The sequence below is a fragment of the Micromys minutus genome (genome assembly GCF_963924665.1).
Source record: "Micromys minutus genome assembly, chromosome: 21".
NCBI lineage: Eukaryota > Metazoa > Chordata > Mammalia > Rodentia > Muridae > Micromys > Micromys minutus.
This window is the reverse complement of record NC_137956.1, coordinates 9705089-9849267: the sequence shown is the minus strand read 5'-3', so window position 1 is coordinate 9849267 and position 144179 is coordinate 9705089. Positions and strand designations below refer to the sequence as shown.

At 37.3% G+C, this 144179-nt stretch overlaps 1 protein-coding gene across 1 annotated transcript; it reads left to right on the top strand.

Moving 5' to 3' along the window:
* Positions 1-36719: 36719 nt before the first annotated feature.
* Positions 36720-138625, top strand: HCRTR2 (hypocretin receptor 2; the record flags this gene model as incomplete). The annotated part of the gene is made up of 8 exons (XM_080934429.1): positions 36720-36942; positions 106074-106252; positions 110884-111127; positions 119386-119501; positions 130513-130733; positions 134174-134295; positions 136038-136260; positions 138571-138625. The coding sequence occupies 8 exons, from the start codon at positions 36720-36722 to the stop codon at positions 138623-138625; spliced, it is 1383 nt and encodes a 460-aa protein (XP_080790555.1).
* Positions 138626-144179: the final 5554 nt, after the last annotated feature.

The following is a 144179-nucleotide window of genomic DNA, read 5'->3' as shown; positions in this document are numbered from 1 at the left end:
TTAGTCTCAGCAAAGCCAAGGGCTTAATCCTTAGTACACATAAGCAAGGGACATTAAAACTAAGAGATTAAAACCTTCTTAGAGAGAATGAGTAAAGGAAGGGACAATATAAAGAAGGTGAAGAAACATAAAGACACTCTGGGCCTCTTCCCTCAGCTTACCCTTGATTATTTCTTCATCTCTCTTCCTGGAAGCTGCTGAAATGTTGCTTAAGTTTTATTATGCTTTTTAAAAATTGTTATTATTATTATCTAATAAAATTATCCTTGAGAAAAAGGATGTAGATAGAAAAGGAAAGGGAAGAAATAAGAAAGAACAGAAAACAATCACAGCTACCCAATTACAATACAAAATACGTCTCCCTGAGTAACGGGAATATAATCAGTTTTAAAGAAACTCTAATAAAGCATTTGGTTAGTCCTGGACATGTGCTTCTAAATGATTATATAAAACTGTTAATTGTTATTAATAGAATTGTAAGGAGTGAAAAAAATCAAACTCTCATTCTAGTGGCTGGTGCTTATTTAGAAGCTGCCACTTCATGGCATCATATGAGAGGGTCTAAGAGTCTCGGTAATATGAGTTCCAAGTGCTCAAGTTGTTTCACAAACTACTCAGAACTATAATTACAAAAATGGAGAGAGTGTGAGGTTGTAGGCCACAGAGAGCAGATTTCCCATCAGAGCTAAATGGTTTCCTTTCTCATCAGATATTAGGCTTTAAATAAAGCATCACACAGAAAGACTAAAACATCTGTCTACAGTTAAATCTAAATAATAGAACTGAACAGAATACATTTACAGTATGGGGTCAGCTCATCAAATAATGTCATTAAATGTATAAAGAATAGCTGCTCGTGATTATTTTCTGAGCTTGAGCATTGTTCAGACACGTTTACAATTCAACTCTAAGTAGTAAAGATTTCAAACATAATAAACTAGCAGAAATGTTTAATATATACCAATTTATGCTCTAATAGAGCACCATTGAGTCTATTTGGCTGTGTTTGATACATATTTTTCTACTCAGTGACTAATGTGCTGGAACAGTATCATGACTGTCAATCAAAATCTTCCCCACAAGACATGTTCAAGGAGTCTATTTTGCAGAATCTGTAATTTTGAGCAAGGAATTAGTATCAGGGCCCATGACCCCCACTCAGATAAGCCATGATTACTCTGTGCACTCTCTTTTTCACATGGATTATTTGTTGTCTCCTATGTACAGAAATGGGGCTCTGGAGAACCTTAACCCTTCTGCCAGGCTTGCTGGGTGCTGCTGAAAAAAGGGTACAATTACCAAAAGGAGCTTCAGAAAATCCTACAAAACAATAGAGATAGATTCAAGTGTCAAACAATCTATGAATAAAAACCACTCACCTCTTCTCTGAACTTGATGCTACATATGCCATTCCTATAAATAAATAAATAAATAAATAAATAAATAAATAAATAAATAAATAAATAAATAAATAAAATGAAACGTATTTTCATAATTTTCTTCAATGACACTGGTCTTTGTTTATGTTTTGACATGGCCATTTGTTTCTCAGCCTCAACCTAGGAAATCCATGCTTTTTAGTAAACTATTGGCCATTGCTTTATTTCGAATACTCATGCAATTTTACCAATTACCTATTTTTGACCATTGATATTCCATTCTAATCAAATCATCTCCCCAGTCCAAAAATAGCCTCCAATCATCTCAGTCATACCACAAAATCTAGCTGATCATATACCCTTACAACAATAATCTCAAAATTATCATGCTCAAGATTAAAAGTTCTCAACAAATATTCCATTATCTATAAAATTACCACCAATGTGTAAGAAAACTCTAAAGCCTTGATTATTCAACTATTTTTAATAAGACTTTGAAACATCAAAAACAATTAATTAATGCAGATGTATTAGTTGCTTATTGTTAAAAAACTCTGATAGAAGCAACTTAATGTGGGAAGGGATGACTTTGACTCAAGGTGGTCTAGGGTGCAGTTCATTATGGCAGGAAAGTCATGCAGCTGGAGGCAGCTGGCCACTCCACAATGGCAGTTGGGATGCTGGGAGAGGTAAGCATGGCTCTTCAGTTTTCCTTCCCTCTCATTCACGATCAGACTCTAAAGTATGAAAATGCACAGACTATACTGGGAAAGAACCTTGCCACCTCAATTGACCTAATCTAGAAAACCTGATAACCAGGACCAGAAGTCGGTAAGAGCTGAAATGACTTTTACAAAATCTGTATGGCTGGGACAATGACAGATCCTTCCCAAGCTCCTTGAGCCAATATGGGTAGCCTATCTCTAGAACCCATCTTTTTGGAAGAAATGATATAAACTTTTTAAAGTATCTATGTTTCAGCTCTTCATATAAATATAATACTTAGGATGTGTATTGCTAGGTCATAGGTAGTTTTGGTGTTTCTGAAAAATGTACATATTGACTGTGCTGTTTTCTTGTTTTTATTTTCCTTTGTATATTATAGATGCTAAACTTTTCTGCCAAATACAATGCCAGTCTCACTATTTAGGATGATTCTTTATTCATTAACTCTTTTCTTCTTGAGTAGAAGCTTTTAATTTCATAGCCCCATCTAAGAGAAATAGTTTTTATTAGGGCCTTAAAGCCACCCTTATTTTAAAAGACCCAATGTTTTCTCACAACCCACAGCCTTCCCATATGCTATGACTTTCTTTCTGTTTTGTCATTTCCAAACCTCAATACAGAAATACACAGAAATGGCTTATAAGCAAGATTTAACTCCAACAATTTTCTCAGACAGCCCTTCTGACTTAAAAACATATTCGTATAAAAGAATGAATGCCTTTGATGTTTTTGTATCATAATCCCCAAGAATCATCAATAGATTACCTGAGAGCAAAGCTGGGAAGAATAGGAGCTACATAAATATTGTGATACCAAATAAGATTCTAAATGGTGAGTATACACTGATTAATTAGTGAAAGTGAGTTGGGCATGAAGTAAACCAGCACCACACTTAAGAATAGCTTCAAGTGTATCTGATAACATGACATTTTCAACAACTTTTCAGAGTATTTGCCATTTAAAAGTTGGAAGAGTAACTTTACATTTATTATCGTGTTTTTATTAGTCATAAATACACAGTAATCTTTTTTTCATATGGATTCTGAAGAGCGCTGTGAAAGTAATTAATCTCTGAAAAAAAAATGTATGGGTGTGGTGATGCCTGGCATGTGTCCCCCACTCTAGAGGCAGAGGCAGACAGATCTCTATGAATTTGTGGCCAGCCTGGTATACAAGTGAGTTCCTGAATTCCTAGAGAAGAAATCACGGTCTCCTTTAATGATGACAGCCATCAACAATCTTGTGTATCAAAATTTATAATTCGGAAAATCCATATAATTGCCTATATTATTATAAAGGTTAGTTCCAATGAAATTAGTTATATAATTTAAATTATAGAAAGATCTTCCATTTATTCCTTAAAATATAAACCAAGGTTATTTAATTTCATACTTCAACAGGGAAAAAAAAGCCACATTGTTAGGGAAAATATAAATTTGAAAAAAGTCCTTATACAAAATTTCATTGAGACAAAAAGATTGAAATGCTTTGACAGCCCTATGACTAGAGTTAATTCCATAGGAGCACGGTAATATACATGCTTATTAGAAGATAAAACAGTTAGTTACTTACATGGTCTGCTAACACTGGTCATGGCTGTTCTGTATGAATCTCTATGCAGGGCACTAAGGGTGAAAATGGAAAAAAAAAGTCTTCCAAGTCTTTGCTGTGACAGGCACGCAAACTCCAATATTTGAAAATAATATTAGTATCATGGAAATCATCTTTGTTTCTAATTCTTTTTAATTTTTAAAATTTTTAAAAATTACTTTTATTTTCATTCCAGTCATTCCCCTACTCCTGTCCCCTCTCCCACAGTTCCTCATCCCATCCCTCTTCCCCCTTGCCTCCTAGAGGGTGTTCTCCCCACAGCCTCCCCTTTCGCTGGGTCCTCAAGTCTCTGAAGGATTAGGCTCATCTTTTCTCATCTTGCTAGACCAAGCAGTCCTCTGCTATATATGTGCTGGGGGGCTCAGACCAACTACTGTATTCTGCCTTGTTAGTGGCTCAATTTCTGGGAGCTCTTAGTAGTACAAATTAGTTGAGACTGATGTTCTTCCTTTGGGGTAGCCCTTCCCTTCACCGTTAATCCTTCCCCTAAATCAACCATAGGGGTCCCTGACTTCAGTCTAATGGTTGGCTATAAGTATCTGCATCTGTCTCAGTTAGCTGTTTGTAGGGCCTCTCAGAGGACAGCCATGCTAGGCTCCAGTCTGTAAGCACACCATAGCATCAGTAATACTGTAAGGTCTTAGTGATCACCCCCCATACACCCAGTGAGATAGATCCCAAGGTTGGGTCAGTCATTGGACTACCCTTCCTTCAGTCTCTTCTCCATATTTTGCCCTGCAGTTCTTTCATACAGGAACAATTCTGAGTCTGAATTTTTGACTGTAGGTTGGTAACCTAGTCCCTCTACTTGAGGCCCTAGAGGTGGATTCTTCAAGTTTGCTCTCCTCATTTTGGAATATTTTGGCTAAGATCATCCCCAATGAGTCCTGAGTATCTCTTAGCTCCCGGGTTTCTGGTACTTTCTAGAAAATCTTCCTTCCTCCCACCCCCAGAGGCTGCTCATTTTCATCCATTCTCTTGGCCCTCTGGGTTCCTCCCCAATACTGGATCCTGTTCCCCCCTTTTTTCCTCCCCCTCTCCTTTTTCACTTAGGTCCCTCCCTCCCTCTGCCTCCCTCCAGTGATTTTTTTTCCCTTCTAAGTGGGATTGAAGGATCATCACTTTGGCCTTTCTGCATGTTAAACTTCTTATGGTTTGTGGGTTGTATCCTGGGTATTCTGTAGTTTTTGGCTAACCAACGTAATTAAGTACTATAATATAACTCTGAACATACGCAACAGAAGAAAAGATAGTGTCTTAAGTTCATACTTTGAGGACATTTTCTTTAGACTAAATAAATAACATGATTCTCACTTAGTTGTAGGCAGCTTAACTGTCTTCAACAAAATTTTGATAAATAAAATCTTTATCATGTCTTGCTAAAGATGTACAAGAGTAAATATTGATATCTTTAATATAATTATTGTTACAGTAAACAATCATAACAAAATTAAAGTTGCGGTCAGTTTTACCTAGTGAACACTTGAGTTAAAATAAAAATATTTTTTTAAAACAATAGAAAAACTGGGGAGAGCAAGAAGATGTCTATGCCCCTGAATGACTATTAAGGGATATCTGAAGTAATGATGCAAAACCCAAAAATGCCCTAAGTACGAAATGATGTAGTTATTGATCATTTGTGTAGCCTACTATAGAGGAGACTATTTATTACCCAGTGTGCCATCCTTGGAGTAGTTTAACAGTACAGGTAACACAAGATTGGTCCCAAGAGCAGGGAAACAGATGTGAATGTTTCTATAAAATTAAATGTGTAAGCAATCATTCAATGAGCAAGTTTAGGATTACCCCTATGCTATTAGAGTTAGCGCTTGTGCCAAAATTGAGGAAGGATGCTGAAGTACAGAGGAAAATCACAGAACATCTCTGAAACAGAACAATATACAATTACTGTTAAATTCATTAGGCAAATGATAAAACAAACAAAAGAATTGTGAAAGTGGAATTGCTTTATATGTAACTAGGAGTGATTTTTATGAATCATGCTTCAGGGAGAAAATAAATCAAAACAATAACATTTTTACTTATATATGTATATACATGATAGAGTTTTTATGTTATATGAAACTTCTGAATTACAATAGGAAGGATTAAAAATCTGTTCTGCATTCTGACAATCCTTCCAAAGGTAGCATAGACAATAATCATGGATCAATGTCTCAAGTTCTGAGTCCCACAAAGCTATAGTCCTCTTAGCTAGATAAAATGACAATCCATGGCTAGTTTCCAATTGCTGAAACACATTTATGTTGAATATAAATTTAAATTCACTCCAGCATATGTCATAATCGAGCTTATTTTAAGGTGAATATTTTTCCCTTGGTGGAACACATGAACCTGCTATTTTCTGTCTTCTTGTCCCTGTTTTCATTCTCTTTGCTCATGTAATTTTATGCATTCAAAATTGAAGTTGACAGGCATATTCTTACCACTTACTTGCTTTCTGTGTTTGCATACATTTATGTTTGTCGGGGAGAGATCATAGTCACACACACACACACACACACACACACACACACACACACATACACACACACACTCACAAATAGTATTGTTTATAACATAAAGAAAGTATGCAGATTAAATCAGAAATAACACATGATCAAGTTAAAAAATCTCATGTCCCTTGCAGAGCATTCATCAACTGGTGCATGGACATCTGCAATTCAGGAATAAATTACTGGATCTGAACCCAAGGTTAACATCTATTTTCAATCTAGCATCTGCTGGTAATGACCAATCGCTGTAGCCCTAAGAACAATAGAAACAATATTATACATTTTATGCCTGTCCTGTTATTTTTAAAATTCAAACATAATTTACAATTAATGAATAAAATTACTCCTTAGAGACTTAAAGTGTTTTGTTTTCAAATGATCCAGTAATTTATATGAGAAGAAAGTAGATTCAAAGAACAGTATTCTTTAAAAATGTTATCTTATTTTATTGCTTCAAACATCACAGAAGTTAGGCATTGAAAATAATTTTCTTATTCAGAAAAATTTGCTATTTACTTAGTCTAAAGTTATTAAGTAAATTTAATTTTCTTCAGGAAAATGCAGAACTCATAAGAATTCAAAATATTCTTATTTTTATTTTCATATATATTTATATACATATATATGCATATACATACATACATATATATATATATATATATATATAAAGAGAGAGAGAGAGAGAGAGAGAGAGAATGCTTTTTTTTTAATTTCAAGGGGTTTCATAAGTGAAATTTTGAATAGTTTTGAATGAGAGAATAGATTATTCCCTTTTTGTTATCACATATTCATGTGGTCTCTTCCATGTTTTTAATTCATTTCTATATAACAATGCTTACTAAATTCTGTAACAGGGAATATGTGGTTTCTATATATAGAAGGGATGTTTCTGTCAGTATATACATCTTGTTTTGCTTAAACAGAATCAGAAACTATAAAAGTAAACACATCAAAGTTTTATTAAGTGGAAATGCTTATCTTGTGATCTTTTAATTCAGAAACTCTATTTTTTTTTTTTCAAATTTCAGTAAGCCAACGTGAACCAATTTTTACATGGGTTTTGATAAAAGTAAAGACACTGTGTTGTCCTTGAAAATGCATTGGTGATTTGTTGAGAAAATTTGTTTTGAATTCTTTTTAAATTTTATGCTTTTCCATGGTATAATTAAGAAATTAAAATCAGCATATTTGAGGGCAACCGGTGTGATGATTAGATGCATACACCTATCTGAAAGGACTACCACAATTAAGTTAATTAACACACGGATTATCTCACAATCACTATTTCAGACTGTAGTGGGGGAAAATGCAGATTTAGTTTCTTGCAAATCTCAATAATTTATGCTGAAAGAGCTTCCTTCTCCCTCACTGCAGGATGGTCCGCATTTGTTGGCATATGCCCTATTGTTCATGAGGACCCTTGCTGGCTGGTTGATCTTCTCCATCTGGAAGCTGAGGCCTCTTCAGCTGCTGAGGCAACAGAAGTGCTCTGAAAGGACTGGTAGCAGTAAGAAAATTCCTCCTCCTGTCTCATCGCAACCTATTATCCTGAAATGGTCACATGAGCCAGAGGAGCAGAAATCAGATGTGGTTGAGCGCTAGAGGAAGTCTGTCAGCATGACCTTGGATCATAAACCAAGCCGTAGAAGAACATGATGCAATAATTCCCCATAGTTAGAGTTCCTGAAATTAATTTCTATCTTTTGACAGAAATGACAGGATCGAGGAATAGAAACCCTTTAGAGTATGCTAGCAATATTTAATGGGCTGACAGTCTGCGTGGCAGCCAGCAGAAACCTTCCTTACACCATTAAAATTTAGATGCGTTAAAAAAAAGAGGTATTAGCCTTCATGTCAAAATAGAAAGAAAGAATCCACAGCGCACACTTGTTTATTAATTGTTTTCTCTAGTAGGAACATTTTAAAGATCCAGTTGGCACTTCAGACATGCAGAGCCATATTTTATTCTCCTCTTATTCATGATCTTAAAAGTAGGGCAAGGAAAAGTTCATCATCACTCTGAACTTTGGAAGGTTGTGGGAGTGGCTACATAATTATTCGAATAGTTTCACACCTTAGAATTGAAAATGACAGTGGAGTTTTGTGGGAAGAGGGCTAGTTCCAGAGTCCAATGTCCTTCATCTGGTTCTCGAAGAAACCAACTGTAATAACAATGAAAAATTAATATCTGCCTGCAATCATGAAGAACCTATAGTCTTAGTTTTATGGGAGTCTTCTTTGAGTTACAAAATATTGAAATTAAATAAATAAGTAAGAATGGTAGCCACTATCACAAATGTTTTGGGTGGCTTTTATATGGACTTGACATGGAAGATTTGAGAAGAGGAACCTCAACTGAGAAATTGCCCCCACCAAATTGACCTATGAGCAAACCTGTAGGGCATTTTCTATTGTTTGGTGATTAGTGAAGAAGGACTCATCTCACTGTGGGAGGTGCTGCCCAGGGCAGGTGGTTCTGGGCTCTATAAGAAATCAAGCTGGGCAAAATACAGAGAGCAAGCCAGTAAGCAGCATTCATCCACGGTCCCTGTGTCAAGTTCCTGTCTCCAGATTCCTTCTTGTGTTCCTGCCCTGTGTTCATTCCCCGGTTTCCTTCAATGATGGACAGCAAAGTCTAAGATGAAATAAACCTTTAGTGTTTTTTTTTTTCTTCTCCGTAATACAATAGTAATAGAAGCCTAGAACAGCAGTATAAAGAGAATGTAAAGCCAAATCAAATTCTGTGCACAGTGATGTTTGGTACCGCGGCATGGATGGAAGGCACTACCTTAGGTAAACGTATATAATCTACAGTCCTTCTCCAGGAGCTAGCTTGTTTCCTTATCCTGGGACAGTCTCATGGGACACTGCACCATCCAGCTCCAGAGGGATTGATAGCGCTGGCTTAAGCTGCTTGGCCTGACACAGAAGTTAGGGAGAGCAAGACATTGCTTCCCTTCGCCACTAGAATTGGTTTCTTGGATCTGACAGCCTCTGACTGCAGCTACTGTCACTGGTTGTCCCTCGGTTGCACCTCCCTGTTGTGAGGGGTCCTGGTCTGGAAGGTTCTGGGATAGACACTGCAACTGTAGCTACCCCGACTATCTTTCCTTCCCTCTCCTTGCTTCCGGGGAAGCTCCAGGTTAGTGTAACAGTGTCCATCTTCAGCATCCTTTCTTGTTAAGAAAATACTTAAGTTTGCTCTGGGAAAATGACTACTGATCCCAGGACAAGCTCGGTCTTTTTATTTGCGCGCTGTTTCGCCATTGATGCCTTCTGAGAACTGTTGCTAGGAGTTCCGTGCCTTTTGAAAGTTCACTAGCCCTGCACTTGGCTCTTTATCATTTTATTCCTTCGAAAGTCCAGTAGGACGAGGGTCTTTCCATATTTGGATTCAGGTGACACAAACAGAGTCATCTTTCTCTTTTATCCTTTTTTAAAAAAAAAATATCCTTAAGACAATTCTGTATTTAAATGCTGGGCTAGATCCTTCAGCTTTGGCAATGCCTGCTCTACCTTGTGAAGAACAGGTCCCACATAGGGCTCAACCAAACCACCAAAGGCCCATAAAAGTCTCAAAGTTCCTGATGAATCCACTTAAAAATAAAAATAAAAACAAACAAAGACCTCTCCTGTAAGCATCGTTCTTTTTAGCCCAGCGAACCATAAATCAAGCACAGCTTTTCCTATTACCAGTAATGCCCGGCTTTCCTTTACGGCTCTTTAAGGGGACCTCGGAGGAAGAGATCCACATATTTCTAGTGACTCTGAAAAGCCAGACTGTTAGGGGTGACTACTGTATTGTTATACAACCTTTATTTTAAAGAGGGATGGGCAGTTATATTGCTCAACTTTTCTACCCCCAGAGCAGATGCCAAGATTTATTTAAGTCCTAAAAGATTTTCACGGAAAGATGCCCTGAATGATTGACAAGATAAGAAACTACATCCAAATGGATGTAGCTCACATATTTGCCTCCAGCATCTAGCATGAGGTTTTGTTGTTTTTAAAGGGTTTGCTGTGTTTAAGAGACTCTGGTGGTTTTCCCTCCAGAGCTAAACTTGAGCAAATAAGGGCAAAGTTTGATGAAATAAAAGAAACTATTAATTTTTTAGTTGAAAATGGAGTTTTTCATACACTGTATTTTGAGTAGTTTTCCTTCCTCCAGTTTCTTCCAGATTCTCCTCAGCATCCCACACACCCAGATCTTCACCCTTTCTTTCTCTTTCTCATTAAAATACAAACAGGAATCTAAAAAAAAATAGTAAAATAATATAAAATAAAGTATGATAAAATAAAAGTAAATCAGAATAAGACTAGGCAACCAAACTACCAGGAGAAAAATAGCCAAAGAAAAAGCACAAGAAACAGGGGTAAATGCATGACATACACATTTGAACACTCAAAAATGCCATAGAAATGATACACTGAAATTCACAGCATGTATACAAAGGCCTGTAAGGAAAAGGAGGAACAGAAAAAAAATATCATACTCAAAGAACTGTGAGACCAGGACCTCCAAAAGTGTCATTGAGTTCACTTTGTGTTATCTATCTACTGCTGGGCGTGGAGTCTGTCCTTAGGGGTCGTTTGGATAGATAGTGAGATGCCACTGAAGGATGTGAATATTTTTTTTATGAGCACTTATGTGGAGATGGTTTCTGCGTTAGAAATGAGGTCTGATGTCCATATCTCCTCATTGCTGTGACCCCTTCTCACTTAGACCTGTGTAAGAACTGGAAGGCTTCACAGCATCTGTGAGGTCAAAAGAAACTATTAATTTATTCAGTTTATATTTGCAATGCACAAATATCTGGTCAATAATATAAAGCAATATATCCATGCCTCCTGAGAGTAAGCTGTTGTCCCAATTCAAGCTCATTAGCTGAGAAACAGGTGTTTAATATAGTTTATTGGGTAATAGTAATTTTTACCCAAACTAACTACTTCTGGAATATAAGTCACATATTTGCATCTAAGTTTTAGTCAAAAGTTACATGGTCCATGTTAATCTCCTGACCAGCCAGTGAGTGGAATATATCTTGAAAGAATTATTGTTTCACAATAATTTCTCAAAAAAAATTAGCCCAGTGATAAATAGCTCCACGTAACAGCCTAATATGGGCAAAAGTCAGTTTGGCTCTGTATCTTTCCTCTCAACTGGATTTATCCACTTGTTTTCTCATGTTTTATTCAAGGTGTTTTGTTAAAATGTATGTTTGCAAGATATGCTCCTAGGAGCTAGAAAGAAAGAAGAGGGGGAGTCAGGGAGTGGGTGTGAATTTGAGAAATTCTGCAAAGGGCAAGTCCCTGAGACAGGATGATTGTCATGGGTCCCAAACTGCTCTACACAATGGAAGTGTGTGTTCACAAGCAGATGCCTTCTGTGTTGAGTAGATTTCGATAAACTAGCGTCACCCCACCTACATTTTAAAGTCCTTATCTATCCCCACTGGGAAGGGTACTACTCCCCCCTCCTCAAGGAGATTCCTCTTTGCAGAAAAGCCAAACCAATTAAAGTGAAGAGCCATGGAACCCATCCCAATATGTATAAAAGAACTTCTCTACCTAAGGCTCAGAGAACAGTGTGGCCAAGGGAGCAGAAAGGCGGTAAGAGCCAGAGGATCAAGGAGTTTTCTGTGAAACTATGTCTCCTAATAATGTCAAAAGCTATAGCCATATCTCTCACCAATATAGCTGACAATGCACAAGCTGAATATGCTCAATGACATGTCCAGCTGGTTGGGGAAAAGACCATGAGGCCTCCCCCACATAAAAATGCAACAGGCAACTAAGGAATGCTAGGAAGAAGAGAAACCATCTTCTCTGGGAAAGAGCATACTAGTTAGTTATTCAACAGTCAGTCCTGAAAATGTACATATATGTAAAATTATACAGATTAGACAGGTTATATGTAGGACTATAAATCTTCACACATTTATGCATATAATAACATTAAAAGAGGCTATAGGTTTGAAACAGAGCAAGGCAGTATGTGGCAGAGTTTGTAGGTAGAACAGGGAAGGGGGGAAAGTGTAATTATAATCTCAACGACAATGATGATGGTGGTGTGGATGATGATGATGATGATGATGATGATGATGATGATGATAAGGCCAGGTAAAAGAAAGAAGTAGATACAGTCCTGTGGAATGGGATGAAGATCAGATTCTGCTTAGCTCTGGTTAGAGCAGGTTAGATCTGGTTAGATCTTGAAATGAAGCAAGTGCCTGAAGGCTATATTCTGAAGGGCCTCATAGGTCAGAATGACAACTATGGATCCCCTTTCTGTTGAACTCGTTGGCCATAGGATGTTTGGAAGTAAGAGAAAGTGAAATATATAGATGTGTTTGGAGAATCACACTGTCTTCAATCTGAAGAACAGACTAGGGCACCTCTGTATACAAGCAGAGCCAGTAGATTCAGCCGTTGCTAGCCAGAGGCCTGTCTTCTACCAAAGTCACCCAATGTCTGTTACTTGCATGGTAGACTGCCATTGTAAAATAATTTGGTATGATTAAATTTGTGTCTGTTTGATTACTTGTTTACTGCTCCCTAAAGAAGTTTACAGATTCGCAAACCTTCAACGTCTTGGTTCTACTTTTCAGTAAAGCACAATAGTGCACAACTTCCCCACAGATGATCTTGCAGGATCAAAGGAAGTGATGTGAAATAAAAGCATGAGGTGGACCAGAGATTTCAAAGCTCTGTGTTGTAAGGTGCCAGGCATTATTATTTGTAATTATTGGACCTGATTTCATTCCCAGCTCAATCTTCTGATTTTCTCTGTATTGGTCAAAAAAAAACAAGCAACAAGCTGAACCACAGGAAATTATATTACTTAGTCCACCAACTAAAGCAGGTAGAATTGAATGACCATTTCATTTTTTTTTCCGTTAGAAAACAGTTTTTCTTTGAAACTCAGAAGGCACAAAATTGACCGATTTGAAATACAAACAGCTGTCGTGATAATGTTTAAAAATATTTTCTGTAAAATGTCAACCATTATTTTGAAAACTAGGGTGGTTAATTTGACCATATGGAACATTACAGCGGTGTCTCAGAAATTTGACATTCCTGTGTATATCTAGGTCCCTTGACCTCCGATTAGAACAATCCCCAAAGCAAAAAGAAAATGTACTCTGATTGGTCGAAGTTAATCCAGCAATTTTACAATGAAATAAATATGAAGAAGGCATCTCCATGTGTTCTGTAGAGTGAAATTTATAGAGGAGTAGGTACAAGTCTCTCTATTTTACTGTCTTCTTGCCAAATCTCTTTGTTCTCAGTGTATTGTAAATGCTAAGGCTTACAACTGAAACAAGTTGTTGGGAGGGTTCAGCACTTAGAGAGATCTAGTCCACTAGGGATAGTGTCCTTCGCCCCATTGTTTAATTGATTCCTTGGTTTTACTCCAATCACAACACTTAGAGTTTGTGAAGGTCTCTTGAGAAGTTAATTCACAGGAAAAAAAAAATCTTTCTTTTCAAGAGCAGACATAGGTGAAGAGAGGAAAAAGCCAGTTTAAAGAACTTTACCCTTATCTAGGAAGAGCAATGAGATATTCAGGAAGATGAAGTACTTAGGTTGTTTGATACCTGAGCTCCAGAAAACTATGCCGAAAGATTAAACAAAAGAAAGATAAAAAAAATGAAACACATGTAGGCTTGCCCTTCACTGTCATCAAGATATACTTAGGGCAGCAATAAAACATATCATTTAGAACTATAAGTAGCATTTACAGACATTTAGGTTTTGTAAATGTTTTGAATATTATGTTCTGAAAATATGGTTGAGGGTTAATATTTGCTGAGCAAGCATTAGGATCAGAGATTAATCCCCAGAACCTAGTAAAAACTAAACACAGAGTGCTCTTGTAATCTCAGGGCTAGGGGCAGAGGTAGGGAGAACCTTGGAGCTTACTGGCCAGCCTAGCAGAATCAATCAGCTCCAGGTCCCAGTGACAGACACTCATCACATCTCAAAGAATAAAATGGACAGTGCCTGGGGAGCTATACTGAGGCTGACCTCCAGCCTCCATATACAAGGGCACACAAATACACAGAAAGCACACACACACACACACACACACACACCACATTCTATGAAAATCTTAACATCAGTTTGGCGCAGAGACCAGGTTATATACATATACTGTGGAGCCCACACAATAACCTCCAGCTTTTAACTTTCACTTCAAACTTCTTTCATTGGCTCATACTTTTCTAGAGAGGCAATAGAGCCTCGTAAATGTTGTTTATTTCCTTGGCTATAGATCTGTGTGGTCAGCATTTTATAGCTTCAATATATGAGTTCGCATAAATAGTTGACAGAAAAAGTATTTTTTCCTAGTTTTTGCTGCACAGTACTTTAAGACTTTAATTTAGCATCTTAGGAAATTTTCTTGAGATTCACTTAATGTATGTGTATGACTGTTTTGCCTGCTTGTGTATGCTTAGTGCCTACAGAGGCCATAATAAGGTATTAGATCCCGTGGAACTGGAATCACATGTAGATGCTAGAAACAGAACCCCAGTCCTTTACAAGAGCAAAAGCTCATAACTGCTGAGCCCTGAACTTGTCATTTTTTTTAAACTAAAGAAATTGTATTGGTTCTGATACATACACAAGCATGGAATAATGATATATTCTTTCTGCTGGTGTGTTACTATATCCATAACTGAAAGGCGTCCATATTATTCTTTTTCAAAGAAACTCCTGCTATCCAAGCTTATGAAACATGGTCAGCCTGAAGAAATACATGTGTTAGGGTGAACAATGATAATTTGAACAATGTAACAATGAGATATATATGTTCTATTCCTATGACGTGTTAGAACCAAGACACGATATGCAAACAAACAAGTGGATAAAAGTAGATTATAATTGAGAGGCGAGGAGGTCATTGAGGATGATTGGTAAGCACACAAAGCAAAGACATAACAGATAAATAGATAAAGTCCTTAAAACAAATTACATATACAGAATTATATACAAAATTACTATATCTATATTTCCCCAAAACTTTACAACTATTGAACTAGATAAAATAATCTTATTTTGTTCTAGGCTAATGAAATAGCAGTTTCTATCGTTTATCAACCATTCTTAAGTAATATGACAAATAACTTGGGAGATCAGTTTCCACACTTTTTTTATTATGAATTGCAATGGTAATTTTAATATGAATACATGCAGTCAATGAATGCATTGGCTGTACTTCTTTATCCCAATAATGACACAAAAAGACAAGATTTATTTAATCAAGCTTCACCACAAAATGCCTTGACAGTCACTGATCTATTTACCCCTCTAATCTAATCAGGCTACCTACCTAGACAAAATCCCAGACACGGTTGTATTTTTGTATTGGCCTTGTCCTCGGAGCTTTAGGTGTGTCTCTATCAGGTGTGTGTCCCTGATGTCTCTCTAGACACCTTTGTTACGGTGACTCCTCTCGCTCTCTCTGTCCCTCCTTCCTTGGCTGATAGAAGTCCCCACCCTATTCTCTCTGTTGCTTAGTTGCTGGCTTTCCCAGTTTTGATTGACATTTTAGAGAATAAATGATGCACTTTGCTTATACAAACTTGAGACAGGTGGTTCTTGACATAAGCAATCCAATGCCATGACCACATTGAAACTAGGTATGAGGGCAGAGAAATCAGCATTTGAACAACACAGGGATAATCTTTACACAGTGTACAAAAACATTATGCCTATTATGAATAAATTTTAAGCTGACATTTTCTAGATTGAGAACAACATAAATAATACTATTTTTATCATACTTTATGCTTGGGGAACTTTTATTAAGAGCTTTTTTATGATATGTTATAGCTATCTGCCTTTCTTATTTAGAAGCTGTCCTCTTATTTAAATGCCTTTTATGTTTTCCCTGAAATCAGAATAAGATGCTTCTCTCCAGGTTCTTTAATTATATCAACACAATAGATCCCATAGACCCATTATTTGGATCTCACATGACACCTTTACTCCATAGTTCTTGCCTCCACCCTCCCCACCTCATCCCTAGGGTTGGGCTTCCATTGCTGGGCTTGGGGCTTTGAGTGAGCAAGGAAAGCAGTTCATGCCCAGCCTACGGACCTCGCTCTCCTTCTGTCCTTCTGTCAAATGCTTCATGAGAATGTGGGATTTACACAACAGGAAGGAACCAGCTTGTTTACAAATGTTCTTTAGGTTTGTCTTATTTGGAATTTTGAGTGTGGCTAATAGAACCCTGCGGGATTCTAGTCAATCTGAAAAAAAAATTGAAATAACTACCATTCATTTTGAGTTGTATGCTCTGCCATTTATTTTCAAATATTTGGCCCTTTGTATATCATTTAATTTATGAAATAATGCCACAGGCAGGTAATAGTGATCTCCATTTAATACATGAGAAGGAGAAGGGTTACAGTAAGAATTATTTACCATATATAGAAAACTATATATAAAAACTAATATCTGAATCCAAGAAGCTTGACACCAATGACTTGTTGCCCAGCAGCTAATCACACATCTGTTAGTGATAATGATAAAAATCCAAGTTCAAGGTCCGGTGTTGTCTACCTTTAATGGCAGCAGCCTGGGGCAGACGCAGGCAGGTATCTCCTAATTCCAGACAAACCTGGTCTCCCAGGTAGATAACAAGTTCCAGGTTAGGCAATGCTACCCAGTGAGATCCTGTCTCAAACCAAACCAAACCAAACCAAACCAAACCAAACCAAACCAAACCAAACCAAAAACAGACAAACAAGCAAAGACCCATATTCAATTGGCACGGAGTTAGTCACTGTGGGGTTTGTTCTCATACCATTTAGTTTTACGTTGGTTTTTCTGCTATTATTTGCCTCCCAACAAAAGAACTAAACTCACGTGTTAGCTAAGTATGACATTTGGAAAGACAGAACTACAAGAGGTGTCTACTGGCACATAGCTCACCTTAATAGTCCTGTAAACCTGCTCTGTGATGCACGTTTTGTGACACTATGCCTGGAGACAGTTGACTAAACCAAGAGGGATTCTGTGGGAAACCTAAGCAAGGGTGCTCCCTGTCCTGTTTTGTTCGCTATGTAATAAACAGCTGTGGTAAAACACCGTGACTAAAAGCAATGTGGGGCAGCAAGGGTTTATCTGAACTAGACATATCACAAGCCATCACTGAAAGAAGTCAGAGTAGGAACTCCAGCCAGGAGCCTGGGGAAAGGAACGGAAGCATTGACCATGGAGGTTTGATGCTCATTGGATACTCGCCATGACGTGTTTCTTTCACAACCCAGCACCACCTCCCAAGACGTGGCACGATCTACTGTGAGCTGGGTCCTATCAAATTAAACATTACTCAAGAAGATGCCCCGACAGACTTCCCATAGTCCAATCCGATGGAGACACACCCCCCACCACCACCCATTGGCGTTTCCTCTTCACAGGAGATTCTAGCTGTGTCAGATTGACAAAAGTCAGCGCATCACCAAAGTCCAACTTGGTGAGCCAATGTATTTTAACTGAGTTATTTACAGAAATGTGGGTGAGGGGTTATTTGACAGAAGCAAGAAACAATCCAAAGACATCACCACCAAAGCCTGGTTTGAGCATAGGTGACATTTCCTGAAAGGTGGAAACCTGCAGAGTCCTGAGCACCCTGCAGGCATTGGGGCAAGTTGGATGGTGTCCGTGGCAGGTAGCTCATTTGCTTTGAGCCTGTTCCTGGACATCTCTCCTTAGACTCTGCTTCTCCAGATAATTCAGCTTGTCTGAGGTTGTCTCTCAGCAGTCCTTACAACGCACATAAACTTGGGGAGGGAGGAGTCTAATGTATCTGGTCAATCTCAGGGAATTCCTGAAGAAAATGAGTTCTTTATTTCCCGAATTTCCTCTACAGGGTAAATGATTTACGTTTTAGAGCATCCTGTTGTTTTTATCTCCAGTCTGACAGGCTGTGTCTTACAGAGCTTCCCCCTTAGAACAGCCTGTTGTTTTTTATCTTCCTTTAAGAAAAGCTGGTGTGTTAGACGAAAGGTTATAGTGTCCTAGGGAACTGTTACTAAACGTGCTACTCAATCCTGTCCTGCCTCATCTCTACTGCGGCACTTTCTCAATGTCCTTTGCAAACTCATTTTCTCCTCTGTGCTCTGTAAATGTTTATAGCCCACAAGTTTCTAGGCTCAGGATGACTCTCCATCAATTTCCCAATGATAGCTGCTCAGCATCTGTGTACATCAGTGGTGTTGAGCGTTTTGTCCAGACAAACTCTGGATTGGCATGTATCACTGTCTTCTTGAGCCATGAGGGAAACGTGAAAGAATTAAACTCATCAAATTTTCTCCCTCTCTGAATTATAATTTTTCATTTATTTTAGCCTTATACCTCATCATATCACACCAAAGAAGAGTCTCCAGAATACACTTGACCTCTTTATGTTCTTTAAACTATTTAGCCTGTACACCTGACTTGATTTTATTGCTAATATACTTTATGTCTTCATTTTTACACTGCTAGGCTGACCCAAGTCTCTCGCCAAGAGGGAACCAGCCCTGGAGGGTAGAAAGCCTGCATCTTCTGAATATCTCAAGAATCTGGCCCAAGAACATTGTACCCTGTTATCTTAACCCCAAAGCATTTCATTATGTTAAAAAGCAGTGGTCCCCTCTTAAAATTTTCTGTTTATTAAAGTTCCTATGCAATAGGTCCATTTTCCCTTAGTGCACTATGCCATTCTCCCACCCCGCTTAAACCATTCTATGAAAAATCAAATGCCCCTTTGGTGCTGCTACACCCCCTCTGTCCAAGAGTTGGGTAGTCCTTACCTCCACAAAGCTTCCTGCTTTGACTGCAGTGCAGCTCAGGTGGTCTCGTTATCCCAAAACCTTACACATATATACACTATCGAGATAAACACCTAACTGGTACTCTGATCGTTTTTCCGGACCTGATCCATATTTCACTTTGAAGCTATCTCTTTCTGAACAAGTTCAGTGTTACACAGTTTTCAGGAATAAACATCTGCATATGGGAGAGAAGCCTTTATTATCTACGTATTTCATACATGAATACAATGTATTTGCTCATATTTACCCCTCCTTTTGCCCTCCACCTTCCCCCAGGAACACCCATCACATCTCCGAGCCACTCATCTTTACCTTTTATCTGTTTGATTGTTTTTATCCACTCAATCCAGTAGGTGTTTCCCTGATAGCCACTGTCATGGGATCATCTGCTGGGACATAAAGACTTATCAGTGCCCACGTTGTTAAAGAAAAGTGACTTCCTCGTCCCCGATAATTCTTCTGTTAGGACTGGAACTTTGGGAGCTCCTTTCTACTACATTCTGGAAGTTTTAGCTTGCTAAATTTGTGAAGATATAATGAAGTAGACCATAGATACTGTGTGATTGCATATGTGTATGTATGTATGTATGTATGTATGTATGTATGTATGTGTATGTATGTGTATGTATGTATGTATGAATATAGTTCATTTATGTAAAAGCCATGCCATGCTGAGGTCACCACTTGACCACACCCCTCCTGGTATTCTGTCTCTTACATTCTTACGTCCATCTTCCTGATGTTCCCTAAGTTCTGTGGAAGGAGGTTTACACGGGCATCCCAATGTGGTTGAGCTCACAGACACATTTTTTTTCTCAACACTTGAACAGCGCTATGTCTCTGCATTAGCCACCACCCACTATGATAAGAAGCTTTGCTGACCAAAGTTAGAAACAGCACGAATCTAGGGACCAAACATAGGTATTTAGAAAGTAGTCTGGTGACCTGGTCATTCACAAAAACGTTGTCAATGAGTTCCTCAGAAGGTCTTTGGCTTAAATTTCCACTTGAGTGATAGATGGCATTAGAAATGAGCCTTTGTAAAAATTTCAGTAAAAGATTTGGTGCATTATAGATATCTGACAAATATTATAGGCTAATCACTGTTCAAAGGCAGAGGCTAGTGACAAGATTTGCATGGTATTTTCATATTTTAATATTTATCTCCAAAAAGACAATTTCAACTGTGATATCTTTTTTGAATACAAAAGAACTTGAAAACAGCACACAGGCATTAGTGTAAAGGTAATAATTTATTAATTTGATGGCATAAATGCCATTTTGCAATAAAATTTATATTACTATAAAGAAAACACTTTGCAGACACTAATTCTCAATACATGGACCTCTTTTTAAAAAGTCAAACAATTCAAGGTCAAAAATATTAAATGGATTTGGAAATTTGGAAAAATGGAAGACACTTTTTTGAAAAGAGGACTGGACAATTAACAATGCAGGCAAAGTAACTGGTATTTAAAATAAGGAAACCAGAATATAAGTTTTGAGCAAAGGGTGATGAGAAACCTCCAGTGCTTTCTTTTCTCCCTTAAGTAGCAGGGCATCCATGTTTGATGCCAACATGTTGGCCAGAATTAGTTTCTGTATGTTATTCTGCTTAGAGACTTCACTTATCTCTCAGATGTCAGACAACATGATTCAAGCTTCAACATGAGTAGGAATTACCCAGGGATCTCACTGATAATGTAGACTCAGATTTGCTAGTTTAGAGTGGGGCGCATTTTTCTGCATTGCAGGTAAGCTCCTCTGTGGCTCCAGTGCTTTGGGGTGAGTACCACATCTGAGATAAGGAGGGTTTAAAGCAGAGGCTCAAATTCTGCTGTGATCTGGAATAACCAGGGGATCTTCATAAACTACTGGTGCTTTCTCAAAGTTAATTGGGTTGGGATTTTTCTTTGATTTGGGATTTAAAAATTGCCCAGATTTTTCAGATGCATAAAACCTCGAGGAACAGTAACTTAGAGAATATTTAAAATGATGACATAGATTTTTTCCATGAAAACTGTTAAGTACTTGTTTTGTTATTTTTACTATACATATATGATTAAAGTGATAGTGTTGTTATGGCGTTATCAGATTTATAGTTGATCTGTATATTAATGTTTTGGTAAAAGAATAAGGTATAAGTTTTTTTATGCCTTTTGACCAAGAAATGCATATAGTTGGTAAAAATAAACATGCCATTGCTCCTTTTCCATCTACTGTGCAGTGGGACTCTAGATCTCCAGCATTTAGCAAAAACTATCATAAATTACACATGCACATACACATGTATAGACACTAACTGACATATTTATTATTATAGGCAAAATGGCCTTCAGTGCTTTACGTGTATTTCACACCAACTTTATAAACTAGGTATTGTTGTTCTGAAAGTATCACACTAATATTTGCTAGCAAGAGGCCAAACTGAGACAAATGTAGGAATGGATCAGTTAGTCTGCCTTTGCAGTGGTTCACTTCCTCCAGATAGAACATCTCTTCAAATTCGGTACTTGAAAGTAGAAACATAGAGTTACATGCAGTAGTTATATGCGGGAAGAAAAGACTTGCTTTGCATCTGCTCTGAAGTAAGTAGATCCTCTGGTGAGGTTGTTTTCCTGACATCATCATAGAAAGTTCAGTGGATAATTGGGACTGGTAAGAATATTTTTGGAGATCATTCTTTATTTAACACAAATAAGAATATTTTTTTGTTTCTAATAGTGAAGATAAACCAAGCATTGCAATATTTGCATTTAAAACAGCAAAATCCTCCAACATTACAGAAATGATTTCAGAGGTACATTAGTCTTGGGCTTCATCAGGGAATTTTCCCTATATAATCAGTGATGGTTAACACAGATTTTCAGAATTGGTCAAAGTACAAAGAGACTACGTAACTGTGGAGAGCTCAGTACAGGTGGGACATTTATATCACCTCTCCCCAGGGCTCAGGCACCACTGCAGAAGGAGAAAAAATTATAAGAACCAAAGGTTGGAGAGACTAGAGCCAAACTCTGTCTTCAGAACAAGTCAGTGCCACTGCCCTCTTGCATCCAGAGCACCTGTGGTAACCTGCATAAACCCTGAATAAGATTACAGGAACCAGCAGTCTAGCATGGAGTGAGAAGGGGGCTGATGGGCACCCTATCTGAGGAGCTGTGGACAGTCCATACCATCTGGAGAAGGCAGAGTCCATTTTCTCTAGAGGGTTGGCTCTTTATGGGTAGACCACACTCTGGTGAATGGCTCTACATGCAGAATATATTGACAGAAAACAATGGGTTTGATGGATTATTAAATTAAAAGAAAAAATAAGCAAATTGAGAAGGTTAAGGGGATGAAGAATGGATCTTGGAAGATTTAAGGGGAGGATTTATGATGCGTATGATCAAAATATGTTGTATAAAATTCTCAAATAATTAATAAAATATTCATTAAAATAGTACACAATGGGCAGAATATGCAGTTCAGTGGTAAAGTACTGGCCTATCGTGAGTCATCTGGGTTCAGTTTCCAGCAACACAGTGACAGCATACAAAAATTAATTTACAGTATAAAATATTCAAGAAGTATCCTGCTTATTGTTCAGTTTTCTGCTCTATCTCTATATATGTGTATATGTGCATGCATGTGTATATTGTATTGTGTGTGTGTGATTGTACATGTATGTGTATGTATACTCACACATACTTTTACAGAAGTATATATTTATATAGAAGAATTATATATCTAAATAAGAGTACATATTCATGTGAGGGGGGATTATGACAGTATTCTTAAAGTAAATACTGACTGCAAAAGCCATGCATTCTGGTTAACTGGAAGAAAGCTCAGTGTTCAAACAATGAAATGTAAGGTGCCACCGAGGATGGCGAAGAGCATAATTTTACCCATTATCTCTGCAGGATCTCCCTTCAGAAGCACTCACCTGGACTCCAGAATATCAGCTGCTGCTTGGAAATCACAGGATAGGCCCTCTTTGCCCTTAAATCCACTGGCTGTCAGCTACAAATCTCTCTTCTCCTCTTGTACACAGGTACACACTACAAACTTGCTTATAACAATATCGTGTAGCTCCTGATAGCTAGGAGAGCCCCTGTGATAGATGATAGGAAAGCCCGCCTCTGGGGAGGAATGAAGGACCAATCTTCTGCTACACTGAAATTTGTAGTCTTCCCCCACTGCCTTTTTTCTGAATTCTTTTTACAGGAAAATTGTGTCCTTCTAACATGCTTCATATCCTGTATCTGACTAGGTTGAGAGTATGAACTTGAAAGTGTATGGATAAGTATCATAGAATGTGACATGTATTCATATGAAGATTTTAATGGGGTGTAGACTTGATTGTGTGTTATTAAATGCTTACACACATGTGAGACCTACCAGACTTTAACAATCATGACTGTGAAAAGCTAATTTCATTTATGTTCAATGTTACAGAGAATTTAAATGATCAGAAAGCAAAATGGTTATTTTGAGTAGATAAATGTAGCTATATTTTTTTCTCTTTTTTTATTCATTAGCTATTAATCTAAATCTTATCATGAAGTAAAGAAAGTTAGCATTTTTGGTTCAAAGCACTGACAATAATATTAAAGACCATGGAGCAAGTTTATTTCTTGGTTGATTTTTCAAGTGTAATTATTGCCAGAGAACCTCAAAGAGGAAAAGTACCGTGTCACAGGGGCCAGTTTAGTTGATTTAATTGATTATTTCTCATCATTATGTCTGTAATTTCTTCAAATTCTGTTCTTTGCTACCTCAACATTTTTATTCCTGAGGAAAAACATGGCAATTGAAGGAGTGATCATAATCATCCTTGAGCCACAAAAGGCCTCACTGAATGTTTAGACCAGTATGGACACTCAGTAGGCTTTAACAATGCACAGCAGGAATTTGCTCTGAGATCGGTTAGCTGTGGCCATGCAATTTCAACAACTTACTAACAACTACAGTTGCTCAGAACTGTAGGTAAGAAAGGATCTAGACAAATTGCCATTTCAATTAATATCAGCTGTACTTTCTGTTTCCTTCTTTTGATATACCAAGGAAAAACAGCTGAGGATGAAACACTATCTCAACAAAGTCAGACAGATTCTCTGAAGATGACCAATCAGTTAAATTTTAAGGGTGAACCTTTTAATGTTGGCATTTTGAATTAAGTATGTCAAGCAGCATTTATATTATTTGTGGATATTCTGATACAACACCAATTATATTAGAAGTTTACAATAAATTGAAATGTCCTCTTTAAATGGGTTTCCTATTCTCCTTTCTTATCTCTCTAGTCATATTTTTGCCAAATTTAGAGTAGTAGTTTCAAAAATGTTGTATAGCACCTTAATAAATGAATCAGGCTTTGGGGACTTATAGTTGAAAATTGTTGAGATGATTTAGTAAGTTTGCATTATTTCCCTGTTGTTCTTCACTAATATTTAGATTTATTAATCTGAGGACATTTTATCAAAGATTGAAGTTGTCAACATTTTATCAGAGACTGACCATTAACGGGGGAAATCAAATGTTTCTGGTTGGAACTGAGTCTGCATCACAGGAGGGATTGAGCATGTGGCATGTAAACTTGATGCTCTGCTCATAGGCATGGAGGGTATAGGCCCTAGAAGGGAACTTTCTTTTGTTAAGTCAACATAATATCAATCTGCCTTCTAATTGTTTATGATTACAACTATAAACTAGTATTCTTCTTGGACTTGTCAGAGAAGCTTTGGTTGGAAGTGTGTAATGAATTTGGTTAAGTCATTGTTTCTGGTGGCTGAGTAGTATTCCATTGTGTGAATGTACCACAATTTTTGTATCCATTCATCTACTGAAGGACATCTGGGTTCTTTCCAGCTTCTGGCTATTATAAATAGAGCCGCTATGAACATTGTGGTGCATGTCTCTTTGTTGTGTATTAAAGTGTCTCTGGGGTATATGCCCAGAAGTGGAATAGCTGGGTCTTCAGGTAGTACTATGTCCAATATTTTGAGGTATCCCCAGACTGATTTCCAGAGTGGTGTATCAGTTTACAACCCCACCAACAGTGGAGAAGTGTTCCTCTTTCCCTGAAACCTCGCCAGCAACTGCTGTCATCTGAGTTTTGGATCTTGGCCAATCTGACTGGTGTGAGGTGGAACCAAATTCTTAAGAAAATGGCTGCATCTAGAGAATATCATCCTGAGTGAGATAACCCAGTCACAAAAGAACAGACATAATATGCAGTCACCGATAGTGGGATGCTAACCCCAGAGGCTCGGACTGCCCCAGAAACAACTCACAGACTGTGTGAAGTTCAAGAAAAAAACAAAACAAAACAAAACAAAAAAAAAGTCATGCTCAATCCTTACACACCAAGAACACATTGACGAATTCCGGGTTACACCCTGTATTACATGTGCCTTTTGCTCATTGTGAATAAAAAAGAAAAAAAAAAAAAAAAGCCAAGAACTGACACAGTTGTATTTGTATACATTTATGCAAAAATGTTTAATATTTTTTATCTTTGTTTTTTAAAATAAAGTCTAAAAAAAAACAAAAAACAAAAAAAGTATTCATACACTTTTATGCAAAAATGCTTAAAATCTGTACATTTATCTTTGTTTTCAAAATAAACTTGTTCAATTAAAAAAAGGAAGTGTATAATGAATAATGCAGAGACAAATCCCAGTACCTTTTCATGATTAAGCAAAATAAAAAATAATTTTAATCAAGTAGCATATTCATTAAAGTTGCAGCATGCAAAAGTCAATGTACAAGAATCTGTTACCTTTCCGTGTGAATATTAAAAAAAAAAACTATTAGAGATTGAAATTAGGAAAGTTCCATTTGTAATGATATGAAATTAAAAAAAATTACTTCAGGAGAGTGACATTTTACACAGAGAAACCTGGAAAATACCAATGACAGTAATCAAAGGCACACATGAAGAAATTAATACTGTTAGCATGTTCATAGTCCTTTACATAGTTAGAAAACCTGACAGGATTTACATATAGTTATTTTCTCTCAAAATATTAATGGCTTTTAAAAACAAAAATGGAAACAATAATCATCACAATATGTTCAAACCATAAAAGTAAATCCATGGCTTGTTTGCCGATAGGAATGAGTTTCTTTTCACTTTATCTTTCTGAAGTATGTTTATCAACTTTCAAGACATATTCTTTGTTTTTTTTTTATTCAGTTACAAATAGCTGCATTTTGTGTGTTTCTAAGAGTTGGACTTGTATTTAAATAATATTCTGGGTTAGCCCAGAAAATAGTCAAGGATGTTTAAATTTATCTCAATTCACAGCCTTACTAATAAAACTTCAGGTAATGGTTTTGGTTTTGTCTTTCAGGAAAATGTTCAGCATTAATGTTAAATGTTTTATGTCAGTAAGTGGTGTTTTATTTCAGACAGTTCTTGTCTGACTTGCCAAGGCCTAAGAGCTATTCACTGGTTCACTGCTGTGTTGTGCGGGGGTGGTGGTTAGGTACTTTCAACAAGCACCATGCTATTCATTTAAGCAGTAAATAAAAACCTCTTAAGGAAGTTATTTTTTTAATAACAGAAATGTTAATTTGTGGTGTTAGAAGAAGATAGGTGTATTTATTCCTATTCTTATTTTACTTTAACTAAGAGTGTATTTGGGAAACGCTTATCATTTTTGAATAGTCTGTAAACATATTATAGGAGTGAAAATGATTCATTTCTGTTATTTACTACTGTGTCATAGGCCAAACTGTTACTTGTAACCTTTTAGCCTCCCATCACTTATAAAATTTCAGTTACTATATTGTCATGAAAACTATCAAAATAAACTGCTTTGATTATAGTGTTGTAAAGATAAAATAAGCTAATACATACCAAGAGCTTTGGCCTTATTTTGTGTCCCTCTTTTGTATATATTCTTGAAATATAAGTTTTTGTCATATTCATTATCACTAAAAATAGATTCTTGTAGCATAACTGGGAAGATGGTGACTGATTTCAAAGAGACTGTGATGTTGAATAAAACCAATTAATTATAATAATCCTAGTTAATGTACAGCTCTTTCCCAAACTACTGTTTGTTATTCATTTTATGCTAATAGTCTTCACAACATGACATAATTACTGTGATTCAAAGAATGGAGTGGTTAACCCAAAAATGAACAATCAAAATTTTAAATTTATCAATTTATGTTCAAACACCCAGTGAAATTTCAACCCTGATTTCAAACAATTGACCATTTGTTTATCTCAGGAGTTAAAATACTCAGGAATGCAAAAACTCTCAATAAGAAATAAGAACCATTCTCTAAGGCCAGTTATCTGCTGTTATCAAAGCCAGTTGAACACATGAGAAGAAAGTGACCAAGTAGAATCTCTCATGAATGAGACCAGAAGGATATCAGAAGGGGTCTATGCCACGAAGCACTGGGATTCATCCGAGGCAGGCAAGATTACTTAAACACAGAAATGAATTCAAGTAAGGTGACTTAGTTTTTAAAAAGCAAAGAATATACGATCTTCCCAATAGACATAAAACAGTCTGACAAAACCAAATATGCTTTCATGATTTAACAACAGCAGCAACAAAAACAATTCAGCAAAACATCATGTGAAGAAACCACATTATGACAAAGAACAGACACAAAACTACCCTAGCAAATACCATTTGTGCAGTGAATGTTGGAAAATAGCACTCAGTAAGATCAAGACTAGAAAGGGAGGCTCACAACTAATTAGCAATATTTCACAGGGAGTTATAGCTCTTATGTTTTAGAAAGGAAGAAATAAAATTATCTTTCAGAGCTGCACTAACCTCCCCCTTCTCAGACACACACACACACTCATAACACACACAGAGATATACACACATACAGTCACACATACAGGTATTGTAGTTAGTGAGTTTGTTAACACTGTAGTAATAAAAGCAATATAAGAACATGTTTATATTCCTGTACATTAGAAATAAAAAATAGGAAAATAAAAATAAGAAAATTACAATAGCATCTGAAAGAGTGAGAGTTATAGAATTAAATTCTCGTGAAAATGTATTTCAATGTAAATGATATGAACTATTATAGAAGTGAATTTTAAAAGTCCTAAATGACTTGAAATACATCTCATGTGCATAGATAAGAAGAATTAAAATGGCCATATGCTGTAAAATAGTCTCTAAAAATCCTTCCAAAGCTCCATGTACTTTTTTTAAAACATAGACTGGAGGAGTCTAAATTTCATATAAAACTTTAAAGAATCATTGAAAGACAGAACAATGTTAGAGTGACATCGGAACTTGCAGACTGACACTTAACTAATCACAGAAACATGTGACAAAGATATGCTATGTGAACAACTACTGGCATGACGTGGTCATGGGCGAACAGAGATGGCAGAAGTAGCCCACATGTCTCTGACTGCCTTTTAGCAGGGTTACCCACACCATTCAGCGAGAGATGCAAAGTCTTTTTGATAAAATGGTATTGGAATAACTTGAAACCTAAACAAGTGAGTTTTGATCCATCCCCACACCATATTAAAAAATGGATCCATAAGAGATCAAATACCTAAAAAGGCTATACAACTTTTAGAATGAAAGATGTGTAATGATTTATGACCATATAGTAGGCAACGATGTGTAAAATTATGAGATGAAAAGCAAACACGCCCTTTTAAAAAGTAAATTAATTATACATCAGGTGATATTATAAAGAGCTCAGAGAAATGACTATACAGAGGGAAAATATTTGAAAATTATGTATTTGATCGGGAGAGTAATTAATGGGTCTTTTCTATATGCCTAGTACCCATGGAGCCCAGATCTGATCCTCCTTAATTTGAGTTTCAAATGGTTATGAGCCACAATGTAGATCCTAGGAATCAAACTCGGGTACCCTGGAAATGCATCCAATGATCCTGACAGATGAGCCATCTCTTCAAACACTTAGAATTACAGCATAAAATAGAAGTTGTATCATTATCAGGCTGGGGATATAATACCATGAGCTAAGTACTTGCTATGAAAGCCTATCGACATGAGTTTGGATCTCCAGCACCAACTGAAAAAGCCAGGTAGAGTGACACATGTCTGTAATTCTAGTACTCTGGGACTGAGATGGGTAATCCTGGGGACTTCCTGGAAAGCCAGGACAGTCAAAATTATCGTTCTGTGTGTGGTGAAAAGGACAGGAGAAGTGGCCCTGCAAAAAGAAAATGAATTCATAGAAAGGCAAATCAAACAGAAAGATTCACAACTCTATAAACAGAAGCACACATTAACAGCTGCACATTCAGGAATTTCAATCACGTTCACATGAACCAATGTGATATGTATAGATATTCATATTTTGAAAAATAAATTTCTATCTTCATTAAAACTAACACCTGATCAACAACTAACGACTGGAAAAGAAACTACCTGGAAAGCAAAAAAAAAAAAAAAAAAAAAAAAAAAGAATTAGACAACATCCTTGATTATACACACAGTGTTATGAAAACTAAACATTTTGTCCCAGAGATTCCAGGTTGGACTGGAGGGAGAGATATCATCTTGCAGAATGAAACCATTTCTCCACATTTCTGCAGTTCAAGTTGTATTAAAATATAAAAACAGGCTAGAAAAAGGGCTTAGTGACTAATAGTACTTGCTGCTCTTGGAGAGGACTTGAGTTTGGTTCACAGGAACCATACGGAAACTCATAACCGCCTGCAACTGCAGTCCCAAGGGACCCAAGTGTATTTCATGCATTTGGTGTACAGACTTACTTGTAGGTGAAACACCCATGTACATAAATAAATTAATATTCAAAAATAATATGAAGTTTAAGGCTATTAAAACATACAAAATTAAATGTTTTTATAATTGTATTTGGTAAAAATAAGAATTTAAATTTTTATTATAAAAATAAGTACTTGTGCAGTAATATTTCCTTTCTATAATATGGAATGAGAACTTGTTTCTTTTTTGTGTATTATGTAAAATGTTAAATTTATTATATATAATTTATTACAACTCTTACTATTATATAGAACAAGTTTCAAGTGTGTTTATACATCTTTGCTTGTTTTTTCTCATTTTAATTAGCTACTTTGTAATTACATTTGAGATGTTATCCTTTTTCCCCAGCCCTGCTCCCATCCTCACTCCCCCTAAATTTGCCTTCACAAAGGTGCACTTCCTCCTAATCACCCTCTTCACCCCATTGCCTTAGCATTCCCCTACATTGGGAAAACATGCCCTCCCTGGAAGGAAAGTCTCTTCTCACATTGATGCCAGACACTATTATCTTCAGCAACGTATACAACTGGATCAATAGGTCTCTCAATGTGTGCACAAAGGTCAGTATTTTAGTCCATGGGAGCTTTTTGGGTGGTTGGTTGATAATACTGTTCTTCCCATGAGGTTGAAAACCCTTTCAGCTCCTTAGGTCCTTTCTTTAGCAACCTCATTGGGATCCCTGAGTTCAGACCAATTGTTAGCTGCAAGCAAGCTCAGCTGTATCTATATGACTCTAACATAGTCTCTGAGGAGGCGTCTCTATCTGGTTCCTGCCAATAAGTACTTCTTAGGATCAGCTATAGTAGTACTTGGATTTGGTGGCTGCATTTGTGGTGGAACCCAGTTGAGGCGGCTTCTGAGTGATCTTTTCTTCCATCCCTGTTACTCTATTTGACCTTGCAATTCCTACCTTCTTTTGTTCTCCCTTCTAAGAAGGACTGAGACATTGCCATGTTGGACTTCCTATGGAATGAGAACTTGTAAAGATGGGATGTGGAGCGGAGTTGGTCTTTACAAATCTGGTCAGAGACTCTAAAACATTTTGGCATCCTAGCCTTAAGCAAATTACTCAAACTTTCTGTATCTCGGTTTCTGTGTAAATTTGAATAATTCATAAGCTTTTCCTTATTACTTTCTTCTCCTTTTGCTGTGATAAGATGCCATGAATGAGCAGGAAACTCACAGAAGAGATTATCGGGGGAATCAATGGCCATTATTTCGGGGAGCATAGCAGGCAGGCATGATACTGGAATGGTAGCCGTGAGCTGACATCCTGATCCGCAAGGATGAGATAGAGAAAGCTAACCTGAATTGCATGGGCTTTCGAAACCTTGAAGCCTGTCCCATTGTCACACCTTCTCCAAAACAGGTTATATCTCCTAATCCTTCCCCATCTCACCAACTCAGTACTACTAACTGTGTGTTCGAATTTACTCTGTAGATAGCACCACACACCTCTCAATCTGAGTCATGAAGGTCGGTTTTGTGGATATACATAAAGTTTTTGGCACAGCTTTGGCCTATGCAATCATGGATCTCCATCTGGTACCAGCTGCCTCACACATATTCAGAAGCAGAATATGGCACACACGCCTCCTCCAGATGGTCTTCTTGGCATCATTTTGGAGGACTCGATGTCTCTTCTACTTATGAATTCAAACCTTCTTAGGTATATCTATACCTCAATGTCTTTACTCTACTGAATCCAATTTCTCCTCTGTCTATGCTTTTTTCTTCAACAAAGCTTGATGAGACAGACAAATGTCCACATCAGCTCAACACAGGTTAGAGCTGTAGTAAAAGATTTATGTCAAAATATTCTACAATGCAGAATAAAAGGCAAAGGGAACACAGAGCCTTCTTAGAGATAAGACAGTATAAAAGGGGTTAGAAAAACTTGGTTGCAAAATTCCAAAAGATTATCTTGGAAATGACATGGGAGCGTTCTTCAAGCTGTGTAGCCTTTGTAATGCCTAAAGTTGCTATGCAAGCCTCTGTGAGGAAGAAAAAAAAAACAGTCAGATGTCTTTTCCAGTTTTGAAAACAAGTTTGTCAGACAAACTGCTTACTGATGTATTAGTGGCAAGAATGTTGAGGAAATAACCAACTGATTCTGTGTTACACAGAGGCCCATTCTGCAAAATGAGTTAGTCTAATGCTGTAGACCTGGTCAAAGGCCCATAACCATAGACCTTTACCAAAGAAGCTCCTACTTACAGTTACCTGTAATTAATGTAGAAACTCATAGTCAAAATGCTGAGGACAATGTGCTCAGCAATACTTGGGACACCCAATATTACCCCCTACAATACTAAGTGAATGTACTAGAAGGGTGTGGAAAAAAGATAAAAAATAAAAATACAAAAGATAGGGAGGAAAACTATAAGATGCCATCTTTTGAACAAGACATGGCCATGGCACTTATGAACTCATGACAGATTTTATAGGATTTGCACAAGACTGATGTCATAAAAACAGCGAGTCAAAGGTAGAAGAGAAGTATATGTGATCCCACTGGCCCCAGTGGAGCTAATGTGAATTGAGTTCTGCGAGGAGAAAAGGCATAGTTTTCTGTGAAGGTGAGTGGTTTGTGCTTCAGTGGATAGCTACCAGTTTTTACTCATATCAATACCCCTAGTTAAAACCAAAATGCAAAGGCAAAAATAAAGCAGAAAGACGTGGAATTTGAATAGGAACTTGATGGGATGTGTATATGTGTGGCAGTGTAGATACGAATGTATATATTAAAGCTCTGCCATTGGAAAGAGATTATGGCTACGGCTGTGGAGACGAACTGGAGTTGGGTAATACTCAAAAGTCTAAGAGTTTGAATAGATGAATATATTTAAATATATATGACTATATAGTAGTCAAAAGATTAATTTTTAAAAGGCAATAGTGGAGAATGGAACGATAGAGGTAGAGAAGGCATGTGTCACCATAAATTGTGGTAAGTAGCCTTCACTACGCATGGCTGAGTGTTCTCTGGTCTGAAATTAGTCTTTGGCAGTAGGTTTCCAATGTAACAGATAATCAAGAGGATTCATTTCCTCTTTCATAGACTTCTAGAACCTAATAATGCTGAACTTTTCAGAAGGATTTAGCTCATGGGTGTGTTGTAAGAAAATGTGTGCTTGAGAGCTAGAGGTATCAGCACTCAGTGTACACAAGCTTTCAGTGATGTCAAGCATGCTGCCATTATTATTGAGAGTGTCCAACCTCATTCCAACAGAGAAGAGAGGCCTACAACTTCAAGTAGCAAGGAGGCAAACATGGTTATATCTTGGCTGTTGTCCCCAAAACTTCATTTTATAGAAACAGAAAACACAACAATGGTTTCTAAGACTGGAAAGGGCAGAAGTAGGGAAGAGTTTCTGGAGAGTAGTCAGCATACACAGTCACAGCTATGTTTATTTCATTGTATCTAAAAGAACTTGTTTCAAATATACTTACCACCAAGAAGTGATAGGTTTTAGGCAATGAACATGCTAATTATCCAAATCTGATCATTAATCCTTGGTATACATTTTCTGAAATATTATTCTGTACTGTATGAATATGGTGTTTCTAGGTGTCTTAAAAACAGTCTTAATAAAACAGTACAGTTAAACTCAAAACTAAACTTCACTCATCTTATTATCTTGCAGTAGAATTCTGTCTTCAAACTCATACTTCACCCAACTGTAGTCAGATCTCACAGCCACAGCCTCTCCTACAGCAGAGCTTTGCCCGCCCCTCCCATTTCCAAGGCAATCTCTACACTCTTCCTAGTGAAGATTTCAGAGTACATTTTGCTTCCTTTAACCTTTTTGCTTCTGGTTTTCCAGTTTTCTCTGTTTGAACGCCTCCCCCATTAGTGACTAGTGACCTCCTCTTTGTCCTTACAGCGTCATCTGGTGGGATGCTCTAGTAGCAATGCAACCCACCTTGGGTTTCTGTGGCTGACAAATATATTTTTCAAGACCCCATGGTATTGTGTGCCTTTTCCCTCTCACAATAATGCAGGGATTTGAAAATCTAGACATTGTTCATTCAGCAGAAGATAGATTGGTTATTGAGGGTAACCTTACATTTATTGGTAGCCTTAATTTCTAGGTTAAACTACTGAAAGGAGGGTAAACACTCAGAATCATTTATTGAAAAGAACAATAAAATGATTTCATGCTAAAAATAAGAAAATAGCAAGTGTCACAGAAAATATTATCTGGTGTCATTTAAAAAGCTTCATCAACCACTGGAAAATAATAAAGGTGGTTCTGTGACTTATTTTACTCTCTGTCACTAACTTTTAATATATTTAAGTTGCTAGGAGGTTAAAAATTGTCTAATAAAAATTATTCAGAATATTAAAAGATACATTTTACTTTTGTGAAGAGTATTAATGCAAAATTTTATATGTATAGCAACTAATACTTGTGCTGGGAAATCATATAATTTACACAGTTTTAGGCCTAGAGCAATACAATAATACATTTGAAACTTTTATTTCACAAATAGATTACTTTCAAAGACAAGACCTTGCTTTAAAAATATTAACTAATTTAGAGGACTTAATGTAGCAACTTTAAGATCAGAAATAATATTGTGTCCTGATACTGTGTTGACACCTTTCCTTATATGCTGCAGAAAGATTTCAAAGTGAATATTTGCCTGAGAAGATCATAACAGATGTTAGCAGGTATAAAACAATGGGGCCCAGTCAGTAAAAAAGACTGGTATATTCACCATCTTTCCTGTGCTTACAGAAATAGAAAACGTATCATAAATAGGATGTTTCAGTGGGATTTTTTTTCAGTTTTAGAGTACCACAGACTTTAAGGAAAGTATCTGATACAGCACAGGGAAGAGGAAATAGGATGTTCGTAGGCTGAAGATAAATCTAGGCTTGTTACAACCAAAGGCAGACTTTGAAGTGATGTGGTAAAGATATTCTCCTTTCTCCCCACTGGCAACTGTAACACACGGGCATGATTAATCACAGTAGAAGACTGGAAAAATGGAAGACAAAGTATAGACAGGTTAAATGCCGCACAATGACAGGTAATGACAGTGACTCAGAAATAGCAGATGGAGCCCATGTTTACAGATCACCAATAGCAAGGAATCTCCAGACACTAACAAGTATAAATCTAATCAAAGGTGCAACAAGCCTTCACAGTAGAAAGGAATAGTGTAGGGGAAAAAAGATCAAATATTTATAAGTCACAGGAAGACACTAGCTCTCAACAGGTACCAGGTTTTTATCAGTGGATTTGAATGAAGTCCATAAAATGCCTGCCCCCACTTTCACGGGAGACAACAGTTCTGGAGGAATGAATAAATTTTAATGATATTATTAGCATTTAAATAATCTTAAGACACCAACATTAAATCTATACAGGAACACGTAATCGTTCTATTAGTTCTTTGAGAATTTTATACTTATTTTGATCCATCCACTCCTTTTTCCAACTTTTCTAAGATTAACCTTGCCTTTTCTACCTGCTCAGCTTCGTGTTCTTGTTTAATCAGTTTTTTGTTGTTGTTTTTGTATTTTTTGTTGTTGTTGTTTTTGTTTTTTCCCATCAAGGCTAATTTGAGCTCACTTATTGTTGGACACCGGGGCCTTCATAGGAGGGTGGGAGACTTAACAAAGGATATACTCTTAGAAAAAAAAAACCCTTGACTCTCCCTGGAGCTAACAATTGCCAGTAGAGCATCCAGTAGGATGGATACTTTGTATCCAGCTTCTCTCTGCCTGTCACAACCACTGTGAGTTCATCTGTGCAGCTTCCCTACTGTGTCCAGAAGACACTGGTTCCTAGCAGTCATCTATGGCCCCAGTCTCTAAGGCTCTTCAGGCACCTCTTCCCAAAATGATCTCTGAGCTGTGGGAGGAGGGCATGTTATAGTGTGTTCCTTTTAGCGCAGACATGATGCAACCTCACGTTCTCTGCACCTTGGCTAGTTCTGGGTCTTCCCGCTGACCATCATCTACTGCAATCAGAAACCCTCTGATGTGGATTTAGAGACGCATTAGTTAATCTATTACTTTAACAAGTCATTAGGAGTCAGTTTAATACTATATCCACTTAGCAGACTAGTAGGTTCTGCTGAGATTTGTTACATTTGCCCTTGAAAATGCAAATCCTTATCAAATACAGCCTTCAATTAAAAATGATCCTCTCATTTTTGAAAAGGAGCGGCAGGCCATGCCTTAACAATTCAGCCATTGCCAACTTAGCACATGATAAATCCTGCGATGCTATATTAAATATTAAAATATTTGGATGAGATGACTTTTGCAGGAGGCTAGAGTGGTTTATGATTACTTTTACATTTGCATTACAAAGCAAGTGAAGAAAGGGATCTTCTGTCAACCATGGGTTGACCTTCCTTCCACATCCACTGGCTAATGGATGGCAGGATAGTATAGAAATTGCATGCAAAACAGAAGGCAAGTGATCGAAAAAGGAGACGTGATCCCCACAGAAACAGGTTAAAGTGATTGTCTTTACTCCCCCGCTTTCCTGCCCCCCTTTTACTTTTCTGCTTCATCTCTCTGTCCCTCAGCCCTGGGGAAGGCTGTGGGCTGCAAGGTAAGTGATGGAATGAGGAGTGATTGAGCTGGAGCCGAGGTCAAGGAGGAGCTCTGCCCCAGAATCGTTGCTGCAGCCTCCCCTGCCATTTCCCCAGCTCTTCAGCAGCTTCTCCTGGTGCAAATCCCCTGCAAAGACGCTGAAGCGGCAGCCCGAAGTTGCCGGGCGCTGGGCTCTGGAGGCATTGGCTCAGGAACTTTTCACGTCATTCCCGGCTCCAGAGCCCCTAGTCGCGGCGGCGCGCAGCCTTTCCCACCGCGGATCCCCGGTGCTCATGGGGCAGGCGGAGACAAGCTTGCAGCACTGAGCCGAACCGGACCAGTCCGTGATGTCCAGCACCAAACTGGAGGATTCCCTCCCTCGTCGCAACTGGTCATCTGCTTCGGAGGTGAATGAAACTCAAGAGCCGTTTTTAAACCCCACGGACTATGACGACGAGGAATTCCTGCGGTACCTGTGGAGGGAATACCTACACCCGAAAGAATATGAGTGGGTCCTGATCGCAGGGTATATCATCGTGTTTGTTGTGGCTCTCGTTGGGAACGTCCTGGGTGAGTCTGGTCGCGGGGCAGCCCTCCAGAAGGGTTGTCACCTCCCCTCTGCCCGGGCTGCAAAGCTGGGAGACCCCTCCCTTCTCTTGGGGTGCAAACAAAGAGGTCGCTGCTCTTTGGGTGAGGTTTCTAATGATTTTTTTTTTTTTTTTAAGTTTTCTGATTTTACAAACTAGGAGGAATCTGTAGAATGAGGATTCTGTTTGTCTGCAGACAAACCTGTTTCTGTTTGCGAACCTAGAATACAAGCGCAAGGAGGGGGGACAAGGACCTCCAGGTGGATTTGCTGAGTGTAGGGGAATCTGTAAAGCTTTTGTGCAGGCTGGGTGGGTTTACTGGGGAGGGCTTGCACCCGCAGAAACTGGTGAAGTCATAAGGCCTTCTGAGCTTGGTGGCATGTCCTTTAGCAAGGAGGCTTAGGCTCCGGTCAAGAAGTGGTAATGAAGGCGCAGAGTAAAGGCAGAGGCAGAGGCAGTGAGGAGCGCGCTCAATCGCAAAAGCAGAATTAAACAGAAGCGGTTCCTGGAGCAGCAGGAGGAAGGAGGAGCATCCTTAAAAAGTACCCTGGAGCTCTCTCTCACCACCCATTCATGCATTCATGCATGCATTCATTCATTCATCCATCAACCAATGCCCACCTCCCCACACGAATGTTTGTTACCAGTTTCAGAAGATCTTTGTACCAACCGATTCTTTTTTCCTGACAACGAGATTAAGCTTAATATCGGAGTCGGCTTGAGTCTGTGAGAACACGGGTTCTCATGATCCCTCATTACCGTTCTCCCCACCACAATGTCTGAGGGACCAAGTGAGGGGTAAGGAAACTATGAGGACAGAGGTGATGGATTCATTAGGACTGGCCAGGGAATCGCTTTCAAGACAAGGAGCTTCCCCGGAGAGCTCCGACTTAGACTTAAATTGTGAATGGAAGGAGCAGGTACCTTGATGAATGGAGAGCAGGAGGCGTTTCCAATGCAGAGGGCAGTGTGGAGGAAGTCTGTTGGAAACGACAGGAGGAGGCAGGCAGCTTAGACACATTGCTGTCTCCCTAATAAAAAGGGGGAGAGGTGAGTGAAAGGAAATCGGCTGGGGAGCTGGGAAGTAAAAAAATCAAAGACTAGAAGTGTAATGAAGGACAGTAAGGAATTCACCAGGCTATCTGTTAATCACGACCTGGCTTTTACCTTCTCTTCCTACTCACAGTGTAGGTAAGCTGACAGTTTCTGACCAAGAGGGACTCATTACGGAGACTATTAGTCATGAGACTAGAAACCTCTGAGGACTTCAACTTGCCCTTTTGTTATTTTAGGATATTTTACTTTTTTAATTTTTTTTTTAAGATTAAAAATGAAGACAATCAGGATACACTGAGAGTGAATGGAAATGATTCAGCCTCTAGAAGTCTGTTGATGGTTTATCTTCTGGTTTCCACCTTGCTGTCTACAGAGTCACAGGCGATGCGCAGAGCACTTAGCCCAGACAGCAGCACAATCTGCACGTGGCACATACTTACTGCTAAGTGAGTGGTAGAAATTGAACATGCACTGAGTATTTACTTTTGCAAGACCACTTGACATACGCTCTCTTGCTTAAATCTTAATAAACTACACTGAAAGAAAAAAAAAAAGCAGCACTTAGTAGGGGACATGATTCCAATTCAGCCTAATTTTCTTTTTCTGACCTCAGATCCAGAATGCTCAAGTGTAACTCTAGAGCTAGAGAGCTGGAACACAATGGGGTCTCTGTTCTGGGTTATGTGCAAAAGCTTTTTTTGCACCTCTGAATCTATGTTCACTTCCAGCAAAGTACCAGTATAATTCTATTAACCCAAAACAACAACAACAACAACAATCCAACTGTCCAGGAAGAGCTATAATTGCTTTTAAATTCAAGAAAAGTATTTTGTTGTTGTTTGGTTGGTTGTTTTTGTTGTTGTTGTTGTTGTTGTTTGTTTTTTTTTTTTTTTTTTTTTTTAAGAAATAGTTACAAACCTTCACCATTTCCTCCCCAGTTTTATTTCAGGCTTAATCTTTGCGAGAAATCTGTTCTTCGAAGATTACCTCGTTCAGACATATATATTTGCTGGTTGGGGGAAGAGAAACATCACTGAGACTACTTCATAGTGTCAGCGAAGACAGCAGTGTCTGCAGCTTCAAGTCTTGAAACACTTCCATGCAGCTTTAAAGAAAGATTTAGCCAAGGGGCTCTACCATGTAGACACTGACAGCTATTCCCCCAGGGAGTGAATTACATCTGGATAACACTGAAATCTCCTCTAGGGGAACTGAAGCTCCCACACTACTGACATATTTCCTGAAAGTTGGAGTGGTTTGGGTTTGACATTTAAACACATGAGTACTACCATGATCACAGCCTTCTGGGTCTCTGATGTCACTTTCAAGTCTAAAAAAAATGGATGGGAACAAGAATTACCTTTATGTTTCATGGTACAGATAGCTCTACTTAGGGTAGCAGGAGAAGTGTCATTACTTGTGAGGCATAAACAAAGGGATAGCGCTCATGTGAAGGAAGCATGGCACAGTAGAGGCAGTGGGAGTAATTACTGACCCTCGGGCCCATACAACATGTACACTGACTACTTGGAAAGTATCAACAATGTTGAGCTTACAAATGTAATGCCATTAGCTAGAAGTTCACTCTCTGACAATGTTCTTGTACAAGATGATAATACCAGAGTACAGTCTAAGCAGGAAAGCAAAGTCTAGATCACTGAGCGGCTCCTTTCTCGTCCTGACAATCTTTCACCCACATTATGTCCCCACTTCATTACAAGGATGCTCCTTGCAGAGATAGAAAGCAGTTTCCTGGAAACAAATGGCAAAGTCATTCACAAAAAGGTACAATTACTGTAAATGGGAGTTAATGGGTGTTTGTGTTCCAGCAGCAAGTCATATGCATATCTAGTTATGGAGCTTTAAGTCCTAGGAAGCAGTAGGTGGTAAGGTTCTATATCATATAACCAAGCCCACTCATCTACATATTTAACTGATATGTTTTGAGCCACAGTACAGCTATAAAATTGATGGGAATAAGAAAAAGAAAGTCTTCAGAACACTAAAATAAACAAACTAGATGTAATCTTTACCCATTATTCCTAGAGAAAAAAAACTGAACAGGGAGATGTTTCTATTCATTCAAATACTAAATCCCCAGGAAAATGTCCAGTTCTCTGCCACATTTATCCCATACTGAATGATATTGTTTCACTTGGGGAAACTTCAAATCTCCCTATCATTGCCCCACTGTGGAAAGAGCAAAGCATTCCAGCAATGACCATCCACCTAGAAATGCTTCTTGCCTTTGTGTGTCCACTATCCATGTCTGAACTCTCCAAGTCTACCTATTCTAATGATAGACTGAAGCCGATACTAGTTGCCTTATTAAACTCATATCACAAATAATATATATATATATATATATATATATATATATATATATATATATATATATATGTTTTCTCTCAATAAAAGGAAGAACATAAAAACAGGTCTTTTTAAAAATAGTAAACAATAATTAGTGCTAATTTTTGTTCCTTTACTTTCACTGCTGAGGTTTGTCACCATCTTCTGCTGCCATTTCCCATCTTGATCTATGTGGTTCTTTCGGACCTCTGTTCTCATTCCTCAGCAGAGGGTTTTCCCAAAACAAACCAGTAAAACAGAGTTGGCTTTATTACTCTCCTTTTCCCCGTCAGACTCATCTACCCATCTTCTTGGTATTGTCTGCTTAACATTGCATTGCTGTTTCTCCATGAAAGTTCTTCCTAATTATTCAATTACATTTCCATCCTCACATATTATACTCATTGTAGTATACACTGTTTGTTTGACTGCTTGCTTGTTGATTTCAGTTGCTGTAAGTCATTTAGTCTAAATAATATTTTATAATATGTTGATTCAATAAAGTTATGCTACGCTGGCACATAAGGGTTTAATCAGTAAAAGTTAAGGCAAATTCTATTTATGAGTTGGTAGACATATTTGTAATGTAGTTGTTTTCTACATAATTTTATATCCCAAAGTTACAACTCTATACCCATTCTCTGCTGCTGTTAGGTTGATACAATGTGATGTTATTAAACAAAGCCCAGTCATTATGAGCATGCTTGTCACATATGTTGGTTAAGAAATCACAATACCTTTTCCCAAGCTTAATCTTGTCCTACCGTATAAATTTTAGGGTATGCATATCAACTTACCTGAAAATCAAAAGTAGCAAGACAAAGTGTATGATGCTCAATCTAAAAATCAAACACAACATTCCAGTTTTCGGGTTCCTTCCCAGATTTTTGTGGGAAATAATAGCTAATACATTTGAGGAATTCTCATCATCTGGTATTTTAGTGATGCTTAAAACTCTCCCATGCTAACACTCAGATCCACGGAGGTCTCACCAGGCTCTTAACATTTACAGCCATCACTGCTTATGCAGTTCTCTGGGGGAAAGAAACCTACAGTTGCTGGTTGCTTGTTTCTGCATTCTGGAGCTCCCTCTCAGCTACAGGTACTATCTTTCATAAGTAATGACTTATTAGGATTGACCAGTCAGTAACATGTGACACATATGATCGATGTGTTTATCCCCCATTCCTTTTTTTTCCACACTAAAGAAAGATGAAGACCATTTATTGAATACTATAAGCCAAGGCCCATTAGCTAGTTTCTACTAACATGTAGTCAAATTATAATACAAAAATTAATAAATGTTTGGCAAATGAGAAAAAATGGAGTTTTAACCAGTCGGAAAGTTTAGTAACACAGATAGTGCAGGACTGAGTCTCACATGTGGATTTGTCAAAGCCAGTGATCCATGTCCTAGTACTTTGTACATCCTCTTTGTCATGCAAGCTTGACAGGAGAAGTGCAGGTGAAGGGAGGGGACGAGCACTGCTCCAGTGCCCTCTAGACAGTAGCACTGTCCCGGCATGTTGTCACAGTTGCTCTGATAGACTACACTTCTTCAGCTCTGAGAATGAGCTCATTTGATAAGCCAATCAAGGTCAGAGTAGGGTTACATTAAGAGAGAAAGTTTCAAGGTAAAATAGGTACTGCCAAAAATGCTTTTGCCTGTTCTAGGGAGCTGACTCACTGGGAAAAATGTTAGATAATTTTGGCTAGGGATTTTTTTATGTTATTGAAAGTATTATTGCTAGACATAACGTAAGAACAGAAACCACTTAAAACCTGATGTAATCTGGAGACCCTTGTCCTTTCTCTCATTTTCAAACACATTGATACATTTAAAATGTTAGCATTTTGTTAAACCGATTTTAGTTATTAATTTGATTATGTAGATTTGATAGTTTAACTTGCATTAAATTCCTCATCATTAGACCCTCATAAACTAGCTCCTCAGATTAAGTGTCTGTTTTGTTCCTTTATTCTCATTTATTTATCACTGTCATTGAGTCTTTGCTAAGAAACTTTCTTTCAATAGTCAATACCCAGAAATCAAGTTTAATATTTATAAAGCACTTGTTTTTCTGGAAATCCTGCTATACCTTTGTCTTCATTACTTATCGGAACACCTTTCTGAGGTAGGTCATATTTAATTTAAGATTCAAGATCTTGTAAGGCAATATGGAAGAAAAGCATGGTACATAGAAATATCCTGTAGGTGGTTTTTCAGAATGAGAACAACTATCCACTTCCTGTCAATCCATAGGGCCAGATCAGAAGCACAGTGACCTTTTCCCAGTCCTCTGCTAAAGCATCATTAATACCTGAATTTGTCAGTATACTGGGAAAACATTCACATTCAATCAAACTCAAAAACTTGCGAAAATAAGATGATTTCCACATCTTGCTTTGAAGAAAGAAATAACTATAAGATCTTGAAAAATACCAAAGTCTTTCTAGCCATCAATTGTTTCTGGAGATAGATAACAAGATTTTTTGTCTTAGTTGTTTTCCTATTGCTATGAGAAAATACTGTGACCAAGGCAACTTACAGAAGAAACAGTTCATCTGGCACTTACAGCTTCAGATGGTGAGTCTATGACCACAACCAGGGGACAGACAGGCAGGCATGGTACTGGAACAGTAGCTCAGATCTTATTTCTGATCCACAAGGCAGAGATTGGGAGGATTAACAGGAAATATTAGTTCTGAGCTAAAGACACCTCAAACTTAACCCCAAGTAATATATCTCCTCCTAATTCTTCCTAAGTTCCACTATGGAACATGAAGCACTCAAATTATCAGCCTATGGAGGCTGTCTTAGGGTTCCCATTTCTGTGAGCAGACACCATGACCAAGACAACTCTTATAAGGACAATATTTAATTGGGGTTGGCTCACAGGTTCAGTTCATTATACAAGATGGAAGCATAAAAGTATCCAGGCAGGCATGCTGCAGGAGTCCTATGTCTCCTGATGAGAGTTCTACATCTTCATCTGAAGGCTGCTAAGACAAGACTCAATTCCAGGTAGCTCGGATGAGAGTTGTAAAACCCAAGCCACAATGGGACACCTACTCCAACAAGTCCACATCAACTATAACAAGGACACACCTTCAAATAATGCCACTTCTGGGCTAGGCATACTCAAACCACCACATTCAACTATCTCCTTGGCCCCCATAGGTTTGTTCAAACATACGAGTCTACGGAGCCATGCCTAAACATAGCATAATGCACAATACAACTAGTCTAACTTCAAAAGTCTTCATAGTCTATAGCAGTCTCAACAATGTTAAAAGCTCAAAGTTCAAGGTCTCTTTTGATTTATCCAATCACTTAACTGTAATCACCAAAACTAGAGAGAAAACCATCTTGGCAAACTCCAAACTCTATACTTCCATGATGTCCAGTCTTATGCTCTCCAGCTCCTTTTCTATCATTGTTGACTGCAATAAACCCCTTTCTCCTGGGCTGGTTCCACTCCCTGTTAGCAACTTTCCTGAGAAGGTATTCCATGGTTGTGGCACCTTTAACAGCATGGAGCCTACAAGGCAACTTCGGTGTCACAGAAGCTTCTTGTTCCAATGTCTGGGATCCACACATGATCTAAGATCCTCCAAAGGACTTGTGTCACTTTTCCAGCTCTGCCCTCTGTAACACTCTAAGCTCTGGTTGACTCCATTCCATTGCTGCTGCTGTTCTTGGTGATCATCCCATGGTACCAGCTTCTCCAATACACTGGGGTCTTCTGCTGTAACTAGGCTTCACCACTATTCTCTCCTAGGTTCTCTTCATGGTGCCAAGCCTCAGCTTCTTTGTATGACCCCTTCATACCATCAAAACCAGTACCACCTGGATTATTCTTACACATTATTAATTCCAGCTGTGGGACAAGGAACAACCTTGGCTATCTCTGGAACACAGGCTTCTTTGTGTTCTCAAAAACCACTTCCCAGATTTTATCTCAGTGATGCTGGTCTCATCTTAATCCCTGCTATTTTCTTTGCTCCAGCTAACCAGCTGCAATTGTTGAAGTGGTCCCTTCTATTCTTGACCCTAAAGCCAGAGCCACTTGATTTATACTGCTAAAATCTGCTGTTAACTGGAGCTGGAACATGGTCCCCTTGCTTCTGTTTTCCAACTGCCATACTTCCTAAATTGGCTGTCCTGGAACTTGCTCTAAAGATTGACCTTGAACTGCATGCATGCTCTGTCTCCTGGGATTTAAGGTGTGCACCACAACACCTCTATTAAGCTTTTGTTCGCTTAGAACTTGCTCTGTCCCAGGCTAGCCTTGAACTCTAAAACCGGCTTGGCTTTGACTCCTGAATTAAAGGTGTATGCTACCATGCCTGAACCTAAATTTAGCTGAATGGTATCTTTCTAGAAGGTCACCACTCCCTTAATTCAATTTAATATCCTTGAATACATGATTCAGCTCCATTTCGTTTCTTGGTGCCCTTGCCTGCTCTAAACATATGTTTTATAGTTTTCCTTCCTGAGCTTGCTACCCTTGTATAAAATGCTCTTCATGAGACTTAACCGGAAAACAAAGTCTCTGCTGAGCTTTTTGGAGACTTCTTCAGTCAATGTAGTTCATATAAATCTCTTTATCTTAGAAGCACTGTTCATCAAAATATCACAATAAAAGTCTCTTGGCCACATATCAAAATTCTTCTCGTGTGAAACCTCTAGAGACAGGCTTCCGAAGTTCAAATCACTCTCAACACCAATGTCTTCAATATTCTTAGTAGGATGGCCCATTAAGCCTTATTTAAAGCATTCCAGTGCTTTCCAAATCCAAAGTTCCCAAATCCACATTCTTCCAAACAAAAGCCTGGTCAGGCCTATCACAGCAATACCTCAGTACCTGGTACCAACATCTGTCTTAGTTAGGATCCCCATTACAATGAACAAACACCATGACCAAGGCAACTCTTATAAAAACAAAATTTAATTGGGGCTGGCTCACATTCAGTGCATTTTATCACCAATGTGAGAGCATGGCTGTATCCAGGTAGGCAAGGTGTATGAGTTCTACATCTCCTGCTGAGGGTTCTACATCTTCATCTGAAGGCTGCTAAGACTCACTTCCAAGTAGCTAGGATGAGCGTTTTAAAGCCCCAGGCCACAGTGGTACATCTACTCCATCAAGGCCACACCTTCAAACAATGCCACTCCCTGGGCAAGGGATACTCAAACCACCAAAAAGGCTATTCTTGCTGAAACCACTAATGTAGTGTTTGATCTGAATATCAGACTGTTCATGTCTTGTCTCCTCAACATTCACATCATCTTTAATTTTGTCTGGATGACACCAGCAAACAGAAGTTGTGAGAGTATGCCAAATCCTTAATTATATTTCTAAATGATTAGAAACTTTAGCTAGAAAGCATATTTTCGTTCTTGCATGCATAGTTTTTTCCTCTGAGGCAAGCCTGCTCAGGGCATATCTAAAATCCTTCCACACTCCAGAGAGAAAAATGAAGACTGTTAAGAACTTCATGTGTGAATTTGATAGCAAGATCCATTGTTCCTGAGAGGGGTTGTTTGAGAGGCTGTGACACCTCTCCTGACTCAGCTTGATTGACAGTGACAGACTCAGAAACAGAGTTGTCCACTTAAGTTTCATATCAATAACTGATCTTCTGAAATTCAGAATTTTGGTTATCTTAGGCCATTAGGTTTCCAGGCAAGTTGATGTGCATATCCTAAAGTAACCATGATAGGATAAGAGTGAACTAGAAATTAAAAAAAAAAAAAAAAAAAAAAAAAAAACAGATTCTTCAACCAAAATAGGATGTGACAAAATGACAAACATACTCAAAATTATCAGGCCTCAACTAACAGCATTATATTTTATCAATATAGTTGCAAAGGAGGCTGGGAGATGTGCATCTCTCTCACACAAAAGGTATGATACAAAGTGGTATTTTAATTTGCATAAAGTAAGAATAAGGGAAATGAGAGGAATTCAGTTCCCAGCAGCATATCACTAAGATAAGCTGATCTACAGATATATAGTTTTATATTGCTAACAATAGAGTTAGATGGAAATGTTGAGAGGTTTTCTGCTGGTCACTGTACTGAGTCTGAGAGGACAAAGAAGAAATGAGAAGAGCATGCTTCCCAGAAGAGATAGGCATAAAACTGTCTCACTATAATGTGGCAAGAGCTAGTGTGGAAAAGTACACATAGAGTAATAGAAACTTGTGAGAAGACTGTAAGCTCCTTTGTATGATTAGGTAGTGTCTTAGTCAGTGTTTTCTTACTGTGAAAAGATCCCTTTCCGATGGCAACTCTTATTAAGGAAAGCATTTGATTAGGAATAGTTTACGACTCAGGGAGGCTGAGTCTATTATTATTGTGTCTGGAACAGGGAGGCAGGCAGACTGACAAAGTGCTGGAGAAAGAGTTAAAAGTTCTACATCTGGATTGGCAGGCAGCAGAAGAAAGACTATTGCATGCTAGCCAGGCTTGAGCTTTTAAGACCTCAAAGCCTACCCCCTAATGACAGACCTCCTCCAACAAAATCAAACCTCTGAGTCTTGCAGCTCCCTATAGGCCTGTGGGGCCATTTTATTCAAAGAGCCACAGATATAGACAGAAGAAGAAGATTCCTAACCTAGGCAGTATTAATGAGTGAATTTGTTCCCTGGGCAACAAATATTGGGTAAAGATATTCTTTTTTACTTTTTTGAACAACTTTATTTTAAAAAAAGATAAAAGAACAAATTTTAAGCATTTTTGAATAAAAGTATATGAATGCATTTTTGTCAGTGCTTGCTTTTTTTTTTCTTCAAAAGTTTGATAGAGTATATTAAGGTCTTACTAGTTGTAATGAGCAAAAAGTGCATGTAAAACAGGATGTAACCTGGAATTAGTCAAATTTTTCTTGGTGTGTAAGGATTAAGCATAATGGTTTTTTTCTTTTTCTTCAACTTCAAGAAGTCTGTGATATGTTTCTGAGGTGTTCAGAGCTTTCTGAAGTTAGTATCCAATTATCAGTGACTGCATATTATGTCTGTACCTTTGTGACGGGGTTATCTCACTCAATGATATTCTCTAGATTCATCCATTTTCTTAGGAATTTCATAAAGTCATTGTTTCTGATAGCTGAGTAGTACTCCATTGTGTAAATGTACCACAGTTTTTTTATCCATTCATCTACTGAAGGACATCTGAGTTCTTTCCAGCTTTCAGCTATTATAAACAGAGCTGCTATGAACATTGTGGTGCATGAGTCTTTGTTGTATATTGGAGTGTCTCTAGGGTACATGCCCAGAAGTGGAATAGCTGGATCTTCAGGTAGTACTATGTCCAATTTTCTGAGGAATCACCAGACCGATTTCCAGAGTGGTTGTATCAGTTTACAACCTCACCAGCAGTAGAGGAGTGTTCCTCTTTCTCCACAACCTCACCAGCATCTGCTGGCATCTGAGTTTTGGATCTTGGCCAATCTGATTGGTGTAAGGTGGAATCTCAGGGTTGTTTTGATTTGCATTTCCCTGATGGCTAAGGATGTCGAACACTTCCGTAGATGCTTCTCAGCCATTCAATATTCCTCAATTGAGAACATTTTGTTTAACTCTGTACCCCATTTTTAATAGGGTTGTTTGATTCTCTGGTGTCTAGCTTTTTGAGATCTTTGTATACCTTGGATATTAGCCCTCTATCTGATGTTGGGTTGGTAAAGATCTATTCCCACTCTATTGGCTGCCATTTTGTTTTCTCAACAGTGTCCTTAGCCTTACAGAAACTTTGCAATCTCATTGAGTCCCATTTGTCAATCTTTGACCTTAGAGAATGATTCATTGGTGTTTTGTTCAAGAAATTTTCTCCTGTGCCTATGTATTCTAAAATTTTTTGTACTTTCTCATCTAATAGTTTCAGTGTACCTGGTTTAATATGGAGATCTTTGATCCACTTATACTTGAGCTTTGTACAAGGAGATTTAAAAAAAGGGTCTATTTTCATTCTTCTGCATGCTGAGTGCCAGTTGGACCAACACCATTTGTTGAATAGGCTGTCATTTTTCCCATTGAATGTTTACAGCTCCTTTGTCAAAAATCAGGTGATCATATATGTGAGGGCTCATTTCTGGATCTTCTATTCTATTCCATTGATACACATGCCTATTTCTGTACCAGTACCATGTAGTTTCTAGCACAATTGCCTTGTAATATAGCTTGAGGTCAGGGATGGTGATTCTGCCAGTTGTTTTCTTATTGTTGGGGGTGGATTTCACTATTCTAGGTCTTTTGTTATTCCAGATGAAATTGCACATTGCTCTTTCCAACTCAATGAAGAATTGGGTTGGAATTTTGATGGGGATTGCATTGAATCTGTAGATTGCTTTTGGTAAGATGGCCATTTTTAAAATGTTGATCCTTCTAATCCATGAGCATGGGAGATCTTTCCATTTTCTGAGATCTTTCTCAATTTCCTTTTGTAGAGGTTTGAAGTTCTTGTCAAACAGGTCCTTCACTAGCTTAGTTAGAGTCACACCATGGTATTTCATAGTTTTTGTGACTATTGTGAAGGGTATCTTTCCCCTAATTTGTTTCTCCACCTGTTTGTCCTTTGAATATAGGAAGGATACTGATTTTTTTGAGTTAATTTTATATCTAGCCACTTTGCTGAACTTGTTTATCAGCTGTAGGAGTTCACTGGTGGAATTTGTGGGGTGCTTAAGTACACTATCATGTCATCTGCAAATAGTGATGTTTTTACTTCTTCCTTACCAATTTGTATCCCATTGACTTCCTTTTGCTGTCTAATTTCTCCAGCCAGGACTTCCAGTACTATGTTGAATAGGTAGGAGGAAAGTGGGCAGCCTTGTCTAGTCCCTGATTTTAGTGGGATTGCTTCAAGTTTCCCACCTTTAAGTTTGATGTTGGCTGTTGGTTTGCTGTATATTGCTTTTATTATGTTTAGGTATGGGCCTTGGATTTCTGTTCTTTCCAAGACTTTTAACATGAAGGGGTGTTGAATTTTGTCAAATGCTTTCTCAGCATCTAGTGAGATGACCATGTGATTTTGTTCTTTGAGTTTGTTTATATGGTGGATTACATTGATGGATTTCCTTATATTAAACCATCCCTGCATCCCAGGGATGAAGCCTACTTGAGCATGGTGAATAATCATTTTGATGTGTTCTTGGATTCTGTTTGTAAGGATTTTGTTGAGTATTTTTTTCATCAATGTTTATAAGTGAGATTAGTCTGAAGTTCTCCTTCCTAGTAGGGTCTTTGTGTGGTTTATGAACGAAGGTTATTGTAGCCTCAAAAAATGAGTTAGGTAGTATTCCATCTGATTCTATCTTTTGGAATAGTTTGGAGAGTATTGTTATTATGTCATCGATAAATTTCTGAAAAAATTCTGCACTGAGCCCATCTGGATCTGTGCTTTTTTGTTTTTCTTGTTTTTTTTTTTTTTTTTTTTTTTAAGTTGGGAGGCTTTTGATGATTGCTTCTATTTCTTTAGGTGTTATGGGATTATTTAAACGGTTTACATGGTCCTGGTTTAACTTTAGTATCTTGTATCTGTCTAGGAATTCATCCATTTCCTCCAGAATTTCCAGCTTTGTTGAGTATTGGCTTTTGTAGAAGGATCTGATGATTTCTTGAATTTCCTCAGTTTCAGTCGTTATTTCTCCACTTTCCTTTCTGATTTTGTTAATTTGTATACTCTCTCTTTTCCCTCTAGTTAGTCTGGCTAAGGGTTTATCAATCTTGTTAATTTTCTCAAAGAATCAGCTCTTGGTTTTGATGATTCTTTGGATGGTTCTTTTTGTTTCTATTTGGTCTATTTCTGCCCTAAGTTTGATTATTTCTTGCCGTCTACTCCTCTTGGGTATATCTGCTTCCAATTGTTCTAGAGCTTTCAATTGTGCTGTCAGGTTGCTAGTGTATGCTCTCTCCAGTTCCTTTTGGAAGCTCTCAGAGCTATGAGTTTTCCTCTCAGTATTGCTTTCATTGCATCCCATAGGTTTGGGTATGTCGTATTTTCATTTTCATTGAATTCTAGAAAATTCTTAATTTCTTTCTTTACTTCTTCTTTAACCCTGCTATCCTTTAATAGAGCATTGTTTAGTTTTCATGTGTACATGAGCTTTTTGTTGTCTTTGTTGTTATTAAAGACCAGCCTTAGACCATAATGGTCTTTGAGGATGCATGGGAGTATTTCAATCTTCTTATATCGATTGAGGCTCATTCTGTGTCCAATTATGTGGTCAATTTTCGAGAAGATGCTGTGCGGTGCTGAGAAGAAGGTGTAATCTTTTGTTTTAGGATGATATTTTCTGTAGACACCTATTAATTCCAGTTGGTTCATAGTCTCTGCTAGTTTTAGTGTCCTTGTTCAGCTTCTGTTTCCATGATCTGTCCATTTGTGAGAGTGGGGTATTAAAGTTTCCCACTATTATTGTGTGGGGTGAAATGTACTTTTTGAGCTTTTGTAGGGTTTCTTTTATGAATATGGGTGCCTTTGTATTTGGAGCATCTATGTTAAGGATTGAGAGTTCCTCTAGACAGATTTCCCCTATAATGAGTAAAAAGTGTACTTCCTTATCTTTTTTTGATAGCTTTTGGTTGGAAATTTACTTTATTCCATATTAGAATAGCCACTCCAGCTTGCTTCTTGGGTTCGTTTGCTTGGAAGTTTTTTTTTCCCAACCTTTTACTCTGAGATAGTGTCTGTCTTTGTCTCTGAGATGAGTTTCCTATATGCAGCAAAATGCTGGGTTTTGTTTATGTATCCAGCATGATAGCTTATATCTTTTTATTGGGGAGTTGAGCCCATTTATGTTAATAGATATCAAGTATAGTGGTTTCTGTTTCTGGCTATTATTGCTTTTGTAGTTTGAATTGAGCCTGTGTCTCTTTCTCCTTTTGGTTTTCTTGCTTAGGAGTTTTTCTTGTTTTTACTAGGATGTAATTTCCCTCATTGTATTGGGTTTTCCACCTATAATTCGTTGTAGTACTGGGTTTGTGGTCAAATATTGTGTAAATTTAGTTTTGTCTTGGAATATCTTCGTCTCTCCATCTATGGTGATTGAGAGTTTTGCTGGGTATAGCAGCTTCGGCTGGCACTTGTGCTCTGTTAGTGTCTGCATGATGTCTGTCCAGGCTCTTCTAGCTTTCATAGTCTCTGTTGAGAAATCTGGTGTGATTCTGATTGGTCTGCCTTTATATGTTACCTGACCTTTTTTTCTTACTGCGTTTAGTATTCTTTCTTTGCTTTGGGCACTTGGTGTTTTGACTATTATGTGTCAGGAGGAATTTCTTTTCTGGTCCAACCTATTTGGAGTTCTGTAGGCTTCTTTTATGCTCGTAGTCATCTCATTCTTAAGGGTAGAAAAGTTTTCTGCTACAATTTTGTTGAAGATATTTACTGTGCCTCTTAGTTGATATTCTTCTCCATCTTCTATTCCTATTATCTTTAGGTTTGGTCTTATTGTGTCCTGGATCTCCTGCACATTTTGGGTTAGGAGCTCTTTGGTTTTTGCATCCTCTCTGACTGTTTTGTTTATGTTTTCAATGTTGTCTTCGGACCCCGCGATTCTCTCTTCCATCTCTTGTAGTTTCTTGGAAATGCTTGTATCTGTGACTCCTGATTTCTTTATTTGGATTTCTACTTCTAGGGTTTTCTCTTTTAGTGTTTTCTTTATTGTGTCCATTTCTGTTTTAAATTCCTTCTTCCATTCCTTCATCTCTTTGGTTCTTTTTTCTTCTAGTTCTTTTATTTCTTTGAGTGTTTTTCTTGTTTCTTCTTTAAAAGCTTCTAATTGTTTATGCTTTTCCTCCCGTTCTTGTTTAAAGATCTCTATCATCATCTTGAGGTAGGATTTTGTGTCTGAATCTTCTTTTTCTGGAGTGTTTGGCATTCTGCTGTTTTCTGTGATGGGAGAGCTGGGTTCTAGTGTTGCCACGTTGTCTTGGTTTCCCTGGAGTACATTCTTTTGCTTTCCTTCTGCCATCTTGTTGTCAGTGATTGTTTCTTGCCTTTCCCTTGTACCTGTTCTGTGTCCCTGCATCTCCACTGTTCCTGGTGGCGGATGGTCAAGCCCTGTTCTGCATCCAGAAGCCACAGGCTGGGAACAGAGGGCCCAATGCTGGGTTCCTGGTCCTTGGATCAGGAAGGACAAGGGCACGCTTTCTGTGAGCACTTGGCAGAGATCTCTCTGTCCCCTGGCTAGTCGGAGCCCCTTCTCACCAGGCCTTTATCTCTGAGTCTCCACTAGTCCTTGGGTAAGAATATTCTGACCAGAGAAAACAGCATGTATAAAACCAAAGGGACATGAGCAATGTTACCAACTGGCATTTTTCAAGTAACCAGCTATAAGGAAAGACTAGAGTTAAGTCTGGGTTATAAAGAGGCTTTGACTAAGAACAGACCGTGCATCATGCCTAAGGTCCAGGAGTTTTAATGAATGTTTCTCCATAGGTTGGCAATGCTATTTACTTTAAAATTTTTGAAAGTAAGAGTAGCTTTAAAACTTTTAATTTTCTTGGCTCATAATAAAAATACAGCAATGAAAGATCCAGAAATGGTTAATATTGGCATATCCCAGGCAGGCTCCGTTGGTAGAGGAAGTGGTACCAAGCCTCATGACATGGCAGGAAAGAACTGACTCCCACAAACTGTCTCTTAATCTCAATGAGCACATGGGGGCCAGTTCACAACCACACACAACAAAGATACACAATGACCACAATATTGTTATACAATTGTAATAGCCTTCTCCAAATTGTCAGTGTCTTGAGTTTCCCAAACTCAAGAGGATATTTTTAATTAGTAGCAGTATTAATAAACTAGCCTTTAGGAAAGTAGAAACTCAGAACTTGATACCACACACTTGAGTCATGGAACATGCAGAAATCAAGCTGGTCCTGACCTAGAGAGTCATCCTTTCTGGATAGCTTTCATAGTGATGGCAGGTGTAAGTCATGCTTTTGAAGGATATAAATAGTCGTATCCAGCTGAGTGTTCTGGCTATAAAGTCCCTAGATAATGAGCTATTGGCAATAATAAATATAGAAAAAGAGTGCGGTGATTTTCTTTAAAAGTATAGGACCGGGAAAGTTGACCACATTTCAACACTTGGTCTTACACACAACATATAATTAGCAGCGCTAATTGAACCTCATGGATTTATTTTGTAAAATCATCTGAAGACCCACAGTTGAGCTGTGATAGAATTGGCAGTAGATCTTGTTGGATTTGGAGGAGAGAAACGAATATGTTAAAAAATAGCATATGAAATTCTCAAATAGTTAAAAACATGTGCACTAACAGAAATGATAAATGCATGGAGAAATACATTGTATTTATTTATTTACTTATTTACATATGTCTGTCTGTCTGTCTTTTTTGGTACTAGGACTGAACTTGGATCCCCATCTATGATCGAGTATAAACTGTAGAAGGCTTTTCAGCCCTACTTTGTTCGGTTTATTTAAGGACACATACATCTCAAAAGAATTATGTTATAATCACTAAAGCAATAATTGAGTGGTATCACTTAAGACATCTCTTCCCAGGAGTGCAAATCCCTTAGCATCACTCAAAGACTCATACCAGGAAACCATTTTCCTCCTCTAGAAAACTTTGAGCTGCAATAGTTAAGTTTATTTTTTCAAGAAAAGTACACCGAGATCTTACTAGATAACATCCTATATTTCTGCAATATCTGTGGCTACGTAATGTACAAAACCTTCACCTCAACTCTCTTTGTTTCAAAACAATCCCTAGTCGCCTTTATGAATCCACAGGCACACTTGAGTTTTATGTTCTAACTGTAGGATGAGAGATGATCCCAAATGTCACCATGACTCTAAAGTTCTGTTAGGCAAGCACATCTTTACCTGAACACAAGGTGTCTCAAGCATGCCAACAGAGGCTCAACTTTGGAAACCTTCCATAATGTACAAGTAAATCATACTAACTGAACGTTTTGCTGTGTAAAAGAAAAATTTTTAAAAAATAGGAAGGGAGGGAGGGAGGAAGAAAGGGAAACTGGAGAAGTGAATCAGTCACAAAGTACAAAATAATCCAATAAATAAAAAAGAAAAGAAAGAGAAGGGAAAAATATCTCACGTCTAGTGACGTATAAGATCAAATGTTGCTAATCACTAGAAGGCTCCAAAAAAGTAATTTAATAGAGAATAAGAGAAACAAAAATAGCTCACTCACTGTCTATTTTATTTTCAGAAATTTTAATTTAAAAAAATTAAATACAAGGTACAGTTTTGTGTAGCATGAGGTGCTGATTCTCTAATCAGTTCTGAGAAAGAAGGATTTTGGGCCAGGCTTTGGCATGAGAAGGAGGACACAATAGTCATGAAAGGTCTTAGGGCAACCTGAACCTGGGGCCTCGCCACCCGAGGATGGCTGATATAGGTTAGCTGATAAGTTTGGGGCTAGAGATTTCTGTGCCCAGCAATTGTGCCATCTGGCCAGTTTTAAAATAATAAAGCTGTCTAGTGTTTTTCTTCCACGGAGCTTAAGCAGACGGGGCTGCTAGTGGCAGCTTGGCAGAACTAGCCTAGCCAGAGAGGAGCCAGTGGAGTGCAGACAGTAGTTCCTGGCTTAGCTCCCAGATTTTCTTGTTTGGGGGTTGGAGCAAAGGAACCAGCAGGAGAGGGCAGAACATGGGCAGCAGCACCAGGTAAAGGGGTACTGTGCTTTTTAAAAATTACATGCAACAGTATTGTCCTAAGAAGGGGAATGTCACTACATCTAACAGATATCAGTTAAGCAAAGCAAACTTGTCAACAATGTTCACTGTCAGCAGTCAGTGAACTAGAGTACAATTTAAAGAATTCACTCTTGGGAGCCATTAGATTGCCTTAACTATATAGTTCCTCAACAAAGTATCTGTAATAATCCAACTTAATCAGTCCTTGAGTAACAAGGACAGACTCTCCTTCCGTAAGTGGCAAGATTCAGCATAGAGAACTGCTGCTGTATTAGTTTTCTGGATAGCTTCTCATTCCTAAACAGTGACTAAGATCTTCATTCTATTGCCCATATCTATTCTTGGTATGCATATGTTAGTCTACACAAGTTGAAAGTGTCTGTGGACTTTATGGAACACACAAACTGTTATGTGCATTTTCTTGTTGTATTAACTTAAGGGGTTTTGAATTCCACCATCACCATGGGCTTGGTGATCTGTGAGTACCTGATCACGGGTGCTAGAGGAAGAGAGGAGGCAAAGACACAAGATAAGAAGATAAATAAGGCAGAGATGCTATTTTCCCTCTGGGTAAAAGTACTTCTTACTATAAGTGTCATCAGCAACAAAGGAACTCTCTAAGGATTGTGGGTGTCAAGTTATAAGAGATATCTTTATCATCCAAGTGGAAACAAAATAGCAAAGCTTTATATAATCAGTCCTGTGTGGAAGGGAGAATCAAACAGAAAAAAAAAATCACAATGCCTTACAGCAACATGGTAATTTTCTAGGATTATTTAATTTGGAGCTATTTCCTTTCCTTATTTCATTCAACAAATATTTATTAAACACCCACAACATGCAATCTCTTTTATTTCATTCTGTAGAGGAAATGGAGAAACTAATGAGATGTGACCCTTACTTACAAGAAATTTCTAATTGTATGTTTGAGTCTATGTTGTAAATGATAGACTACGGTGTGGTAGTAATTGGAGAGGGAAATGTAAAGTCAGAGGGAACAGCGAATCTGACTTGGGGTCAGATCCTTCCCTAAAAAGGAAATGTGTAATGTTCCATTTGTTGACATGTGAGTATAATTTGGAAACATTCTGAGAGTACAAAACATTCCAGCAAAGCTAGCAGAGTAGTAAGTGGAAATAAATTGAAAACACATAATAATTGTACCTAAATCTTGCCAAAAGGTGAAGTAGAAATACAAACAAAGCCTTTAATTGAATGTGCTTCTTTTTTTACTGATTTTATTGGATATATTTTATTTACGTTTCAAATGGTATCCCCTTTGCCACATTCCCCTCCACATCCCTTATCCCATACACTCTCCTTCTCCTTTATGAGGGTATTCACCCACCCACCCAACCCCTCCTGCCTCCCCACCCTGACATTTCCCAAACTAGGGCATCGAGCCTGAGCAGGACCAAGCTTCTTCTCCCATTGATGCCCAACAAGGCCATCCTCTGCTACATGTGCAGCTGGAGCCATGGGTCTGTCCATGTGTACTCTTTGGATAGTGGTTTAGTACCTGGGAGCTCTGGTTGGTTGGTGTTGTTGTTCTTATGGGGTTTCAAACTCCTTTAGCCCCTTCAATTCTTTCTTTTTAACTTCTCCATTAAGGATCCTGTTTTCAGTTTTATGGTTGGCTGTGAGCATCTGCCTCTGTGTTTATTATGTTCTAGCAGAGCCTCTCAGGAGACAGCTATATCAGGCTCCTGTCAAGAGTATTGTTTGAGTTTAGTGGCTGTATATGGGCTGGATCTCTGGGTGGGGCAGTCTCTGGATGGCCCTTTCTTCAGTCTCTGCTACAACTTTGTCTCCATATTTCCTCCTGAGAATATTTTTGTTCCCCCTTCTAGAAAGGACTGAAGCATCCACACTTTGGTCTTCCTTATTCTTGAGCTTCATATGGTCTGTAAATTGTATCTTGGGTATTCCAAGCTTTTGGACTAATATCCACCTTTCAGTAAGTGCATACCATGGGTGGTTTTTTGTGACTGGGTTACCTCACTCAGGATGGTAGTTTGTAGTTCCATCCATTTTTCTAAGAATTTTATGAACTTGTTGTTTTTAATACCTGAGTAGTACTCCCTTGTATAAATGTACCACATTTTCTGTATTCATTCCTCTGTTGAAGGACATCTGGGTTCTTTTCAGCTTCTGAATATTATAAATAAGGCTGCTATGAACATGGTGGAGCATGTGTCCTTGTTGTATGTTAGAGCATATTTTGGATATATGCCCAGGAGATAAAATTAGCATAATACTTGTTTTAATTCTTTGAATTTCTTTCCTTGTTAATTTGTAGGTCCTTATTTTCTATTTTTTTCTGTAGCATTGGGTAATGGTAGAGAAAGAATTAAACCACCCTTTTAATATCAGATAAAATCGACTTCAAACCAAACCTAATCAGAAGAAATAGAGAAGGACACTACATACTCATCAAAGAAAAAAACCAACCAACAGGATATTGCAACTTTAAACATTCTGTCAACTGGTTTTTAACTGACTTTGTAGTTGCATGTGAGAGTTGAGAAGGAAGATCAATTTGGAGCAGGGTAAGAATAAAGATGTGAGAGACCAGAAACTGACCAGCCTGCTCCAGATTCTGCAGGACAATGATTATTAGGGTAAAGTTTATGCAGCAAATGAATAGGAATATAAAGAAAAAAATACATAAGATACTATAGAGCTGGAAGTTGGCAACTCATCAGACATGAAAAATACAAGGGTAAAAAAAAAATGCACTTACAGTAAATATACCATTTTAGCCAAAGAAAGTATGTTGCTGTCTTTGCCTTTTCATTAATGTAGGCAGAAAATTTGCAAAGAAAGTAAGGTATGGTAGGTAGAAGGAGGAAGAGGAGAAGGAGGAGGAAAGATGAAGGAGGAGGGGGAAAGAAGAAGGAACTCGGCAACAAGGGCTGAAGATGCCATTGCTACAGGAAAGCCAGCATCGGGTCACCCATCTTTAAATGAGTCTCACATCTCACCTGCCACACACAGTACATTTGTACTCTATTTTCTTTCATTGTGGTTGTATAAAATATGTATTTTATTCCATTTGTATATATTTTCATTCTTATATAAGCTGAATTGTAAAAAAATATAAAGTAAATATGTTAAATTGCTTTTAATATTATTTTTAATTAGCATACAAAGGTAAAAAATTTTCATGATATTTCTTGCTTGTTTTTTTTTCTCATTTTTTATTAGATACTCTCTGTATTTACATTTGAAATGTTATCCCCTTCTCCCACCCTGCTCCCATCCTCCTCCCTCTCCACTTGTCTTCAGGAAGATGCACTCACTTCTAATCACCCTCTCCACCCCATTGCCTTGGCATTCCCAAAATTGGAAAAACGTGCCCTCCCTGGACCAAAGCTTCTTTTCACATCGATGGCAGACACTACTATCTTCAGCTCCATATGCAACTGGAGCCATAGGTCTCTCAATGTGTGCTCAATGGTTGGTGTTTTAACCCATGGGAATTTTGGAGGGTTTGGTTGGTTGATGATGTTGTTTTTCCAATGAGGTTGCAACCCCTTCTAGCTCCTTCAGTCTTTTCTTTAGCACCTCATTGGGGTCCCTGTCTGGGGTCTGATGTTTAGCTGCAAACATGCTCAGCTGTATCTGTGTGACTCTGTTAGATCCCCTGAGGAGGCATCTCTGTCTGGTTCCTGACAGTAGGTACTTCTGGGCATCAGCAATAGTGCTTGGGTTTGGTGGCAACATATGGGGTGGATCCCCAGGTGAGGCAGCCTCTGTATGATCTTTACTTCAATCCCTGCTCCTCTATTTGTTCCTGTATTTCCTTCTGTTCTCCCTTCTAAGAAGAACTGAGGTATTCTCAATTTGACCTTCCTTCTTTTTGAGCTTCATAAGGTTTATGAATTTTTTCTTGGGTATTCAGAGCTTTATGGGACCAGTATCTGCTTATCAGTGAGTGAATATCATGTGTGTTCTATTGTGATTGAGCTACCTCACTCTGGATGGTAGTTTCTAGTTCCATCTATTTGCCTAGGAATTTAATGAAGTCATTGTTTCTAATAGCTGAGTAGTATTCCATTGTGTAAATGCACCACATATTCTGTATCCATTCCTCTGCTGAAGGACATCTGGGTTCTTTCCAGCTTCTGGCTATTATAAATAAGTCTTCTATGAACATAGTGGAGCTTGTGTCCTTGTTATATGTTGGAGCATTTTTGGAGTGTATGCCCAGGAGTGGAATAGCTGGGTCTTCAGGTAGGACTATGTCCAATTTTCTGAGGAACTGCCAAACTGATTTTCAGAGTGGTTGTACCAGCTTACAACCCCACCAACAGTGGAGGAGTGTTCCTCTTTCTCTACATCCTCCCCACAATCAGCTGTCATCTGAGTTTTTGATCTTAGCCATTCTGACTGATGTGAGGTAGAATCTAAGGGTTGTTTTGATTTGCATTTTCCTGATGACTAGGGATGTTGAGCATTTCTTTAGATGCTTCTTGGACAATTAGTATTCCTCAGTTGAGAATTCTTTGTTTAGCTCTTTCCTTGTTTTTTTTTTAATAATGCATACTTATTGACAATTTCATGCATGCATGCATTCTGATTACATGTACAACCTATATTCTCATTTCCTATCATACTCTTTATCTCCTCCTTCCTACAAGTCCACTTCCTTCTTCCATGTCACTTTGGTTTGGTTTTGTGACACAGGTGAATTAAGGCTGTCATGTGTGTATGTGCGCGGACCTATCATCCATTGTAGCATGGTCTCACTAATAACCATATCACTGAAGACATTGATACTCCTCCCAGTGTCCAACAAGGATCAATAGTTCTCCAAGGAGGGTATGGTCCCATGATCCTTTTCACTAAGACTGAATATTGAGAGGCCTGGTACAGAGAACCACAGCTGCTGTGAGTTAATAATTGTAGCATCTGCCAAACCAGGAAGACAGTGCTTCACACCCTTTCTTCCCATCATCTGCTTCATATATGCTCTCTATTCCCTCGCCTGTAATGTTTCTTGATCCCTGAAAGAGAGATATTGGTGTCCCATTTAGAGATGAACACTCAGCAGTGATTTATTCTCAGCTCACTGAGCAGCCAAGAGTCTTTTTATTTGCATACGTTGTTGCAAAAAAGATTTTCTCTGATCAAGGCTGAGAATAACACTTACCTAAGGGTGTAAATATAAACATTTAGAAGGCAGTGTGACACATGCCCATTTTACAATGTAACAGTAGTAAGTGATCCCCAGTGTCTACAACCTCCCCAGTCATGAATATTTGAATTTCCAGTAGGAGGCATGAATTCTCTCTGAAGGAACAGGTCTCAGATTGAAGCAGGGAATGGATGGTTAATCCCATCGTTGTACCAATGAGTACAACTTGCCCGGTAGGTCCAATCTGTAACACTCTAGATTTACTGATTCACCCTGGTTGCCCTATAACAACCCCAGCAGTACAAGAATCAGCGAGGAGATACGAAGCTTCTAATTCACTTCCAGCTAGAGTTCCCTATCGCTTGCAACAGAGGTTTGTGATCTCTTCAACAGAAGAATCTTGTCATCTAGTTTGGGTGAACAACCAAGACAATGGCAGTACTCTTTGTTGTGTGGATTACAAGGGCCTACCTGACCGCCAACTCAGAGGCATCTCATCCTGGCACTGGGCTTTTCATCTGATCACCTATGGCTTCAAAAATTGGCATTATCCACCGGTGCAGGATACCTACATTTATGTTTTAAGTTATTTCTAACTAACTTAAAGACAAGTTTTCTTTATAACTGTTTCTTTCATCTTTAGGTCTTGGTTATGTTTCTCACTCATCCCTTCCTTTCTTCTATACCATGATCCTTTCTCCTTTGGCTCCATCACCTCCAGTAGCATCCCCCAAGTCGATATTCATTTTAAATGTGTTCTACTATGTTCCAGCCCATTCTCCTCTACATCCCTTCTCTCCTCCATTTTCTGTCAGCGCCTACCCCTATGTAATTTTATCCCCAGTATTTCAACATTTCATTTCACATGTGTTCTGTTACCATTCCCGACTCCATACTTCACATGCCACCCCTTATATGCCTGCGATGGTTAGTGGTAATTGTCCCTCAACACCTGGAAGTCACACCTATGAGGAGTTTTCTAGATGAAGATAAGTTTCTGAGAAGGTCCTGAGTGGTTATATTAATCCTCCAGTTATGTGAGAAGATATAGATTGTGGGAAGGACCATTTCCTGGGGGTGGGGGGGATCCTAGACTGCATACATGGAGACTGCATACTTGGAGAAGGCAAGCTGAGCACATGCATAATAATAATACATGCGTGCATTAATTCAGTTTGCTCTGCTCCTGATGTGAATGAAATGTCACCAGCTTCCCCAAGTTTCTGTTGCTTGATTCCCTGGTCTTGATGAACTTTAACCTGGAACTGAGATCCAAGTTATCTTTTCTCTCCTGTGCTGCTTCTAGCAGGGTATTTCCATAGCAACAGGAAAAGAAACCAAGAAGAGTTTTTGTTTGTTTGTTGTTTGTTGTTTTTTTCTGAGTTCCTGACCTATAACAACACTCACTCCCGCACGTACATTTAGTATGCTTTCCTTCTATTCACCTTTGCCAAATTTTTGTTCTTAGAAGGATGAATAAAACTCTATCATGTTTGCAGAACACATTTTCATTTTTCTTTCTTCTACCGATTGCAGTGTCTTGCTATTATAAATAGAGAACAATAAAAACACACGAGTGTCAGCATCTCTGACACAATATAGGATCCACTGAGTGTATAGTGGGGAGTGGCATAACTGGGTTGAGTTCATCGTTTGAGAAATGTAACCACTTATTCTTATGGTGGCTACATCGGTTTACACTCTCGTTAGCAATAAATAAAGGTCCCTCTTTCTCCACATTCTCCACAAGCTTGTTTTCTTGGTGATAGAAATTTTGACTGGGGTGAGATAGGACTCTAAAAGTTGTTATAATTTGCATTTTTTCGTGGCTAAGGAAGTTGAATGTAGTAGATGTAGTCTTTTAGGTATATGCCATAGAATGTCATGCCTGTGTCCTTGGTAGATCAATTTTCAGCTTACTGAGGAACCTTTACATTAATTTTCTGTGTGGCTGTACCAGCTTAAACTCTAAGTAGCAATGAATATGTATTCCCCTTCCTCACCAGCATAAAATGCCTTCATGTTTTACTTATCTTAGTCATCTGACCAGGGTAAGGCAAAATCACAACATAGTTTTAACTTATAGTTCCATGATGGTTAAGGATGTTGGATACTTATAAGTGTTTCCCAACTGTTTGTGCTTCATTCCTTAAGAGCTCTATTTATTTCCATTTTTATTTGTTTGTTCATTTGTTTGTTTTTTAACTCAGGGTTACTCTATTTAGCCTTGGCTGTTCTCAAACTCACTATGCATATCAAGTTTCTTCTTGATTCCACAGAGATCTGTCTGTTTCTGCCTTTCAAGTGCTGGAATTAAGGTGTGCACCACCACAGCTTAGCTTCCAGAGCCTATTTTTAATTAGGTACAATGTTAAGATTTTTGAGTCCTTTATATTCTAGATTCTAACTGTGTGTCAGAGGTATAGCTGGTAAAGGTTTTCCCCCAATGTGTTGGCTGCCACACTGTTTCAGTGACATAGTCCTCTGTTGCATGGAGGCTTTTTAGCTTCATAGGGTTGTGCATATTAATTATTGGTCTTAATGCCTAAACATTCAGGGACGTGTCCAGAAAGTCTGTTTCTAGTGCCAATAAGTCCAAGTTCTATCCCACTACTTTCTCTTCTATCAGATTTAGAGATTCTGGTCTTGTGTTGATGTCCTTGACCCATTTAGAATTGTGTTTTGTTCAGGGTGATAAATATGGTTGTGTGTTCAATCTTCTACATGTAGCCATGCAGTTTTGACCAGGACTATTTGTTGAAGATGTTAGTGTTTCTCCAGTGTGCTCTTCTGTTCTCTTGGTTTCCTTTACAAAAGTTAGGTGTTCGTAAGTGTATGAACTTATGTCTGGGACTTTATTTCTACTCCACTAATCAATGTGCCTGTTTTATAAAATTACAATGTTTTTTTTTTTAATTGCTATAACTCTGTAGCATAATTTGGAATATGAGACGGGGATGCTCCCAGTAGTTCTTTTATTATTTAATGTTATTTCATCTGTCTTGTAGTGTGTGTCTGTGTGTATGTGTGTGTGTGTGTGTGTGTGTGTATGTGTGTGTGCATGCATTTCCATATAATATGTAAAAGTATTTTTTTCAATTTCTATGAAGAACTGTGTTGAGATTTTTATCAGTAGTGAACTGACTATAAAAATTGTTTTTGGTAAGATAGTTATTTCACCATTCTAATCCTACCAATTTATGAACATGGGCAGTCTTTCTATCTTTTCATGTCCTGTTTGATTTATTTCTTCACATGTATTAAGGTTTTTATTATACAATTCTTTCTCTTGCTCGACTAGAGTTATGACAAACTATTTTTGAGACAGCTCTGAAAACATGTTGCTCCCCTGATTTCTTTCCTGGTAAGTTGGTCATCTGTATAAAGGAAGGCTACTTACCGTTGTGTAGCTGGCGTGGAGATGCTGAGAATCTCTCCACTTCAGACTCTGAATGGCTCCAGACATTCAGCCCAGAGGCAGTTGCTCTAAGCAGGAAGCTTCCTCTCAGTGCAGTCTGTTGTACTTTTCCTAGGGTTTTGGTCTCTTTCTTGATTGGGCAATGGCAGTGTTTAGGCATTTGTTTTGTTCTGTTCAATCTCAGACCTCGTGAGTACTGTCCTGGTGTCTTTTCCTTATGTTGCTGTGCACTTTGTTCCTCTCCTGGCATGCTCACTGGATTCTACCTTTGATTGGCTTTTAGCATGCAAAGGCTTTCTCCTTGGCTTACGCTCACCAGCACACCAAGTTCTTCACCACAATTACTTTACAGAACCTAACTCAGCCCTTGCTGCTTGGCGTGGCCAGGTTACAAGCTTGTTTCATTATGGAGACATTTCTACCTAGTCTCCTTTCTGCTTTCTGTAATCTATTCTTTTATTGCTTACTTGGTGGCTTTCAATCTTGACTCCATCCAAACTCTCTCTGTACAGATGCTGCTTTTAAACAGCATCTTCTCCTCCTTTTATACTTACTTAAGACTTGAAAAGAAACATCTTGAACCATGTACTTGTGAAAACAGCCAGGGAACCAAAGCAAAATGCACATCAGAAATCTCATTTCAAGGCCCATGTTTGAACTCTTAAATCAGAATTCCAAAGCTATAGAGACTTTGGAATTTTGTTTAGGATCTTACTTAGTACAAGCAGAATGGAAACTGTTGCCATAAAAATTAGTAAAGATGTCGTAATGATAAAAATAAAAAGTGGTAACCTTTTATCCCATGCTAGTGCCGGTATCTGTAGGGCCACAGGGCACTGTGGGACATCTTTATCTTACCGGTTCCACGCCACCTCTACTCACAGACCCCAGCTTCCTTTGTCCCTGTTGCAGTCCCCTTCACCCGCCCTGGCTGCATCTGTCCTGAGTGGTCCACAATAGCCCCAGCATATTGTTTTTCACTCACTTTCCCTTGGTGTGTTGTTGCCAAGTCTTGTGCACACACATCCCAACTCTGTGGCAGGCTTTGTAGAGGCCACCACTACACCCTCTTTGAACTCAATTAAGTCACCACATCAAAGAACGCACCAAAATACTCTGATACAATCGGTATAATATAATTTGTCCACCTAGATAAGTGAAATGATCCCATACAATTTCATCCCTTATAAAGTATTCATAACAACTTTATCCATGTAGAGATGTGCTGAAAGAAACATCCACATCTGCTTCCATGTTACCTCCTCTTGAATCTCCCGCTTTCTCCTCCTCCTTTCTCCTTCCTAGACTTTCCCACCTACCTTTTCTTCTCATCCAACTATAGGCTTGACCCGCCATGTTGTATAATGACATCATCCTACAAGATGTAACCCCAAGTGTTAAATGGTAGCTGCTAGAAAGAAAAAAATAGTTGATTGTACCAGTAGTTACTTAGGGAAGAAATAAGACATATTTTGAATTGAAATTAGACTAGAAAAAAATGTTAACAGAAGGAACAATAGGAAAAGATAGAAAAAATTGAAAAAGTTAAAAGTATCAGAACTCTAAAACTTTTCTGTGTATTAATTTTGAAGTAATATTCTGATATCATAACTAAGGTATAGTTACAACCGTGGACTTTAACACACTCTATTATGTAACAGACAATCAGCATATGTTTCATTATACAACATTACACCAGAAAAAGAGATGTTTGAAGTCTGAGATAGTGAGTACATTTCATTGCAAAGTAGTATTAGCCTTACAAGATCTGTTTCTACATTTTCTAAATAAGTTGGCTCTGCAAAATTAAAATGCATACATTTCATTTTACTGTGTCCTTTGAACCATTAACAAAACCCACACACACATATTGCTCTTGCAAAAAAAAATGTAGTTAACCAGTTATGTCATCGAAAGAACTGAAGTGGTGACATGCAAATGAAAGGGGTGTCACCACCTAAGGATTATGAAAGCCACACTCTGAGTCCTTCTTAGTAGCTCTGGTTTATCATGTCGTGAATTGAAGGAGTTGTTTGTAACATATTAGAATTATAAGAAATTTGGAAAACATTGAAAATTTTCAACAATAGTTTAAGATGTGAAAACACTAAAAGAATAACACAAGATAAGAAGTCTAAAAAATGTCTAAGGATATGTCCATACCAAAATTATAGAAATGCAGTTTATACCCAAAATACTTAATCTTTTATGTGTTATAAAGGAAAGATGAGATCCTGGAAATCTCCATCTAATCCACTGTAGATAAATAATTGGCTTTATTTTTCTACAGATGTTTTTGAATTTGCTAATATTATTCCTCCAAAATATACAAAATATAGAGTAAGATTTATAAGCCTAGAAATATTCATGTATAATTAAGTTAGAAAAATACTTTGTTAATAAATAAAATAAATTTATTTAGATTGTAACATATTTAATATTTCCATATATTGCATATATGTCATTATGTGTACATTACACACATCTGAATATATATATATATATATATAGCTTTCTGTTTCTCATATACTTAAAAATATGTAATTAATAGTAAGTATTTTTAAATAACATGTTTTACAAAGTACTAAAGTTTGAAGTTTCCATTTTACTTCCACAAAAATGATTTTAAGCATTTATTAGGTTTTCCTATAAAAGTTGTTACTTTCAATACAAATTTATGCCCCTTAGATAACAATTTGCTTCTTTGTGCTTAGTTTTTGTATTGATAACTATTTCCTGATAAAACATTTTAAATGTCTTTATTGCTAATATAACTGGCTTCCTTTTCTGTAGGCAATCTGTAAATGTCATAAATTCATTCATAGTTCCAAATACAGTACAAGTGCTAAACGTGAGTTGTACTTTAAATGGCTGTTTTCCTCATCAGTATGATAATTAAAATTGCAACTCTAATAATGAGTACTAGGAAAGATGACCTGTGTTCAAGTTTGAGAACTGGAGAAAATCGATAGAAGCTTTTGGATAACAAAAGCAACGTCACTGATTTCCTTAGGAAACTTGTGAAAATCATTTTATTAATAAAGGGTGTTTCATCTCACAGCTTGCATCCTGTTGTTTTGCTGAGCTCTAACTTCTGTGGTATGCCTCTGTTGAGTGCATACAAAGTAAATCCCAATAGTGTTAAAAATATTCATTCATCCTTCATGAAACTACTATGGAGAGAGTCTATAGTTTAGAGTTTTCTTGACAAGAAAAGCATTAGCTCTCACAAATATATCTTCATTGACCTTGAGAAGTCAGATACATCATGAGGAGGCCAGAAATTAAATAATTACAGTAAAACACAGCAGATGTCTAATCTTAGACAGAGAACTTAGACATCTTGAGTATATATTTCCACCCCTGTGCATGTACACACACACACACACACACACACACACACACACCACTGAGGAATTCATTCAATGGATAAAAATAAAATATTAATGCCAGAGACTGGACATCAAGGAAGTAATGACAGTTGAGGTGAGAAAAAACTCAAAAGTGGCTACAGGAGGTTGGACACAAGAAAAATGTCACTACCTGGAATTCCTCAGATAATACAAATAACAAAGAAAGTTCTTTTCTCCTTCTCCTTCCAAGCATCAAATGTCTGTTCAACATTCATAAGCACCGTTTACCTGTTTGTTCACCTTATAATGCACGCGACAGTGCTTTCATCTTAGAATGCACTAGAAATATAGCTTGGTTACAAGTTTATTTTTTAAGATATCACACAAGTGGCAATAGTTCAAGCTCCTCTAGTATGGCAGTTTCTGGGGAGACAAGAACAACCTCCACTCACCCCAGATGGAAATTATCAGGATGAAGTCAGAACATCACCATAAAGGAACTGGTGAGCCCATGAGTTTCACTGGGCTTTGTTACAGGAATGCTGAAGAAGGGATACTTTCAGGGGCAGACATAACTAAAATTCTGCTGAATTACCAACAGACCATCCCCCCATAGGTAGCTGCTGTGAAAACTGGAAACCTGGAGCACAGGGCATGCATGACCTGTAGGCAGCTAAATATATCTCTGGAAAGGAAAGCTGGCTGAGACTCTTCCAGAAAGCTCAATAGGTGACTGCTCTTTTGGGCTGCTTTGGTTAATCTGTTTCTGACTGGTAGCCTGGTTAATCTGAGAACTTCTCTCAACAGTTCTAAGAGCTTGTGTATGCTTGTGGATAAAGAGACTTAACGTATCTTGTCTGCTTCAGGGACTTCCTGGAACCTTTGATGTGTTTACTTCCTGAGCTTAATGGGCTCCCTTCCAGATTGGCATGTTTCACCTCCCTAAGGATCACCCTTCTGTTTTGCCTCCTTTCTAAAATGCTGTGTGGTAACAAGCATCCATCAGCTATGAGATGAGAGGGTTTAATCTAGGATGAATCTCAACACAATGGTTGCTAAGTAACCATTGGCTTTAAAAGATGATGTCATTTCACACTAGATATAGTAAAAGAATTAGAGTTTGCTTACATATGCATTCTCATACTATGATCGACTGTGAAATAATAACAAGAAATCTTGCTTATTTTCATAAAGTTTGAAAACAATTCAACGTACAATTGAAATGGGTAATCTATGCCTCCATTTTCAAATTTGAAATAAATTAATTTGATCTGCAGCATGACCAGCACAGCCATGGGCATCACTGGGACCTGGAAAGGAGGGTATGGCTAGACAGAGATGCAAGATTTTGTGTTCACTGCAAGATTGAGGGCTTTTTCTTTTTCCCACTTCCGTTGACATACTATTTATCTAGCTACTAGAGATATCACTGCAAGCAGAGCTTAAGCAAGCAGTTTCTTTGCCTACCTTATCTGAGTTCTTCCTTCTGTACTTCCCTATTCCTGTGACCTTTTTTTTCCTTTAAAGACAGTCCACCTGGGCCTTATCTCATGCCTACAGTTTTCTAACATCATGGGACTACATCTGCAGTCAGGGTTTGAGCTTTAGAAAGGAACTGTGGTCACCTATGATTATTCCACTTGGAGATAATTGTTAGTTAATAATGGTGTTACATGTATATACATTTACATTTGCATATACATATACATCACATACACATATACATCCACATACACACATATATATATGCACTGAGATCTCATAAAAATAACCTAAGGATATTGACTTCTAAGTGGCAGACAAATAACTATGACATACCACATACTACTCACAAATGCTGAGTAGAAGAGGAATTTTCCATCAATGTAGAACAGAATAGGATGGTGAGAGGTTTTGCCACGCTGCAGAATGAAAAGAAACTAAACATAATATATTGTGTGCATCTAAAATTCCCCACTCATTACTTATTGGCAGATGTTGGAAATTGATATGAGGACACCGTGAACTATGATCACCACAGAGAGGACCCATGAGAACAATTCACAGCAGTGCGGGGCAAAGCTCAAATGGATGAATTCAATGATCTAGTCAGACTGAGGCTTTTCTGCCTTTTCTGTTATATGAGCCTTATTTAGTCTATACTCATTAGGTTTGGATGAATATACATCAAAATAATAAGTTAAATTGGAGAAACCTATGCACCAGATTGGCAAGAACAAAGACAGAAAGAGAAAGTGGGGGAGGGGTAAAGGGACAAAGAAGGAGGGCAGCTAAGAAGGTAGCTAATTTCTCCCTAATAATTTGCACTCCTGAAAGATGTCATTGACGCTGTCCTATGTATGTGATGTGTTTGCTGGAACCGTGGCTTTTCCAGCCTCCACTTAATGAATGAAGGAGAATATTGTCTGCAGCCTACATAGTCCTTAACAACGCTACAGCACTAACACTAAACCCAATCCCACCTATGGTCCATAATGTTCACAGATAGTGGGCCTTGAACCTTGGCCCTTTCCAGATGTCCTTCAGTAGGTGAATGGATACAAAAATTGTGGTACATTTACACAATGGAGTACTACTCAGTTATCAGAAACAATGACTTTATGAAATTCCTAAGAAAATGGATGCATCTAGAGAATATTATCCTGAGTGAGGTAACCCAGTCACAAAAGAACAGACATAATATGCAGTCACTGACAATTGGATACTAACCCCAGAAAGCTCTGAACACCCCCAGAAACAGCTCACAGGCTATATGAAGCTCAAGAAAAACAAAGGTCAAAAAATGAAAGCCTCAGTCCTTCTTAGGAAAAAAATAAATGTATAGCACCCTCTCAGAGTGTGGTACACCTGGACCTCAAATAATTAATTATCCAAGAGCTAAGATAATTGCCTTGTGGTAATTTTTGGTATTCACAGATCATTATGCTTAATCTATACTCACCAAGAAAATTGTTTCCATGTTATGTTCTGTCCTACATGTACTTTATGCTTATGGTAACTAGTGAGATTTCAATGCATGCTATCAAACCGCTAAAGGAATTAAGTACTGACAAAATTATTCACATGAAGTTATGTCAAAATGCCTTTAAAAATCTGTATATGTATACCTCTTTTTTAAAAAATAAAGTTGTAAAAAAAAAAAAAAAAAAAAAAAAAAAAAAAAAAACTTGGCCCTTCACCTAATGTTAAGCATACAACATTAATTTAATTTCCACCTTCCTCCAATTTGTCTTTAAATGGAACAGTCTAATTTTTAAAACTAAGTCTAGAATTAACCACAATGTGTCATGTAGTTAATTGGGAGATGAGCTGGGTACTGAGGCATTGCCCTTTAATCCCAGCACTCAGAAGGTAGAGGCAAATGGGTCTCTGTGAGTTTGAGGTCATTCTGATCTATGTATTGAGTTCCAGGCCACCCAACACTACATAGTGAAACCCTTCCTTAAATAAATAAATAATTGAATAAATGAATAATGCATGCATACACACACACACATACATATTTAAAGGTGAATCTACCTTTTTTCTTTTAAAAGGTGGAGAATACTAAACTCCTGTCTATAAAATGAACCATAGAGAGAATGCTTTGAGGAATACAAGGCATGCCTTGTCTCAGGCAATGCAAATGCTTACTAGAAAACAATTCCTACATTGTTTTTATTATAATAGCATTTATTTCAATCTACAAAATTGTTTCCTATCCTTTCCTAGTTCATCAACTTTTTACAAGTCAGCATTGAGAAAATAAATACAAGTGTAATTATGCATTTAGAACTTAATAGTGTTTAATGTTCCAGTTCAAAATATACTTTTAATTAAAACAGAATTATATCACTTTCCCTCTTCCCTTTCTTTGTCCCACCTCCAACGAGTACCATCCCTCCAATGCTTCCCATAATTCCCACCCTCAAAACAATACCCCTGTTTTTATTATTGCTTTTATACACATATACATATAGGCATATCCACAAAAGAGGCAAACTCTCCCTCTCTTGGTAGTTATAATTGCCTACGTATGTTTAAGAGTGGGACCCAGTGACATATTTCCCCTTCTACTTCCACACATGTATAGAGATTGAAATCATTCTAATCTTCCTGATAAAATCATTTCATTTTTTATTTCTTTTCCTATTGGATATTTTATGTATTTACATTTCAAATATTATCCCCTTTCCCAGTTTCCACTCTGGAACGTCCCCAACCTAATTCCCCTCCCCCTGCTTCTATGAGGGTCCGCCCCATCCCACCCTCCCACACCCACCTCACTGCCCTGGCATTCCTCTAATACTGGGGTATTGAGCCTTCACAGGAACAAGGGCCTCTTTTCCCACTGATGCCAGACAACGCCATCCTCTGCTACATATGTGTCTGGAGCTACAGATCTCTCCATGTTGCTCTAGGAGAGACAATTTCATAGAAGATTCCCTGACATTCTGAGTCTTAGAAATCTTTTTGGCCCCTCCTTTCCTGCCATGTTCCTTGAGACATAGATGCAAGTATTGTGATGTAGGTGTATCCACTGTGGCTAGTCTTTGTCACTACACACCAATCTTTTCATTGTAATTGTATTTTTCTGTCTATGCTGTAAAGCACCATATATGCTGTAACGAGAAACGTCATTAATGAGGGATCATGGCTACACTTCTCTGTGAGTATAAAAGTAAATTCAGGAAGGAGTAAGGAACTGTGTGGATCTAACCTCGGGAAACCGGATATGTTCCTAGTACCTGGCATGGTACCACCTCCTGATGGGTGGGTCTCAAGTCTATGTAGCAATCTACAATCTAATTATTATAAATGTAAGGATATTATGCCATGGTGGTCAGAGGCGTTGCATCTTGCTAAGGCTGTTAGCTGCCTCTCTGGGCTGTCTGCTCAGAATTTTCTGGTACTACAGTAAGTAGACAGCAGGAAGGAGAGATTCAGGTTACTTATAACTCATATGTTTATGTTTTTTACGTTTGCTCCAATATAATAAAATCTATTTTACTTTGAGAAAATTGAACTGATTTGAGGATAATTTCAAGATGAAAGGAAAAGACCTTCACTGTAATTGGGAATTTGAAAAAGATACCCAGATATTACATTGAAATTCTAGGGTTTTGCCTGTTTGAGTGAATGAAATGAAAAATTCATAAGGGAGGATTTAATGAGTCAGTGAAAAATCTAAATCCATCAGACTGTGATTCACTGCACACTACCAACTGCTTAGTACTTGGATGAATACATTAAAGAGCTGTGTGTCCTGAGTCCTGAATGAGGAGAGACACGGGACTGAAGCCTGGGCTTTGTTACCAGACTGTTCTAGCCAGTGCTGCGCTGTGCCCAAGGGAGCCTTGCAACCTACTGGACGTGTCCACCGCATTGCGACAATCACGAGGTACATGGTATGACCCACAGAACATTTTCTTTGACATCTATTGTTCTTTTAATATATACTTTCTCATTTTTGTCTAGATATTTTATCGTGCCTATTTTATGTTATTTTTTTTAAAATATACCAGTTGGTAATTTGAAAGCCATCATTGAAAATCGATTTCTATTAATCTTTGTCTTTAATTTACACGTCAATTACTGTGTAAAACTGCCACTGGTCTTTCTTCTTCAAACCTTATAGCATTATATGATTCCTAATATTTCATTAAGTTTTCTCGTTCCTACTATTAAAATTTAAATCCATAATTTTCATGTTACTGCCATCCATAAAATATTTAGTGTAATTTTGCCTTCATATCTAGAGTTACAGTGTCAATGCATTGTATATAACATTATAAATAGTTTCTACACATATTTTAATATGCAAGTCATTATTCCATTATTGAATTGTGTTTGGTACTCCACTGAAGTGTATCCAATTTGTTTTCCACTGTCATTCTCGGTTTTGATATGTGCATTGATTTTGTGTTGCAAAGTTCCCTTATTCTATCAGAGAATGCAATTCATAACCAAGTTAGCTTAAGATTGATTGAATGTTAAGATTCCTTATTCATAAAGATGTTAGATTTTATTCTGTTTGTGTTTGCCCAGAAGTGTTTTCATTTTAGTGCTATAGAGAAATGATGAACCTGGTGCCCTTGCTCATTAAAAGTAACCGCATTTCCTCAATTTCCTGTAATCATTCTCATCTCAGATTTCATGAATCTACTTTATTTGATATAGGTACTATATGTTAAAATGGGTATTTTAATTGTTTGGCTGGTTCTAAAATTTTTTCCATGGTACACATTTTATTTTTTAGACAAGATCTTAACTATGTAGGCCTGGTTTTGCCTGGAACTTGCTACCTAGATGAAGCTGGCTTCAAAGTCATAGATATCTATCTGCCTCTGCCTCCTGAGGACAGGAGTTAAAGTCATGTGTCAGTATGCCCAGCCTTAAACTTTATCTCTGTCTGGCTTGTTTATTACTGTCTTTTGAAGAGTTACCTCTTATTGTATTATTTCAGAATTCACATTTCTTTATAATTTGGAGCCTAGATCCTATCATCCTCATTCACGTGTGGTTTAAGTCCCTTCAATCCTTATGTCTTACTTAGAGTTTCTATAGCCAATAGAAACAAACTAACAAAACAAAGACAAAAATACTATGACTAAAAGTGACCTGAAAAGAAGGGGTTTATTTCGGTTTGCAACCCTCAGGTCACCCTCATCGTGGAGGAAAGTCAAGTGGGAACCTCGAAGTGAGAGGTCAAGGAGAAATGCTGCTTACTGACTTGTTCCTTGTGGCTTTCTTAGGCTGCTTTGTTATAGCATCTAGGCCCACCTGTTCAGGGGTGAAGCTGTCTACAGTGATCAGGGCCCACCCACATCGATCATTAGTCAAGAAACTGCATTACAGACTTGCCAAGAGGCAAATTTTCTGGAATCATTTTCTCAAATTGAGAATTCATCTCCCAAAATGACTCTAATTTATGTCAAGTTGACATAAAATTAACTCATACTATGCATTTCACAATTTTATTTTTCATTGTACCTGCTGTGCTGTGACCATATCTTAGATTGGTTCTGGATTCTTCATCTTCTGGAGTAGGTCCCATAATTATTCGCTCTTTTAGAAACTTTAGCAAAATGTTTCCCAATATTTCTATCTGTTTCAAAGAATATTTCTAAATATGTTTCAGCTTTACTCTCCCACCTAATTCATTGTTACTTTGCTACTGAATCTCTGTTCTCTCATTTGTTTTTAACTAGATCGATACCTAGCCCGAGCATTTGACTATGTTAAGTCCCAGTGGAGTGTTGCACCACTTAAGTGCTGGGAGCCTTTCTCTTCAGATTCAATTCAGAATAACATGATTTATTAATGCAGGATGTTCTAAACTATGAATTCATAAGACAAGTATTCTAAAATAGTGTTTAAGTAATTTTTCTGTGAACTGTATGGTTTGCCAATTTTATTCAATTTAAAAATATTAAATGGTATGAAGACGAAGATATTGGATGATGTATAGATTGTGAAAATAAAGCAGGGAGAGATAGAGAGAGATAATAGATAGATAGACAGACAGACAGACAGACAGATTGATAGATAGAATGTCAGAATGCTTTCAAAGGTACTGGTACCACCAAAATGATTATCTTAAATAAGCAAAGCAAAGTTCTGGTTTGAAACAATCCAACTAACGTGTGTATTAGACACCCAAGTGAAAATGCCAATCAGCACTGCAAAGCATAAAATTCAGGTTGAATATTTCATTTGGAAAATATCAGGATGCGATTCATATCTAAAGTGACAAATGGATGAGACTATCACAAATGTGAATCTAGGTAAATAAAAAAAAGAAAATCCAAATACCAAAATACAAATGTTGGGAAATAGTAACACCTCAGATGAAATTGAGCAAGCATCACTGTCAAGAAAAAAAAAAAATCTAAGCAAGTCAATTGGCTAAAATATTTCCAGGAGAGAAAAAAAATATTACTAAATTTTTAATGAAATGAAGAATGCAGTTTTAGCACCTACTATGATATTGTGGAACCCATGAACTCATCAACTACTTTAAGAAAAGTGTTTTTTCATGAAATTATGTGTGCCATTTGGTTTTATGTCAACTTAACACAAGCTAGAGCCATTTGGAAGAGAAAAACTCAGTTGAAAAATGTTCCCACAAGATTAGTTGGCAAGCCTGTAGTGTATTGTATGTCACACATAATGTGGGAGTTTCCCCTCATTGTGAATGGTGGCACCCCTGGGAGTGTGGTTCTGGTTTATAAGAAAGCAGGCTGAGCAATCTCTGAAAAGATAGTCAGGAAGCTTCAATCCCCCATGGCCTTTGTTTTAGTTCCTACCTCCAGATTCCTATCCCATTTGAAGCCACATGTTCTGAGAAGTGTTTCCTCAGCATCAGCAAACAGACACTGTGAACCAGTGAGGCCAACGCCGTGCCTTGTTCTGGTAGCCGAACAAGCTCCTACGTAAGAGTTTCTCAGGAGTTCCTAGATTCGTGGGTATGGAAAGGTCATGGAAAGCAGCTGAGGCTTTGCACCAGGAGAGACCATAAAACAGGATTGAGGAATATGCACCCTCGTTTGAAATAGTAGCCCCAGGATTGAAGGGGTAATAGAGAGAAGATTGGCACAATGGCACAGGATCACTCACAGAAGAGAGCCCAGAGCAGGCAAAGTTGAAGCCCAGTTTCAGCAAGTACCTCGGCACTTTGGAGATGCTAGTACGATGGGATGATCATTAAGGACAGCAGCAGATGAAGAGTGAGAACAACCCAAGCCTATTAGTCAAGGTGCTTGTGCTGCTAGACACAGAACTGGAGAAATGAAGCTTGTTCCATTTAAAATACAGATTATAAGTCATTGAGTTCCAGACGTCACACACCTGACTGTTGAGTACTCCTCAGCTTTTATTTACTTTGAATATTCCCTACTTTTTCTATGTCTGAGTAAGAAAGTTCTAAATTTATTTTTCATTTAAAAGAGCCCATACTAGACAGATTTTTGGAGACTTTAAAGTACTGGTGGGTCTTAGGACTATTGGATTTGGGGTGTTTTAAGAGGCTAGATGTTTAAAGCACTTGCCTGTCCTTGTAGATCATGAGACTTTTAAAGATTGGAATGTTTTCCATGAGAGGCTGTGGAGGACTGACTTAGAATGGCAGGGTTCACAACAGATGGACCATGCTGGCTAGTTTTATGTCAATATAGCTCATTCTAGAGTCATCTTGGAAGAGGGAATCAATTGAGAAATGCTCCTCCAGAGAGGCTCTGACATGGCCTGAGAAATACAGTCAGATGCTCTCAGCCAACCATTGGACTGAGTATGGGGACCCCAGTGGACCAGTTAGAGAAAGGACTGAAGGGGCTAAAAGGTTTGCAACCCCACCAGAAGAACAACAACCAGACCCCCAAGAGCTCCCAGAGACTAAACTACCTATAAAGAATACACATGGAAGGCAGCCACATATGTAGCAGAAGACTGCTTTATCAAGCATCAATGAGAGCAGAGGTTCTTGGCCCTGTGGAGGCTCAATACCCCAGTGTAGGGGAATGCCAGGGCAGGGAGATGAGAAGGAATGGGTGGATGGGGCAACACTCTCATAGAGGCTGGGGAGGGAGGATGGGATAGGAAGATTCCAGAGAGGAAACCCCGGAAAGGGGATAACATTTGAAATGTAAATAAACAAAATAACAAGGTGCTGGTCCAACTGGCACTCAGCATGCAAAAGAATGAAAATAGACCCTTTCTTATCTCCTTGTACAAAGCTCAAGTGTAAGTGGATCAAAGATCTCCACATTAAACCAGATACACTGAAACTATTGATGAGAAAGTAGGGAAAACCTTAGAACACAGAGGCACAGGAGAAAATTTCCTGAACAAAACACCAATGGCTCAAGCTCTAAGGTCAAAGATTAACAAATGGGACTTAATGAGATTGCAAAGTTTCTGTAAGGCTAAGGACATCTTCAAGAAAACAAAATGACAACCAACAGAATGGGAAAAGATCTTTACCAACACCACATCAGATAGAGGCCTAATATCCAAGGTGTACAAGGAACTCAAAAAGCTAGACACCAGAGAATCAAATAACCCTATTAAAAAATGGGGTACAGAGCTAAACAAAACGTACTCAGTTGAGGAACACCTAATGGCCGAGAAACATCTGAGGAAGTGCTCGACATCCTTAGCCATCAGGGAAATGCAAATCAAAACAACCCTGAGATTCCACCTCACACCAGTCAGATTGGCCAAGATCCAAAACTCAGATGACAGCAGATGCTGGCGAGGCTGCGGAGAAAGAGGAACACTTCTCCACTGTTGGTGGGGTTGCAAGCTAACACAACCACTCTGGAAATCTGTCTGGCAATACCTCAGTAAATTGGATATAGTACTACCTGAAGACCCAGCTATTCCACTTCTGGGCATATACCCCAGAGACACTTGAATACACAACAAAGATATATGCACAACAATGTTCATAGCGGCTCTATTTATAATAGCCAGAAGCTGGAAAGAACCCAGATGTCCTTCAGAAGATGAATGGATACAAAAATTGTGATACATATACACAATGGAATACTACTCAGCCACCAGAAACAATGACTTAACCAAATTCTTAAGAAAATGGCTGCATCTAGAGAATATCATCCTGAGTGAGATAACCCAGTCACAAAAGAACAGACATAATATGCTGTCACTGATAGTGGGATGCTAACCCCAGAGGCTTGCACTCCCCCAGAAACAACTCACAGACTGTATGAAGTCCAAGAAATAAAGAAAACAAAACAAGACAAAAAAATATTTACAAAACAAGAAAACGTTAACTATTTCCATGTTACATTTTGTTTTACATGTACTTTAGCTCATTGTAAGTATTAAGTTTTCAAGGCATACTATCAAACCTTGAAAAAAATCAAGTACTGACTAAAAAATATATTCATATAGTTTTATGTAAAAATTATGTTAAAATCTGAAAAAAAAGTACTGACAAAAATGTATAATTTTAAGCAAAAAATGTTTAAAATTTGTACATTTATCTTTGTTTTGTAAAATAAAGTTGTTTTAAAAAAAATAAAAAATAACCAGAGAATTTTTTACTAAGTGTGTGTGTGTGTGTGTGTGTTTGTGTGTGTGTTGGAGCTATAAATTATAAATTGAAGGCTTTTTTAAATTTTATAACTGACACATAAATTTTTATATATTTATGGTGTATTTGAATTCTTCAGATAGAATACATTTACAAACAAACCAGAGAACCACCGATGATGATTATACATGTAATATCATGAGACAATTATAACCAGAAGCAATGTCATTCTTAGGATAATACTTGATGATTTTATGTATCTCCTTTGAGAGGAAAGTCTTGTGGATTATTCATCAGATATGGGCTTAAACCAATTGAGATCTCAGTGTAACACTAAGACTTCCTTAAGGTGAGTTTTAAGCACAAAAACCAAATCTGGGGTTGACGTACTTCTGTTACCATGAACAGTTAGTTAGAAGCCAAACAGCAAGCTAGTACAGTTAGAGACTCCCAAAACTATAGACTTCAATGGATTGGGCCTTTGGTTTAGTGTTGGCAGGAAGTGAGTGTTGTGGGCACATTGACTTGACAGCCTGAATGGCACGTCCACCAGGGAGTCGGTGTGTGGGGTCTTGGTATAGAAAGTGTGCAGACTGTATTTAACTGTGCACTAGTTAAATTAAGTATAAGGAACTGATAAAGATTTTGATGCAGACAGCATGGCTAATAGGACTTGTGAGACTAGACGTATTATAAATAAAATTGGGGATCTAATTCAGAAGTCATACTTTTTCTAGTTTATACAAGATTTCAGGCACAAGTTCCAGTTCTACAAAAACAAAACAAACAAACAAAATACATGTTTTGGTAAGAGTATGACCTCTTCTGGGAGAAAAGCAGGATTACAAGGAGTATGATAAAAGTATTATCTGCCTGTCAATACTCATGAGGCCACTTACAGTTTAAAAACATTCCCATAAGGAGAATTATAGTCGTGTCCTGGTTTATTCTAACTAGATAAAAATTATGAAGGAAAATAGCACACATAACATGTATTAGAAACATAAATGATTTGTATAGATTATTATAGATTATCATATTTATTCTTACCTACCATACAAAATGCCCTGGTTTTAAACTATAGTATCACAAAAAGAAAGAGAAAATTAGGATTAAATTAATTTTAGAAACTTATTAATGACTTCCTCTTAAAATACTACATTAAAGAGCAAAGATAAGAGTTAAATGATTAATAGAATAGATTTTGCCTATATTATGTCACTGATTTAGGGTAATTCTCTCAGTTTATAACTTATCATAATATAAAATATCTACTTGTTTAGAATATACAATCAATTAAATATTCATCTTTACAATTAATTGATTGTGTGGCCATACAAAATAAGTTTATACTTCTCCATCTTTGTTCAATTTTTGATGAAACAGGAATATTAAAGATAATTTCAAGTTATTTTAAGAAGCCTTGTTTTAGAGATGAAAATTCATAGATTACTAAAGTTGAATCCACTCCATCCACTTAATGATAGGATTGTTAATACATTCAGAAATCTATCCAAGTTGTTTTAATCAACAAATGAATATATTATAAATTCTATTTTATTTTATGAGTTATTCTTATAAAATAAAGAAGTTACTGATAAAACATTTGTTAGTGTTTTAAGTCAAACATAATATAAAGACTTGATATCTTCTTTGCCAGGTACTCTTGTAAATGTGGAAATTCATAGGTTAGAGTTTGTACTTTTCTTTCCACAAATCTGATAAATCTCATATCACACACACACACACACACACACACATACACACACACACACACACACACACACATCATACACTAGATTTGATTTACTTCAAAGGAGGCTTACCATTTGAAATAAATTTAAACATCAAATCAGATTGTGAACATATGGGATATAAGGGTCACACAGTTTTGTTGGGTTTTATTAGTTAAACCAGCAAGAAGAAAAATATAAAGTACTGTAGAAAAGAGCATCTAAGAAACATTATAAAAGATCAAACGGATAAAGCATCACAAATCTTCTCTATATATCCAAGGATTAAATAACCTACTGTATGAGTTCTGATGGTACTGAAGATTTTTCTGTCTTGAATGGAAGAGTGGATAAAGTAACCTGAAGGGTTTAAAATAACAGTGAAAGTAACAGAACCACCTTTATTTTCTCTTCTATGGGTAATATCATTAAAGAAGCCATGTAACAATTTATTTCTGAATGTCATGATACAATATGAACGCATACAAATGCTCCAATTAAAGATAGTTGAAGAGTTTACAATTTTTGTGACCCTAGATCAAAAATAGCTCTTATAATCAGGCTACCTTCCCTTCCTGTAATAGGTCTTTCACTAGATGTTAGAGCTCTTTAAAAACATCACTGTACGATTGGCTTCAGATTTGGAACAAATATGGTTTGCCAACTAGTGAGACTATGTTCTGTCTTTTAACAAAAGCCATTTTTTAGACAATAACAATAAAAAGGAGCAGAACTCTGAAATTTATCTGTAAACCTCTGTTGGAGAATTTATTACTTAAAATTTGTTCCTTCGGTCTTAACACCAAGTCCTGATCTGCTAGGGATTTTTTATGAATGGGTGTGGACCTTTGTTCTGGATGCCTCACACGGAGATCTCTGGTCCTGCTAGGTGCCTGGATTCAAGAAATGGGAGGAGGGACTCAAGTAGGGGGGAGAATCCAGTTGCACAACCTCCGATACTGGTGCTGCCCGGCTGCAGGATGTCAGGCCAGGCTGAGCCGGTGTGTAGACTTGGTGATGGGGAACTTCTGGCAGCAGAAATTTCAGGAGAGCAGATCTCTTCCCAAGTAGTGATATTACAGATCTTATGACCAAAGCTCTCAGATGATGGAGTGATTTCTGCACACCTTTAATCCTGGACAAGCCTCTTACATAGTTTTGGAATGGTTCAGAGTCTGACAGCCGATACTTCCTATTGGCTTGACCTGAGACCTTGGGAATGCTTCATCTATATATTTGGGAGTGTGGGGCGTGGTTCTGCTTCTGTCTTGAGCCTGGCGAGGGTAGGAGTTCGGGGAGTCTAGATGTGTGACAGTTCTGTCTTGAACTTTTGTCACATCCTTACTTGTAGAGGAAGAACTTGAAGCTTGGCTGATCTGACTTGAGCCTACCTGGAGGAGGGATTTGGGGCATAATCTATGCGACTCAAACCTCTCCACAGAGGGTTGTGGGCGACTATAGCTATGTGAGAGGAGACTAGGAAACTGTCTGCTGTCCCTTAGGGTCTCTGGGGCTTTAACTTATCTCGACCCCGAATCGGGGTACCCCTTCACCCATTGCCCAGCAAAGAGGAAAGCATATTAAAATGTTATCGATGAGATCTATTGATTTATTTTCTTCTTCATGTGAATGAAGTTGAATGTTATATTTTGTGCTGCTGCAAATCTTCCCATTATCTAATGTGATCGGTATAAAAGATTTACAAATTATGTCTTTATTGGAATGAACACATAAGTATTTCTGAGTCGAGTTTGATGTACTAAATGAGTTATGTTTTAATTAGCACTAGACTTAGAAAAAAACACATTAATAAAGGACCCATCTAATGAAGTTAGTGAAACAATATAATTTATTAGAGTTCACACTGAGATTAGACTAAAAAAGATTTTAAAATATTTTGTAATCTAATCATGACTTTGGAACATATATTAAGGCACAGATGTGTTGATCTAAGAAAGAAGATACAAAAAAATTTTAATTGCTGATTTTTTTACTGTTATTTCAAATAGGTTCTAAGTAGGCCAATATATAGCATGTTATGTTATGAGAGAATAATGAAATAGTAAAATATACATTATAAAAGATAAAATATTAGTGAAAAATTTGACAAGTTGAGTTGTGTGAGTGTGTGTGTGTGTGTGTTGTGATATGTTTCTTCCATTTAAAAGAAGGAAACCCTGTCTTCTGTAGCATGCCTAAACCCAGGACTTATGATAACTGAGATAATCAATACATAAAGAAAGAAAACTCTCACAGGCATACTTTGGCATCACTGAGCTGACCCTATGCCAAAGCTGTCCATACTGAGAATCTGCAGGAAGGGAGTTAGTACCCCAGAAGTACTGACACACCTAAGAGCACAGCTCTTTATACCCAAATCTCCAGGGGAGAGAGCTGGTCTCTCAGAAGTGTTAAAACACTCAAGAATGAAGGTGAGAACACCACCATTTCCCCTCACATTCCTAGCCCAAGAGAAACCTGCGGGAGTCCTCATGTCAAAGGATCTAGGAGCAGTCTGGGACAGGATAGTTCAGGTTTCTGTCTGTGCCCTTAGCTGACCCTGCGCCAAAACTCTCCATATCTAGACCACACAGGGAGAGAACTGGTCTCTGAGTAATGCTGATACATAGGCTTAAACAAAGGTCAAGCCACCATCAGAGAGAGCAAGACCTGTTAACACCAGAGTTAAGCAGATGGCTAGAGGCAAGTACAAAAACCAAGGCCACTTGACATCAACAGAACCCAGATCCCCCACCAGAGCAAGCCCTGGATACCACAACACATCAAAAAAGCAAGATTCTAATTTAAAATCACAACTCATGATGATGTTAGAAAACTTTAAGAAGAGCATAAGTAACTCCCTTAAATAAATACAGGACAACACAGGTTAAAAGGTAAAAGCCCTTAAAGAGGAAACAAAAAAAATCACAAAAATCTCATAGGAAATTACAAGAAAACACAACCAAACTGATGGAGAAATTGAACAAAACCATCCAGGAAGTAAAAATAGAAATAAAGACAATAAATAAATCACAAAGGGAGACAACCCTGGATAGAAACCCTAGAAAAAAAGATCAGAAGTCATAGACCTGAGCATCACCAACAGAATACAACATTTCATTCTAAAACCAAAGAATATACCTTCTTCTCAGCACCTCATGGTACCTTCTTCAAAACTGACCATATACTCGGTCACAAAACAGGTCTCAACAGATACAAGAAGATTGAAATGCTCACATGCATCCTATCAGATCACCATTGACTAAGATAGGCCTTCAATAACAACAAAAAAGACAGAAAGCCCCCCCCACACACATAGAAGGTCAACAGTGCTCTACTCAATGATAACTTGGTCAAGGAAGTATTAAAGTCTTTTTTGAATTTAATGAAAATGAAAGCACAACACACCCAAACATAAGGGACACAATGAAAGCAGTGCTAAGAAGAAAACTCATAGCGCTCAGCACCTCCAAAAAGAAACTGGAGAGAGCATATACTAACAACTTGACAGCACAGCTGGAAGATGTAGAACAAAAAGAAGCAAATACATCCAAGAGAAGTAGATAGCAGGAAATAATCAAACTCTGGGCTGAAATCAACCAAGTAGGAACAAAAAGAACTATACAAAAAAAAAAAAAAAAAAAAAAAAAATCAACAAAACCAGGAGCTGTTTTTTTGAGAAAATCAACAAGATAGATACACCTTTAGTCAGACTAACTAGGCGACAGAGAGAGAGAGGGGGGTGGGGGGAATCCAAATTAACAAAATCAGAAATAAAAAGGGAGACATAGCTAAAAAAAAAAAAAAACTGAGAAAATTTTTAAAAACTCAGATTCTACTACAAAAGCCTATACCCCCCAAAACTAAAAAATCTGAAGGAGATGCGCAATTGTTTTAGACAAATACTGAATTTAAACAGGATCAGATATAGACTCTACATAGTCCCATAATCCCTAAAGAAATAGAAACAGTTATTAAAAGTCTTCCAACCAAGAACAGTCCAGGACGAGATAGGTTTAAGTGCAGCATTCTATCAGACCTTCATAAAAGACCTAATACCAATACTCTCTAAACTAGTCCAAAAGTAAAAACAGAAGGAACACTATCCAATTCATTTTTTGAAGCCACAACTATGCGGACCTAAGGAAGAAAAAAAAAACTTCAGACCAATTTTTCTTATGAATATCAATGCAAAACTACTCAATAAAATTCTCACAAACCAAATCCAAGAACATATCAAAATGATCATCCATCATGTTCAAGAGGCTTCATCCCAGGGATCCAGGGATGATTCAATATATGGAAATCCATCAACATAATCTGCTGTATAAACAAACTCAAAGAAAAAAACAAAACCACATGATCATCTCATTAGGTGCTGCTAAAGCATTTTACAAATGTCAACATGGTTTTATGTTAAAAGTCTTGGAAAGATTCCGAATTCCAGGCCTATACATAAACATAGTAAAAGCAATGTATAGCAAACCAGTAGCCAGCATCAAACTAAATGGAGAGAACCTTGAAGCAATCCCACTAAAATCAGAGACTAGACTAAGCTGCCCAATCTCTCCCTTGCTGTTCAATAGAGTACTAGAATTCCTAGCCAGAACACTTGGACAACAAAAGGAGGTCAAAGGGAGACAAATTAGAAAAAAATAAAAATATCACTATTTGCAGATGATATGAAAGTATACTTAAGTGACCCCAAAATTTCCACCAGAGAACTCCTAAACCTGATTAACCAACTTCAGCAAAGTGGCTGGATATAAAATTAACTCAAACAAATCAGTCGCCTTTTTCTACTCAAAGCATAAACAGGGTGAGGAGGAAATTAGCAGAAAAACACCCTGCACAGTAGTCACAAATAATATAAAATACCTTGGTGTAACTATAACTAAGCAAGTGAAAGATCTGTATGAAAATATCTTCAAGTATCTGAGGAAAAAATTTAAAGAAGATCTCAGAAGATGGAAAGATCTCCCGGGCTCATGGATTGGCAGGATTAATATAGTTAAAAATGGCCATCTTGCCAAAAGCAATCTACAATTTTAATGCAATACCCATCAAAATTCCAACTCAATTATTTATAGAGTTAGAAAAAGCAATTTGCAAATTCATTTGGAATAACAAAAATACAAAATAGCAAAAACTATTCTCAACAATAAAAGAACTTTTGGGAGAATCACCATCCCTGATCTCAAGCTGTATTACAGAACAATAGTGATAAAAACTGTATGGTATTTATACACAGACAGGAAGGTAGATAAATAGAATATAATTGAAGACCCAGCAAAGAACCCACACACCTATCGTCCCTTGATCATTCACAAAGGAACTAAAACCATCCAGTGGAAAAGAGACAACATTTTCAACAAATTGTGCTGGTCCAACTGGCAGTCAAAAGGATGCAAATCTATTTTTATTGCCCCATAGAAAGCTTAAGTCCAAGTTGATTAAGGAACTACATACAAACCAGCTACACTCAAACATACTTCACTATCTTCATAGCTGCCTTATTTATAATAGCCAGAAGCTGTAAAGAACCCAAATGTCCTTCAACAGAGGAATAGATAAGAAAATGTGGTACATTTACACAATGGAGTGCTATTAAAAAAATGAATTCATGAAATTCTTAGGCAAATGGGTGGAACTAGAAAGTATCATCTTGAGCAAGGTAACCCAATGACAAAAGAAACTCCCACGGTATATACTCATTGATAAGTGAATATTAGCCCAAAAGCTTGAAATAACCAAGATACAATTCACCAACCACATGAAGCTCAAGAAGAAAGATGACCAAAGTGTGGATGCTTCAGTTCTTCTTAGAAGGAGGAACAAAAATATTCATAGGAGGAAATAGGGAGATAAAGTATGGAGCAGAGACTGAAGGAAAGGCAATCCAGAAACTGCCCCACCTGGGGATCCAGCCTATATATAGCCATCAAACCCAGACAATGCTGATGCCAAGAAGTGCGTTCTGACCAGAGCCTGATATTGCTGTCTCCTGAGAGGCTTGCCACAGCATGACAAATACAGAGGTGAATGCTTGCAGCCAACTGAGCTTTGAACTTGGTCCCTAATATAGGAGTTAGAGAAAAAAAAAAGTTGAAGGATCAAAGGGGGTTATAATCCCACAGGAAGAACAATACCAACCAACCAGAGCTCCCAGGGACTAAACTACCATCCAGAGAGTACATATGACGGACCCATCGTGCCAGCTGCACAGGTAGCAGAGGATGGCCTTGTTGGGCATCAGCGGGTGGAGAAGCCCTTGGTCCTGTCATGGCTCAATGCTTCAGTAGGCAGGAAGGGGTGTGTGGGTGAACACCCTCATAGATGCAGGGAGACTAGAATAGGGGTTATGGAGGGGAAACAGGAAAGGTGATAGCATTTGAAATGTACATAAAATATCCAATAAAATTTTTAAAAATAAAAGAATGTTGACAAAAAGAAAAAAAAATTAAAAAAAAAAAAACCTTATCATATCACCGGCAAATGAAATCTAAGAAAGGTGGGTCCATAATAGGAAGACAGAATGGAGGGAACCAAGCTAATTCTTCCTCTCCCAGATGTAATTAGTTGCCTATAGGTATTTGTCTAAGAGTTATACTTAATAAATTAATCCCTTTCAGGTTCTCATATCTAAGAATATTAACTGAGCATGTGAAAGCCATTGGCTTGAAGAGATGTTTTTAAAGGATAAAACGTTTAGTTTACTAAAATTATCTTAAATATAACTATTACTTTAAAGTTTATAAATAATATTTATTAACTCATTAATTAGTTTTGCTGATGCATAATGTATAATATATCTGTTTAATTGATTATATTGTCAGCAATATGGTAATTATTGATAATATAAATATGTTCCATTCTAGAAAACTACTAGAAGAATAGATTTTAAAGTATTATCACTACATACACACACACACACACACACACACACACACACACACACATGCATGCAATAATAATAATCAGAAAAAGAGGTTATAATTTGGTAGAAAGAGCATGGAAGAAGCTGGAGAGAGTGTAAATGGGAGTAAATGCATGAAGTAGTAAACATGTGAAAATTTGGCCAAATGTAGATATTTCACCATGTATTTAAATATTTCAAAATATAAAATAATTACATGTAGTTTTTGTCAAATAATCAGTAATAATTAAAACAAGCATAGAGTTTTAATATATACAAATTAAAGTTAATTAGGCCCCAGATTGTGGACATATTAGTGTACAATATATATCTATATTCACATCAATGTTTATTTTACATATATTTTTAACTGAAATAGATTGTCATTGCTTTCTGCCTTCTTTTGTCTTTCTCCAACCCCTCCCATTCACATTCCTTCCACCCCCTTCCAATTATGTTACAAATATACTCAAATGATAGCTGCTTTTTCTATATTATTGTTAAATGCATATGTGTTTATATGTATGCATAAATACATAAACACTACCTTTGAGTATGTTTCTCTTCTTTGTGTGCATGTGATTTTATGGCTGACCACTTTGTATTTTCTAGTCAATAAGGAAGCTCTCACCTGGGACAGGCTAATTCTCTTTCTCCCAGAAGTCATAAATTGCCCACAGGTACTTCTCTAATATGGGACTTCATAAATTCTCCCTGTTCAGGGTAGCATGTCTAAGAATATTACCACTGTTTCAGCCTTGTTTATGTAACCATTTCCAGGAGGGACTGTTTCATAGCAGAGTGCTACTTTTTGGTATTTTAGCTCTCACAATCTAACTTCCCATATTTCTGCTATGTTCGCTGAGCCATGGATGCAGGAACTGTGATGTGGACATATCCACTGTGGCTAGCTTCCCACAATCCATTGATCTTAGCATCAGTCCCTTTATGGTTTTCTGCAATGGTCTCCATTGCTACTTTGATGATGTATGATAGCTACACTTATCTGTGGGTTTAAAGATAAGATTTCTAATCATGCTGCCTTAGCAAAGTAGATGCTTCCTAAGGTCTCTAACCTTACAAGCCCTGCAAAGGTGGCTAGATTTCCAGCCATGGTTTTCTTTCTATTGAATGGACATTTAGTCCATTTAGATAGCTTTTAGTTAGTATTGAGACAAGTACCACTTATTGCACCATGACAGATATCTTACCAGGGTGGTCATTATTGAGTTCATAGGTATTGCAGCTAGGTAGGACTATTGATTGCTTCTCTTGCTTGGAAGCTTACAAAGTATGTGCTCATACATTGGAAGGTAGATTGCAGTAAGAAAGCTCTCAGGTTAAATTCAACTTAAATTATCTGAATCCTGTGCCCTAAGTCTTTAGCATTGTGGTCTAAATATGGTTGGCCCATGAAAAGTGGCACTAGTAAGACGTGTAGCCTTGTCAGAATAGGTATGGTTATGTTGGAAGATGTGTGACTCTGTTTAGGCTGGCTTTGAGAGTTTCTCCTATGTCCAAACTCTGCCAAGTGTGGTTGTCTGCAAAGGAGAGTCTTTTTCTCGTTGCCTTTGGATCAAACTGTAGAACTCTTGACTCCTCCAGAACCATGTGTGCATGGACACTGTCATGTTTCCCATCATGATGATAATATAGTGAACCTCTGAAACTAAGCCAGCCCCAGTTACATTTTTCTCTTATAAGAGTTGCCTTGGTCATGGTGTCTCTTCACAGCAATGAAAACCCTAATTTAGACAAGTGTCTTCAGCAACAGTAGCTTACCTTCAACCTTGGGTATATATCAATATAGCAAGGCATGTATCAATAGTCTATATTATTTTGGGAGTCATTTGGACTAGAATGAAAAAGCATATACTAGGGTTTTTTGTGGTTCTTTTGTGGAACATAGTCATCCCCAACTGGTTTAAATTTTTTAGAAACCTTTGTACTATATAAAAATCTTATTCATAAAAAAGGCATTATTAAATGTTTGTTTATTTATTATCCTTTGTAGGGTTCTTTTACTGTTTTCTTTACCTATAAAATAATTGTATCATTGTGAAAAAAGTTGCCAAGTCCTTCTCTAGTTCCCCTTTGTGCATAGTACTTGCCTAAAAAGTATGCATTTGGTCACACTTAGTAAGGACAATGGGAAGAATTAATTCTTATTGTGAACAAATAAAGGAGAGTGATAGAAAGTAGAATTGACCCAAAATATATCAGCTAAATTTGAGACATAGAAACATCTTTGTAAAAAAAAAATACCCACAACCCAAGAAGAGATTAGAGAATATGAATAAAAATGAAAATGGCATATATCATTTATCAAAATGGATAATAGATTGGCCTTTAGAAAACAGGAAGTCCAAAAGAAAAAGAAAAAAGAAATCAGGAAGTCATTTGGGCCTGCTCAGAATCTGGAAGATAATTCTGTAGAGTTTGGGCACAGCAGTACAGGCAGACAGTGAGGGAGGAACTTGTTTAAGTTTGAACAACTATATATACAAGTCATGGCTATGAAGGGAAGGGGAGCAAGTTGAGATGAATCAGAATCCCGAGAGCATATGGGCCATCAGCATGATAGGGATAACTGCGAAGGAGCGTTGGCTTGAGCACACTGATGATAAATACAGAGTCACAAATAACATGTTGGTGTCACATGAAGGACAGAAATTAGTACGTCATTTCCTATTGGTGTCATTTGACCAAGTGAAATCTCAGGTTTCAATTCTCTACTTTATTCTCCCCGACTCTTTGAGTGTCTCCATTTGATGTGAACTCTCAGTCTGTGTCTGCCAGAGACTATGTTATTAATCTACTCCCGTATCTGTGCCTGTCCTTAACAAAAGCTCTGCATTCTTTTTGTTGAACAATACAGAAAACATCACATGAGGAAGGAATTGGGAATATTTTACAAAAATATTTAATAGAGTTTTATAAAGGATTATGTCACTGATTCCAGCTGACTGTAACTGATACCATCTGACATAGATAGCATATAGTACAGTAAATACCATCTTGCCAGTTATCTGCATGTTGTGTTCAATATTTATGGTGGATATTCATTCATAACATTTATTTTAGGCTATATTTGTTGTTTCCACCATTTGATAATTCTATCATGTTTATAACCACATATGCATTACCTCTGGGGTCAGATCCATGGAAAAGTAGATAATGTGAGATTACAGCTATGTATCAGTTTAGATTGTAAAGGTTGATTCCATGGGAAATGCAAGGTTAGTAAGGCAGGTTGTCAAGTTGTTCTCTTAAAGACAGGTTAAACGGACTGGTTGAGTACAGTGTAAGATGACAGTATTAAGCATCATTATGTACTACTGGTTGTGAGGTCCATAGAAATTCATCTCTTAGATGTAAGAGATATTTCTATAATAGTGTATCACTCCAGGGTGGAAAAATGAGTCCAGAATAATAACAGAGGAAAGGAGCTGAGGGAAAAAAAAGACCAAAGAATAGGGATTGAAAAATTCTATATGGAACAACTAAGATTCTAATAAGGAAAAAAGCAAAACAATACACTTCACTTATAATATTCCAAGGTTTTATCATGTTAAATCTGGATATCAGAGTCGGATTCTTCATTATATTATTGGCTTAAACCAAAAGAGGTAAAGGTGAGGCATATGTAGAGCACGTTGTAAGGATCTCTGCATTTAAAATAACTTATTTCAAAGTCAGGGCACAGCATTCTTCATGAGCATGGCTTCTCATAGGAAGCACAATTTCCTTAGTCACAATGTTAGAGATGCAAACCAAGAAAATCCCTGGTCCAGTGCTGTGAAGAAACTGAACATGGAGCCTCTGCAGTCTTACCATACTCCTGCCCATGGATGTCTTATCTCGATGTCTCTAAGGAAAAACAAATTCCTTTGAAAATTTATACATTAACTGGCATTCTTAAACCTTTTGGGATTAACAATCTAATATTCTTATTGTTTTTATAAAACTGTGTTCTTTTTAAACAGGATTCTTTTCAATGCCTCTCCAGTTTTTAGAAGAAAAAAAACTGGTACATTAGTAACAGAAGATAGTGTGAAAAATATCTGCAAAATTCTCTACATAGATTACCAGCACCTTCACAGACGAGTTCAGAAACCAACTAACTCTATTCCTTGTATACGTGTAAGCTTGCTTGTTTTTTATGGTTAACACAAATATAGGTAAAGATGAGGCATATGGTGGACTGACATTTGGAAATTTTTCTACAAATCAAAACTGTAGTAAGGTACTGTTCCATGGTTTGAAAAGTTCTGACCTAATTTTTCTAGTTTATCATAACAGCATACATTGTGTATGGTTCAGTTTCCAATATTTTAGTTTCTTTTGTATCATTAGTGTGCAGCAATGATTTTCATGTGGTTCATATTTTACACCCATTCACTGGGATGGAAAAAATTATTGAGTCGATTGGGAGATTAATTCACATCATGGTGACATGTGCATTCATCGGCATGTGTCATACAAGTCTGAATTTATTTGCAATTATAACTGAAGCCGTAGGACATGAGTTTTAAAGCAGCAGTGACAGTCCCATTGCTCTTGCTGATGTCACTAGATGGGCAGTTTCCACCTCACCTCTTGTCTAAAGCTGCATTTATTATTAATCAATCTGTTTCCAATGTGATGCTTGAAAGGATGTTATCTTACCTTAGTCACCGAGAGCTCAAAAACTAGGGCTGTTTATGGATAACTGACAGTTTTAAAATAGAATTCAGATAGCGTCTTCAGTTAAAGTTCTGAAATAATCATTTATAAAGTCTTGGTAATCAGATGCCAGAAATCACATTTTACTCTGTTGAAAATGCACATTTTTAGTGAGTATCTATAACATGCTTATTCGTCTAAGCTGTGACAAATTCTTCATTAAACATCTCTATGATATAAGTACACATATTTCACCTCTAAACATGCTAAAGCTGAAGCAGAAATAAGCAAGTAAGTTAAAAGTGGCAACCACTTGTTACCCAAACCTCATCTCCACGTCTTTATCTTGCAAAGGGTTAACAAGTCATGTTTAGGAAAGATGCGGATAGACGCTGCTCTCAACCATTTATTCATTGACTGCAACGCATCCAAGGCTGTTATTGCAAACACCAACGCTAATAAAGTTACACAGAAAATAATAAAGAAATTATTGTGTTTGTGTCTTTTGAATACAAATCAGTATAAAGCTGAAGCCGCTGTGGTAGATACGGGACATTGGCCCTGATGGAAAGCTTTCTCTTGCTTTCTGCTGAGGTGAAGATGAGTCCTGCACTCCTGTTGAAGGCCACTCTGTTGTTTTCAGCCATCAGCTAAGATAATTTTTGATATTATTTAGTGGGTTTATGTGTGTAAAATGATCAAGGTTGAAAAATAAGAAAAGGTGGGTGTTATGATTTACTTACATTAACTTTCTTCTTTTCTGAGTTGACCATTTGTGATAAATACTCTAATATTTAAAGAACAATGAGTCATATGGATATCACATGATATCAACCACTTTCTGGCCATCATTTTAAAAAGAATTTCTAAAATAATAAAACAACGTAGGCTCACTTGCTTAAAGTGGCATATAAAATCAATGAATACTAGACAATATTATGGGTATAATAGACAATAGTAGAGATATAAATGTTTACAAAATACTATTTAAAGGATACTTGATTTTAAAAACAATTGAAAATTTAAACAAAGTAACCATTACACTAATTTTAAAAGGAGTCATATTCTAAAGTAGTCATGAGATACCCAAGATATCATTTCATAAGATATGTCTAGTAAGACCTAGAGAGTAGTTTCCTATGCAAGTCTCCAATTGCCAATATATAAATAGCAAATATTAAGATAAAAAGTAAAAAAAAAAAAACCATGTACTAAATTTGTCAAAATATCCATAACCTGGGGATAAACACCCAACAGTACTAAATATAAGTTTATAAAAGAACTGCATTTTGAGGTTTGTTCCCATCTGCTAATAAAATAAAGACTTAACTACATCAAGCACTGCTCTTGACAGTTAAATAGCAATGATGGCCACTGTCATGATTTACAAATGCACTTTTATTCAAGTTAATATAAGTTTACCTAAATGTATTTAGAAAGATATCAGAAGAAAGTAGGCACAGCATGTATATGTATATTCATACTCAGTGCATACATATGTGTATGTTTGCATGTTATATATGTATATATTATTCATATATATGTATATGTTTACCACAATGGAATGGAATAGAAATAAGGTAGTTACATATATTGGTATATTATTAACAATCAAAATAATGGCCCCTAAGTTATTCATGAAGCCTGAATGACATTGCAAATAATATAAAGTGAAAATCACAAGTATACAATGACAGTGAATTTTTTATTCATTGGATATGGAAAAACCAGTAAATCTTAAGCTGTTGTTTAGCAAGTTTGAACATGTGTTTCCTTCTGGTTTCAGAGTGGATGTTATCAAAGAAGACACAAGAACATCACATCTGAGTAGTGATCATACGTTATTTCTTAGTCTTAACAGTAGCAACGAAGGTATATTCCTTTCATGTAATACATGTATGCATATGTGGTCCTGCAATTAAAATACTTTAAAAGATTTTAAAAGTATCAACAACAGCAATGGGACCACCAAAAGCCATTACCTGTAACAGATGAATCAAATTTACATTTTCAAACAGGTGCATGAAGTAGTATCTCTTATATTCTTTTGATGTACCACATACTAAATAATATGAACTACTAAATTCTATCAAATTTTTAAGTTTATTGTTTCAGTTATTGCTTAATACAAACAGAATTAACACTATATATATATATATATATATATATATATATATATATATATATATATATATATATCATGCCCTATATATTGATTTTTCATAAATTAAAAATAAAGTGTGTCAGTGAACTCTCTATGTCTGAAGTAATCAGCTTGTGATCAGAGCTTTATTAAAGAACTACTTACCTAGAGGTAGAATGTTATAAAGAGAAAAAGGAAATTACCTAGGCTCCATGGTCTGTTGAGGGTTTACCCCTAAGACCCTAATATCCTCCTGTAGTCTTCTCTTATTAAAGGTTCAGTAACATTCCTAATGAGCAAGTCTTTATCACATAGACCTTTGGGGATACTTAAAAATCCAAAGAAAAGCAGTAAGATTTCATATAGAATGACGGTAGTGAATTTTTAAGAGCAATAGTCAGGGCATGAGCATGAAGTACAAGTCCAGGTTCAGTGTGTGGAACCATGAGGAAATGCATTAGTCTGATAAAATACTGGTAGAATTTCTGCTTTGTCCACATAACTGCCAGTTTCATTCCAATGGCTTAAAGATGATAATTTTTCTTTGTACCTTAAGATAACCGCAGATGCTGCTTTTCAGCAATTTTATAGAAAAGCATGCATTTCTTTTATATTTATTTAAGTTGAGATTTGAGCCACTTCTTAAATCTGTGAATGGATACTACAGTTAGTGTTGGGTTAAATCCTCAGGGACATGTCTGCCTGGTTGGTATGTCCAAAAGATGTCTTTCACGTTGTCTTCTCTACACATATTGAAGAATGTAATTACTTGTACATTGAGACATTCATCATTTTTACTTGTATGCTTTTCTGCATTTCCTATTTTTCTCTTCATCTAATCAGTGAAATCTATTCATTGTTTTCCCATATTTTAGTTGCACATTCTCTTTGATTTCTCTAATTATTGAGTAATAGTCAGAATAACAACAAGCAATCTGTTATGATAATTATACAGAAGTCCTCAATTTTCTCATTTTTCCTCTCTACATTGTTGTTGTTGTTGCTGTTGAGTGCGGCTACATCCTTGTACAGGTGAATGTGTTTTAATTGGATGCATAGAGTAGTTTTTTTTATTATTTAATTTAATCTCTATTTTTTTCACTCCAGATTTTATCTCCCTCCCAGTTCACCTGCTCACTGTTTCACATCCAGTACCAGCCTCCCACCCCCATTGCCAGGAGGATTCCCCCAACACTCCACCCACCACCCCTGGGACCTCCTCACTCCAGGGGCCTCCAGTCTCTTGATGGAATTTTTTCATTCTGGTGAAGCACAAATGTTTATTTCTAAATGAAATATATCTCCTGAAAAAATAGAACTACAAGGGTGACATTAACTGGATTTTGACAGTAGGAAAATTTACATAATTTACAAAATTTACATGGTTTCTGAACCATGTGTACATGGGTTGAATTCTTCATCTTATATCCCTGCTCCTGAACACAGTCTCTTCTTTCTTTCCAGTTCAGTGAGTGTCCCCAAATTTTTGACACCACATGTAATATCTTCTTTGAAGATAATTCATGTTTCTGTTCATATCTAATCATGCATCCACTGAAGCCTTCTATTTAAGCTCCATTGTAACCTTTGTATCATTAATATTTTACCAATGTTTGCTCATTAATTAATTTAGGGAAAACTGAAAAATAGTTTCAAAATTGATCTTTCTGATATTATATTAAAGTCACGTATAAATTTCAAATTATCTGTCAAGATAATGTTTCGGCAACCACAAGCAGAAGAGGCCTGTGTTACAAGAACTGAGAGCTACCCAAGAACTAGAGTCAGACATTTGATTGTAACTATCAGTCTATCAGAGATAAACACTACAGTTGTAAAAAACAAATAACAATACCTAAGGGAAACAAGGGAAGAAGAAAATTACGGGGATTCAAGATTACCTATCTTATATACCGAAAGGATTTTTTTCTTCTATAAAGTGATCAAAATAAGATTTCCTTCTGGCATTAAATTGAACAGAAGCTAAATGTCTCTAGAAGGATCCATTGCTTGTGTGTCAACTCTTGAGCTAAGAAAGGTCCGAAATGAAAACTGACCATGTGCCCCTGAATAGCTCTGACACAGGGTAAAATGCAGGCACAGCTGGGAAGAACTGCACTAGAGTAGGGGCTGCAGTGACGTACCTGCAAAGAATGACAAAGAAAGAAATGAGCAACACAAACTCCACTCTAGCTCCACTGAGGTGATATTATTACGATATCTGACACACAGGTACTATCTCAGGCTCAGACCACCCAACCTCTGATCCAGTGCTTCGCTGGAGCCTTCGATGCCTGTTCATACATACTGGTAACTGTGATATTGTCCCCAGGAGCTTTGTCACACAATAGGTTTAGAGACAGTTCTGAATCGGTTCATCCCTCCTGCTTAGGAGTCCCAGGGGCACACAGAGGTGGTTGCTAACATATTCAACACCCCTTTTGAGTTTTTTTCTTCTGTAAGAATTTATCATTAGGCTTTCTCCCTGTCCTCTTCCTCTTCCTTCCTCTCCCCTCTCCCTCTTTCTTTTACTGTGTGCATGTATGTATGTATGTATGTATGTATGTATGTATGTATGTATGTATTTTGTGAAGCTAGCTTTTTTAAAAATTTTTTTCCATAAAAAAATTTTTATGCTGTTGTAATTACTCCCTCAAAGCATCAGATTATGGTGACATTCTTAGTCTTTCAGAAATGACCTGGCCACTTTCACATAAGGATCAGGTGTACCTGAGATATCTGTTCAATTACAGGTCTATATTTTCTTAAGTAAATAAAAGTGAGGGTTGTTTTAGACTTTTTAAGGTTTCATATTTATTAATATTAGTTAACCTTTTGATTGACAAATTGATAATAATTCAGCTGCATTTATGGCAAGAGTCCAGCCATGAAGCATGTAAAATAGGGAAACACGATGTGTGATGTCTCTGAACCAGAAACACTAATGTAATCAATGTTTCTGTATGTATACATGTAGATAGAGAGAAAACTTTGCCTAAGTGGGGAGGTGGATGAGGGTTGATATGACAAGTCTATTGTTACATATGGAGATGGGCATAAAAACCGAAAGTACAGATAAAGAAGGCCACAGGGTGAGGGTAGACATAGGAAGGGCATTAGAGCCACGTTGGATTTAGGGATATATTAATGACCCACTTCCTGGGTTCCTTTGTCTGTTCCATAGTTATTCCATGAATGACCCAATACAGGACACTGAAAAGGTTAACTGCAGCTCCCCCACCTACATTCTTTTGGTGCCTTTCTATTTTTCCTGCACAAAGAAATGCATTATTTCATTTTGATTAACTCATTTCCATAAATCAAGAAATCCAGGATGGTTTATTCTTCCTTTAGCATTCTTCCTGGCATATAAAATGTGACTTTAAATGAACATATTAATTTCTATATTATAACAAAATTACACCTGATTCAAAGTTGAAAACATCCTTGAGATAGCAAGATAGGTGGCTCCAAAGGCTTCCACTGACACTTGGTGGTACTAGGTGGAATTACACTCTTTTTTACAAATTTCCTGAAATGGTTAATACTTTATATGAATGTAGTAAGAGACTGTGTTCTTAAGTGTCTCGATGCATATTCTATACAGATGTGCAAATTAGAAAACAATAGTTATAATATTTTATTATAATATCTACATTATAATATATAACTACATTGCTGACTTATGCTATACTTTTTATTATTTCAGATAGTTCATTTTTCACCGAACAAAAGAAAATTTTTAACAATGAATTATACTTTCTGCCTTTAATACTACATTAGCACAATTAAACTGTAATTGCTCATTTTTAAATGTTTTAATTGAAATAGAATCACATAACTTTCCCTTTCTCTTTTCCCTATTCAGCCCCTCTGAGAAACCCTCTAAACCTTCCCACTCCCAAGCCTTCTAAGTTCATAGCCTCTTTTATTTATTATTGTTACACATGTGTATTTATGTATGTGTATGACCTACTGAGTCCATTGTTTGTGTGTGTGTGTGTGTGAGTGTGTGTATGTATGTTTGTGATTTCAAGGCTGATAACTCTGTGTAGACAACAAATAAAGGGCTTATCTCTGAGTGAAGCAAAGGATATTCATAAATGAAGGAGCATCCCAAACACAGATCTGACTAAACGTGGATTTGTGGATAGCAGTGGGTCTGGTCTGGTCTGCTGGAAAGAGACAGCAGCTTACTCAGGAAAGGTGGAAAGATGGGTGGCACACAAAGATGGTGGGTTTGCAGGCCCTGTGTATGAAACTGGGTGTGTGGGTTTGCAGGTGGCAGAGGACTGAGAGAAGGAGAGAAAGGGAAGAAGCAACTTACCTAGGAAACGTGGATTATGCACCAAAACTATGAGTTTTCTTACACAACTTCAGCTGCCAGAAGGTTTGAAATTTTCTAGAACTCTGCTGCTAATAAATACCAAAAAGACATGAAATTATGAACGCAAGACATGTGTGCTGCTCTGTCGACTGTGTCACCATTGGCATCTGTCAAGAGATAGGAACAGCCAAAGTGTCCCGTAACTGAGGGATGAATGAAGAAAATGTTACACAAGCAAAATAAAATGCTACAAATGCTCAAAAGATAAAATCCTTCATTTCCAACAATATGAGTGGAGCTCGAGTTTGCCATGTTAATTGAAATAAGCCATGGACATAAAGACAAGTTTACATGATCTCATTTATGTGAGCAATCTAAAAAAATGATCTCATAATCAAGGAGAATAGGATGGCAGTTCCAGGAGCTAAGCAGAGTAGGTTAGCAGTGAATGAGGAAATATTGGTCCATGGTTACTAGTCATACCTGGAGGAGAAGGAAGTTCAGGCGTGGTTGCCCACAGCAGGACATCGACAGGGAGCAATAATGTACTATAATTTTCAAAAAGTTACAAGAAAGATTTTTAAAGTTTTACCATAAATAACAGATATGTGACATTATACAATAGCACATATATTTAAAATATATTCTGTGTTTCTGCTGGTTTTGTTTTCAGGTCTACATATGTAGCCCAGGCTGTCCTGAAACTTTCAGTTTACCTGCCTTGTCCTCTTGTATGCTGGGAACCCATGTGTAATGCCCTATACACTAACTATGTCTTAGTTAGGGTTTTATTGCAATGAAGAAACACCACGACCAAGAGAACTTTTGTAAGTGACAATATTTCATTGGGGCTGGCTTACAGGTTTAGAGAGTCAGTCCTTATCATCAAGAATGATTCACAATAGGCTCAAAGAAAATAAAATATCTAGTAATAAACAACTGAGAAAATGAAGAACGTGTACAATGAAAACAATAAATCTTTGGGAAAAAGAGACCAAGAAAGACACTAGAAAATGGGGTGTCCTCATGTTTTCATGAATTGGTCAAACTAATATCATTAAAAATGAGCATTCAAAAAGCATTTTATAGGCTCAACACAATCCAAACGAAAATTCCCACAACATTCTTTACACGTGTAAAAGGGGGAAAAAGTAAAATTCATATGGAAACACAATGATTCAGTATTAAAAACACGTAGATACTAGCACATAAACAGACATATAGGCCAGTGGAACAGAATAGAAGAAGCAAACATGGTAACACATAACTACAGTGATTTAGTGTTTGACAAAGGACAAAACACATAGTGAAGAAAGGACATCAGCTTCTTGATGCTGGGAATCCTAGATGTCCTTATATAAAAGAGTAAAACTAAAGTCATGGCTGTCATCTTGTAAACCTCAACATGAAGCCTGATACATTCAAGCTGATAGAGAAAACAGAGGCATTACTCCACAAGACACATGTATGGAAAGGGAGTTTCTTCATAGGACCCTGTTTCCCAAAAAGGTCAACAATGACACGTGAGAGCAAATAAAACATAAAAACACTTCTATACAACTAAGAAAACCCTCATAGAATGAAGAATCACTCCAGAGAGCGGGAGGGAATCCTTACATCTGACAGAGAATTAGCATCCAGAGTCTTTAAATAATGCAATATATATATATATATATATAGTTTTCAGTCGGAGAAATAGAAATGGATATAAAATATCTCAAAAGATGTCCATCATCTTTACTAATTATGGAAATAAAAATTAAAACAACCTAGAGATTTCATCTCACGCCTGTAAGAATGTCTGAGATCAATAAAAGCACTCAGAATCAGTGCTAGAGAGACTGTGAAGAAAGGAGACTCATTTATCATGGCTCAGATTGAAAATTGGTGCAGCCACTCTTGAAAGTTGGAGAACTTTCACAGGCTAAAATACATTTACCATATTACCCAACTGAACATCTCTGTGGCATATACCCAAGAACCCAATATTCTACCTCATAGATACTTGCTTAGATATGGACATGGCCACTCTATCTATAATAGCTAGGGAAGGAAAACAATCATTTTAATGTCCTTCTACTGATGGACAAATAATGAAAATGTGGTACATATACACGATGGGTTCTCTTAAACTGTAAAAAAATAAATGAAATTTGCAGATAAATGATAGAGATAAAAAAATGTTAAACTGAGTCACAGGGGTGCGGAGAAACAAATAGCACGTAATCTTCCCCCATTTTTATTTCTTGTTCTAAATATTCAGATGTGAGTATATAAGCTGGAGTAACCACAGAAACCGAAAAGCTAAAACTGGACCATGGGATAAAGATACTGCTAAAGAGGGAATGGGGCATTCAGGTACTATGAAGGGGGAAATGGGAGAAATGTGGGTGAGGCAGGAGGATATGTATATACTGAAGGAGGGGGAGGGAATGAAAATAAATGACATCAATGATGCTTAAACATCTCATAAAGAATCATATTATTTCATATTTTCCTAAAATTCATGAAATATATATTAGTATATATACATATATTTATGTATATTAGTATATTAGTGTACATACATATATATGTATATTTTCAATACAAGTATGCTATTTGGAGTGATAATTCTCCCCTTAATAATCATATACTGACACCCCATTACCAGACATACAAAAGTTTTTTGAGTTGTTGGGCCATATGTCTCCCCAAAGCAATATGACTATATCTGCCCTTGGTTGCCTCCTAGAAGTTAAGTATAAATTCCTATTTCTGAAGACATTGTGCATTTAAAACTCAAGACCTGGGGCTATTGAGGTCATGAATAGAAAAGAACCTGTCACTGCCACCTTCATATGCTAGTGTTACTTCCAAGTCTAACACTTCTGCATGTATTCACAGATGTGTATAGCTCACATGCCTTATCAAGGAAGCTTCTCTGTGGAACAGAGAAGACCATTAATGAAGACTACAACTGGTCAAAAATCAGAAAACAGTGATCACAAAGTTCTCAGGACAAACCGGCACATCAACAGTACAAACCCCATACCTAACGCTGAAGACATTTGTCATTATCAGTGTAAATCTGCAAAAGCAAGAGGACTGGGAATGTGCTGGGCTATCGCCTCCTAAAATGATAGGAAAGCAATATATCCATGATGCTTTATCCATATGAATGCCTAAAAAAGACATGAAGAATGACAATACCAATATATATGTTAACAAGAAGAAAAACACATCACAGGTTTTCACCTCTAGAAAAGAACTACAGGCAGGTATGGACTACTGAGACAGAACTAGTCTTCCACTGGGATGAGACCCTTATGGATTATCTAATACAATGTGGTCACTTCCCCCAATATATCCAAGAAACATTAAACACACTTGGCATGCTGCATTTATATATTTATGTAATAATAATAATAATAATAATAATAATAATAACTAAAGAAAGAGAAGCAATGAATTTGAGAAGCAGGGGTATAGGGCAGGAATTAAAAGGCGAGAGTGAGTGGGAAATTATACATAATTAAACATTAATTCAACAAAAAAGATGGAACCTGGATAAGGGTTTTCCACAGAGATGGTGCCTGTGAAAGTTACAGAGTTAATGCAACTAGAGTATGTGATCAAAGAGCACCGTCCATAAAGATAAAAGCAGATGTTTGCCAGGAGCTCTCAGGAGGGCAGGGCATTGCTGTTGCTAATGGTTACAGCGACACTGGATACTTTCAATAAGAGTAGGGAAAAAAACATGACAGGTGGGAGATATTTTGGAGATTTCAAGCATTGGTCACTGGGGGAAAGGAAGGATATTACATTTCAGAGAAATATTAAATCTGAGGAAAGGCTTAAATCTAGTTTTGGATGAATTCAGCATGCTGTGGAAGAAGAAAGTGGTTACTGTTGTACCTTTTGGTCTTCAGTGGGGGTGTAAGCAGACAAACACACATGTGCACAGATCAAGAAACAAACGGGGCTGTGTGTAGTTGCCAGGCCATTGAGAGTGTAGGATGTCATGAGCAAGGCCAGGGCAATCAGGGGTGGGGCTCCCTTGCTGTGTTTGAGAAGAACAGTGAAAAGTTCAAGAGAAGCAAAGCCTCGAAGGTAAGCAAAGTGATAATCTATAAATATTTGAACAGACATAATACAAAGACTACCCTTATTTTTTAGTGGCAGAATAATGCAACCTAACATAAAGCTCTAACATAAAACTGCTCCAGGACTCTTCCGATAAAAATCTTTATTGATTTTTCCCCTTTTGTTAACGTCTACTATAATAATGTCTGGTGATTAATGCTGAATTTCAATTTTACAGCACTTAGAATTACCAGAGACAAGGCTCTGGGCAAAGTGTTTGTGAGGAATTTTCTTAATTATGTTAGCTGAGATGAGAATGCCTGTCTTAATATTGTTGGCAACAGTCTATGGCTTGAGGTTCTATTTTTTTCATATATTTCGATCATGCCTTTTCACCTCCCTTCCTCCTGTTTCTTCCCATCTCCCTACCCACTTAAACTTGATTCTTCCTCTCCCTCCCTCCCTCCCGCCCTCCCTCTCTCTCTCCCCCCCCCCCTCTCTCTCACACACACACACAGACCCCTAAAAGAAAATCAAATCTATGGTTTTGTGTTGCTCATTGCTCCTGGGCATAGAGCCTGCACTGGTGTGTGGTTGATGTAACCAGTGTCACCCCCATTAAAATGGCTTTTTGGCCACCTGTGAGATTTAGTGTTCACTTCACCTCCCAGGGCTAGGACACTATCTGTCTTCAGCCTATCTCGCTGTGCTGCCACAGTCCCGAGTTGACATGCACATCAGTCCTATTCTGTCTGGAATGTACTGTATCCTTGGAGTCCTCCATCCTCTCTGCACCTTACAATCATTCTTCTACTTCACAACGAACCCTGAGCCTGGATGGGAGGGGTTTGATAAAGACACCCCATGTAGGAATGTGTGCTGCAATATCTGCCCCTCTACACACTGTCCTTTGGGTCTTTCTGTTAATTACTGCCCACTGCAAAAAGAAGTTTCTCTCATATGGGTTAAGCAATGCCCGAATCAATAGGCATAGCATCACATCAGTGGAGTCATAGCACTGAAACAGAGAACATAACAATCATCCTCTTCCTTGACCAACCTAGAAGCACATGCATTTACATATGGCTCACTGAGAGTAATTATTGATAACCTGGAATGTCTTTATAATAGAGGGGCCAGAGTGACAAGTGAGACAGAGTCATAGGTCTATGTGAGAGTCTTAAGGATTTAGTAAGAGGAGAAAAGCTGGGAGAATGGGCATAACAGTGGTCTTTAAATACTATAACCTCATTATAGCTACTGTTCAATTTTGCCCCTTAACGCCTGAAGATACTGTGAAATCCTGGTCTCTATTGTCTCAGACAGTGGTTTTCTTTGTATACATTTTTTAATTATTGATTTATGTGCATTGCTTTTTTTTCCTGAATTTACTTTTGTGTGCCATGCATATTTGATGCCGGAGGAGGTCAAAAGAGGGCTCAGATCCACTGGAACTGAAGTCACAGAGAGTTCTAAGCCACTGCCATATGGGTGCTGGGAATCTCACCCAGGTCCTCTTAAAGAGCAGCTGCTACTTTTAGCCATGAGCCATCCTTGCAGATGCCAAAGGTGTTCCTCTTTGGAAATGGAGTCATTGAAGATGTAATTTCTGAAGATGAAGTTAAAACTAAGGTGAACTTTAACCTCGTATGAAAATGATCTTGTAAGAAGATGGCCATGCCAAGATCTAGACAAGGGATAGTGTCACATGACCACGGAGGCAGAGGTTGGAACTATGTATATAAAGTTTGCAGATTTCACCATGACTACCATCAGACACGAAGCTAGGAAGAAGCAAGGGAGACCTTCCACACAGGCTCGGCAAGTAACAGAACTAACTGTAGATTCCTCCCTACGTCTAAGTCACACAGTTCACCATACACTAAAAAGTCTCAGAAATATTACTTGGTATCGACTTTTCTTATCACGAACCATAAGAATATGTTTTTTCAATTGTTAGGATATGTATGTTTCAAATATTTATGTAAAACAACATGTTTGGCAGGATCATCTTCAAGTGAAAGCATTGAAGTGTATTCTAATTAAGGCCACCTGATGTTTTGGATATCACCTTGCTGAAGTTAAAGGATCATGTGAATTATTCAAAAACTAAATCTTCCAAAGTATAAATACTTTCTTAAATTACATATTGGGAGCTGAGAGCTAATTTCAACCTTAGGAGCGAGTGGATGTATTTTGGCAAGATAGGAAAATCTTAATGGTAGATTGTTGAAGTTTGGGTCAGCTCTGCAACTTTCTCATCCACTCTGCCCTTGGGTGGGGCCCAAACTTCTGTGTTCTGCTTTTAAATTTAGTAAGGAATTCTTTTTAAAAGCCATCTTTTGTACTATCTCTCTGGAGGTTCCTTCTCCTTGGCTAAGAATCTTCCTTCTCAGCAGCTTGTCTTGTGCTGTTCTGGGAAGCTTAGGTTTCAGTCTGATTGATTGATTGATTGATTGATTGATTGACTGACTGATTGATTTACAGGAACCAGAATAATCTGAGTTTTTCCTGCTTTTTACCCAGGTCTTTTCAGGCTTGAGTTCTAACTTCTGCTAGTTGAGCATCATTTTGTAGAAGTTAATCTTTGGTTCTTCCTCTCAGTCTGTCCCAGAAATAAGACTCAGACTCAAAATATATTTACAAATACCTTGGCCATATAGCTAGGCTCCAATCTGACTAGATGTGAACTAAAATAACCCAATTATGTTAACCTACATTTTCCACGTGGCTGGTTACCTGTGCTTGGGTAACATGCATCCTTTTCACATCTTTTCCCCTGGACCACTCACTTAGCTCTATCCCAGAATTCTTTCTTCTCCCAGATGTTCCACCTTTATTTTTTGCTTTAGACATAGGCAATAGACTTTTAAATTGACAGGCAATACATCCATAAATATGTAAGATACTCTCTCTACAGTAGATGATTGTTAAAAATAAATTCTTACTGGGGCACTTAAATTTAACAAGTTATCTTTATTTCTATGCTACTACTCAAGGTTTCCAATCACAACACCGTTTCCATGACAACCCTAACAGGTTAATGATATCCTGGAAACAGCCACAGATTCTGAAACTGGTGGATTGGAAAGTTGTATGTGTCAGACAGGTGGAGGGCACAGTGTGCAGTAACTTGCTATGCTTTCTGTACAAAGTACCTGAGCAGGCTAGCACAGCATTACAGAAGAAAGTTTCCACAGTGTGATAACCACCAGGTACAATTTCACAGTGATGTTCAGAGGCCATCAGAAATAATAAAGAGGAGAGGGTTGGAGCCTAGAACTTAAATATATGGTTATAACCTCTCCATTTTCAAAAAAAAAAAGGTAAACTAAGTGGTGAGGGACACAATTATCACTTGCAAATCACTACTTTTCATATTTTGTGAGTGCTTAACAGTTCCAACAAAGGCCATTGTCTCAATTTTCTCAAACCAAATATACCCGATGTCTTCCTGTAAGATTTGCCCAAATAGTACAATATACATACATGAAAGATTAGGCTAAGTATGTGGCAAAAGTTGTGTTGAGTAATGGTTGGATAGTAGTACCTTGTTTTGTTTGTTTGTTTGTTTTTCTCTCCCATAGTTAATATTTTCTTCTCCTGGTTGTCCACAATGCAAATTTGTGGGAAGACACGGATCAAGATCATGAATGAGGTGATCACCAATTGTTCTTTGAAGATTACTAATTCCAATTCTCCTCATTCAACTCCAACTTATCAACTTTTTATCTCAATTTTGGCAGAGTTTTATTATGTGTCCCTGACTGACTTGGACCTTACTATGTAGACCAGGCTAATCTCAGGCTCACAGAGTTCTGCCTGCCTCTGCCTCCCAAGGCTAAGATTAAGGACATGTCCTCCATACCTAGCCCAGGAACTATTTCATGATATTTTCTACATACTGAGCACCGAAGGAATAGAAAGATCAATCCAAAGCTGCCCATTGACTTGGCATACATACAACTCAAGAGATAAGCAGCACAGCCCCATGCACAGGAAATACAGGTATTGGGTCAGTGAACTCATTTAAACCACAGATTCCAAATATACAGAGACTAACAAATGGGCTGACAACAGCACAGCTTCAAGCATGCAAGGATGGGTTTTTCAGCACATGCATATGGACTTTGCAGTCACATTAACTCTCTTGACTTTCCTCATCACTGCCTACTCTCTTTGTTTATTCCCCACCTTGTTTTCTTTCTCTATCAGTCTGTGTGGCAGTGTGGAAGAACCACCATATGAGGACAGTCACCAACTACTTCATAGTCAACCTTTCACTGGCAGATGTGCTTGTGACCATCACCTGCCTTCCAGCCACCCTTGTTGTCGACATCACTGAGACCTGGTTCTTTGGACAGTCCCTCTGTAAGGTCATTCCTTATTTACAGGTAATTCTTTTTTGAGAGCTTTTAGAAATTAGTTTTGATATGTTTTCAATTACATTACAGTCTGGTAAAATAGTGAGTTAACAAATAAAAATAAATATTCAGAAAATAAACAATCTAAGAATGATGGCACTTGAGATTTACTGAATAAATCATGACTGGATAAAATCTGAGGCAACAATGCTGCTAATTATTTCACAGTTCTCATAAAATAGATGACTTGAACAAACCAATGGTTAAGACATTCCTAGTTCAAATAATTTTAAATATTTGTTTTATAATAATCAGGAATATCAGTTTTTCTTAATGGTTTGTTTTCATCCTGGAAGATTAAGAGGTATATGGTAAAAGAAGGGCAATTTTGGGCATGAGTTCTGGTTCAGAATGTTAGTTCTGCCATCTCTAGATGGCAGGCTATTAAGTAAAATACATAGACTCTTAACACTCACTTACCTAAAATGGTAATTATTATAAGATTCACCTCATACAGCTGTTGTGACAGACTATTTAGATCATTTGCATAAGTCTCTTGGCTCTGTGATTACCTCATCATGGTCTTAAAGAGCAATGTATTCAGAATAAGAATCATTTACCATGAATGCGTCAGTGGTAAACAGTGGGTGCAGGCTTTCTGTGTCTGTTTGACAATGGAAAAGGAGGAGGAGGAAGAGGAGGAGGAGGAGGAGGAGGAGGAGGAGGAGGAGGAGGAGGAGGAGGAGGAGAAGGAGAAGGAGAAGAAGAAGAAGAAGAAGAAGAAGAAGAAGAAGAAGAAGAAGAAGAAGAAGAAGAAGAAGAAGAAGAAGAAGAAGAAGAAGAAGAAGAAGAAGAAGAATTAAGAATATTTTTAAAGAATTATCTTTTGATTGTTTTTATAAGTGTAGTCTAAGATAAAAAGATTCCTGATAGTGGCCATAGTGACGCATGCTTAAGAGCTGTGTTCAGCTTAGGAAGTAGTCAGTGAAGGAAAGCACAGTGTTCTGCTTGGGAAGCAGATACTGAAAGGAGGTGGTCTCCCTGTATCACCCCACAGTCCCCGTCACCCTTCTCATCCTTTCTTCCTACACCCTTTCCAGGTGGCAACCACGATGCTTTCATGGGTAAATAATGGGATTCACAGGAAAGAAAACTGGGAGAGCTCACGAATACCCATTATTAAAATGAATTTAAACTAATTTTTGGAACCAAAATGTTAAAGTTTTTTCTTTTTCAATTCAACAGCTCCTCAGTGATCTCTTATAGAGAGAAGTAATATTTTTAGATATCAAACATCATTTTTAGTCTATATGATGGTGCCATAGAAATAAGCTAAATACATACATTATGTTCAATTACAAGTTTGGTGGGCTCACCTGATGAGGACTATCGATGAATTACAAAAGGGACTTTGACAAAAATGTTGAAGAATTAGTCAAATAAATAATAGAAAAGGATCACCTCAAGGGGGAAATTCAGTAAGAACGTAGAACTGTGGGTGAACTCACAGGCAGAAACTAGAAAAAAAATCAAAAGCAACAGGAAATTCTAACACCTGAGGATCTCCCTGTTATTTCCGGTGAACTGCATTTCTCTCTGCTCCACTAATCGTACAAGAGGAAATGTCAGCTCCCCTTGGCATCAGGGTAGTTTCACCTGCCTGGGTGCTCCATTCTATAACAACCTGCATGATTGTCTCGTGAGCATGATGTTTTGGCAGAGGCGATGGTTCAGTGTGGAAGTATCACCTGTGCCAGGCGTGTGCATGCTAGCTTTGATACACTGAGAGCTTGCTGTGGCAAGCACCTCCACTTCTCCTGGGAGCCCAAATCGAAGTAGAGTAAATAACTTTAACCGCAAGGGATGCTGATATGAGTAGTTTTTAAAGCCACCGGCAACATTTTTTCTGTCTAACGCAACTTAGGAGAACGTTCTAAATGTCAAAGGAGAAACGGAGATTCTGGATCCTGGATGAACAGTGTCCAGACAATTCAGCTGCACAAGATAAGCCAATATGTAGTCACAGACTGGGAACAAACTGTACCCATTTCCTAGCTCATTCACCTCACCCTCCTTTTAGAAGCATGCCAGTGCCCCAAGAAACTCACGAGCTGGTAAAACCAGTCTCCGAGTTCCCCTTGTTTATCAGAGGCAGTGACAGTGCTCTAATTTCAAGTCCAGTAGCTTTCCTTCTGGTTGCTACAGCCTAACACTAATTGCTTTTATCCATTATATGTGACTTAAATATTTCGTATGCGTGTATATAATATACTTTCAATGTACCGAAGCTACACAGGAGTATTTGGTTTTATTTGGCTTTTACTAACTTAATATGATTTACATATTGTTTTTCTTCTAAAACAATACACCTTAGAGTAACGAGGGATATACTATAACACTTTGACAAATGCTTAAATTACTTAATCTTACAAATGGAAAGAAAATTCAACTTAATTAAAATAGACCTCTTAGATCTTCAATATTTTGCAATTCCATGACCAATAACACCTATCCTTGGTGAGCAGTCATTCTATAATTTATTCACTAATGCTGACTGGGGTAACTGGCCCTTTTTAAAGTAATTTTTACAAGACATAATGTTTCAGAAGAGGCCCGTTACAGGAAGTGGAGGTAAAAGAACAAAACAAATGAGATGTGGGTGACAGGCAGTGGACAGACAGGCAGACAGGCTGGACCATCTGCCCCAGTTGTATCTTACCTCATCCTGTCCCATTAGTCATATCTCTGCACTCATGCCTTGTCATGGTCTTTGAGAACTTTCTGGAACATCTATATGTAATTTAAAACAAGCCCCCTCGGGCTTTACTTTCTGAACAGAATCCCGAGGATATGTGTAAAGGAACAAAGTACTCAAAGGGAGAAATTCCCAACCCCTCTCTCTACTGACTATATTCACAACATTCACATTTCTAGGTTCTAGATTCCATTCCCAAATGATGATCAGGCTGACACATGAGTGAGAGGCAAATGGGGGTGGGGGGGAGAAGCAGTAACAAAGTCATTGTTTATAATCACTCATAATAAGATTCACTTTAATATTTTCCAAGAATATCTTATAAAGTGGATTCTAATTACACACTAAATGTATCTTAAGACATGGACGGACATAGAGATTCAAATAAATCATTGGTTGACCAAGTTCATCCAATAGACTCTACTGTAGTATTCAAGAGTTTTCCACATTAGAAATGGACCAGTATAATCGCTCACCCCATGGACACCAAAGAAAGCAACACACCCAAGTCACTCTGGGAACTGGATGTCAGTCTTTGAAGTGAGTTCATATGAACTGACCACTGCAGTTCCTTAGTTGTGGGATATATGAGAACTAACATTGAATTTGAGGTGAGTTGCTTCCATTTCACTCACCAGGATGTTCAGAATACATGAACAGTAAATTGAGAGGTCTCGGTGGACATTTGCACTTCTAATTGCTGGAAATAAACATAGCCTTGTTGCCTCAGCAGTCACAAAACAGCAGCCCTACAAGGTTCTTTTCCTACCTACAGTGGGAGTAGAATCTGGGGAATGAGGTCCTTGGCTTCCTGAGCATAAAGAAAAAGAGTTCCTGGGGAGTACAGAGTTCATTAATAGAAATTTGAAGATGCCTAAACTTCTCAGTACTCAGCAACTAACCTAAGATTAATCTACTGAAAAATTAGCCTCCAAGAGGTGAGAAAAATCTATGTGCTTAGTTAAATTATCTATGAGTAGTCTTTCTTGAAAAATCTCCTGAAAGTTAAATGTGACATCACAATGAATATCATCATTTTAGAGTGTAATGGATTATAAATACACCGCACCTGCATGGAGCCCTTGAGTTAGGCATTTTACATCTCAATTAACTCTACAATTCCATTTAATCAATGCTTTGTTCAGAACAGAGTCGTGGATTAACGACAGGTCCATATACTAATTATGTGGGAACCAACAGGGTCGAAATGTTTATTTCTTTCAATTTCCAAGGTAAAGAATTATTTGTGATGTTATTTACATACAAGTCTGTACTAGGAAGACCCGCCAGATTTAGTCAGTGAGTGAACTATAACACACATACTCACACACAGAATTCTCTTTGAATGTGATCTAGGCTTTTATTTGTTCCTGTATATTGAAAATCACTGGATAGCAAGCACCCTTCTTCATTTAAAAGTATGAAATAAGATACCCGTGACTCATCTCCAATATCGAAAAATAACAGTGAAAACCTACACGATAATTTAAAATCCACAATATCACATCATTCTGGTTGAAAGAGAATTTTCAGTTGCAGAAGAAACACATGTATAATTTTTTTCCTCAGAGAATAAACACTACTTATTCCAGTACAAAAGCTGCAAAACAAAGATCAGAATTATTTCAAACATTATAAACTGAGCATTTAATATGAGAAATCTGCGAGGTTTCAAAGCACTTACTTCACATCTGAAAGGAAATAAGAAGTTTCCTCATGCATGTCTGCATTTCTACTTTCATCTTTTTCGACATGAAAATTATTTACGTGAATTAATACATGGAGCGGGTCTCCCTGGATGCCCTTTTTCTGCTGCAACTACTTTGCAGATGCGGCAAATGCCCTCATGGTCCGATTCCGGCACCTAGCAATTCTCTTGAATCATGTTCCTTTCCTCCCCCTCTAGACTGTGTCAGTGTCTGTGTCTGTCCTTACACTGAGCTGCATTGCCTTGGACCGATGGTACGCCATTTGTCACCCTTTGATGTTCAAGAGCACAGCCAAGCGGGCTCGAAACAGCATCATCATCATCTGGATCGTCTCCTGCATCATAATGATTCCTCAAGCCATTGTCATGGAGTGCAGCAGCATGCTCCCTGGCCTAGCCAATAAGACCACCCTCTTTACAGTATGTGATGAACGCTGGGGCGGTAAGTGGGCTTCATTCCTGTGCTCACGTTGATGTGGGACCCGGAAGTGTTGGGTTAGCATCACTTTTGCCAAGTTGGTCTTATATGATTTATCAACATTCGTTCAAAAGAGCTCAGCAAAAGGGTGAAAATAAAGTTGAAACACACACAATTTTCACAAATAATTTAGGTCCTTTGGAGGTGCTTCATGAACTGTTTTTAATTTTTGTGCCATTTTAAAATGGAAATAAATCGAGGAGTTTCTTCAATGGCTCATTTTTGGTTATTTCTTAAAGTTTTAAAACAAACAACTAGTTAGCGAAACAAATTAAATTACAAATTAACACCTTATTAAAAGCATTATAAAAGTTTTCTCAAAAAGTGAAATACAGGTATATATAACCCAGTTTTCCCACTCCTGGACATAAACTTGAAGAAGTCTGTATTTTATTTCTGAGATACCTATGCATCTATGTTTATTGTTACTCTATTGATAATATTACATAAAAACAGAGTCACCATAGACATCTATGAAAGCGTGATACATATTTCAATGGGATTTTATGCAACCATAAAGAAAATAAAATATTCAGGGAAAAAGGATGGAGAGAGAAAAGACTACATGGAGTGGACCCAGGCTGAGAAAGACAAACGCCGCATGTGCTCTCTCATGTGTGTATCTTAGCATTTAATTTTTTATCATTTTTATTTGATAATTTACATATTTACGTTTCAAATGTTATCCCCTTTCCTGGCTCCACCCTCTCTCATTCCTCTTCCCCTGCTTCTATGAGGGTGCATCCCACCCACTTCCTCCTTCCTCCCCATCCTGTCATGCCCCTACACTGGGGCATCAGGCCTTCACAGGACCAAGGGGCTCTTCTTGCATTGATGCCTGATAAGGCCATCCTCTGCTACATATGCAGCTGGAGCCATGGGTTGCTCTACGTATATTCTTTGGTTGGTGGTTCAATCTCTGGGAGCTTTGAGGTGTCTGGTTGGTTGATGTTGTTTTTCCTATAGGGTTGCAATACCCTTCAGTTTCTTTAGTCCTTTCTCTAGCACCTCCTGATAGTTAACTACAAGCATCTTAATCTGTATCAGTAAGGCTCTGGCAGAGCCTCTCTGGAGACATCCATATCAGGCTTGTTAGCAAGCATTTCTTGTCATCATCAATAATGACTAAGTTTGATGACTGCATATGGGATGGATCCCCAGATGGGGCATTCCCCGGATGGCCTTTCCTTCAGTCTCTGCTCCACTCTGTTCCCTGTATTTCCTCCTGTGGATATTTTGTTTCCTCTTCTAAGAAGGACTGATGCATCCACATTTTGGTCTTTCTTCTTCTTGATCTTCATGTGGTCTGTAAATTATATCTCAGGTATTACGAGCTTTGGGGCTAATATCCACTTATCAGTGATATCATGTGTGTTCTTCTGTGACTGGGTTACCTCACTCAGAATATTTTCTAGTTCCATCCATTTGCCTACAGTGGCTTATGCTCTAAGATCAAGAATCAACAAATGAGACTTCATACAATTTCAAAACTTCTGTAAGACATTTAATTTTTTTAAAATGTGAACTTTATATTCAAATAAAGCAAGGCAAATTCCAGGAAACTAGAAAGGGGTCCGTGAGAGAGGAAGAGAGATGATATGTTAAGGAAGACTAATAGAACACACATTCTTTAAAACCTGTTTTCAGCTTAAAACTATGTTCTTATAGCAGTGCAGTATCACATTGCCTGTCCACTGAGAGAGGAATTTTATCAATTAGAAATCACCTCTATATGGCACTTCCCTGCATATATCCAGTGCCCATGATAGTAATATAAACAAGCAGACTTTTCAAGACACTGTGATTCTTTGCTCCAAAATTTCTAACAATGGTAACACACTCAGTCATGCATGGCAGAGACACAGATTCTGACAGAGAAAAAAAAAATAACAAAAGGTCACCACACATCTCAATATGACATGTACTAGCTACACATGAGAGGAACAAATTGCCCTCTTTTAGATAATTGCATTACAATGGCTCATACTTATAGGATTCACATATCAGGAAAGAATGAATGGTTAAATATACATGCAGTCACACTTATTATAAAGACCAATCACACCGGGTGACTTGAGAGGCTCAGGTAGATGGATAAGGAATCCAAACCCAGAGTAGTCTGTACATTGACACTCAGTCTTAAAAGAGAAAACAAAACAAAACAACCCAAACAAACCACAACAAAATTATAATAAATAGAATTTTACAAGTTAAATTTCCTGGTCTTCAAATATTGAATATCTTTTCAATTAGTTTTACTCTACTTTTCTAACTTTGTGATTCTTTAACTTTTTTATCTTTGATTTCTTAATAAAATATCCCTTTAACATTATGAACAAAAATAAACCAAGTGGAAAGCTCCTAAATACGTTCCTTAAGTGTCTGGGCACCACTGATTTAATGCTCAAACAACATCCAAAGCATCTAGAGTGTGCCAGACATTTTGCCTAATAGGCATATTCTCCAGTAAGGCTGAAAGACAAACAAGCCACTGTGTGATTAATGGACCAAGTACTAGGAACACAAAGGAGTAAACACCTTCCGTCCTGGCCATCTGGACAAATGTTTACAAAGATGCCAGTGATGTTTCAGTGAATATCAGTGAATAAAATAAATATCAATTCTGACAGCTGGGGTTAGGGAATGGGTATCCAGTGAAGGAAAAGATGTGTCGTGGGAAGTAAGAAAACCTACTCCCTGGGGCCCACACCTTACAGAAGAAGGAGCCAAGGGAGAAGGTGTGGCTTGTAAGGTACTTGCAGCCTGAGAAAATGACTTTGATGAAGAGTTGAAGTGTTTTACATGGTATCTTTACAGTAATTAATTGCTGAAAATCATCCTACAACCCATACTCTGATCCTTCTCTCTTAATCCATGACTGAACTGAGCCCTAAAGAGGTTACACAAGGTGTTCAAATTAGAAAGCTGTGTGCACATGGCAACTTCAGGAGTCCTATTAAAAGTCTTTGAGGTAATGAGAAGAGCAATTAGAGAAAATATTTAGTACCCTTTAAATTCTGGGAAAGATTTTCTAACATATTTTGGCAATGGATTTCATTTATATGTTTAGGGATATATATATAAATGATAGCCCATACACATAATCAAACATCATTAACTCCATTAACAATAAGAATTATGAAGCTACAGAATCTTATTCATAAATGTAATTAAGTAGAGCACTGTGTTGTTTATATCACATAAATACACATAATATTTTAGAATCACAAATAAAATGTAAATACACAAAATTTATATCTATTTCTAGTATTTTATTTTCTGTCTTTTATGAAAATATTCAAAAGCCATTGATAAAACTATTTAAAAGTAATTCGGTAGCTACTCAAAATCATTATTAGAGCCAAAAGAAATTGATATTGAATTGAGATGGTAATCAAATAATAAAAAATATTTTTTTATTTTTCATCTATTCAATTTTACATTACCAATAATTTATTGATTTCAAGAAGAATGCTACATAATTTAAAAGAGTTTCTGATCATTTAACACAGCTCTCTCTTATATTAACATTAATATTCTTAAATAGAAAAAAATATTCTTAAATAGAATTGCTCTGTTTATGGGGCCTATTTAAAATTCCATGTCCAAATAAAATGTTAAGGATCAGCACAGGCATTAATTATCACTGTCTTAGTTTGCTTTCTATTGCTGTGATAAGCACAACAACCAGAAGCAACTTGTAGAAGCAAAAGTTTATTGCATCTTACAGTTTGTCAATCATCCAAGGAAGTCAGATCAATAAATTAAGGCAGTTCCTGAAAGCAGGAACTGAAATACAAACCATGAAGGAACACTTCTTGCTGCCTTGATACCCATGACTAGTTCATCTGCCTTCTTTTACAACCCAAAGCCATTTGGTCAGGAATGGTACTGCCCACAGTGGGCTAGACCTTCTGACATCAGTCATTAAGAAATTTGCCCACAGACTTGCCTACAGACCAGTGTGGTGAAGAAATTGTTTTAACGGGGATTCCTTCTTTTCAGATCACTCTAGTTAAGTTGGAAGAAAAGACAACCATAATTCAAAATACCACATACCATAGAAAAACACAGTTTATAATGCTACTTCTCTATAATGCCATTCAGCATAGCTTAAAACAATGGCTGTAGAATACAGTATCTTCTACTGGAGACTAATTTATTAGCTGTGACTCTTATTTTCTAATCTATCTTTTAAATTTAATAAAATATGGTTATGAAACAGTATTGCTTTAAATATCAAATGATAGCATACCAAGAACTTCTGCTGCTCTTTTGTTTATCAAATCACTTTGGGAAGTCATGTAAATAAGTACCCTTAATAAACAATACAAGACGACTATGAATTCAAAATGGCAGTGTTGCCAAGGATGACATGGCAGAGATGCCATGCATGGACCAATGTTTTCCAAATGATCATATTCTTCATGTTTGTGGATTTTAAAACCAGAAGATGGATAATCCCAACAGTATGTTATCTGAGCTGCTGACTTTAATATGCTATGTGGGGGTGCCCAGCCAGCTTCATCGCTATCCATGTTTATTGTTTGATCTGGCACTTCTCCATATCTGTAAAACTTTACAATCTCCAGAATTATATTCATACTTCCTTAGCTCGTAAATGAATATTTAGTCCCTTAATATAAACTTTATTTAAATAAATTTACTCATTTTTAACTCTCAGTTCAATAAATAACCATCTGATTATGCCTGCATCAAATGTTTTCTGAGTATAAAATGTCTACCAAATATTGCTCAAGACATTAGAATTTTATCTGAGAGGAGGGCTCATTGTAGCCCAAGGCAGTCTTTGAACTCATTTTGTAGCGTAGGTTATCTTAAAACTCTTTTTGTCAACCAGACTGTCCTAACACTTACTCTAAAGTCTAGGCTGTCCTCAGCCCTAATATTCAGCAAATGTATTATTATTGCCTAGGTCTCATGAATGCTAGAATTTCAGAACTAAGTCATAGAGCCAGCTAGCATTGTAGATGGACAACACCTCCAGTCTTGAATCTAACAAAATGTACTTTGGTGATCTGACAAAAGAAAAATAGAGTGAACCTTTCTTATGATGAGAGTAATTATGACTTTTGTCTCATTATGAGGTTAGAAAGTGTGTGTGTGTGTGTGTGTGTGTGTGTGTGTGTGTGTGTGTGTGTGTGTTTGTGATCACATGTGCACCCACACACGCATGACATGAATGCACACATGAATGCATGCACACACATCAATAAACACTTGTAAGATTGTCATTATTCATTAGAGGGATGATAGTAAAGTCATAATTACTTAACGTAAGTTTTTTAAGCTCATTAAGCTTAAAAATTGTCAGTTTGAATATTGACAAATTACATTTAACCCACTTGTCCCTGACAGATATAAGACAGAGAAGAATGTTTGTAGGTTTTATATAATTAAGTAAATATGCTGGTAGATAGTGGGCCTCAACCCTTCTGAAGAATATTACCCTTTAATCCCTGATTTCAGAATCATCATAAATATTCATGTGTATTTCTGATTTTTTGATTTGAGGTAGTAATAGGTAAGGAAAAAGATGATGATAGATAAATGATGATAGATAGATAGATAGATAGATAGATAGATAGATAGATAGATAATAGATAGATAGATAGTGGGTGGTGGATGGATGATGGATGGGTGGATGGATGAATGGATAGATGGATAGATAGATGGGTGAGTGGATGGATGGATAGATAGTAGATAGATAGATAGATAGATAGATAGATAGATAGATAGATAGATAGATAGATAGATAGAATATATGGATCATACCGACAAGAACTTATTTAGGTACTGCCTCCCATCAGTTGAATAAAGATACTAGTTGTTGCTGTTGCTGTTTTTGCTGTTGCTGTTGTTGTTCTTGTTGTTGTTGCTGTTGCTGTCATTGTTGAAGTATTCCTGTTAGCCCAGTATGGGGGCATTAAACATGTCATGCAGGCAAGGATGATCTTAAACTTCTGATCCTCCTGCCTCCACTCCCTGACTCTGAGGTTATAGATGTGCACTACCACACATGTCTTTGTGCAATGTTAGAAATGAAACTCAAGTCACAATAAGTAACAGTTCTCTTGAAAGAGCAACATCTCCTGCCTAAGTCACAGATTTTTAATCATCAGTCTACAAAATGCCACTTTCTAATTCAGGCAGTGTTTAAGCAAAGCAAGTCTATTCTAGATTATGTTTCATAAATATATATTGTAGATAGTGATTGATATCAAGTCAAATATTCAAGGATATTTTTAACACATGCAACTTAAATTTTCAGTAGTATATTTGAATTTGCAACTAGTCCTTAATCTGGGAATGTAAAGCAAATTTTAGGACATTACATTTCCCTAATTCTCTATTATAACCTCTCCAGTAATACACTATTTCTAGCCTGGAATATAGTTTTATTTGATCCTTTTCTGCATAAGTGTTCAACATAATATATACTTACTAGCCAGTTATTAATTTTTATACTTTTTCAAAATTACCAAAAGTCTCCTTGCTTCCATCCATTAAAAACTTTAAATTGCTATGTCAGTAATGCTATCTGATACTGTAGTGGGAAAAATGTTAGCAATTGAATCTACTTTCCCCCATCTGTGTAGTTTAGTTGAAGGCAGGTATTATAGCTTCGGTGTTCAAAGCTCTCTCTCTCTTGACCTGTTTCTCTCTCTCTCTCTCTCTCTCTCTCTCTCTCTCTCTCTCTCTCTCTCTCTCTCTGTGTGTGTGTGTGTGTGTGTGTGTGTGTGTCTGTGTGTGTGTGTGTGTGTGTGTGTGTGTTTGTGTGTGTGTGTGTAGTACCTGCAACATGTGATACTTTCTTTAAGACAAATAAAAGATCAAAGCCACTCAGGTCCCTGGAAATTGCTGAGGTGACCTTCTCATTGCTTTGAAATTGGTCCAGAAAATGCTGTTCAAGCTGCCTCACTTCCAGTGGGAATGTTATCTGCTATTACCCCAGTACTTGAATCCTATCACTCTTTATAATGACCTGTTTTACAAGATAAACTTTAAAGGAAATTAAAAATGAATGAGGTGGATGAGAGTATCCTGACCCAGAAAGGATCTAAATATAACATTTCAAAATAATCTCTTACACTGCCCAGTAGCCTATCTATGTACTATGCTGTTCTACTACACAATAGAATACAGAAAAAATGAGAAATGAGATAATTTCAGAATGAAGAATACAAACTATATTAGACTAAAAATATTTGATTCAGTCAATTCCAGATAAGAAGATTTATGTTCTACTGCTGTGAAGAGACACTAGGACAAGGCCAACTTTTGTGTAAGAAAGCATTTCATTGGGGCCTTAACCCTTCAAAGGTTAGTCCATTATCACTATGATGGAGAGCAAGACAGCATGCAGGCAGACATGCTGCTGAAGAAGTAGCTGAGAGCTGTATTCATAGACAGAAAGAGAACCTGAACCTGGCATGAGACTTTTGAACTCAAAACTTCCCATTCAATAACACATTTCCTCACACAAAGCCATACTTCATAATCCTTCTAATCATTTAAAATAGTGTCACTTCCCAATGAGCATGCATTCAAATATAATAAGCCTATGAGAGTCGTTATTACATAAATCATCACCTCAGCACCGCCAGCATTGATGTAAAGATAAAATATGTTATTTTCAAGAGAAGCCATATAAAAGAAACCAAAGCAAAAGTGAAGTGAAATTTTTGCTTTGCCTTGTTAGCATTCAGTTAGAATTATAACTAATTGCTGATTTATTATTTACAGAACTTACTTAGGAAAAATACTAAAATACTGTGAGGCTTAATCAATTGATTAACTTATTGTTACATAAGTGCTATTATTGCAATAGATATATTTGTGCTTAGGATTAATGACAGATAAGGAAAGCAATAAAAGCCTAATGGTTATTATTCCTAATAAGTCTGATGTATTAAAAAATAGATAAAAATTAATTGTAAAAATTTTTAAAGTTCTCAATTTCATTACAAGTACATATGTGAGTGCTATGCATGTGGGTATATTGACAATAAATCAACAAAATAAATATTGGTTGCATTTACTTTGCCAAATTTTTTTCATATTTATATTGAAAAGCATAACTGGCCCCATCATTTGAGAAACTTATATTTAATGAGCATAATGAACTGTATTTACATTTAGACAAGGATTTAGTCATTAATTTTTCAATGGAAGATTTAACTCTTTGAATCTCATCGCAGGTGAAGTTTACCCAAAGATGTACCACATCTGCTTCTTCCTGGTGACATACGTGGCGCCTCTGTGTCTTATGATACTGGCTTATCTCCAAATCTTCCGTAAACTCTGGTGCCGACAGGTGAGTAACATCAAATACTTTGGCTTGCGTCTTCTTTAAAATGTACGTAAAAACAATTCTTAAAATGTATTAAGTTAATATAAGAAATCTAAGACAGATTATTTGTTTTAACATAGTGAGACTCCGGATGTGAAAACATCCCTTGACTGTTTTACAAATATTGGGCAAGTGTCTTAAATTCTGCCTTACCAAGTCTACACTTCTGATAAAATCTCAACCTCAGTAACTAACTGAGTTATATTTTGTCAGGGAGGAACATTTTAAAAAATTGTCTGCATGTAAATCTGTGCGCTACATGTACATGGTTCTTTCAGAAGCCAGAAGAAGGAACCAAACACTCCGCAGGGAGTTAACAGACAGTTGAAGCAGCCAAGTGGACTCTGGGAACCAAACCTGGGTCCTCTAAGAAAAGCTGACAGTCCAGTGCTTTTGACTGCTAAGCCGTCTCTCAAGACCCTGAGAGTAAAGTTGTTAATTTCCTTTTCATTATAGATAACAAAAATTAATCCCAATTCCCAGGGACTATAAATACTAATGGTTGTACTTTAAATGAAATTTTTGAAACACATTTAACATATGAGTTACATCTTTAACTTTAATGCTCTCATTTGCCGTAGATTTAAAGAATAAGAAAATTTAGGGTTGATTTTCTGTTCCCCAATCACACGTCCCTTTTTTTCTCCTCTGTATCCAGTTAAGAAAATTTGTGTAGGATTTAAAATTCTAATTAATTCTATTAGAAAATGGTATCATTCACGAGACTCCATTCAATCCAGTGATTTATTTTTCATATATCAATAACTTTGATATACCACTCTTAAAGCCAGCCACCAATTCATGTGACCAGTAAAAGAGTATAGAAAGGAATAATCAGGTAGACCGTGAAAACAGCCTTAATACAAGTGTAGGATCCTAGAGCTGAGTGGTACGAGGTCTCTAAGCTCAAGGTGGGAACTTTTTAGTTGAATCTCAATAACTTGAAAAAATCAGCAAATGTGTGGATAATTGTAAATATGCTGAGTGGATATGACTTATCTTCTTATGTTGTTTAGTAAATTATAAAGCATAATAAGGATTTTTTTAAACTTCTCCATAACTATGGCCAGTACAGTGATTTGTTTTTAAATTTTTGGACTAACAGGCTATTGGGCTCTTTTGTCTAAAAAATTTTATTGAGAAAGAACTTACTGAGACTATCTTAATTCATTAAAAGTAATTCTATTGTTTTTGTTTTAAAAAAATATTTCTATTACATGCGAATTTCATATATTTATCCAAATTCCAATGTATTTTAATCATGTTTACCTATGACTCCTCTCCCTAACTCCTCCCAGATCTTAGGTTCTTACAAAGTCATATACTCTTTTTATTTTTACTTTTTATAATCCACTGAGTTGATTTTGTGCTTCTCATATACTCATGGTCTTGATGTCACCCACTGAAGCATGGTTGACCCACCAGGAACCACACACACTTAAAGAAAATTTATTTCTCCCAACCTCCACTCCTACTGACCACGTACGAACTTTCTACCTCTCAGACAGGAGTAGAAGACTCTGAGCCCCTCTTACCTGCATTATAGGATGTTGTTAACATGACTTTGGGCATGTCTTATGTAGGTCACCATCGCTGCTATGAGTTTATGAGTATAGTGGTCCTGTCATTTCTAGAAGATGCTATTTGGCCCCCATTTGTTGTATTTAGTTGTTGTTGTTGTTGTTGTTGTTGTTGTTGTTGTTGTTTTCTCCCAGCATCTGGGAAATCTCTCCATTCCATTTCCTCATCCTCGAGTCTGTGAATTGTGAGCGTAAAGTGTGTGTGGTGGACATGTCCCATTCATGACTTCTCCACAGGCACTAGGCACTTGAACTAGTTCCAACTTTCTGCATTAACTGCCATCCTTAGCAAAAGAATAAACTTCTCTGAAAAGGTCAGAGACTGCACTAATCTTTAGTTGTAGAGACAAGAATATTGGATTTAAGGCTATACTCCATAAGAATTTTCTCTTCTAGAAACATTATACCTGATGTTATAAACCTTGGCAGGAATCCAAGGCTCGACCGCTCATAGACTCCAGGAAAAATCAACCACTATAATTTTGCTAAAATTTCCTCTTAAATCTAATCAGAAAGTGGTTGGTAACTCACATAACATTCATTCCACTATTGCACTTGTGAATGTATCTTGAAATGCCTGTCTTTATTGTAGCTCAGAGGGTCATAGCTAAATAAGGGCTGGTGAGGACCTTTCTCCCAGTACCTACATTGCATCTACTATGAAAACTAGCTAACAGAAAAAAATCTTCTCTGTCAACACCACATTTATTTCTCTGTATCGAAGTATGTAGTGTTGTCATTAGCCGTGTCTTACCATCAAATCTGTAGGAAACAAGAGCAAAGCAATAGAAATTGCTTTGGATACTCTATGAGACTCATCTGACCAATAATTCAATGCTTGGCAATAGGCTTTTTATTTTGCAACTTACAGCTTCTGGGAGGATAATCCCTGTGCAACTCCAATTAAAATACTAAACTTGTATATGAGTATATCTAAGCATATAATTTACTATTTTAATGGCATATATAGTCATAATACATATATATAATTATAAAATAGTAAATTACTTCTATTTGGATTTTGAGGATGATCTTTGTTTTTGTTTTTTTTTTGTTTTTTGTTTTTTTTTTTTTACAACCCCTTTTGGTTTTCAAACAATCTTTTCAAGACCATCTTTTGCTGATTAAAAACAAACAACTTTTACAATTTCTAGGCTTATAAGTTATAAAAATCCTAATTTTTCTATTTCTATTTTTAAAGTTTACATTTTTTAATGATCCCTTTCATAGTATCTCTACAGAGTCATATATTTGCTTATATATTTTAAAAGTCTTTTACAACTTCTGTGACCTTTTTGTGCCCAGTAGCAAAGTCAAGTCACATACTGTTTTCCAAATCTTTTAATCAAAACAAAGAGAATAAGTATAAACACCGTAAGACATGAGTGATGAGTTTAATTGTCAATAACTATTTTCTCAGACTTTCTACCTTTCCTAAAGCCAATGCCACTTACTCTAGGATATTTTGGTATTGTAACACCCCATCTCCTCGTGTGTATTATTGTACCATCATTTACTAGGTGATGGTATTATCCAAGATGTTTATTAGTTTTCATTATTATTTTATTTTTATTTTATAAAATACTACTATAGCTCACAAAATTGTTACATAATAATATATGATGAATACATTCATTTTCTTTTTCTGTTTCATTTTAAAAAGGACTCAGGCTTCCACATTTTGGCCTTCCTTCTTTTTGAGCTTCATAAGTTCTGTGAGTTCTTTCTTGGGTATTCAGAGCTTTCTGTGGCTAGTATCCAGTTATAAGTGACTGCATACCATGTGTGATCTTTTCTGACTGGGTTACCTCACAGTCTTTTACTCTTAGGCAGTGTTGTCTTTGCCTCTGAGATGAGTTTCCTGTATGCAGCAAGAATCTGTGTCCTGTTTACATATCCAGTCTGATAGTCTATGTCTCTTTATTATGGAATTGAGTCTATTGATGTTAAGAGATATTAAGAAATAGTGATTGTTGTTTCCTATTATTTTTGTTTTTAGGGGTAGAATTATGTTTGTGGTTGCTTTTTCTTTTAGTTTTCTTGAATAATTATTTTCTTGCTTTTCCTAGGGTATAGTTTCTCTCCTTGTGTTGGATTTTCCATCTATTATCCTTTGTAGGGCTGAATTTTTGGTCACATATTGTGTAAATTTGATTTTGTCCTGCAATAACTTGGTCTTTCCATCTATGGTATTTGAATTTTGCTGGATATAGTAACCTGGGCTGACATTTGTGCTCTCTTAGAGCCTATATGATGTCTTTCCAGGATCTTCCAGCTTTCATAGTCTCTGTTGAGAAGTCTGTGTAATTCTGATAGATCTGTCTTTATATGTTACTGGTCCTTTTTCCCTTACTGCTTTTAGTATTCTTTCTTTGTTTTGAACATTCAGTATTTTGACTATTATGTGTCAGGAAGAATTTTTCTAGTCCAGTCTATTTGGAGTTCTGTAAACTTCTTGTGCGTTCATGGTCATCTTGTTCTTAAAGGTAGGGAAGTTTTCTTCTGTGATTTTTTGAAGATATTTACTGTACCTTTTAGTTGGTATTCTTCACCCTCTTTTACACCTATTATCCTTAGGTTTGGTCTTCTGATTGTGTCCTGGATATATTGAAAATTTTGGGTTAGGAGCTTATTGGTTTTGGCATCTTCTCTGACTGTTTTATCTGTTTTCTATGTTGTTTTCTGCCCTTGAGATCCTTTCTTCCATCTCTTATACTCTGTTGGTGATGCTTGTATCTATAACTCCTAATTTTTTTCTTAGGTTTTTCATCTTCAGGGTTGTCTCTTTTTGTGATTTCTTTATTGTTTCTATCCCTAATTTCAATTCCTTCACTTGTTTGGTTGTGTTTTATTGTTCTTCTTTGAGTGATTTCTCCTGGTTCTCTTGTAGTAGTTTAAGGGAGTTATTCATGTGCTTCTCAGAGATCCCCATCATCATCGTGAAGTATGATTTTAAGTCTAAGTCGTGTTTTTTGGTTTTTTGTTTTTGGTGTGTTTGGTAATCCACTATTTACAGTGGTGGGAGAACTGGGTTCTGTTGTTGCCAGGTTGTCTTGGTTGCCATTGCTTGAGTTCTTGTGCTTTCATCTTGCCATCTTGTTTTCTATGATTGTAGGTAATATTTTTGTTTCTGACTGGTGCTTGTCTCTCCTGTGGGTCTATGGCCCATGGACTCAGAAGGGAGGTTGCTCCTGGATGTTCGGCTCTTCGTGGGCAGGCAGTGAGTTCTGATGGCAGTGTCTCAGTTCTGTCTCTGAGGGCTCAGGTGTGAGAGCTCTTGTGAAGTTTTTCTGGGAGCTCAGCCCTCTGTCCACAGATTCTGAGTCCTACTGTCGGAGAACCAGCTCTCTCTTTGGGCCAGAAAGGATCCTTTTCCAGAGAGTACCAGGCTCCCTGTGTTTCATGAACTCCTGGCATTCCTTCCCCAGACAGCCAGCGGGCCTGTGCGTTAGGCTTACCCTTGGTCCAGGTGGAAAAACACTTGTGCAGCTGTAGTGGGAGCTCAGCCTCCTGTGGGCAGATCCTGAGTCCTGATGGTGGAGACCTGGCCCTCTCTGCCTATGTTTATTGTTCTTAGGAACAGCTCTATTTTACTCCCAACTCATGTCAGTGCTGGACTTAGCTACTGTCCAGTTAGTCTACTTGAGTGACATCCACCACCACTTGAAATTTCTGTCATGAGCTTACAATTTATAATCTTGCATTGCCAACAAAGTCAAATATTTCCACATTTTCTTACAAAAGACACAAATCACAGAGCCATAAGCATCTTCTCACAAGTGGAAGGTAGATGATATGGATTATCATGGCATAAAAATGCAGTCTAGTGTAAGAATGCAAGTGTTTAAACTTATGTTACTTGGTAGTTACATAAAGTTTGGCAGTGATTCCTGTGACTTTGATCATCATTTTTTTTATTCAATCTTATGTTTATATATGGGGATCATGTGTGTGAAGTGCCCATGGGGACCAAAAGAGGGCACCATATATCTTGGGGTAGGAGTTACTGGGATATGGGTTACAGAAGATTGTCAGCTACTACTTGTGTGCTTTGGGAGAGCAACCAGTGCTCTTAGCCATTGAGTCACATCATAAGCCTTACTCTCATCATGTTTACATTGGGGGTGCACAGCTCACAAAATCATACCTATTAGGTGCCTGAATCAATGAAATAAGTATCATTGAACGAAAGTCCTTAAACTATCATTGAACAAAGTGCCATAACAGTCTATGCTGTTAGCTGGACTTTCTACCAAGTCTGATTATATTTCTACATTAGCATGTGTTGAATAGTTGTGACCTTTATTTGTCTTCCTCCTTTTCTGTTGACCTCTTCCTTCCTTCTCCTCTCCCTCCTCCTTCTTCTTCTTTTCGTACTAGAGGATGAAGTTCATAGCCTGCTCATGTTTTAACTGACATCTTTGCCACTGAGTGGCATTTCTTTTGACTGAATACCATTCCTAAAAATAAACTTTTTTGTTAAATTGGGAGAGTTAATTTAATAAAAATGGCAATATTAATAAAAAGTAATCTACATATTCACTATAATCCACATCCAAATCCCACTGACATCCTTTAGAGAACTAGAACATAATCTAAATTTTATTGTGTCTTTAACTAGATTCTCTTTTGAAAAAAAGTATTTTCTTAGTGGTTCCAGTGAACAGCTGAATCTAAACAATGATTAATGTTAATTACATTTTAATACACATAAATGTATATATTTTTCAACATCATTCCACACCCCCTTTATCTTTCCTTTAAGTTATGTATTCATACATTATAAGTTGAATTCTTGTTTTTACAGAACTATATTTCAGTCTGGATACAAATAGAAAAGTATTACAAAAAAATCTTTATAGTAAATTATTTTTTCAAGACAGGGTCTCACTATGTAGCCTTGGCTATCCTGGAGCTCTCCATAGACCAGGCTGGCTTTGAACTCAGGGATCTGACTGCCTCTGCTCCCTGGGTGTTGGGATTAAAGATTCGCCACCACTGGTAGTAAGGCACTAGTTCTACTTGTGCTTTTGACTTCCTTGTGGAACTTGAAGCATTGTTTTTCTGCATCTCCTCTTCTTCTATGACCTTCTGCCCATTTTCTCACACTAGACAAGTTGTTATAATTTAATATCACTGTATAAATTCTAGTGTCTTTTAAAATGTGAATAAAAGGCAAACAGGCCCATGGATACAATCATAGTATGGAAAGCCTTTCAGTCTTTGGAAAGTTAACATCCTGTCTAACTTCAGAGTACACTGCTGCTTACTCAATGCTTCACATATTATGAGACACATAAGTGCTTGATAATATTTCTGGAACACATTAACAGAAGTTATGCAATTACCAACATCTGTTATTGAATTCTCAGTACTGGATTGAACGCTGAAGCCAGTAGCCAAGTGAGTCAAGCTTCAGAAGTTTCTGAATGAGTGAATCTTGAGAGTCTAAGTCTTAAAGCCAGTGGATTCTTTGAGTCATATTGTCAAGGAAAGGAAAGCTTAAGTTACTAATTCGAGCAAGATTATTGCTGCTTTTTAAATGACAGCTAACATTCTTAACAAAGTCATAGGAGGACACACAATTTGCTCACTAATAACTTTACACTTGCTAATTTAAGAGTATAAAACAGAATCCATGCATCTTCATAGCTTTAAGCAAATAAGAGGCCCTTCCCTTGATGGCTCTCTTGATGTGGCCCATGGCAAACACAATGCCTGACAACTTTGTTTAGAGGCAGTAACAGTTAGAAGCCATGTGTTGCTCAAGCTGAGTTCTATTTAATTATCCATCTGGGGTCAATTTACTTTATTACAGCTGTAAAGTGGGCTCAGCTCAACTTGCCAATTTTCATTCCAATCTGCTTTAAAATGCTTTAGTTTCACAGTTCAGGCATTTTACTGCAAATCTTGTGAATCATGTGGATTGTACTAAGTGGGACATTTTGTCAAAAGAAAATGTCCATCGATTCTAAGCCTGCAATACAATTTGAGTCTATTTCAAAAGTCTGGAAATTGAGAAGCACACACTTAAATAATAAACAAGCTCATTGTTCATGATCCAAGAGTCATTTACACATGAAAGAACATTTTTAAGTCCCTTCCTTGTGCAAAGTTTAAGGTAATAGTTGTCAACACAATGATAGCAAGACAAATTATGTTTCATTCTTAAGGATTTTAAGGGTATATTACTTTTTTAACCAGGCAGATATTCAAATATATGTAAATATATGCAAAACTACATCATGGGAAATCTTGGTATTTAATCTGATCTTCAGAAACTCAATGGACACTTAAAACCTGTGCATAACTATATTATACATTAATATCTTTTTTCTTTGAGAAACTGTCCTATTTTAATTGTCCTAAAGCATTCCCCAGAATGGCTGATCACTCGCTTGCTACATGTCCTGACTTATTTAAACTCTCACTAGATTTTTTTTTTAATGTGGTACTCATTTAGGCATGGGATGATCAGAAGAATACAAAGATTGAGTCTGCCATGAACTAACACCCATTAATTGCCTAGAGGAAACAGAAGAATCATTACAAGGATGTTCTAAAGGCCCGTGAAGAAAATTATTTAAGATTTATTTTTTTAAATGTATATGACACACCAGAAGAGGGCATCAAATCTCATTACAGATGGTTGTGAGCCACCATGTGATTGCTGGGAATTGAACTCAGGACCTCCGGAAGAGCAGTGAGTGCTCTTAACTACTGAGCCATCTCTCCAGCCCCTATTGTTCACAGTTCTATTACAGTATTTTTTATATTAAAGATAGGTTATCCAGTTCATTTAAACTATGGTCAACAGGTGTTGCTGTGTTTTGCTTTCTACAGTTAGGCAGAAAGTCTCTCTCAGTGACATATTGGTGAAAGACCTCCCATAAGAACCAACTCTCGAAATGTGCCTTTTCTGGGTTTTTAAAATAATGATCAGTACTTTTATAAGACATGCATTCAAAACTCAGGGGAATGGAGTGATAGCTCAGCTTACAAATTTCTTGCCTTGTAACATGAAGACAAGGGCTTAATATTCCAAATCTCACAAAAAAAATCTGGGTATCGTGGCACATAGTTGTCACCTCGGTGCTAGAAAAGGGAAGCCAGGAAGATCCCTAAGGTTAGGTAGCCAGACAAGATGGCCTACTTGGCCAGTTCCAGGCCAGTGAAAGAGCCTGTTTAAAGAGTAAGATGGATATCAACTAAGGAATGCCAGCCCACATTGTCTTCTGGCCCCCAATGTTTATGCACACATATGTACGCACAAAAAACTGCAAACACACATGCATATGAAGTGAACACACCAGTCTTACTCTCTTATATGTAAACTTGCAAAAGGAATCTTTTCACAGTTGAAAAATGAGGTGTGTTTTGAAGTTCTGTACAAAGTAGATACATAGTCAGAAATATTTTGCTTTATTCTACTTCCCATCTTCTCAATCAGATATATAAAATGCAATTTGTACTTTGCTTTTAAGGGCTCACTGAACATGAATTAGGGCTAAGTGCAACTCTTGAATGCCAGTTGACGTAAGGACTCCTGATGAGTTTTCACTGTTCCCTTTGGTTTATTCAATTTCTCTGCCATGTATCAGTGGAGACTGCGTTTCAGGATTAAGCCTCTTCTGCCTTCAGACTGTTATCTGAGAATGACATTAGCACATGTCTCTTTCCTTTCATAGCAAGTACCACAACTCTGAAGAAGTCATCACTGGGCAGAATATTGCTTCTCCCTTCATGGGAACACTCAAAAATAGAACAATCTTTATGGTTTTATTTAGAAACTCCTTTAAGACCACTTAGAGATACTGAGCAGGTTGTGATAGAATTATGCTGGAACTTTCTAAGATCTATTGTTATTTATAAATCAATTGTTTCTAAAACTATTAGAGAGAGAAAGAGATGGAGGGAGGGAGGGAGGGAGAGAGAGAGAGAGAGAGAGAGAGAGAGAGAGAGAGAGAGAGAGAGAGAGAGAGAGAGAGAGCCACAATACTGAAAGACATCCTCAGCAATTTAACGTCGTGACTATTCTTGCAGAAGGCCTATGTTCAATTCCAACCACACGGCAGCTCACAACCACCTGACTTCAGTTCCAGGGAATCAAATTCCTTTTTCTGACTTGCACAGGCTCCAGGTGAACATGTGACACGCAGATATACCAGAGAGCAAAACACTCGTACACACGAAATAAAAATCGAAGAATGATTTTAGAAAACGTATAAACAGAATCACCGAGATGGGAGCATTTGTTTCTCTTTATCTCCCCAGCCAGTGGTTTGGTGAGGTGGGCCCGCCCATTCCCGAGAAGTTTCTGTCTCCGGGCAGGTTTTCAGCTGCATGATTGATCTCCTGGACTGAGAAGATGGTCAAGTGGGGTCTCCTGTAATAAGACTCATCTGTTTGGACATCAAAGCCAAGCTCCATTTTCAAATGAAAGATTCTCTAATAGACTTTGATCTCGTAGTGTAAACAGCCACGGGTTCAACATAACCTTCGTTCTGAGGGGCCACGGGAACGCACGGCTCTGGACTGTGTGGCACAAAGATAAAAGTAGCAGCTGTGTAATTGTAACACACTCATGCCCTCCCCACGGTGTACTTATTGGCACGACTTTTTCTAAAAAAGGCACAAGCCACATTTTAATATTTTGCTGAGATCTATCAATTTTCATGAGACTATAATTAAGAAAATATTATACTTGGCAGAACTTCCCGTTATTATCAACCAACAGAAAAAAATCAAAGGAAACGCGTGTTGTGTAATGTAATTGCTACAAATCGTGGCTATTTGAAACATTAGTGTAAGACCTGGAAGGATTCTCAGTGTATCCGTGTGCTTTCAAGAAGGGAAAATTGCAAAATTAGTTTCAGGCAATCTTGTAAGTGCAAACAGTAAATCACGAAAATAGTTTTGTTCCTTCTACACATAGATTTCCTTTAGTCTCAACAGGAGACAGAAAACCTCCTAAAACCCAATAGCTGGTTAGGTACCGTGTCTCCACGCGACAGCAGGTGGCAGTACCGATGCATCAGATGCATCAATTTTTCGTTTATTTTATTTTATTTTTTTTTTCGGCGTGTGTGTGGGGGGGTGTTTAAATTTAGGTGACATCTTAATTTAGGATTTAAAATGAAGTCTTACCATCTGAATTATCTTAGCATTCTTTTCTCCATATGCACCTTCTCTGTTTAATAAGAGTATTTATTCTTTATTGTCCTCTTCAGACACTGACAACAACCAAAGCTTGTTTTTAAGTTTTCCCCACACAAATACCTCATTGGAGACAGAAATTCCAAACTTCAAAACGTCTGCTTCCTAATCTTTACTTGTGGTTACATTTTCTATGCACAACTTTGCTAAGTACCAATAAGGCTTCCGTCTCCTTTCAGATTCCAGGAACCTCTTCCGTGGTTCAGAGAAAATGGAAGCAGCCACAGTCGGCTTCTCAGCCCCGGGGGTCCGGACAGCAGAGCAAGGTCCGGATTAGCGCTGTTGCGGCTGAGATAAAGCAGATCCGCGCACGAAGGAAAACAGCCCGGATGCTCATGGTCGTCCTTCTGGTCTTTGCAATTTGCTATCTACCAATCAGCATCCTCAATGTGCTAAAGAGGTAAAACCACCAGTGCGTGCATTTATTTAAAAACAAAGCAGCTTGGCATTTTAATTAAGAACTCTTCTTTTCTTTCTAAACAGACAAAAACCCATCTCCCTGGTTATTTTCTCAGGCCAATCAACTCAGTTTGAGCTGATGGAGTTCTTTGAGCACTTAAGGCAAGATGAGCCTTCAAGTACACACTCAGGAAAGACGTTCTGTCATGCCCATGGAGATTCTCAGTTGAATGGCAGATACAGCGGTTGTTTTCCTAAATTCCTGATGTTGACTGCTAGGACATAGATGAGAAAAATAGTTTAATGAAAGTAGTCTCAATAACTAATTTCATAAGTAAATAAAAATCTATTGCTCTTCGAAATTATTTTGGAAGAGAGCACATGAGTTTTATAAAACTTTGTTCTCAAATATTTAAGCAACCATATTTTTTTTTCCGGTGAGCACAAGTACACAAACAAAACGATGAAGTTCAAATGACTTCGACCAGTGACAGGAGCAGCAGATGCTGAGATGCAGGTTAGCCAGCCTTTTGGGGAAACATCGAAGCTGTTACACACACACACTGGTCCCAAGGCAGCCTTAAGTCGGCTTACAAGAGGCTTCGAATTTAGCCTGAAATTGTGCCTGTCCCTTTTCCCAAAGTGAGAGTTAATATTATATTCCTCACAGCCAGAGAGACCTGGGGAACAGGTAAGTTTGGCCAGAGTCAGACCCAAAAGTGGTAGAAACCAGCTGCAAAGATCTCTCCTCTTTGGTCTTTGCTTTTCAGCTTTTTAAAGGCTTCCTCAATGACAAAGTAGAACATGAACAGTTGTTCAGCCCAAGGAAGATGTCCTCTTCTCCTCATAGGTGAAGAGATAGCACAGGGATAGGGGCGTGTAAAGGTGAGACTGGGGGAATGGGAGGCCATCCAGATGTAAAGTGGACAAATACACTCATTAATGAAAGCACATTAACATGAATGATACCGAATAGATCCATCTCTTTCTCTATGCCTCCTCTTCCCTTGCTGCCCTTTTCCCTCTTCTCCTCTCCATATCCCTCCCCTCCCTCTTTTCTTTACCAATCCAGATCAAGTATTTTGAAATGGATTTAGCACTCTGTGGGATGCACATTTGAATTTCTTAAACCTCTGTGCTCGCCCCCTCACCCTCTAGTTATTTCCAGATACCTACCTGTCAATAATATTCATCTTATTATTCAGAATTAAATCGCATCCTTTTCCAGGGTGGGAAAGAAATCCAGGTATAATTTAAAACCCTTTTTAAAGTTTTTGAGCAAACTGCGTGTTTTTACACACACACACACACACACACACACACACATAGATACAAACACACACACATACACATTGTACAATAACTTTGAAAACATTTTTACTGAATAGTTTTTTGTAAGACATCTATTTAAATTTTGTCTTGCCATGCTCTCAGTTATTACTCCCTGAGAGAGGTGTAAAGTCCTACCTTTCTTTTTTCTCTTGGCATGTAAGCTATTGCCTGGATTGAATAATTGGTTAAAACTAACTTCCTCAAAGCAGCTTATAAAAATGTATTTATTTATTTCCTTTACCACAAAATATCAGCCCCTCCTCCAGTACCCCTTCATGCAAGCCCTCCCCATCCTACCTTCTCCTTTTGAGATGAATACCCCCTCTTAGTGTCCCTCCACCTCACTAACACACACACACACAGACACACACACACAGAGACATCAAGTTACTACAGGTCTTCGCACATCCTTCCCCACTGAGGTCAATAGGACTGTCCATTTAGAGGCTGGGGCGATCCACAGGCAGGCCACAGGCTCAGAGGCAGCCCCTGCTAAGATTGTTGGGTGACCTAATGAAGACCTAGCTGCTCCTCTGCAGCTTGTGCTCACTTTTTCTTAGTGATCCAGTCTCCGAGAGCCCCCAAGAGTCCAGGTTAGTTGACTCCATTGATTTTCCTGTGGAGACCTTGTCCTTATCTGGTCCCTTGATTCTTCTCCCAACTCTTTTGTGAGACTCCCGAGCTCCATTTAAGGTTTGTGTGAGAGTCTCTGCACATCTTACCATTGGCTACTGAGTGAAGCCTCTGCGAGAACCGTTATGCCAGGCTCCTGTCTGTAAGCATAACAGAGCATCATTAATAGTGTCTGGGATTGGTTCTTGTCTGTTGGGTTAATGGTGGGGAGTCCAGAGTCCTTTCCACCACAGGGCTAAGGTCGCTGGGAGAGGCGGGACTCTGGAAGCTGAACTGTGTTTACACTGCCAAGTCTGGCTGTGGGAAACCATGGGGACAAGAATCCAGGGGTCCGGAAGTGTGGCCTTGGCCATGGGACAGCCAGAGCTTGCTGGAAGGCAGTGGGGAATCCCTGGACCCGTCATCTGGTTCCCAGGCTCTGGACACCCAGGTGTCACTAGATGTTATAGAAGAGCTGAGAACACAGTGGGCCCGCCAGTCAGGCAAGATCTATCCTGGGGCCCAGGAGAAAGAGAGGAGCTGGTTCCCCGTAGGTCCTGGTCTTGTCAGCCTTTGACTGTAGGCTTGGGTTTGGCTAGAAACACAGAGAGACCTTCAATGGGAGATTAGGACAGTGGCTCTGTAGGTGAAGATTTTCCGTGCAGATACTTGTTGTGAAGCCTGCAGACCCAACTGGTAGAGAGAACAAATTCTTGACAGTTAATCCTAATGCCCACACTCCAGAAAAATCAGTTAGAATTGCTTTAAAATGGCCCCCTGAGGATACTATGATACATTTTCTTTTAGTTTAACACAACATATGAAAACTCCAGACTCATGCAGACTCTTACCCACTGAAAACCAGTTACTGCCTGCATACTGTCTCATGTCAACAAGGCTGGGAGCGCTGACGTTGAAGAAATATCACACATCGATTGGTGCACAGGTGAAAGTGGGAAGAATTTAACAGTCCAGCTTTGGAGTGCTAATTAAAGTATGTGCAAAGGGGCTGCAAGATGGCTCAGTGGGGAAGAAGTCCACGGTTCAGTCCTCAGTATCCACTTGGAAGCCCACCATCATCTGTAACTCCAGCATCCTCTTTTTACCTCTGTGGGTACCAGGCATGTACACACTTGGTACCTAGACACATAGGCATTTAATCCATAAGCTTAAAACACACAAACAAACAAATAAAAAGATGTACATGGTGGAATACCAAAAGGAGATTACTCCATCACATGCAGAGAAACAAGGTAACGAGGAAAATATTCAGCTTCTCTCTCCTTGACAAGAGATTTGCTTTTTCTGATTGCAAGACACAGAGACTTTTTCTCTCTGATCTGGGAGTTCTGTTGAGTACAAGAACCCATTCTTAAAAGGCTGTGCTGCCAGTGCCTTTGCAGGTGATACGGTCAGGCTATTTCTGTGAACTTTCTACACCTCTGGATTCAATTATTTAAGACTCCCGATTTTCTGTTTCTGTTTCTTTTCCTACAGAGTATTTGGGATGTTCACACACACCGAAGACAGAGAGACTGTCTACGCTTGGTTCACTTTTTCTCATTGGCTTGTATATGCGAATAGTGCTGCAAACCCGATTATTTATAATTTTCTTAGCGGTAAGTTTTCAGTGTTTCTTCGTTGAGCCTCTACTCGAAGATGGAACTTCTAGAGCAGACACCCTGGAGCAGTTCTGAGTCTCTGTTTGAGCTGTGAGAGCCCCTGTGTAGATTTTTGCAGAATGTCTTCATTTTGAAAGTGAAAAGCGTGCTGCCTAGCTCCTCGGAGAAAATGATCTAAGCCTTTCCCTTGGAGCGCTTAGAATAAATGTTGAAGAGAAGAATGGGTATCTTGCATGCCTTACATCAAACTTGTGATTGAAAAACACACATGCACATGAAAATACTATGAGAGATGATCTCATCTACCCCATTTCTTCCCTCCAAATTCTCCTCATGATCTGACAACCAAACCCCTACTAATTTTATGTTTGTTTTACTTATGGAATTGTCTGAAAGTTATGGGGGAGAGTCATCCAGTAATACTTGGAAAACCATCAAGTGGCCATATCAGAACTATGCTGTGATTAGCCACAACTTTATACTGTTTTATTTCCAGATGCATGGCTATTTGTTTCTTATTTTCATTTCTAACAATATAGTCATTATATATCTGTGGTATTTATTTTTAATTTTTTTATATATTTAATAAACAGTGCATGCCTTCCAATTTTTTTTTGTTTGCTTGATTTGTCTAAGTACTTAGAACAGCCATATAGGAATAAACTTTCTAGAAAGATAACTGCAAATAGAGGGTTCTATTATAGGACTCAAAAATGTAAAATCAAAAAAGGATTTAAAGTATTTCTATCATGAATACATACCAAACATTTGCATCTATTCAATATCATCCAAGCCTTGAAGATTAAATACATTTACTAAAGTATCTTATGACAGTCCAAAAATATAGTTTCTAGGTTATGTATTAAAATGTTAGAATTGATAAAAAGAAAGCACGACCAACTTCATTTCTGAAAAGGTATTTTGTCACATTTTAAATAATCATTGCACACTGACTCATGCTCTGACCTTGCACTGTGTATGTGAGACCCAGAAAGAAATGGGGAAACAAGTGTTTGAAATAGAAGGCACAGAGCAAGGCAGAGTACCACATGAGGTCAAGAGGATTTAGGGAGTCCACCCCCACCCCCAGTGTGTGCTGGCATCATCCTAGGACTGTGAACAAACACCTCAGCACCCTAGTGCACAGAGAGAAGAGCAGTTTCTCATAATGCCCTTCAGTCTTTAGTAAAGGTGATTGTTTCAGCTTCTTAACTGCCTAAAATCTTGTTCATAGTTTAAAGATAAAGTCCTCCTCAGCTTTTTCCAGTTTCTTTCTTTTCTTACTTTGCCACACTTGGATTATGAAAGGATTTTTTTCATAAATATTTCAGTGTATTTTTTTCTTGTTTTGTTGAACCCTTATGATCCCAACATCCTTAGAATATAATGTATTTTTGTGTTCTTGCTTAAACACAGAGTGGATTTTATTGCTTCTGAAACAACTGAAAGTCTAGGCAAACTTTTCCTGAGAGCCGTTTGGTATTATTACAGGGTTAAAAACTAACTTGAGAAACACAGGGGGTTGACTTTAAGGAAAGAAAACAAATGCCAAGTATTACAAAGGAAAATACTTCATTGTTTAATTTCCTTTTTCTATTTCCTTTACCGATACAAAATTGCAAAATGCTCCACCTCACTGTTAGCTTGGCTCAAGGGAACAACTCATTTGTACCCTGCACATTAGGTGTTGGGCTGTTTATGCATAACTCACTTTCCTTTCATTCTTTCTGCTCTGCCAGGAAAATTTCGAGAGGAATTTAAAGCTGCCTTTTCTTGTTGTCTTGGGGTTCATCATCGGCAAGGAGATCGCCTCGCCAGGGGACACACAAGCACAGAGAGCAGGAAGTCCCTGACTACTCAGATCAGCAACTTTGACAATGTATCAAAACTCTCAGAGCACGTGGTGCTCACCAGCATAAGCACACTCCCAGCAGCCAACGGGGCAGGACCGCTTCAAAACTGGTAGAATATTTATTGCTATGATGAGGAAATCCGACTCAAACTATTCTTCTATACAAACTCTGTGAACAGAAGTTTTAGTATCCAATTGATCTAAGCCTAAAATTACTTGTCAATCCATTTTTTTTTTTAAATAGACCATTCTTTGGAAATAAAAAGTAGGTTTGAAATATTTCCTGAACCATTTACTGGAATGTGGTATAAGTTTAAATTCAACTGAATTTATTTCAATAGATTTTTTTTTCTTAATTCTGTCAACTGAAGTTTATGGCAATTAAGGGTTTGAACATTTCTAATTGTTTCTATAACCCCTTGTTTTAATTTAACAATTCAAATTGATTGTTAAAAAAAAAAAAACCCAAAAATTAATCATTTTCTTTTGGCTTATAAAGGAAGTAACAGTTACTAACTCTTAGTTAACAACAAGCATAATTAATTGACTTAGTTTTTTAAAAAACTTACAAAAACTCTCATTACAGTGTGCTACTTGAGAGAATACTACTTAATGGGAAAGCATATAATTTGTATATAGTCCAAGTATAACTTTCTAAATCACATAAAATGTAGACAATTAAGCTTAATTTGCCACTGATTTTATTTTCCATTTACTACGTGTTCTCAGGTTTATGACCTTATAACATCTAATGTTGTGTCTGTGTGTGTGTGCATTACAGAATCAAAAGGACTGTATTAAAGTAAAAAATTTACAGCAACTACTAATACACAATCATTTTTATCTCTAGAGAAGGATTTAAAATTTAAGTTAAGAGATAAAAATCAGATTATTCTTCTAGTTAAGGACAACGAGTTAGTCAGCCTTAAGATTAAGACTGTGACTGTGTGCCAGGTAACAGAAACTGAAGCAAAGAGGCTGCAGACAGGGTGCAAGAAGGGCTCAGTCTGGGATAGGGCTAAGAGGCTGAGCATTTGTCCAGCAGCCTACACTAGGCTGGGATTCAGTACCTATCCATGAAACAAACATCAAACAAAGGAGCCAAGGCTTAGTGCAGTGTAGTGAGAGAGGAAGGCTGAAGATTCCCAGGCATGGCCGAGAAGTCACACAACCAAAGACAGTGGGTCCCAACCACAACACTGGCAGGACTGTTACACCCCAACCCCATCCCCATTTAATTAGACTGCACCCTCTGTGTTACTAATTATAGCATGCCTGAGGCTAAGAAACAGGAAGTTGGGAAAGTGGAAGGTTCAGTACTAACTCATACACAAATGGAAACTCTAGAATATATTTTGTATAAAATTAAATCAGAGGATTGAAATGATTGTTTCAAATTCATTCTCTGCAAAATTCTTCTGGTGTAAGCATACACTTCTAGATTCAGTTTAGAATTTGAAAGTGTACATATCAAGTTGTTCTTCATCTCATGGTCTAGTAGTAATAGTATGTAGGCACTCTGATTATAAATAAACAGAGTATATTTAATATTTGAGAGGAATTTATTTGAAAATATTTATATTGTCATTTTGCCTTTTCCCCAACTCTTTATTCTCAGAGAAAAATAACACAACCAAATTATCCATACCTTCTTTTCAAGAGTTTAGGATTTTGTTATTATGTGCCTTTTAGTATTTTAAGCCAGGACTACCCTCTTATATGAGGCTTATCAAAATTATATGGCCTAATATCATGATGTTCTGTATCTATGAACACACTCACTTTTAATGTCTCCTTTCTCCCATTTGAGAATTTGTCTACCATATGCTACATGCAAGAAGAGCTGTAACTTTCTGATCGTGATGACAGTTAGCACTTTAAGATTTGAAGTCATAAGCCTTAACTGCCTTTTGGCTCAGTAAGCATGATATAGTGATAAAATGATTTTCTTCAATATAACTGAGTTCATTAACTCTAAGTTGTGAGATAGTATTAGATCTCAAGAAGATAGTTCATGTTATATAAACAAGAGAAGAGGCCTTAAGAGAGAAAGGGTGGAGATGGAGAGAGAGATGACCAGAGGAAAGGAGAGGAGAGGGGAGGGGGGAGGGGGAGGGGGGAGGGAGAGCACTGACATGGTCAGTCAAAAGTCAGAATTTCCGGGCTCTAAATTAGTGATTCTCGGTGCAGTGTAGTTTCTGCAACCAGAAACACCTGTAGTTTGCAAAACTTAATATTAAACATGTGCCCCAAACTTACTGAACCCGAATCCTTTGGGTTTGACACCCAAGAATGTAGGCACCTACAAATGTTATGGGTGATGATGAAGCACTCTAGCAGCATTGAGAACCACTTCTCTAAATGGTGGCCCCTGTCCTCAACTTATTAGCCCATGTGAAATAAAGTCTTTTACTGCACAGGTATCTACAACAGGGAGCACCATCTTCACTCCTGTCCAGCTGGCTGGAGGTCTGAGAGAAGAGGCCCGGGCATCCATATGGAATCTTACCCATATCTTCTCAAAGAGATAACGGTTTACAAAACAGTTGCCACTGTGTTCTTAGCAGGATGTTAAAGAAGATGGACTTTGAGGCACTTATGCGCTTTATACGTGACTCGGATGACTTGAGTTTCCATTTACTAAAGTTTCTAGTTTGTGGAAGCCATTCATGTTCAAAAATAATTATTACCTGGAAGAAAATTGATAAACAAAACACATACATAAATGATGTGCGGGGTGGAACCATGAACCTGTATATACTTCTCAGCATTAAGCCCATGAATCGGGAGAGATTTGGATTAATGTCGTGATCTTCATAGGACAAATGGTTAACAAAAAAGAAAAGGAAGCCCCAAAACAGCAGTTTTGTTGTGGTGCTTCAGTAATTACTTCATTGTGTGCCAACAACACAAAGGAGAAGATCTCATAGGAAAGTTTTGCTTTGGAGCTGAACTATACTGAACGCTGGACATTGACCAACCCTTATTTCCTTTGTATTTCAAGCCTTCGATGTGAGATGTCATCGCCATTAGTTTTGTCACTAATAAGATGCTGTAATAATTTTACCAAATATATTCAAGATGAATGATTTATGAATTTTTATAATGTCATGAGGACCTTGATATTTTGAGCTCATTCCTTTGGGGTTAAATATTAACACAAGTTTATGAGAGATAAAAAAAACATGAGTTCTAAAGTTTCCACAATGTGGAATAATTAAGTAGTTTTAAACTATTGATAAGTTAAGTGTAAAAAGGCTAGGCACAGTAATACCCAGTTTCACCCCCCACATTAATTCAGGAAGAATAATTAACTATGTTTCTAAGTGACAATCTGAATGTGTCTAGAGTTGTAACTTAGCATACCTGAAATGAGGGCTATTAGCACTTTGATACAATGTAACAATAACAGGGTTGCATTAGCTGTGAATCTTAACAGGAATTAACTGCATTTCAAGAAACATGGCTAGTCCTTACAATTAGAAACCTTTCAGTGGCACTTCACTTTCAACAGCTCACTCTTCTACTTCATGTCACAGGCAAATGCATAAATTCCATTAGATTACTTCCAAGTAGTTTCCACATTGCTTAAAGCAAAATAATGGGACTTTTTAAGGGTCATTCTATAAATAGGAAAGTATTCCTTTATAATCTTTTCTATAACTTTATTCCCAGAATAAAACAACATAAACATGAAAATCACTGTTAGTTCTCAGAGTTCAAAGGGAATGAATGCTTTTCTATACTCTTCTGCTCTTGAAAAGGGAGACAGAAGACTCCCCCAACTTGCCACGTATTTCTATTCTTTTAAATTTTCTTCATAGACTTTGGAGTTAAAAAACAATCTATGTTTTTTCATGAAATATGTTTTTATTATTGTATCCATGTATAAACGTATCAGCATGCCAGTTGTTCAATAATTATTTGTTTAAAATAACTATATCATTATGCTTGATTGTACTATGTCTTCATAAAAATCTTTCATATAAAAATGTGGTTATACGTCTCCCAGTGTAAAGGCTGTATCATGTAATTTTTATGTAAAATATGACTGAGAAGTTCATAATCACATCCACATTGTCCTGCTGTACTATGTGAAAAATTATGTTGTTGTTCAATACATAAATTGGATATTTGCTCATAATTATTGTCAAATCTTTGCAGTTAAGGATTGAATTAACCCGGGTGCAGTGCTACTTGATGACTAAAATATTTTTCCAATAAGTTTATATAACCAGGGATAATTATGATATAAAAGATTTTAAATATTATTTCTAAGAGGAGGTACTATAATAAGGTTAATATTAAATACACAAATATTTCATAAACGTTATATAAAAACCACACATTTATAGAAGTAAAATTCAAAGCTTTTGTTTTAGTCAGAATTTTCCTCTGCTTGTGACTTAGAATAATAACCCCCTTAGTTTTCCAATGATTATTATAGTCTGAAAACTCATGAGTTAGCTTTCTCTACAATATTAAACTTTTAAGCTATACCTTTAGTTGACTCTTTTTACCCAAATATTTCTCAAGGACTTCAGAACCTAGTGTGAATTCTTTTTTAAAACAACTTTATTTTTAAAAAAAACAAATATAAATGAACAAATTTTAAGTATTTTTGCATAAAAGTATATGAATACATTTTTGTCAGTGCTTGGCTTTTTTTTCCCAAAGGTTTGATAGTGTGCATTAAGGTCTTACTAGTTACAATGAGCAAAAAGTACATGTAAACAGGATTTAAATTCTTAAAAATCAGTTCTTATTGAGAACATTTTATTCTATATATAAGGGTAAACACTTGACTGATAAAGAGGTATAATCAAAGATTATTTGGCTTCTCTGAAGGAAAAGAGACACTTGCAATGAAGTTCAAAGAGGAGGTTCTCAGGGATGAGAAAGTTGAAGGAGTAACCCCCAGTCACAGGCTAGACACCCACCTTCCATTCCAGCCAATGGCCATGTGTAACAGAGGAGAACTTGTTGAGGGATTCTCTGCTTCTGTCCCCTTCGTCAGATTCTGCTTGTTCACTTGTTCCACCTTTCTCCAAGTTAACTTTTGCCCTGCCCTCCAAAGCACCAGGACTACTCAGCAACCTATTATCCAACTGCATTAGGTTCTCCTTGTCTCCTGACGTGAGCATGTAACACATTCCAAGACAAATGCATCTAAGCTCAGGAATAAAAAGAGAAAGCAAGAGGAAGAGACACTTCACAGTTTATACAAAGGAAATAAACTAGGAACCGTTAGTGCGCCCATGATAGGACCAATAGACCTATGTGCACATATCCAGGAAAGTCTGTTCATTCTATTTTTAGATATTTGAGGAATCTTCATACAAATTTATACACCAGTGGCACCAGTTTACATTCATATCAGGAGAGAATGAGAGTTACTGTTTTCCTATATCCCTGCTAAGATTTGTTGGTTATTTTCTTGGTGATGGAAATTGTAAGTGGGTAAGATTAGACATAAAAGTAGTTTTCAGCTGATTTTCCCTCATAGACAATGAAATGAACACTTTTTCAGATATCCACTGGTTATTTGTGTTTCCTCTTTTGAGAAGTGGAGGATGTGTTTTGTTAGTTTTCAGTTATTGCTGATGTGTTTGCGGATGTGTGTACATATATGTATATGACGATATCATATTTATATACACATATATGTCAGTCCTCTGTCAAATGTATAATTGAGACAATTTTCTCCCATTCTATCTCTTATTTTGGTAGTTGTTTCCTTTGTAATACAGAAGATTTGAAGTCTAAATAGTACTATTTATCGGTTTTAAGAAATTTTTGTTCATGCTTATAGCATGAAATGTTTGCCCTCTTTTGCTCTAGAAATTTGAGAGTTTGAGAACTTGGGGCTAAGCTGTTTCATCCATTATGAAATTTTGTTCAAAATGGGATATATGGTTATAATTTCAATATAAATATCCATTGTCATGGCAGCATTTATTGATGAAGTCTTTTTTAAAGTATCCTTTTGACACCTTTGCCAAAAACCAAGTAATCATAGCTGTACTGATTTATGTGTATGTCCCTGTTCTTCACCAGTCTGAAGGTCTGGTTTATGTGAGCACCTGGTTTTCACCATGACTACAGTGTACATGACATCAATGTATATGATAGCTCCACCATTTCTCTGTTTGTTTGTAGTGTTTAATCTATATAAACTTCATAATTCTATGAATAATATCAGTGAAGATTACATTGGATCTGTCTATTACATTTTGTATTATAAAAAGTTTCACAATAGTCTACTGATCCATGGGCAACATTAAAAGTGCTTCAGGCATATAGTGTCCATTCAAGTACTTCATTCAGTACTGTAAAGAGTTAATTTTAGTCATCTTCCATTACTAGCTAGGCTTTGTAGCCAGACTTTGACTACTTTCTTGGTTCCTTTTTCTTTCAACTTTTCCACCCACCTTTTCTATCCTTTCAGTCCCCTAATACTAGGTTTAAACAAACAGAAAGAAGGATAAAGAGAAGAGAAAGAAAAAGAATTTCCAGAATAAAATCAGGAGTCAGAAGGGAGACAATGATATCATCAGACTACTTCCAGAAGATTAGGGGCATCAAGTTTTTGGGGGCATATCTGATCTTCACCATCAGAATATCTAATTTCTTCTTTTCATCTCATTGTACATCACTATTTGACAAGCAGCACCGAACAGCAATCGACAGCAACCCTCCAAAAACCAACCATAACCTACCCTTTCAGGGCTCTAGCATTTTATATATCTTCTGAGGATTTTCCAGAATTCCAAATGTCACACATAAATAGCTGTTAAAATCACACCTCTGTTAGGGCACTAGGCAAATCATAGTCAGCTGCTGTGGGTAACCTGAGGCAACTCATTATCCCATGAGTGGAATTAAAAAGAAAAGAAAAAAAGAGATTCTTATTTCTGTTTTTAAAGAAACTAAAATTCTCATTACAAGGTTTATTCAAGGATGTCTTGCTTTTATATTTGTTTGTTTATTTGTATATTGATTTAACTTATTTCTGTACCTAAGTTCTAGACACACACACACACACACACACACACACACACACACACACTTGTCCTTGATAAGCAGATACATTTTTTGATTGTCTGATTTGGAATGGTTTGCTTGCCTGTTGTTATTATTAATGTTTAATGAGCTACTCATCTTAATCCTTTTTGCTAAAAAATGCATTATTGATTTGTAGTAAGGTTACTGATCCTACTTAGATATTAGAGATGTGGTGGCATTTTAGGGTTTTTTTTAAGGAAATTATCATGACATCTGCCAGCGTCATTTAAAAACTTCTTTTCCTCTTTACATCCCTTTTGTATATGTCTTATCTAGATAAGATTTGGGTTGCTTTATGAAATGAGTGGAGAGTATGTGAAAAGAATACTCAGTATTCTCCATTTAGCAGGATATTGTTTGTGATTCTGTCTTAAGTCATATAACATTTACACTTATATTTCCATATAAATATCCATTGCACAGCAACATCTGTCGAAAAAGCCTTTTTCAGTGTAATTTTGACACATGCAGTGCATTTTAACATCACTTAGTTTCTTTAAAACATTTATCATGTTACCTTTCATCAGAGGTCTTCCTGTATTCATCAAGATAGCTATGTGATTTCTGCACTTAATTTGAATTATGTGCTGTATTACACTGACCCATTAATATATGTTGGACCAATCTTGAATTTCTCAGATGAACCCAAAATGTTGGTGAAGTGCAAGCATAATGTGTTCTTGAGTTCAATTTCCAGATATTTTATTCTGAAGCTCTTCATCTGCATTTATTAGGAAAGTTGGATTATAGGTATTGTTTTATTTTTGAGCCCTTATGAATCTTTTGTTTGATACTAACACCAACTTTGAAGTTAGTTAGGAGGATTCCTTCTCTTTCTATTTTGTGAAACAGTTCTTTTATTTAGTACACATTCCTTCATTTTAATTTATTATTTTGTGAAGTTCGTGCATGAGTACTGAATTTCCATCAGTCCCTTAGTTTCTGATCTTTAAATTCATGACCT